The 113,222-nt window shown below is 52.1% G+C and overlaps 6 protein-coding genes across 17 annotated transcripts; 4 read left to right on the top strand and 2 right to left on the bottom strand.

Annotated features, from left to right (window-relative positions):
• Positions 1–5,209: 5,209 nt before the first annotated feature.
• Positions 5,210–25,792, bottom strand: SRRM2 (serine/arginine repetitive matrix 2; the record flags this gene model as incomplete). Its single annotated transcript, XM_082670691.1, has 12 exons — positions 5,210–9,399; positions 10,691–11,462; positions 11,548–11,640; positions 11,804–11,854; positions 12,074–12,106; positions 12,190–12,252; positions 12,694–12,771; positions 12,948–13,112; positions 13,288–13,395; positions 14,290–14,563; positions 17,757–18,157; positions 25,731–25,792. 11 exons carry the CDS (start codon positions 25,790–25,792, stop codon positions 11,420–11,422), a joined length of 1,371 nt encoding a protein of 456 aa, XP_082526817.1. The 3' UTR covers positions 5,210–9,399; positions 10,691–11,419.
• Positions 25,793–38,546: 12,754 nt separating this feature from the next.
• Positions 38,547–46,081, top strand: FLYWCH2 (FLYWCH family member 2). Its single transcript, XM_082671051.1, has 3 exons — positions 38,547–38,676; positions 44,167–44,598; positions 45,778–46,081. Exons 2-3 carry the CDS (start codon positions 44,268–44,270, stop codon positions 45,879–45,881), a joined length of 435 nt encoding a protein of 144 aa, XP_082527177.1. The 5' UTR covers positions 38,547–38,676; positions 44,167–44,267; the 3' UTR covers positions 45,882–46,081.
• An 8,469-nt stretch (positions 46,082–54,550) lies between these two features.
• FLYWCH1 (FLYWCH-type zinc finger 1) lies at positions 54,551–83,246 on the top strand. Of its 3 annotated transcripts, none has more exons than XM_082670282.1 (11): positions 54,551–54,720; positions 56,885–56,999; positions 66,249–66,350; positions 67,133–67,567; positions 67,834–68,292; positions 69,323–69,766; positions 69,940–70,203; positions 73,834–74,097; positions 75,040–75,312; positions 76,471–76,543; positions 83,146–83,246. In XM_082670282.1, the coding sequence occupies exons 4-11, from the start codon at positions 67,234–67,236 to the stop codon at positions 83,183–83,185; spliced, it is 2,151 nt and encodes a 716-aa protein (XP_082526408.1). In that variant the 5' UTR covers positions 54,551–54,720; positions 56,885–56,999; positions 66,249–66,350; positions 67,133–67,233; the 3' UTR covers positions 83,186–83,246. The 3 variants fall into 3 exon arrangements, with proteins under 3 accessions (XP_082526408.1, XP_082526406.1, XP_082526407.1); XM_082670280.1 differs by having other exon boundaries at positions 67,831–68,292; XM_082670281.1 differs by lacking the exons at positions 56,885–56,999; positions 66,249–66,350 and having other exon boundaries at positions 67,831–68,292.
• Positions 83,247–91,196: 7,950 nt separating this feature from the next.
• Positions 91,197–94,685, top strand: KREMEN2 (kringle containing transmembrane protein 2; the record flags this gene model as incomplete). Of its 4 annotated transcripts, none has more annotated exons than XM_082671197.1 (9): positions 91,197–91,290; positions 91,529–91,703; positions 92,442–92,533; positions 92,632–92,756; positions 93,074–93,110; positions 93,549–93,881; positions 93,949–94,071; positions 94,154–94,229; positions 94,475–94,685. In XM_082671197.1, the coding sequence occupies 9 exons, from the start codon at positions 91,197–91,199 to the stop codon at positions 94,683–94,685; spliced, it is 1,266 nt and encodes a 421-aa protein (XP_082527323.1). The 4 variants fall into 4 exon arrangements, with proteins under 4 accessions (XP_082527323.1, XP_082527322.1, XP_082527325.1 ...); XM_082671196.1 differs by having other exon boundaries at positions 92,957–93,110; XM_082671199.1 differs by lacking the exon at positions 94,154–94,229 and having other exon boundaries at positions 94,475–94,617.
• A 1,555-nt stretch (positions 94,686–96,240) lies between these two features.
• On the top strand, positions 96,241–98,682 carry PAQR4 (progestin and adipoQ receptor family member 4; the record flags this gene model as incomplete). Of its 4 annotated transcripts, XM_082671048.1 has the most annotated exons (4): positions 96,241–96,474; positions 97,844–98,065; positions 98,249–98,418; positions 98,620–98,682. In XM_082671048.1, the coding sequence occupies exons 1-4, from the start codon at positions 96,309–96,311 to the stop codon at positions 98,680–98,682; spliced, it is 621 nt and encodes a 206-aa protein (XP_082527174.1). In that variant the 5' UTR covers positions 96,241–96,308. The 4 variants fall into 4 exon arrangements, with proteins under 4 accessions (XP_082527174.1, XP_082527173.1, XP_082527172.1 ...); XM_082671047.1 differs by having other exon boundaries at positions 97,961–98,065; positions 98,249–98,682; XM_082671046.1 differs by having other exon boundaries at positions 98,249–98,682.
• Positions 98,683–99,525: 843 nt separating this feature from the next.
• PKMYT1 (protein kinase, membrane associated tyrosine/threonine 1) lies at positions 99,526–103,895 on the bottom strand (the record flags this gene model as incomplete). 4 transcript variants are annotated; one of them, XM_082670623.1, is made up of 7 exons in its annotated part: positions 99,526–99,719; positions 99,803–99,901; positions 100,803–100,960; positions 101,046–101,218; positions 101,352–101,458; positions 102,161–102,654; positions 103,545–103,895. In XM_082670623.1, the coding sequence occupies 7 exons, from the start codon at positions 103,893–103,895 to the stop codon at positions 99,608–99,610; spliced, it is 1,494 nt and encodes a 497-aa protein (XP_082526749.1). In that variant the 3' UTR covers positions 99,526–99,607. The 4 variants fall into 4 exon arrangements, with proteins under 4 accessions (XP_082526749.1, XP_082526750.1, XP_082526748.1 ...); XM_082670624.1 differs by having other exon boundaries at positions 99,815–99,901; XM_082670622.1 differs by having other exon boundaries at positions 99,526–99,780; positions 99,840–99,901.
• Positions 103,896–113,222: the final 9,327 nt, after the last annotated feature.

Raw genomic sequence — 113,222 nt, 5'->3', positions numbered from 1 at the left:
GGAGGGAAAGAAGGGAGCCCTCCCCCAGGATGCTGCCAGGGTTGGTGGGGAGGGCAGACAAAGACCTCCTCCCACGGCTCTGTTGGGGAGAAAGGGGGCACGTCCTGTGGCTCCAGAACTTGGGGTATGGTGGAATTCCCCAAAAAAGATTCACGGAGACCTGAAATGGAAGAGAATAATCAATGCAGAGGCCCCAGCCAGCCCTGGAGCTCTCAGAAGTGAGCCCAGCCCTAGAGTGTGACAAAGACACATACCTGGAGGAACGGTGCCGCACGGAGCGAGGGCTGGGCGTTTCCCTCCTGCGCTTGTGGCCCGGGGAGTGGCTGTCCCCACGCTGGCTTCTCCGGGAACCCCGTTCACTGCTGCTACAATGAAGGACAGACATGAGACCACACACAGGACACCACCAACCCTTGGTACCTTGGAGCCTTAGAACTTATTTTGCAGAAATCAGTGGCAGCCAGACTGGGCTGCTGGCAGGACAGCACACACTGGCAACCCTACCTCTGCTGGTCCCGCGGTGAGGGCTGGGGTGAGGGGCGGCGGCGCTCCGCAGGCGAGTAGCTGAGGGACCGGGAGTCCCGGAGGGAGTCTATTGGCTTCCGGGGGCTGCGGGACCTGGGGATCAGAGTAGGTCCCCATAGTGCCACACTCTTTCAAACCCACAAGCCAGCACTCAGGACCACCCCCACCCCACCCCAGGTCCTGACCACCAAACCTCATACCACGCAGGGCCAACCTCAGACCCACCTTCATCCGCTCACTCACCCATCCGCCCGCACACCATCCACCGAGTACCCCAACAGGCGGGGCACGGGGTGCAGCGGGGGAGGCAAAGATAAAGACAGTCCCTGCCCTTGGAGGGGCTCAGTCTGATGGTGAAGGAAGGCCAAGGGAGGCTCGCTTGGCCCCACGTGTGGGAAGCAGCCCCGCAGGACCGATGTACATGGGGTCTGGGGACCCAGGGGAGGGAGACATGGGGCAGGGCAGGGAAGGGGCAGGGTAGTCTTCTTGAAGGTGCTGTTTGAGCGGAGTCTTGCAGAACGAGGAGTTCACCAGGCGGACAAGGGAATTCCAGGCAGAAGGAACAGCATGTCCAAAGGCATGGGGTTCTCCTTAGACTGCAAGGCGCTGCTGAGTGTGGCTGGAGCACAGGGCATGTGTGGGGGCGGGCAGGAGAGGAGAACACAGGGCAGGCAAGGCCAGTTGGTGAAGAGCCTCACACGCCATTCCCGCAGAGGTGGGGCTTTATCCTGCAGGCCACAGGGCGTCCCGGAAGGATTTGTGAAGGGAGTAACCAGATGTGCGTTTTAGAAAGATCCCTCTGGCTACGTGTGGAAGAGAATGGCGTGGAGGCAGGGAGACAGGGAAGAGGCTGTGGATAGAGTCGGGAGAAGATGACGGTGGCCAGACCCTGGCAGTAGCAAAGGGGAGACTTAAAAGCTAGAATCCCTGGAACCTGGGACCAGGCTGCATGTCAGGGGCAGGGAGAGGAAGGAACCTAGGACTCCCCAATTCTGGCTTGAGCACCCACTTGGATGACAGCCCTCTGCCAGAACAGGGCACAACAGAGTAAGCAGGGAGAGGAGAGCCCCACTCCTACTGTACAAGCAGACACCACAGTCCAGCAGGGATCTCACAACCCAGGGTCACACCCCACCCCTTCCTTCTCAAGCAAGGCAGCACTCACCTCCGCTCGCCAGGGGGTGGCTTCTTGGGGCTTGCAGGTTTGGGCAAGGCCTGAGGGCCAGGCTTAGCAGGGGAGGGGGAGGAAGAAGTAGAGGAAGAAGAGGAAGACGAAGAAGAGGAGGAGGAGGAGGAGGAGGAGGAAGAGGAGGAAGAAGAGGACGATGAAGAGGAGGAGCTGCTGCTGGAACTGGAGCTGCTAGAACGCCTCTTCCGCTTGGCTGGGGTCGGTTCCTGAGGACGGCCCTCTCGAACAGCCTCCTTTGGGGCTGGGGCGGGGCTGGGGACCCTGTGGGAGAAGAGGGCGTCACAAGGAGACAAGCTGCCCCAGCCCCAACCCTACCTTCCTTGGCCTGGAGGAATGGCAGTGGGGGAGGGGTGCCTGAGAAAGGCCCGGAGCTCTCCAAACCGAGAGCCAGTGAGTGCATTCTCTGGAGAGCAGTGGCCCCAACTGACCCAACCTCTGCTAACACAAGCAACAGGCTGGGGCCCGCAGCAAAAGGGATCAAGGTTAAACCTCAAGAATGTCCCTGATGGAGGAATAAGGTCCCTGGGCTCAGGTGTGGAAGCCAGGCTGGGTGGTCTCCGTCCTCTCCGTCCTCAGAGAGGAGAGCCACAGCATGGGGAAGCCTCTGTGTGTGTGGGTTGGCTGGGGGAGGGGCCGTCCTGCCTGGAGGCAGGGAGAGGGATAGGATGACCTCTGAAGATCCTTCCAGCCCAGGGAGTTCCTCTTGAGGTCTAACTGCCATCCCTCCTGCTGTAAAATTAAGTCCATTTCCTCTAGTTCTGTCCTCTGTAGAGACGGAAAACTTATCATTATCCTCTAGAGAATTAACCTTCGGAGACTTTTACCTGTCCCATTCCTCCCCCCGTTAACCCCCACCCCGGCATTCTCTTCTACCCCCAGCTTAAGGATCATGGTCCCCATACCTCCTCAGAGAGCCAAGAACCTCTGGATAGGGCTTCTCCCTCCCCACCCCCACCAACCATCCCCAAAACCTTCCCCGTAGAAGAGTTCTAAAAGTCCTCTCACCTCTTCAGTACTACCTCAGGTTGAGTGGGAAGGCTAGAGCCCTCCGAGTCGCTAGAACTGGAGCCAGAGGAGGAGGAGGACGACGACGATGACGATGACGATGAAGAGGAGGAGCTAGAGGAGGACGAGGAGGACGAACTCCGCCGCTCCTTTGCTGGCTGCAGGGCAGCCAAAGCAGAAGGCTGCTGGGCCTCCATAGAGGCAGTTGGTTCCCCACCCTCTGGGTGGAACACCCCAGGGACGGGGCCAGAGAGCATGCCATCGTGGTCACCAGCAGAGGATGTGGTCTTTGCCACCGTTCCAGAGGAAAGGGACTGAGACCCTGCTACAGGGGTGGTCTGGGCAAGCAAAGATCGGGACTGGTCAGAAAAAGCAGATGGCACAGGGGACCTAGGCCGATCCTGAGCTGGAGGAAGAACTGACTGTGAGGAAGCCTGTACCATTCTAGAGGCAGGAGAGGGAGCCCGCTCAGATGTCATTCTAGACTGGCTTGGGGCAGATGGTGGGGTTCTGGAGCCTGGGCCTCCTGGTGGGGTTCTGGACCTGGCTCGGTCAAGGAGTGGTGGTGAGGTTCTGCCACTAACGCGCTCATAGGCAGAGAGGGGAACCCTAGGGCTGGTGAGGTTTGCACCAGACAAGGCTGGAGCCATTCTAGCACTAGTGAGATTTGCAGGGGCCAAGGCTGGAGGGGTTCTTGAGCTGGCAATATTCACAGGAGCTGTGGCATGTGTAGATCTAGGACCCACCAGGTTTGCAGGGGCTGGAGCCTGCGGTGTTCTGGAGCTGGACGGATAGTTTGCAGCAGTTGGGGCTGTGCCAGAACCCGTGAGACTCAAAGCTGCCAAAGCAGCTGGGGTTCTGGCTCCTGCCAGGTTCACAGCTGGTGCTGTGGGGGTACGAGGGTCAGCAAGGTTCACGGCCGAAGGTGCCACTGCTGTTCTGGGGCTGGCCAAGTTCATGGCTGCTGCTGCAGCTGGCGTTCTTGAGTCAGCCAGGTTTACTGCTGTTGGGATGGCAGGTGCCCTGGCGCTGGCCAGGTTCATGGCTGCTGCAGAGGCTGCAGGAATCCTGCTGGCAAGGCTGGCAGCTGGGGCTGTTCTGAGACTCATGAGAGGCACTGGAGCTGGAACCTGGGACATTCTTGCAGCAAGGCCAGCTGCAGACATGGACGGAGGAGGCCGAGCGGTGCCAAGACTGATAGCCGTCAGGGCAAGTGCAATTCTAGACTGAGCATGGTTTTCTGGCACAGACGTTCTCGGGTGATCAGGAATTCGGGGACCTGGACCATCCATCATGGAACCACCAGCTTGCTGCAGGACAGACATGGGTGTTCTAGAGCTGCCAAGGGGCTCAAGCATTCCAGGTGATCTACAGCGGTCAAGAGGAGTTGGTGACATGCTAGGACGACTGAAGCAGCTCATTCTGGAGCTATTGAGCGCTACTGGAGGTGTCCGAGAACCAGAATGATTTCTTGTTGCTGGAGGAGTAGCAGAACGTGAACGATCAGAACTGCTTCCGGACGCAGAACGCCTGCGAATAGCTGGAGGAGATCTTGTTAAGGACCGTTTGCCCCGAGTTGTTCGTGGAGTACGGGACCTAGAACGGCGGCGAATAGCAAGTGGTGAGCGACTTCGAGAACGCTTACGTGCTAACAATGGGGTTCGAGACCTAGAGCGGCGCCGAAGAGCTAGAGGAGTTCGGGACCTAGATCGGCGGCGTGTCACTGGAGAGGTTCGAGAGCGAGACCTCCTTCGAGTTACCGGAGATGTGCGAGATCTTGACCTCCTTCGGGTGACCGGGGATGTTCTGGATCTTGATCTTCTGCGAGTGATAGGGGAGGTTCTGCTTCGAGATCGCCTTCTGGTTACTGGTGGGGTCCTAGATCTGGACCTTCTCCGAGTCACTGGTGGAGTCCTAGAACGGGAGCGTCGGCGAGTTGGTGTTCTGGACCTTGAACGACGGCGGGTTACTGGTGGTGTTCTGGACCTAGATCGCCTTCGACTCACTGGGGAAGCTCTTGATCGAGATCTTCGTCTAGTCACCGATGTCCTGGACCTTGATCGCCTCCGGCTGACTGGTGAAGTTCGAGACCTGGACCTCCGTCGGCTAACCAGGGGTGTTCTGGACCTGGATCGCCGGTGAGTGGCTGGAGAGGCCCGAGACCTGGAGCGTTTCCATGGGGCTGGTGATGTGCGTGAGCGGGAACGCTTCCGACTGGTTGGGGGTGTCCGAGAGCGGCCTCTCCGGCGTCTAGAGGAGGTTCTGGAACTCTCCTGCCGGGCAGGAGACCTTGAATGGTAACCGGAGCCTCCCCTGCGACGCCGAGTAACCCGAGACCTTGACCGGCTCCGCTGTCTTCTCCGAGAGGTTGACTGAGAAGATCCAGACCTATCTCGACGACGGGTTGTTCTGGTTTTCTCCCTCCTCGAGCGGGAACGGGACCTCTGCAGCCCACGAGGCTTTGGTGAAGGAGAACGGCCTCTCCTTGAAGTTGTCTTAGTGCGTGGAGATGAAGCTGAACGCCGCCGGCGTGAGGATCTTGACTTTTCGGCTGGCTCTGGGGAAGACACTGAGGGACTTCTTCTGCGTCTTGGGGGAGTTCTAGAGCGGGTCTCTGGTGAGGATGATGCAGAACGGCTTCTACGGGAGAGCCTGGCCTTCCTAGTCAGCTCAGGAGATGATCGAGAGCTGCGACGGCGAGGGGGAGTACGAGACTTGGTCTTGGGCTCTGGTGATGACCTAGAACTTCTTCTAGTAGTTCTGGATTTGGGTGGGTGTTCTGGAGAGGACTCAGAACTGCTGCTTCCTTCAGGCGAAGGGCCTCTGCCTTTGCTTGATGAACCTGATCTGCTTCGTCTTGGAAGGACCCGAGGGACAGGAGCCTTGGGTTCAGGAGAGGAATCAGAACCACTCTGTGCCCTGGGTACTGCTCTTGGCTTATCTTTAACTTCAGGGGATGAGCCAGACCTACTACGCCGAGGAGAAGGCCGGGATTTGCTGTCGACCTCTGGAGATGATCCAGAGTGACTCCTTTGTCTAAGTGGCATTCGTGTCTTAGCTTTAGAATCTGGAGAAGAGTCTGACTCACTTCTCTCCTGAGGCGATGAACTGGGTTTCCCATCAAGTTCTTGAGAAGATCCAGACCGACGTCTCTGCCCGAGAGGAGTACTAGTCACAGTCTTCTGTTCAACTGATGACTCTGACCCACTTCTTTCTCTCTGAGGGGTAAGACACTTATTGTTGAGCTCCGGGGATGATGGAGAATGACTCCTTGGCCTAGGAGTCTGAGGCAAAGCTTTTGCTTCTGGAGAGGAATCACATTCACTCCTTCCCCTGGATGGTGTTCTAGGTATATCTTTCATTCCAGGAGACGACCCAGATAGGCTGTGCCTTGAGGGAGTCCCAGACCCATCTCTAAGTCCTGGGGAAGACCCAGACCTGCTTCTCCTTGAGGGGGTTCTGGGTAAACCATCCTTCATTTCAGAAGATGCAGAACTACTTCTTTCCCTTGAGGGTGTTCTAGGTATAGCATCAAGTACTGGCGAAGAGACACTCTGATTTGAAGACATTCCTGCTTTTTCCACCGCATCTGGGGATAACTCAGAACTGCTGTGTCTGGAGGACCTTGTTGATTGTTCTTTCACATCTAGAGATGGATCTGTCTCCAGCTGATTAGGAAAAGGTCCATTCAAATCTTTAACCTCAGGAGAAAATCCAGTATTCATTTCTGCAAGAGAGCCAGAGTTTCTAAATTCTAAAGGTGATCCAAAGCTATTCTCTCTGGGAGGAGAGTCAGACAGTTCTTTATGTTCTGGAGAAAAGTGTGGCCCGCTCCAAGCTGAGGCCACTGCAGGGACTTCTTCCAAAGAAGCCTGTGACTGGCTTTGGTCAAGAGTCAAAGACATGGCAGATTTTTCTTCTATTTCAGGAGATGATTCAAAGTTACTTCCAGCCATTTCTTTAAGTTCTGGAGACAAATGGGGCAGGACCTGGTTTAAGGATTCTTCAGATTTCTCTACCACCTCCATTAATTCCTCATCTTGGCTTGGCTTAGTTAATGCACTACTTCGGTCTTTTGTATCTGGAGATGACTCAACACCACCTCTTTCCCTTGATGGAGTTCTAGGGGTATCTCTGAGTACTGGTGAAGACTCAGGCCTATCCTGCACAGAAGGAGGACTCAATTTGTCTCTTGGTCTTGGAGATGATGCAGTAACATCCTCCTGAAGGAGTAAGCTTGTTTTTTCTTTTGATTCAGAAGGCTCCAATCTACTCTGCCCCAGAAGAGATTTAGAGTCCACTGCAGGATATAGGGAAGAGTCAGACTGGGACCCGCTCTGCTCAGGAGACATTCCAGATTTCAGCCTAGGACCTTCTGACAATTCACTTCTATCTTGTCTTGTTGGAGATCTGGGTGCCAGCTCAGTGATTGGAGATGAGGACCTGGACTGGCCACCCTTAGGAGGTGTCTGAGATTTGGTCTGCAGATATGGAGATTCAGAATGACTCTGTCTCATTTCTGGACTTGAAGTACCAGATGTGGAGTCTGGTGAAGTTGGAGATTGTCCTTTCTGTTGCAGAGCTGAGGGTGGTGTGCAGGACTTTACTCCTGGACACAGAGAGAAAGATCCAGAGCAACTCTGTGCTGATGTATCTTTAGACTTCTCTTGGGAACATGGTGACACTGATCCAGGAAGATTATGCCCTGGTGGAGTTTGGGGCTTTGTTTTGGGGAATGGCGAAGTAGACCCTGAGTGACTCTGTCTTGGTGGTGTTCCAGGTTTCACTTTGGTATCTGGAGAGGAGGATCTAGAATGGCTGTGTCTTTGCAACGATCTAGATTCTGTCTTGGAGCATGGAGACTCTGATCTGCTTTGCCTTGAAGGTGTTTTAGATGTCACTCTACTAGGACTTGGAGAAGAGAAGCCAGAATGGCTTTGGATTGGTGACGTTACTGCTTTCATTTTGGGTTGTGGAGATGATGACCCAGATCGGCTCCGTCTTGGAGGTGTGCTAGATTTCACTCTAGAAGGAGAAGACCCAGAGCAGCTATGTCTCGAAGGGGTCCTAGACTTCACCTCAGGGTCAGGTGATGATTCAGAACGGCTCTGTCTTTGTGGTGTTGCAGATTGTTCATTTACCTGGGGACTTGTTACAGACTCTTGCCTTGGCGTTCCAGATTTCACGTTAGGTTGAGGAGATGAACTGGAATGACTTTGTCTTGATGGCGTTTTAGATTTCTGATTAGGAGGCGGAGAAGAACCAGAGCGACTTCGCCTTAGCGGTGTTCTAGATTTAGCTTTAGGTTGGGATGATCCGGAGCGACTGCGCCTTGGTGGTGTCTGAGACTTTTGTTTAGGGCGTGGAGAGGACCCTGAAAGGCTTCGCCTCAAAGACAGGCGGGATTTTACTTTGGACCTTGGTGAAGAGAGAGACCTGCTCCGCCTCGAAGAAACTCGAGATTTCTTCATTTCTGGGCTTGAGTTGGACCTGCTCCTTCTCTGTGATGCTCTGGATTTGTTCTTCCGCTCTGATGAGGAGCCAGACCTGCCCCTTCTTTGTGGTGTTCTAGAGTGAGATCTTCCCCGTCTAACTAGACTTCTACTACGGGATCTTCCTCGTCTTGCTGGTGTCCTAGACTGAGATCTCCCTCTCCTGGTTGGTGTTCTAGAGCGTGACCGGCCACTTCGTCTAGCTGGGGTTCTGGAGCGCGACCGCCCACGCCTGGCTGGGGTTCTGGAGCGTGACCGCCCACGCCTGGCTGGGGTCCTAGAGCGTGACCTGCCACTTCTCCTGGCTACCGATCTACTACGAGACCTCCGTCGTACTGGTGATCGGGTCCTAGATCTGCGCCTAGCAGGTGTTCTAGACCGAGACCTGCCCCTCCGGGCTGGTGTTCTAGACCGAGACCTGCGCCTAGTGGGTGTTCTAGATCGTGACCTCCGCCTGGCAGGTGTCCTAGACCGAGATCTGCCCCTCCGGGTGGGTGTTCTAGAACGAGATCTGCCCCTAGTTGCAGGGGATCTAGAGTGTGACCTGCCTCGTCTTGCTGACCTAGACCTGCCTCTTCTCTGTGTATTTCTGCTCCTGGACCAGCCTGGTCGCTGAGGAGACCTAGAGCGGCCACGTCGCTGGGGGCTCCTAGATCGTCCCCACCTCTGTGCAGACCGGGACCTACGCCACTGAGGTGACCGGGACCGAGAATGACCTCTCTTGGTAGGGGTTCGAGACCGAGACCGCCCCCTCTTAGTGGTAGGACTACGGGACCTCCCCACTCTATGAGAAGGAGTATGAGAATGTGACTTATCCCGTTTTGTTCGGCCATGTGAGCGACTCTTGGATGCAGGAGAAGAAGAAATATCTCGGCGGGACCCAGGAGCTGGTGTAGGTTTAGGACTTTCAGGGGAAGAGCTGGCATGCCGAGAAACTTTGGTAGGTTGAGGAGAGGGCGGGTAGCTCTCTGAAGAAGATTGGGGAGGTTTCTCAGGAGACTTAGGTGGTGAATGGCCCTGGGCTGGAGAAGCCTCAGAAGGGGGATTCACTGGCTCCTGACTTAAGGGGGTTGTTGCAAGGGGTTGTGGGGAGCCGCCATATTGCTCAGCAAGGAGCAGAGTGGGAGCAGGTAGTTCTGGCCCTGTGCTGCTCCTTTCCGGAGAGGGGCTAGGTTGAACTGCAGATTTCTAAGAGTGGAAAAAAGAGTAAGGATACGGGTATGTAAGCACCAAAACTTCCTATCACCTGTAAGATCCCAACACCCTTTCCTATGAAACTTTTCCCCTATGCACCCCATTATACCAACTGGTCCTTTTCCTCACCACAGGCAGTCACATTCATTCAATAACAAGAGATCACATAATATAAAACACAGTGAGAAACGTACGAAAACAGAATCTACAATCTTGAGTCTTCTATCCAGAGAAAAAACATAATGCAAACTAATGTACTATATTTCACAACAGACAACCATTACAAAATGCTGAGTGCAAAAAAGAAGTGGAAAGATAAAGCAGTTTCCCAAAATGACTGACTTCACTCTTAAAAAATATCTATATTAAAATAAAAGGAAAAAAAACAAAGATTTGAGTACGTGACTTATGTGAGTAAGAAAGACCAGAATGAAGTACAGGGAAATACAGAAAGAGACCAAGTTATAAAAGCTTTAAATATTAAAGTCAAGAGCAATAGGAAGTAAATTAAATTTCTGAGATGATCCAACTTGCAGTTTGGAAAACCAACTCTGGGTAACATGGAAAACAGACAGGAGAGCTACAAATTTAGCAAAAAGCAATTTAAATTATACTGTGACTGTTGAAGTAAGAAAACATGATTAGAACTTGAATTTTTTTTTTCCTTTGCGGTACACAGGCCTCTCACTGTTGTGGTCTCTCCTGTTGCGGAGCACAGGCTCCGGACGCACAGGCTCAGCGGCCATGGCTCACGAGCCTAGCCGCTCCGCAGCATGTGGGATCTTCCCAGACCGGGGCGCGAACCCATGTCCCTTGCATCGGCAGGCGGACTCTCAACTACTGCGCCACCAGGGAAGCCCTAGAGCTTGAATTTTAATAGCAAGTATAAAACAACAGGTACTGAATAGATCTTTCCAAAGTTGTGTTTTCAGACTGCAAGCAGCAACCCAGTGTGTTGCAAAGTTTTAATGAGCCACAACCAGCATTTAATGAAACTGATACTAGAGACACTATAAGTAGTAAAGTTAGGTGTAGTTCAAAAAATTTTTTTTGTTCCAGTTCTATCAACTTGTAAGTAGAAAGAAGACAGTGATGTAAAACTAACACCCAGTAAAGTTTGAAAGCCACAATTCTAAAGGATTTGCAAATGAAAAAGAGAACTTTATGAATAACTGAGAGGAATGCAAAAAACAAAACCGGACCTTACTTCTCCCTTAACTTCACACACCTATCCTGAATCCACAGCCCTGCAAACCAAAGAATATCCATTAACTCAGGAACGTACCTCCTTCTTGTCTTTATCTTTGTTTTCATAAGGGCTGCTAGGCTGCTTTGTAGAAGGCTCCGGGCTACTAGGCTGCCCTATGTTGGTGATACCTGGTTCCCTGGATGGTACATCTCCCTCCCCTCGACGCCCCGAAGCAGGGGAAGGACTTCGCCCAGTCAAGGTAGTTGTATGGGTTTTAGCTGCAGCACTTCGAGACCTGAGGAAGGTAATTGAGGATGGGAAAAGAGGAAGAAAATCAGTTCAGGGGAGAACAGAAAACCCCCTCCCCAGCTCCCATCCACCTTTCTTCAATATAACCCTCTTCCAAAGAACCTTCTCTTACTCACAGGATTCAAGTAACTCATATTGAAATTCAAGTCCAGTTCACTTTGCTCCTTCTCTTCTCAACATCAGTCCCCAAAAATGTTCTCCCTCTACCCCTTTATATTTACCTCCCCCAAACCTCCCAAAACCCTCCACCCAGTCCATTCCCTACCCGCTTCATTCACAACTCACCTCTGAGCCCACCTCCTTCAGGAAGCCTTCCCCGATTAAGGAAGCCAGGGTAAGGATTCCTTCCTCCCCCAGACACCACGAACAAACCACCACCCTCCCTATTCTGGCAGTCCATATATATCAGAACAAAACAAAATCACAAACAAAAGAAAACAAAAAACAAAAAACAAAAAAAAAAGAGAAGGGGAAATGTATATGTCTGTCCATCCTGTTGCTTTAGCCTGTCAGCTCCTAGAGGGCAGGGACCGTGTCTTCCGAATGGTCTGTGCAGCGCCTAGCACACCGTGGGCGCTCAATAAATATTAAATTGATTAACCCACAAGTCCCTCTCCCTCCCTTCCTCCTGGACCACCCCTTACCGACTGCGGGAAGTATCTGAAGAGGAAGCAGAGTCTGCAGAAGTTGAACGGTGCACCCGTCGGCTCTTGGGGGCTGGTGTTGTACTTCGAGACCTGAAGGAAGACCACCACCACAGCTCAGGGTGCTGTCACACCTGCACTGGGTTCCCCTTATCCACCCTTCAACCTTTTACCAGTCAGGGACGTGACTGATTCTGCCCTATCCCCAGGTGGCACTCATCTACTCACTAAGCAAATTCCCCTCTAATTCACTCACCGCTTCCTCTTCTTGTCCTTAGATTTACGTTTGCTCTTTGGAGTAGGAGACCTGAGAAATAAAGCAAAATTATTTAAAATAAAAATCATTTTTAAAAAAAGAAATAAAATGAAAAGTAAAATGGAAAGAACTGAGTTACTGACAGTAGGAGATCAAGGAACTGAGCTTTACCCCAAGAAAAAAAAAACCCTAAAGAGCCAGCAAGGCCATCAAGCAATGGCTCACTGCTCCATGTGCCACTATGTTCCCAATGCCACAAAGAGCTCTTACCTATGCTTCCTTTTCTTGGATTCAGATTCTGACCTGTTGGTAAAAAGTAAGTAAAATTATTATTTTTTACCTAGGCCTGGACTCACCAAACCTCTCCAATTGTTCCCAGCTCATACCTGTGCTTCTTCTTCTTAGAGCTCTTCTTCCTCTCTCGTCGAGGAGAGCTGCTCTCTGACCTGCTAAATGTGGGTTCAGAAACAGGTCATTCAGCCTGCCTCCTTCTCTGGCCCACCCACTTATAATCCATCCCCAAAAAAGCTTCTAAAGCACAGAACAACTCCAATAGCACCAATGTGCCGATCTAAGCCCAGAACTTATTTACTCTCCAAGAGGCGTAGGTACCTATTATATAGCAACAAACCCCAAAATGGAAAAAACAACATAACTCCAAAATGCTGCTGATCAGTTTTGCAGAGGTACAGAATCAACCCTTCCCCACTGAAGCAGCACACATTATTTCTTCTACCAGGTGAGACCTGAATGGTAACTCCCTCTTCCCTGACTTTTCTGACAACTCTCTCCTACTTCCTAGAAATAAGAATACTCTATTTCCAGAGAGAGAGAAAAAACATGACAGGTTTGGTCCTCTGGCTACTAGAATAGCTTTCCAACTAACTTACCGTCCTCTATCTTTCTTCTTTTTCTTCTTCTTTTGCTTTGGGGTTGGTGAGCGAGAACTGCTAGACTCCCGGACAAGGCTGAGGAAAGATGAAAAACGGCAGAGATGGGTGCTAAGACAAACTTTCTTAGACATTTCAACTTCAGAAAAACAAAATCTCAAGAATTTGAAAAGACATAGTCCACACACAAAAAATGGAGCAGAGTGCTTAGAATTAGGAAGAGAAACTGACACTGGCTTCTTGGTCTTGTGTACCTGTAAGGTTTGGGTGGCTCAGGAACTGGTTGTTTAGCTTCCCGAGCACGACGCTGAGGATCAAAAGAGCTGCCATCCACATAGGAATCACTGATGCCAAAGGCAGCTCGGAGTCTCTCGTTCTTCTTCTCATTCAATTCTGCCAACTGGTGAGTCTCAGTTACCCTAGAGGAGAAAAGGTCAAAGGTCTAAAGGAGATAGAGAACAAAATGCAGAGTCATATTCACACAAACAGCCATGAGAAAATGAAGACAAGAGCAGGGAGAAAGTCCAAACTAAACAGAGAGAACAACAAAAGCAGAATAAAGTCCAGAGAAAATCGAGAGAGGGAAACACTCACGCTGGCCTCTGCCCTGGGGTCTCCTCCTTGCCCCCAGGGTTCACATCCTTCTCCAGCAACATGAGTCGAAAGGTCGCCACTTTTTCCTGAATTTGCTGTTCCTCGTACCTGGAGAACAAAAGCCTTCAGGGTTAGAGGTTGACTAGACACTCTCCCCAGTCCCAGGTTTACAGCTCCCTCGTTCCCAGCAGGATCCCTTCCCTTTCCATGCACACATACAATTTTTCACTCACTGTCACCCAAAGGGCCCTTCTATTAAATCCTGCTCTTTTCCTGTCATCTTTCTTCCCTCCACTGACTACACCCTCTAGAACAGTGGATTTTAAACATGCTACACTCCAGGGGCCAAGAGAGGAAAGTTAAGCAGGCAGAGTTCCAGGTGTTCCTCCCCAAATCCAATCAACAAGAACAAGTCTTTCATTTCCTGGGATTCCAAAGGAACATGCATTATATGAAACGGGCGCCACTGCTTAAGTTTGAAAACCACTGCTCTAAAAGGTTTCCTACCTTAATAGGTTCCTTTTCCAAAATCTCAATTCCCTATCCAACCCATGATCCCTTTTATCCGGGTATTATTCCAATTCCTGTTTTCCTGCCTTTGCTACTGTCCAAGCCCTCAATCCTTAAATCCATTTATCTTCCTTTTCTCTACCAATGACAACACATATCAGCTTACCTAGCTAGCTCTTGTCTCTTCCCTGGTCTGCTTCCCCACCTCTCCCTTAAAGCACATATTTGCTTCTCAATGGCCCCCCTCTTTCCCCATGTGCCTCCATCTAAATACCTCATAAAAGGCTCCCTTTTATATCCCAGACACAGGTTCCTCATCTCTCACTTTGAACTGTCCCTTAACTCCTTTCAATCCGCTAGCTCCTTTACCTCCTCCCCTCCTACAAGTCCTCTCCAGGCCTCTTTCAACCAGCCCTAAGCTCCCTACATCCCACCTAACTCCCCCAGCTCTGCACTCACTCAGTGCTTGGCTCTCCCCCAGCCCTCCCTCACCCCTGCTCTTCCATCATCTCCTCCAGCTCGAGGCATCGCAGCTCCACGCGCCGCTTGCGCTCGTGGTCCAGGATGTCAGGATTAGGCCGCTTCACCAGGGCAGCCTCCAGGCGCCGCAGTTCCTCCTCTCCCTTGTAGTCAGGCCGCTCACCGCGGCGGCCCCGCACCAGGGACAGGTTGCGCTGGACGTAGCCGTTGGTGCCGCTGCCCCGGGGCGTCGGCAGCCCGATCCCGTTGTACATGGCCCCGTGCCCGGGGTGGGGCACCACCGCTCCTGAAGGGGAGCGGGGAGACACGGGTCAGGCCCCTGGCCCCAAACTAGCCACTTACCACCACCCAAATCCCTGCTCTTCTTCAACCCTACTTCAACATGTCTCTCCACACTAAACCTCCTTTAGCTGCATAATCCTCCTGGTCTCCTAAAAAAACCTGTTCTTCATCCTTCCAGCACTGCTTTCTTTCCACCAAATCATAGCCCAGCTCTTACAGCCTTTCCCCACAATGTGCAAGAGCCACTCTTGTTTTCACCTAGCTTTCCTGTTTCCACCCAAAACAAAGATCCCATTTCTCCCAAATTTCTCCACACACTCTCTTTATTCTCCTTTAGCCCCAATATACACAACTGGTATCTTCACCAACTACTCTAATTCCTAACCCTGGCAACTGACTGAGGCCTCCAAACAGGGCACAACAAACACCAAACGAAGATCTGTGGCACCCAAAGGCCTGCAGTCCAAGTCTAGACTCTTTCAAGAACTGACCTAAGCATTTCAGGCTACCCTGAAGATAGCCAGAAATTATGAATACAATCTGACTGAACAGCCCCTAGATATCCAAAAGGTGGCCCAGGCTAAAGGCCAGCATGCACATCAGAAACACATGAACTTTGGATATGTAATCCTCTTATACTTCACCTCTTAAGTAAGGGGCCATTTCCAATCAACTATCCTGACTAATAACATATTCCTTCAATTTCCTTCCCAATAGGATTTCTCACATGGTTTGTGGCTCACCGAACTCTCACTAGCTCCTGTAAAATATTACATTTTCAACTCAACGCTCTAAATACACCAAACAAGCCTCCTCTGTTCCAACTGTTCCCATACCTTCTCTACATTCCTTCCCCTGCACTTACAAAACCCCCACTCTTCATACCTCACTTTCATTAACGTCAAACTGTCAACTTTCCCTAACAGTCCCGTTATCTCATTTCCTAGTTTTTCTCTTCCAGGCCGTCCTTAACCCTCTCATTATCACGTGCCTCCTACCAGGTTCTATCCTCTCAATCTGTCCCAACCCCAGCATGACTCTGAAGAGCCCTCTAACTCTAGTTTTACTGATTAGATTTCTTGGCTACGTACACTCTATTCCTTTCTCCAGCTACATGTACTCTGTTTTTTCCTCCAACTCATCCTGTCCGAGATAGTTTCACATGGGGAAATGTGTGAGGGAAAATGATCCCAGGAAAGAACCCAAGGAACAAAGTGGAGAGATTAGTGAAAGTAAAGGGGAAAAACATAGAACTGGATAAAAGAAAAGGCTTCATTTTAAAAATTCTGAAAGAAACATCATACAAATACCTGGAAGAACGTACTAAAGCCCCCCCCCACCCCATACAGGGAGATGCTGAATGAAAGGGAGCTAGGACAACTCTAGAACAGTTTGGAGCCCCTTACCCCCCAACTCTAAGGCTGGGTCCCTGCCCAATCCCAGTTGCAGACTCTAGAGATCTGAAAGCAAAACAAAACGAAATAACAATACTGGGTTAAAGGAGTGACAAATGATGCTAAATCTATGAAAGGCAAGTGGAACTGTGCAAAGAAATGAAAAATTTCTTTACAGCACAAGAAATTTTCCAACCCTCACTTTTATTTTCTCAAATTTTCTCCTCCCTATTCTCAAGCTAGGCCTTCTTTGGCTCTCTATACCCTACCCAGTTTCTGCTTCCCTTGCAGAACGCTTCTGACCTGCAATCAATTCTTCAGCTTAACCATTCACCCACACTTCCATACCACCTCACACAATAATCCTCCCACTCCCTGGAAAAGGATAACCAGCAGCTGCTAAGCAAAGGATATTAAATCACAACAGACTGGAGAACTTTTACGGAATGAGCCAAAAAAGAAAGAAAAAAAACCCCCAAACAAACAGAAATACCACAGCATCTAAGACAGTGCTCAAAACACTAAAAGGATGGATGGACCAAAAAGTGTATTAACAACACAAACACAAATCACCAAAACCTAAATAAGGACACTTAAACTGGGGTCCAGGACTGTGGGTATGCAAAAATCACCCAAGCTAAAAGCTGACAGTAAAAGCTGCAAAAAAAAAAAAAAAAAAAAAGACAAAAAGGCGTTTTTTCTGTTGGAAAATTATCACGATGCCCAACTAACCAGGCAGAAGGGGGTCTTGAAATTCAGTATTATGGTATTCAAGAAAAAAAACGCACCAAAAAGGGAGGAGAGTGTGCAAGAAAATGGACAAAAGTAATAAGCACAACAAGCTCAGCACTGGGGCACTGTAGTAGCTGAGTAGACACTATGAAATCCCAGAAGCTAAAATACTAGCTCAGGAAGAGACCTAGACTCACACTCAAGAGGAAACACAACTCTTCAATTTTTGACCCAGAAGATATCTTAGAAAAGCATCCGAGTGAAAACCAAGGCCTAGAAAAGTTGTGTGCGAAATAGTGACAAAAGTCCAGCGTTTTCTCAAGGAAAGGCTGGCAGCCTCCTCCCCAGCCGTAACACAACTTTGGGGGAGACGATGAAAAAGTGCAAGAAAGAAAGGAGTATGTGTTCTGCCTTTACATACCTAAACCAAATACGTAAGTTTTTTTTAAAACGTTTAGAACCCTTCTCTTCCTAATACCTCATGACACACAGTAATGAATCCAAACTGCCTAACTCTCCCGGACATCTAGTTCAAGGCCTTCTCTGCACTGGCTGAGCGGCCAAGGCCTATTTTCAGCCTTGAGAAATGGGGGAGGGGGCTGCGCGGCGCCCCATAGTATGGGAGGCTCCGGGCCCGACCCCAGGCCCCCGGGAGGGACGGGTAGGCCGGACGCCGGAGAAGCGCGGGGGAAAGGAGCCGGCAGCGGGCCCCGGACGCCGCAGCCCCCTCCTCGCCGAGAAAATGTCGGCAAAGACAGCTGCAGGAGGGCCTCCTCGCCGCACGCGTCAGGGAGGCGAGAAGCCGAGTCGCGCGCTCCCCCCTCGAGAGCGCGCGCGAGCCCGAGTGCAGTCGGCGGCGCGCGCCGTTGCCATGGGGGAGGGAAGAATAAAAGCCCGCGCGCGACAAGAACCGCGAGAAGGGGGGAAGGGAGGCAGACCAGCAAGGACGTCCGCGCGCGAGCTAGGGGCGGCGAGCGCGCGTGCGCGCGGCGGCCTGAGCCGTTCTCCGCGCGCTTTGGCCTTGCGCCGGGGCCGCCGCCCCTCCCCCACCCGGCTCGCGCGCTCTCTCACCCGCCGCCGCCGCCTCCGCCCGCCGCCTCCGAGGGGGAGAGGTGCTGCCGCTGCCGCTGCTCGAGCTCCTGAGTCCCTCGGGGCCTGGAGCCGCCGCCTTGCCTCGCCGGCCCGCCCGCCTCAGCCAACACCGCCGACTCCTCGCTTCCTCCGGGGCCGCAGCGGACTCCGACTGCGCCACTCGCACCCCGCCTGGGCCGCGCTGCACGTCAGCACGACCAATTATGTGCGTCAGCACGCAGCTGCGCGCGTCGCAGGGCCTGCCGGGAACCGTAGTACGCCCCCCGGCCTTGTGCGCAGGCGCCAAAACCGCACCGGAAGTGTAGTTTCGTAAGGCCCGAAGGAGGTTCAACTCTGTCGTCGAAGAACTACGATTCCCGTCAGCCAGTTGCGAGGAATGTCTGGGGGGCGGACCGGAGCAAACAACGCATTCCAGAGACTTTCCACTAGGGGACGAGAGGACACAGGGCCTAGCGACGCTAGCGCTCTCCTCGGCCTCCCGCCTTCCACCCAGGTCATCCTGGGAGTTGTAGTTCTAGCGTGGCATGGAACCCGTACGTAGCTTCGCCCTCCCTGCCCCCACACGACCGCCATTTTGTCTCCCCGTGTTGGGAGGCGATGAGCCCGAGCCCACTGATACAGCTGTTTGCAAGTGATCGCAGGCTTCCTGGGGCGAGCCCGGGGCCGCGCCGCACCCGTCCTTCTGCACCCAGGAGAACCCGCCCCCCAGACCCCGGCCAGCGGACACCCGCGGAACCCCAGAGCCCAGCTACAGGCCCAGGGCCTGAGCCAAAGGCTGAGCCAGGAGGCCGTGGTGTTCGCAGCTTCCAGCCGCTGAACCCGGCCGGCTGCCCCTGGGGAATGATTTTTTTTTATGATCTCCGAGTAAGGCGCCCAGGCAGCGATGTGATTTTCGCCTACAGAACCTGGGACATGTTATATACGTCGTGGCCGGGCAAAAACGTTACAAACACCCTTAAATTTTTCACCCTTCTGCAGAATGTCTTAGGTTAATGGTTTTAAGTCCGTTTTCTTTGAGCCTGAGAACCAGCCAGTCTCCCTCAGAGCAGACTTTGAAGAAGCTGGGCTTCGCAGGCAGGCCAACATTTTAACCTGACCTTGAGCTCGCACTCAGCAGTCCTGGTTATCTCGAGGGTCTCGCACCCTAAACAGGACGCAGCACGTGGCAGACACATAATGAACTGTGGTCCGTTTGAGTTTGATTGTGTTTAATGTTAGTTTTCTTTGTAACCAGGGAAGGATAAAGTCATCTCAGACGCTGTAACTGGGCCACCCACCACTTGGCGTAGGAACTGTAGCTTCGGTGTACGGTGCTCGGGATGTTGTAATCTTGCCTCTTTGAACTGCGGCAAGTGCTTCCATGAGCTGGATGAACCTTTGGAGTAATTTATGGCAAAGTGGCAAAGCCTGTGTCTTTTCTGGGCCTAAGCTGGTGTTTCTGAGGTTGAGGGTGAAGGTGGTGGTTTCTTAAAACCCACCGCCTTCAGTGAGCCCCTTCCCTGTAATCAAATTCCCAATGATATTATTCCCTGTATTTACTGAATATTTTGTGCTAAATTCTGTACATGAATCACTGCAGTTAATAATGCTCGTGACAATCTCCTTTTCCTATGGGGAGAACTATGAATTCCTTTACATATCCACAGCACAGTTTTCAAAATATGAAAAGTAATGTGGAAATAATACTATAATCTACAAACCTTATATAGAGGTGTTATCAATTGTTCTGATAATATCCTTAATAACAAAAGAAAATTCAAAATCATGCATGTTGCATTCTTAGACTCCTTTAACATACTATAGATACTCTTTTGCACTTTACTGTTTTTCACTTAGCAATATATCCTGGAAATCATTGCATATCAGTTCACAGAGATGTATGGATGGACTTTTATTTAACCACTCTTATATATGAGCATCTAAATTGTTTCCAATATTTTCTAATTACAAACCATGCTGCAATGAGTAACCAGGAGCATATGTATTTTCATATTGTTAGGGGGTATATCTTCAAGGTAAATTCCTAGAAGTGGGATTGCTAGGGCAAAAGGTAAAGACAAATGTAGTTTTGTTAGTAAGGACAGAGTCCTCTCAGTAAGGGTTATACCAGTGTGCATTGGCAAAATATGGGAGGGCCTACTTTCCCACCACCTCACCAACAGAGTACATTTCTGTGCTTTTCCATTTTTGCTAACCTGATAGGTGAGAAATGGTATTCTAGGGCAGTTGTTTTGTGTGTGGTAAAATGCACATAAACATAAAATTTACCATTTAAACTATTTCTCAGTGTACAATTCAGTGGCATTAAATACATTCACAGGGACTTCCCTGGTGGTCCAGTGGCTAAGACTCCTCGCTCCCATTGCAGGGGGCCTGGGTCCGATCCCTGGTCTGGGAAATAGATTCTGCATGCATGCCACAGCTAAGAGTTCACATGCCGCAACTAAAGATCTGGCTCAGGCAAAATAAATAAATAAATAAATATTTTTTAAAAAATAAATATTTAAATACATTCACAATGTTGTGCAACCATCACCACCATCCATTTCCAGAAGTTTTTCTTTTTTTTTTTTTGCGGTACGCGGACCTCTCACTATTGTGGCCTCTTCCGTTGTGGAGCACAGGCTCCGGACGCGCAGGCTCAGCGGCCATGGCTCACGGGCCTAGCCGCTCCTCGGCATGTGGGATCTTCCCTGACCGGGGCACGAACCCGTGTCCCCTGCATCGGCAGGCGGACTCTCAACCACTGTGCCACCAGGGAAGCCCTCCAGATGTTTTTCATCCCCCAAACTGAAACTCTGGACTCATTAAAGACCAGCTCCTCACTCCCCCCTCCCCCCAGCCCCTGGTAACCTCTATTCTATCTTCTGTCTCTATGAATTTGCCTATTCTAGGTACCTCATTGTATGGTCAGGCCACTCGAGATGGCTGTTCTCTTGCTCTCTGTATATTCCCCTGCCCGACCAGTGCCTGCTTCACCTATATCTTAAGCACATGACTGACCTTCCTACGTACTTGCCCCAGGCCCCAGCTAGTGCTTGTTCTTATCAAAGGGGCAGTGAGGGGCGTGCCCCTATAACTGGTAATCAAACCTCCCACCCCTCCCCACAGAGAAGACTGCCATTATGTCCTGCCCCACCCTCAGCTGCACACGGTGGGGAGCTGCTCCGGGACCTTGCTTCAGACATGTAAGATCCCCCCTATCCATTATTATTATTTGTGTGTGTGTGTGTGTGTGTAAGCCAGCTTTGTTTTTTGAATTTTATTTTTTTATACAGCAGATTCTTATTAGTTGGTGGTGTGATGAATTAGGAGATTGAGATTGACATATATACACTAATATGTATAAAATGGATAACTATAAGAACCCCCTATCCATTAAACCATTGATGTCTGTGTTGATGACTCCGGGCTCTTTCTTCGTTCTTAAAGCTAGGCAAGTGCAGGCCTTGTAGGCCTGTTGTGTGTAGCCCAACACTCATAGGGTGGAATCATAAAATATCTGTCCTTTGGTATCTGGCTTATTGTACTTAGCATAATGTCTTTTTTATATTGTAGCATGTATCAGAATTTCATTCCTTACTATGGCTGAATAATATCCCACTGAATGTATATATACCACATTTTGTTTACCCATGTGTTCACTGATGGACATTTGAGTTGTTTCCACATTTTGGCTATTGTGAACAGTGCTGCTATGAACGTTACTATGCAGGTCTCTGTGTGAACAAATGTTTTCCTTTCTAGACTCTAAAGGTGGACTCTTCTTCAGGCTCCCAGCCTCTGGGCTTCCCCTCCAACCTTCATGGGACCTCCAAAAAGATTTTTAAATTTTCCTTTGAAACTTTATTTGTATCCTACAGTGTGGTAGGTTGACTAGTGGCCCCCCAAACTTCATGTCCATCCAGAACCACAGAATGTGACCTTACTTGGAATAAAGGGCTTTGCATAGGTAACCAGTTAAGGATCTCCAGAAGAAATCACCATGAGTTTGGAGTGGGTCTTCAATCCAGTGACTGATGTCCTTAAAGGAAGAGGAGATGCAGAGATGCACAGGAGAGGCCATGGGAAGATGGAGGCAGAGATTAGAGTGGTGCAGCCACAAACCTAGGAATGCCAGCAGCCACCAGAAGTTGGAGGGTGGGAGGCTCTGCAACACCTCAATTTAGGACTTCTGGCCTCCAGATTGTGACAAATTCCTGTTGTTTTGTGCCATGCCGTTTGTGACATTTGTTATGGCAGCCCCGTGAAACCTCATCCATATAGGTAAGCCATAGTCATTGTAGAAAACGAGAAAATACAGATAAGCGAAAAGTCAAACCGCACAGAGGCAATTCCCTGCCCCCAGAAACAACCACAGTTAACACTTTAGCATCTATGTCATCAGAGTAAGATTTCTAAAATGCAACCTTCTGAAATGCTTAAAGTTCTCCCAAATGCCTTCAGGATAAACTCTCAAACTCCTTAATAGGGCCTCAGAACCAGGCCTTTTTGTAGCCTCTTTTCCTTCTACTTGAAGAAGAATCAACGTGCACACCTGCCTCTGCTTGTTCCCCCAGGCAGACAGGCCTTGCCCGTGCCTTCAACCTCTGATTCCCTGGCCTCCTCGCAACACCCCAGTGGAAGCACTCCTCCTTCTGGAACTTAAGCTGCTGGACCACCGGAGCCTGAGGTGCTGGTGACCTCTGGGGCAGGGGTGAGTGGAGCCTCTCCCACCTCCACCTCTTGATTTCTGGACCCAGGAATCCTGGAGCTGCCATTCCACCCAAGGCAATACAGACCATAAACAAACAAATAATAGGCAATTACCAATCATGGGAACAGCAAGGAGGGTGTAAATGGGGTGGGAGGGCAGGAGGTCTAGAAAAGGATCTCACCCTCCCTTCCAGAGGGAGACCAGGCCCCAGCAGGAGGGCAGCTCCCAGGGCTGATGTTGAGGCACACTGGGCCAACTGTGAGGGTTTCCAACATGGTCTTTTGATCTGGAGGCCCCCAGTCCCAGCTCGCCCCCTCCAACAGGCCTGTAAGCATGGTCCTGGCCAGGCCTGGTAGCTTCCAGGCCCTGTGTGGGCTCGATGGCCTGGCTGGGACCAGGTAGCCTCAGCTCAGGTTGAGGGGGGCACACACCAGTCAGAGTGTCTGCCTGAGCAGCCTCCCAGCAGCACTCGGCCCCCAAAGAAACCTCGGATCCAAGGCCCTGGAAGATGACCCTGATCTTGTGCCCAGGACAGGACCCTGATAAGGGAAGCCCTTCCATGGACAACAAGGGTTGTCCTGGTCCCGAGCCTTCACAGGCACTGCCTCCTTCCCTGTGGCCGGCAGTCCTTGTGCAACGCGCCCTGGCCCAGGGCAGCACCGTGCTCCCCATCCCTTCCTTCTCGGGGTGGATGCTCTCCGTAATTTGGGGGTTTCTAGAGCTTTTAAAGCACTAACTTTATTTTGTTAGGACTGCATATTTAGTCTCTTTGGAGAGGTTAGCAGTTGAGGCTTTATGAAAATTCAGATGAATTATGACTGCCAGACGTGGCACTTTTTTTCTTTAATTTTTGGCCATGCTGCATGGCATGTGGGATCTTAGTTCACCAACCAGGGGTCAACTGACATCCCCTACAGTGGAAGTATGGAGTCTTAACCATCGGACCACCAGGGAATTCCCCGCCATTTTTTATTTTAAAAAATACTGAGGAAAAAACCCCCAAACACTGAAAAGTAAAAGATCAACCAAAATCCCATCACTTAAAAATTATAAACATATTTTATAAAAATATAAAGCGGTACTCCCCCAACTGGTACCCTCACACTGCAGAGCCCCCAGAGCCTTGGTGGGAGCCGCTCCCTGGAGGGGTCACAGAGTGCCGTGCCGGCTGAAGATCAGAAGGCGACATCCATGCATGCATAGTGTTGGCACAAGTTCATAATATGAAAAAAAAAGGGAAAAAGCTAAATACCCATCTATAGGATATTAGTTAAAGTAACGGTGAAACAACCTCATGTTAAGAGAGGAACTCTATTCTCCTGGTTGTCAAGGCACACGTGTCAGGCAGCCTGCATTCTCCACAAAGGTAGGTAGTTAGATGCAGAGATACAGGGATGGTGGGTGGTGGACGGCAGATGGTAAGATGAGTGGCATTTTGTATGTGTCAGGGACCCTGGGCCCCCCCCTGCAGGACCTGTCCCCAGGAAGCCTCAGTCTCCCTCCTGCTAGCCCTCCCCAGGACACCCCTTGGTCACTGCCCACCCAAGCCCAAGTATCACCTCCTCCAGGAAGTCTCCCAGGACTGAAGGCTCCCAGCTGCGAGCTCCCAGGGTAAGCATCTCCTGCCAAAAATGTTGGCTCCAGGGATTCTAATGAGTATGAGCTGGGGGCTACAGACTGAGAGGGCAGGGATTGGACATAGGGGCTGCACTTAAAGCTGTGCTTACACAAGGAGCTCAGCCTCCTCTCCAAAGGGCTCAGAACTGTGGAGTCTTTGGCCCCACTTCCTGCAGCTAGTGGCCCAGTGCCTCTACATTCCTCCTCTACCAGCCACATGGGAAGCCTGCCCAGGAGCTGGGTGCTCCCTCTCCCCCTCACCTGCACCCACGGTGCCCTTAGTTGTCCCACAACTAGGTACATCTTAAACACTTTTATTGTAGAGCAGGTGAAAGAGAAAATGAAATGAACCATCATAGCCTCAGAAAAATGTCACGTGGTTTCAGTGAAGCCACTGTTTTTCTAAGAAGCCATCATGGGGACACAGGAGGGAGGAGCAAGGAAATAGCACGCCCAAGTCCATTTCCTGTCCTGGCCTAGCTAGAGGCTAAGAGCCAGAGAGGAGGGAGCTTGACTCTCTTCAGAAGGTGAGGACCTGGTGCCGGGCAGGGGACCAGGGTGGGAGAGCTGCCCCACCAGCATGTGGGGGTACCTTTGAACTGGCTAGGGAGTAGGGGGAATTGGGCAGGGAGTGTGAGTGGGGCAGGGGAGGGAGGGTGCCAAGCTGCTCCTTCCTCTGCACCCAGCAATCCCTGGGGTCCCCCACCCCACTGTCACCTGCCAGAGGACCATCCCCCTCAAGTCAGCTCCAGGCTCGTCCCATGGCATGTTCTCAGGACCAGAGGATCCTGCTGGGAGCAGTGAGATGGGGGAGGGGGGCATCAGGATCCTGAGCAGGAACAAAATTTCAAAATTGCCTGGTGGACATGAAGAGGGGCAGAGTGGGGGCGGGGGTCAGGGAGCTGCTGGTGGGTGTTCCCAGATGACATGGGAAGCAGAGGAGAGGGGCCCAGTGGCCAAGCCTGGGGCTGCAAGTTGGAGGGGGCAGCTGGAGGAGGCTGAGGAGGATGGGCAAGAGGAGAGGGCAGAAGGGAGGGGGCCAGACCAGCGGCTGCAGGAGCTCCCTCAGGAGACAGTTTCCTGAAGTGGGTCAGGGTACAGGTAGCCATGAGGGCTGACCCCAGGGGAAGCTGTCACCAACCATAGGCCCGAAGGGGCCCTGGGAGGAGTCCAGCCAGAGCTGTAGCCTAGAAGGAGTGAGGCCAGGAGCAGGAGAGCCACTGGCTGAGTGGGGCGAGGCAGGACATGTGACCCTCCTCTTCTCAGCTCCAGCCTTCTGCCGCTGCCTCCCCTGTCAAAACCAGAAACCAGAAACCAGAACTGCAGAGACCCAAGGCCCCTGACAGAGCAGGGATGTGGGGTGGGTGGAGGGAGCAGGCGCTGTGACGGCCCCTGGGGTGTGTTCCCTTTGCGGCTGTGGAAGGTGGCTCTGCAGGGCTGTGGGGAGGCAATGGGCCCCCAGCCCAGAGTCCTGAGGGGGATGTGAGCATCCCCAGGCCTGTGGAGGGACTCCTGAGCCCAAGGCCCTGGCCTCAGCCTCTGGGGAGGGGATCCCTGGGGGTCTTGGGGGAATCAGAGTGTGTGGGAAGGAAGATGACTAGGCATGTCCCCGCCCCACACACAGGGGTGAGCTCTGATACCTTGAGAAGATGGTGGCAGGAGAGATGCCCATGGCAATGGCCATCAACATGTTGAGAGACATGTCCCCCCTCGCAATCAGCCAGGACTGACCAGGCCCAGGGGCCAGCTACCAGGACAAGAACAGGACCCTGGTTGCTTCCAGGACAAATAAAGTCTCCAGGGATGGGGGGAGGGGGAGGGGGCTGCTTCCCCTGGACTGAGACCCCAAGACATCCCCAGCTACAGGCCAGGAGCTTCAGGGGACCTGAGGGACCCCTCAGCCTCCATCCCCTGCCAGGGGTCCAGGCAGGTCTGGAGCCGTGCTTGAGGAGCCAGAGGGACCCCCTCCCCCCAGACCCTGGAGCCTGTACCTGGCTCACCTGGAAGCACTCCCTGCAGCCAGCCCTGTCCCAGGTGCCACCATATGTCCACTTGCTTCCTCCCACCAGCCCAGGGGTTGGAGGGTGCCATCTCCATGAGCTGTGAGGAGGCAGAGCTCCGAGGGGCCAAGTCACTGCCCTGAGGCCACCAGATTGTCACTACAGAGGGTGGGGCAAGGCTGGCATCTACCTTGGAGTCCATTCTTTCTGCTCAGCTGGGGAGGGGGCATCTCGAGTGTCCCTGTCTTTTCTCTGGTTCCTGCCCCCGTGTCAGCCTGGGACCCTGAGCCCTACAGTCCCCTTACTGTCTCCATCCTGTGGGGTCACCCTGCCCCGTTTCCTCCGGCCCTGAAATTAATGGCCTCCGGGTCGGCAGTGTGGCACACTGTGATAATAATGATTGACGGGATGGCCTTATACAGCTGGATGAAGAGCAGAGCAAGCCGGAGCTTGCACCGTGGGAGGTCCCAGGGTGGCCAGAAGTAGGGGTCAGGGAGTGCCTGAGTAAGAGGGAGGCCTGAGCATGGTTTGGGGGAGGCACAAGTGAGGTGGCGAGAGGGTAGTGGGAGACCCCCTCCCTTGGCCTGGCCGCCCCACCCAAATGGCCACCATTGTCCTCCTCCCATGGTCAATTCTGGGCCCTGCCTGACCCCACCCCCTTCTCTTGCAGGTAAAAATGAACAAGAAAAAGAACCCTAAAATGTATTGACAAGAATCCTCTCCAAGCCCCCTACAGACAGGAGAGCCCACCTTCCTGGGGATGGGAATGCTGTGAGGCAACATTTTACCATTGAGGTATGAACAAAGTCAACTTGTGGGCAAAAATAAAAATTCACTGAATGCACATGTATTCAGTGCCTACTGTGTGTGCCTGACTCTTTTCCAGAAGTGGGCTCCAAATCCCAGGATTCTGGGTCCTTTGAGGCCCAGCTCCAACCCTAGAAGCCCTGGGCCCTCCCCACCCCTAACTAGCCCTGACCTGGCCCTTCATCAGGGCTGTCTGGCCTGGGCCACCTCTCAGCCCCAGGGAGGCTCTATGGGGCCTCTGTGCCCTGAGGTCCTGAAAAGGGAAAAACACCCTGCTTTCCCTCTCCTACACTCACAGTCACACACCAACACTTCTCACACCAGATGTGTGGGATTTTTCACACCCACCAATTTTCCAATTTCCTGTGGACACCAACTAAGATTTCTATGACTTAATTCTGACACTGACAGAATTTAGCACTGACCCCACATTTTAAAGGCTCAGTCCTACAATACTGCTCCCACTTCAGATGCCAATCCCAGGTAGTGGGTCCCCAGATTACCCACAAATATCTGTCTGACTTGGCTACAGATCATGTGTTCCCATGACCCCCTTCTTGGGTTTAATAATTTGCCAGAAGGGCTCACAGAACCCAGGAAAACAGTTTCCTTACTAAGATACGGGTTTAGGGAGTTCCCTGGTGGTCTAGGGGTTAGGATTCGGCACTTTCACTGCCGTGACCGGGGTTCAATTCCTGGTTGGGGAACTGAGATCCTGCAAGCCCCGAGGTGTGGCCAAAAAATAAATAAATAAAATAAAATAAAATTGTTGGGACTTCCCTGGTGGCGCAGTGGTTAAGAATCTGCCTGCCAATGCAGGGGACACGGGTTCGAGCTCTGGTCCTGGAATATTCCCACATGCTGCAGAGCAATGAAGCCTGTGTGCCACAACTACTGAGCCTGCACTCTAGAACCGGCGAGACACAGCTACTGAGCCCACGTGCCACAACTACTGAAGCCCGCGCACCTAGAGCCCATGCTCCACAACAAAGAGAAGCCACTGCAATGAGAAACTCACACGCCACAACGAAGAGTAGCCCCCACTCGCTGCAACTAGAGAAAGCCTGCGCGCAGCAACGAAGACCCAACTCAGCCATAAATAAATAAATAAATAAATTTATATTAAAAAAAAAGAATCCGACTTCCATTGCAGGGGACACAGGTTTGATCTCTGGTCAGGGAACTAAGATCCCATATGCCGTGGGACAACTAAGTCCATGCACTGCAACTACTGAGCCCGCATGCTGCGACTAAGACCTGATGCAGCCAAAAAATTTAATTAATTAATTAATTAATTTTAAAAAAGACTGCTCCTTTAAAAAAACAAATAAGTAAAATTGTTTAAAGGAAAAAAATGGTGGATATTATGGCATGTGAATTAAATCTCAATTAAAAAAGAAAAAATGTGGGAGTTTGGGATTAGCAGATGCAAACTATTACATATGGAATGGATAAACAACAAGGTCCTACTGTATAGCACAGAGAACTATATTTAATACCCTGTGATAAACCATAACGTAAAAGAATATGAAAAAGAACATATATGTATAACTGAATCACTTTGCTGTACAGCAGAAATAAACACAACATTGTAAATCAACTATACTTCAATAAAACAAATTTGTTAACAATGAAAGGGAATTCCCTGGAGGTCCAGTGGTTAGGACTCCGTGCTTACACTGCTGAGAGCCCGGGTTCAATCCCTGGTTGGAGAATTAAAATCCCACAAGGGGCGCAGCGTGGCTAAAAAAAAAAAAAAAAGTTACGGGTTTATCATGAAGGACATGGCTGAGGAACAGCCAGATGGAAGAGATGCACTAGACAAGGTATGAGGGAAGGGGCGAGGAGCTTCCATGCCCTCTCTGGGTGCACCAACCTCCCAGCACCTCTGGGTGTTCACCAACCCGGAAGCTCTCCAAATCCCATAGTTCACGGATGTGTATGGAGGGTTCATCACATGGGCGTGACTGATCATTAACTCAATCTCCAGCCCTTGTTCCCTCCCCAGAGGATGGGGCTGAAAGTTCTAGGTTTCTAATCAAGCCTTGGTCTTTCTGGTGGCAGCCCTCATCCTGAACCTAACCACCCAGAGCCACCACATTAGAACAAACGACACTCCTGTCACCCGGGAAATTCCAAGGGATTTGGGAGCTCTGTGTCCGGAACCACAGGCAGAGATCAAATATACTGTATAATTCTCTTTTTTAAAAAATAAATTTATTTATTTTATTATTTTATTTTATTTTATTATTTTATTTTATTTATTTATTGTTTCTGGCTGCGTTGAGTCTTCATTGCTGCGTGTGGACTTTTCTCTGGTCACGGCGAGCGGGGGCTACTCTTCACTGCGGTTCGCGGGTTCACGGGCTTACGGGCTTCTCATCGTGGTAGCTCCTCTCGTTGAGGAGCAGGAGCTCTGGGTGCGCGGGCTTCAGTAGTTGTGGCATGTGGGCTCAGTAGTTGTGGCTCGCGGGCTCTAGAGAGCAGGCTCAGTAGTCGTGGCACACAGGCTTAGTTGCTCCGTGCTGTGCGGGATCTTCCCGGACCAGGGATTGAACCCGTGTCCCCTACACTGGCAGGCGGATTCTCAACCATTGCACCACTAGGGAAGCCCTACTGTATATTTCTTGTTATGTCACAGGACCTCATACTCCTGGGCCCCCTCTACCTGGAAAACCAGCCACTAGGTAGGGTCCCTGAGGTTTCCCATTCCTGTGGTCCTTGACCCAAAAGGGGACAGTGGGACCTCCAGCATCACCTTCCCCTGGTGACCTCTTTTCCAGCCTTCACTGCCTCAGTCATTTTCAGTTCATAAGACCGTCCACACAGAAGAGAAATTTTACAAAGTAAACGTAAAGTAAAAGTACAGTCTTTCCGTCCCATTGCCCCCAATTACAGTTCTCATTTCTGGTGGATTGGACCTTGTCCCTCTGGATGTTTTGGTGCAGAGACAATCCGAAGTAGGTGTATCTGTTCTCTGGGGCTGCCACAATAAACCACCACGAACTGTGTGTCTTTTCTTTTCTTTTTTTTTTTGGAACAAGGAATAACAATTTGAATCAGAAAGCTAGCAGACCCAGAAGATGGCAGACAAGCATCTAAAAAACAAAACAAAACAAAACCAAACATTTTACCTCAGTCCAAATTCCGACTCCTTTTATAGAGAAGAGAGGAAGAGGAGAGGCCCACTGTGGCGCCCACCAGTGGCTGAGCGGGGGTTGCTAGAGCAGCGAGGCTGCTATAGCTGGCGCCTGCCCCGCCCCTATTACAATTCTTCTCCCTCTCCCTCTTACACGCTGTTAGATGCCTTTTCCCCAGGGGCTCAGACTCACCCTCCTGGAATTCAGGCTTCAGGTCATGATTCGGAGCCATTTACAAGCGATTCGCCGCCTCCTCCTTCTCCTCACCCCCGACTACTGCCCCCTGCTCTCTATCCCACCCAGTTCCGCGTCAGGCTCCCCGTCAGGCACGGCCAGCTCTACATCCTGGGCCCGATTTGCCAGCTCTGCATCCTGGGCCCGATTTACCAGCGCCCGCAGATCTCACAGCATCGCGACCCGCGCAGCCGCCGCTCCAGCCAATGAACTTTGTGTCTCAAAACAACAGAATTTTATTCTCTCACTTCTGGAGTTCAGAAGTCCAAAATCTGGTTGTCACTCCCTCTGAAAGTTCTAGGGGAGGATCCTTCCCTGCCTCTTCCAGCTTCTGGTGGGTCCAGCATTCCTTGGCTTATGGACACGTTACTCCAATCTCTGCTTCCATCTTCACATGGCCTTCTTGCCTGTGTCTCTCTGTGTGTCTGTGTCCCCATCCCCTTTCTTTGCCCTTAGAAAGACACCAGTCACTGGATTTACAGCCCACCCTAAATCCATGATGATTTCCGCTTGATATCCTTAACTTTTTACGTCTGCAAAGACCTTATTTCCAAATAAGGTCACATTCACAACTACTGGGGATTAAGACTTGAATGCATCTTTTGGGGGACACAATTGTACATTTTTTTATACACAAGTGATATCATATAATAAATGTGTATATTTCTACAATAAAGTGTGGAGAAGACACATTTCTCTAACCACAAACTAGAATTTTTAAAACTTTGTCTTTTGAAATAATCTTATATTTAGAGAAAAGCTGAAAAAAAAGTATAGAGTTTTCCCATATATCCTCCACCCAGCTTTCCCTAATGTTAGCATCTTACATAACCATAGTAATCAACCATAGAAAAGAACATTGATACAATCCCATTAACTAAAGCCCTCAAATTTCACCAGATTTTCCACTAATGTCCTTCTCGGGTCCAGGATCTAACCCAGGATCCCAAATGTATTTCTCTGTCATGTCTCCTTAGCCTCCTCCAATCAGTGACAACCATCTAGAATATTTGTACAGCCATTAGTAATTTAAAATGTATGTATGATCCAAATTTTCATTAGTTCTACTTTATTTTAAAAATATGAACCATGGAGGGACTTCCCTGGTGTGCCAGTGGTTAAGAATCATCCTGCCAATGCAGGGGACACGGGTTCGAGCCCTGGTCCAGGAAGATCCCACATGCCATGGAGCAACTAAGCCCATGTGCCACAACTACTGAAGCCCGTGCGCCTGGAGCCCGTGTTCCACAAGAGAAGCCAATGCAATGAGAAGCCCACGCACCACAATGAAGAGTAGCCCCTGCTTGCCACAACTACAGAAAAGCCCGCGCGCAGCAACGAAGACCCAACACAGTCCCAAAGCAGCCAAAAATAAATTAATCAATTAAAAAAAATTTTAATTTTCAAGCTACTAAAGAAAAAGAGATAAAGTTTCAAGATATATTTATCCCAGGATTGAAACTGAAACTGAATACTTTGGAAATGAGAACCACCATCTCCTGTGGATACATGTGCCTAAGCATAGGGCACATTTGTAATTTGATTCCAATGGTACACTCGCTGGAGTACACATCCCTTCCTCACCTATGTAAAGGCCACTTCAACACTTACACCATCTGGTTGAAAAATGTACAGACAGTGAAGCCAGTATCCACTAACGCCAATGAGGGCAGGATCAGTACAAAACATATCAGTGATCTTTGCAAGTACTGTTTAAACAATGATTTTAATGTGAAAGAAGTTATGAATATAGGCAGAAAATGCGTGTCTAGAATCAAGGAACAAAAGATATTTTAGTTTCACTTTTTGGTATTTAAAATGAAATTATAGGGGTGGGATAGGGAGAGTGGGAGGGAGACACAAGAGGGAGGAGATATGGGGATACATGTATATGTATAGCTGATTCACTTTGTTATAAAGCAGAAACTAACACACCATTGTAAAGCAATTATACTCCTATAAAGTTTAAAATCTTAAAAACTAAAGTGAAATTATATAAAGTAACTGAAATTATGGCTATGGATATACAAACCATTCTGAGGGAGCAGTTTTAATATATATGCCACTTTTTAAAAAAATTAATTAATTTATTTATTTTTGGCTGTGTTGGGTCTTCGTTGCTGCGCGGGGGCTTTCTCTATTTGCGGCGAGCAGGGGCTACTCTTCGTTGCGGTGGGCGGGCTTCTCATTGCGGTGGCTTCTCTTGTGGGGCACGGGCTCTAGGCACACAGGCTTCAGTAGTTGTGGAACGTGGGCTTAGTTGCTCCGTGGCATGTGGGATCTTCCAGGACCAGGGCTCGAACCCGTGTCCCTTGCATTGGCAGGCGGATTCTTAACCACTTTGCCACCAGGGAAGCCCCTATATGCCACTTCTTGATCCTTCATTTTTTATCTTTGTTTGTTTGTTTGTTTTGGCCGCATGGTTTGTGGGATCTTAATTCCCCAGCCAGGGACTGAACATGGGCCCTCGGCAGTGAAAGCCCTGAATCCTAACCACTAGACGACCAGGGAACTCCCAATATTCACCATTTTAGAGTGTACAATTTTGTGGCTTTTAGTATATTTACAACGCTGTGCAACCATCATCATTATCTAATCACAGAACATTGTCATTACCCCAAAAGAAACCCAGTCCCCTTTTAGCAGTCACTCCCCATTTCCCCCCAAATCTCCCAGCCACCGGCAATCACTAATCTACTTTGTCTCTATAGATTTGCCTGTCCTGGGCATTTCACATGAATGGAATCATGCAGTATTTGTCCTTTTGTGTCTGGCTTCTTTCACCAGAGTATGGTCTCCCAGGTTCCTTCGCGGTGTAGCAGATATCTGTATTTTGTCTCTTATTATGGCTGAACAATATTGCATTGCAGGGATAGCCCACATTTATTTATCCAGTCATCATTAGATGGACATCCGAGTTACGTCATATTTGTTTCACTGTTATGAATAATTCAAAAAGCCTTGAAGCTAAATCCGTGTCGCCTCAGCATAGGCCAAGGAGTGAAATTGCGATGAAACAACTATGTCAGAAGGATAAACAGGAGGTCTTCTAGTTATTCGGTAACGGGGGGTGGGGGAGGGGAGACCAGACAAAACACCCCTTCGCTCTGTGCACACGACCTCTGTGCTTTTCCTCGGTCAACGTGGAGAGCGGATTACGATCTCACCCATGTTTCCCGCCGTGGACAATGTATGGCTGATGCTCCTGGCGGCCGGGAGGCGGCGCGCGCGGACGCCGTCGGGTCCAGTGGACCCCGGAAGCCCACCCAGGCCCTTTTGAGACCTGGGCATCGGCTCTAATTTGCCTTCTGCAGGGGTGGCGGGGAGGGTGGCGTTTGGGCCAGGAAGGATTCCTCAGCAATGACCCGGCATTTGGCCCGCTATCCGAAGAATGCGGTGACATCCTTACTCCACCCCGAATTCCAACATAAATCGCAATACAAATTGCAGGCCCCCCTTTCGATCTCCTTCCTTCCTTCCTTCCTTCCTTCCTCCCTCCCTCCCTCCCTTCCTTCCTTCCTTCTTTCTTTCACAACGCTTTTTACAAAATCAATTTTCTTGAAATATAGTTGACATAGGATAAAAATTTCCCTTTGGAAATGTACATTTGCCATATACAAATATAACCACTGCCCCAATCGAGAAATGGAACATTTCCATAATCCAAAACATTCCCTCAGATAGCACAAACTATTGATATATAGCAAGGTATATAACTTTAAACAAACTATATAACTTGATCGCTTATTATATCTATTTTATTATGTCTCCTCCATTGACCCTACAATATGGGTTCCTGGAGAGCAGGATCTTTATTTTGTTCACTGAGGTTCCCAAGTTCACAGTGCCGAGTAAATAGTAGCTATTGAACACACATTTGTTGAATAAATAAATTCCAGGGGACTTCACTGGCAGTGCAGTGGTTAAGACTCCGTGCTTCCACCTTCCACTGCAGGGGGCACAGGTTCGATCCCTGGTTTGGGGGGCAATGAGAAACTTAATTTTCAATCAATTAAAATTAGAGACAAGTCCCTAAGCAGTATCAGTATTTTGAAACGATTTGATAATATATATTAAAAATTTATTTATTTATTAATTTATTTATTATTTATTATTATTTATTTATTTATTATTTATTCCAAAACATGAGAGAATCAAGTGGAAAGGGAGAAATTATCAAACCTTTAGAAAAAGGTAAAAGCAAATGCTATGAGTTGAATTATGTCCCCACCCCCCCCCACCCAAAGAAGTTTAAGTCCTAATCCCCAGTGCCTGTGAATGTGACCTTGTTTAGAAACAGGGTCTTTGCCGATGATTGAGTTAGGTGAAGTCATTAGGGTGGACACAACCCAAACGACAGGTGTCCTTTTAAAAAGGGGAAATCTGAACACGGAAATGCACACGGGGAGAACACTGTGTGCAGACAAAGCAGAGATCAGGGTAATGCACCTGGAAGCCAAGGAGAGAGGCCTGGAACAGATTCTCCCTCCCAGCCCTCAGAAGGAGCCCACCCAGTCCACACCTTGATCTCAAACTTCTGGCTTCCAGAACTGCCAGGAAAAATTTTCTGTTGTTTAAGCCACTCAGTTTGTGATACCTTGTTCAGCATCTCTGACAAACTAATACAGAAACTATCCAGTATTTATTCAAGTAAGTATGGGAAGAACTTGCTTAGGATAATTTTAAAAAACAGAGAAACTCAAATTGGAAAAGACCACTAGATGCAGCTGTGTAGGGAATTCCCTGGTGGTCCAGTGGTTAGGACTCTGTGCTTTCACTGCCAAGGACACGGGTTCAATCCCTGGTCGGGAAACTAAGATCCCACAAGCTGCGAGGTGCCGCCAAAAAATAAACAAACAAACAAACAAACAAATAAATAAAGATTCAGATGTGTAAACACACACACCTATCATACACCTATTTTCCCAACCTCCTCCCCCACCAAGTGTAAATAATAAAATATTTCCATCACATGTGGAACACTAGGGTTAATCTGAGTTCAATAAAAATGTTTCTTAAATCAGTAAGAAAAAGATGAACAAGCTAATAGAAAAATGAAAGTGCAGCTGTTCTCAAGGTGTGTTCTGGTGGCCCCTGGGGGTTCCCAAAGACTTTTCAGAAGGTCCATGATTATTTTCATAGTAATACTGAGACAATGTTTGCCTTTTTCACTGTGATGACTTTGCACTGATGATGCAGAAGCAATGGTGACTCTTAGTGTGAATCAAGGCAGTGACACCAAACTGACAGAATTTATTGCCAATGATAAAATTCTAAGTCTTCTGGCAAAAAGTACAATTTTGGAAAACTTGTATGCCACCTTTAGCTTCACAGCTTCCCAATATTGCCAGACTTTTGTGTTGAGATTGGTGGCAGTATTAATGAATGTTATACATTTTATTTATACTGTATAATGAGATGTGTCAACATTTGCAAGATCTGTATAAGTCAATGAACAAATATTTTTGAAAAGACCAACACATGATTTATGAAATCACATGAGGGTAAAAGAGTCTTTCAAAATGCACGACAGATCAATGGATTTTCATGTAATAGAACACAAAAAGCTCACTGATATCGTCTCAGATTCCATGTTGCAACTAACCTTCAAAAAACTACCATGTTTTGAGTGTTGGTGTAGTATCAAAGAAGAATATCTACAATTATCTGAAAAGGATATTAAAATATTCCTTCCTTTTCCAGTTTTTTATGTGTGAGGCTAAATTTTCTTCACGTACTTCAACCAAAGCAGCGTATCCCAATAGAGTGAAGGCAGACACAGATATGCAAACCCAGCTGTCTTTTCTCAAACGTGATATTAAATAGATTTTTTTCTTCTTTTTTTGGCCATACCACACGGGATCTTAGTTCCGCGACCAGGGATTGAACCCGGGTCCCCTGCGGTGGAAGTGAGGAGTCTTAACCACTGGACAACCAGGGAAGTCCCCAAACAGATTTTTTTTTTTTAATGTAGAACATTGCCACTCTTCTCACTCATTTTTGGTTTGAAGATACAGTTATGCAGTGAATTTATTATTGCTATTTTAAATTCTCATGTTAAATTTCTGATATTGTAAATATTGATAGATGTAACCTACATAACCAAAAGCTCTTCAAGCTGCTCAATAATTTAAAGAGTATAATCACTCTTTAAAGGGGTCCTGAGACCAAAAAGCCTGAGAACCGCTGGACTACGGAATATAAATGTTGGAACCCACGACCCACAGGATAATACTCTGTGAATTCTCACAATGACTCCATGAGGTGAGTGATGTTATTATACCCATTTATCAGATGAGAAAACTGAGAGACAGGGGAAGCAGTTGCTTGTCACACAGCAAGCTAACACCAGAGCTGGGATTTGAACACAGGCATCTGACTCCAAGCTTGTGCACTTCCTTGGGGACAATCTGGCAACATGTTTAAAAAGTTCTTATGGACTTCCCTGGTGACACAGTGGTTAAGAATCCGCCTGCCAATGCGGGGGACAAGGGTTTGATCCCTGGTTCAGGAAGATCCCATATGCTGCAACTAAGCCCGTGTGCCACAACTGGTGTGCTTGTGCTCTAGAGCTTGTGAGCCACAACTACTGAGCCCTCGTGCCACAACTACTGAAGCCCACGTGCCTAGAGCCCATGTTCTGCAAAAGGAGAAGCCACCGCAATGAGAAGCCCGCGCACCACAACCAAGAGTAGCCCCCGCTCGCAACAACTAGAGAAAGCCCGCGCGCAGCAACGAAGAACCAATGCAGACAAAAATGAATAAATAAAAATAAATAATTTTTTAAAAAACTTATCAAAAATAAAATAAAAAGCTCTTAAGACATTTGCCTTCTTTTACTATTTTTTGAAATTTCAAGAAAGGGGATAATCAGATGTCAGGAATTTAGATACAAAGATATTTATAACGTAATAAAATTAGAAACAACCAGTAGTCAGTGGATTATTAATAGATAATGGCAAATAAATTCATGAAGGCCTTTGAATGACTCTGAAGAATACCCAGGAAATGACCTGGCCCCTGGAGAAAGGATTGGAGTTCGGTGGAAGCCGTGGCTGCTGAACCGAGGGTGGTGATCAGGGATCTGCAGAGCCAGGGCGGCGGTGGCGGGGTGAGGCGGGGGAGGAGGGAGCTAGGAGCCTTTGTAGAGGCAGTTGCAGGTTCTGCTGATATTTGGACTTGAGGAGGAGGATACAGGAGAACGCGGGAGAACTGGAGGACACGGCGGATGCAGAAGATGCGGAGAACGTGGGAAATGCCTGAAGTCCAGGTCAGGCAGGCCTCATGGCACCTGGACCTGCACCTGCTGGGAGCCCAGGAGCAGCTTTAGAGCAAGAGAAAGAAAGGAGGAGAAGAAGAGGGGTGTCCGGGGAGTGACGTTTTCTAGAGAGCAGCAGCGTCTTCATTCTGCCAACGTTAGGACGCGCAGCTAAAAGAGTGGGGGCTCTAGCGGGGCGAAGGGGGACGGGGGGAGGGCTGCGGAGGGTCGCAGTGAGCGGAGGGCCCGGGGCGCCGTGCAGGAAGGGTGGCGGGTGAGAGGCAGGGCGGGTGTCAGCTCGGAGGATGCTGGGCCACTCTGATCGCCACCCGCCAAGTGTCCAGGAAAGCAGCCCCCAGGCTCCGCAGCTCCCCGTGCGGGAGCAATCCCGGTCTCCACCGCCCAGGGTAGTCAGAGAATCAGTGTGCAGTGACTGTGTGCTGTGAGTGCGGGCTGGACCGATGGGCGAAGGCCGGGATGATGGACGAGGTCTGCACCTGTGGCGGGGGAGGGTCGGGGAGCACCAATAACGAGGGAGGGGCCAATAGCAAGGGCTGGACCGAGGGTCGGGGAGGGACCAATGGCAAAAATGCTGCGCCCTCAGGGATGCTGGGCGGAGCGGAATCAGTAGCTTTGATGAGCATACTGAAAGTTCTTCCCTCTGCTCGCTCAGAAGAACGACGGAGACGATCGAGGCCTTTAAACAAATGCTGTGACTTCCTCTACGTGGAGCCGAGGTCAAACACTGGGGGAGGCCGTGTGGTCTCAGTTAAACCCACCCCCTCTTGTCCTGGCAGAGCCCCGCCCAAAACTCGAAGTCTGGCCACTGGAAGGCTGAACCCCGCCCCCCGGGGGCCACCGCCCAATAACGGCATGGTCCTGCCCCCTCGCGAGCCCTGGCTCCGCCCCCGCGCGGGATTGGTCAGGCCGCCAGTTCTGCCCCGCTAGGGGAAGACCCGGAGAAATGGAGTTAGCCCAAGGAATGGGCCCCCCACAAGCCCTCTGCGCATGCTCGCTCCGTGACCCCAGCTTGAGGTGACTGCCCGAACCCAGACCGGGGCCCCAGGCACGGAGGCTGAGGGACCTGCCGCGGCTCGGTCTCCGGAGAGGGAGGGCCCCGCTGCCGTCGCCGCCCGGCCGGTGCCCGGTGAGGACGGGCCCCAGCGGATTGGGGAGGGTCTCGGGTCCCTGCCGGGCTCCTCTGGGGATCCCCAAGGGCTGCTGATGCTGGGGGGTGCCCCCCAGCTCTGCATCCCGGCGCTCAGGCCGCCTCCTTGTCCTTCACCAGCGATTCAGCTCTTCTCCTCGCTCGTCCTTCCCCAACCCACCCTACCCCAGGACTGAGCTCTCACACCCCAAGTCAGGGAGCCCCACATTGGTCTGCCTTTCCTTGACCGTGTCCGCCCCGCCCAGTACTGCCCCCGCGCTGCACCCATCCCCAGTCCCGTCCCATCCTTGTGGCTCTAGAGATGCTCGCAGGGATGGCAGTTGGAGGTCTGAGATGTTGGGGCGGGGGAGGCACTCCGGAGGCTTAGGAGGTGGCGGTAATGATGCGAGAGGAGAGAGGCGGGGAGCAGGGGCCATTTGGGCGCAGCATAGACAGGTCTTAGGACAAATTGCAGTGGGTAAGGAGAAGTAAAAGTAACTAAGATTCCAAGCCATGGTGATTAGGGTAAGGAGGTGCCATTACATGAAATTCCCACTTTGGGGAAGCTGTTCCCTGCACACTATAGAGTAGCAGTTCTTGACCCATTCTGGGTCTTACTGCTGCTTTGAAAATCTCCCTGTAAGGATGTGTACCTGCATATCTAAGTGGGTCCATCATCCCACCAGCAGCCCTCCAAGAACCACATGAGACAGCGATTATAGAAGGGGCATCTGTCAGTATCACCGGTAACTTAAAGACTTCACCCTTGCCTGCCTGCCTGCCTGCCTGCTCTTGAGAGCCCCTGCGAAGTTCACCACTACTCCCATTACATAGGTGAAACCAGCCCAGAGAGTGTAAGGGGTTGGCCTCTTAGCTGAGAATGCAGGTGTTGGTGGACATTGATGGTATATTTCTTTCCCATACATATGAAGGTAATGGTAATTCTGTTAATCCATCATCAGTTTCCAGGCAATGATCCTGGCTTTCTTTTTTTTTTGGCCACGCCATTTGTGGGATTTTAGTTCCCCAATCAGGGATCGAACCTGCACCCTCGGCAGTGAGAGCAGGGAGTTCTAACCACTGGACCGCCAGGTAATTCCCATGATCCTGGCTTTCAGAACCTCACCATCAAGGGATTGGACCTTGTATTAGTTACCTACTGCTGCCATAACAAATTACCACAAATTTAGTGGATTAAAACAACACAGCTTTGTAAAAGTCATGCAGTGCTGGAGGTCAGAGGTCTGACACGGGCCTCACTGGGTTAAAATCAAGGTGTGGGCAGGGCTGTAACCCTTCCAGGGGACTCTAGGAGAGACAGTCTGTTTCTTTGTCTTTTCTAGAGGCCTCCAGCATTCCTTGGCTCATATCCCCCTCCCTCCACCTTCAATGCCAGCAACATTGAATCTCTCCTCTCGCTGACCCTGCCTGCATCATCACACCACTCTTTCTGACTCTTCTACCTGTGTTTCCTGCTTTTTAGGATCGTTGTGATTGTGATGGAACCACCTGGACAATCCAAGATAATCTCCTAGTTTAGTAACCTTCATGCCATCTGCAAACTTAATTCCCCCTTTGCCATGTAAGGTAACATATTTACAGGTTCCAGGGATCAGGACCTAGACAGCTTTAGCGATGGGCAGCAGGGAGGCATTATTCTGCCTCCCAAGGTGTCTAAGAGGCTCCTGCCAGTTCTTAACATTGTGTGGTTTGGGGTTTACACTGAGCCATCTTACAATATCATGACAGCTGGCTAGGATAAATGGGTGACTGGAGACCCATAGCAATATCAAACCATCCGACTGGGGATGCAGGTGGAGGGTGTAAAGTGAGTGAAGTAAGGTAAACTATTAAGCCTTTTGATCTTTTTAATTCATTTCTGCTTCACTTCTAAAAATTCTGTTAATTCAATGAACTTTTATTGAGTAAAAATTTAATTTTCAAAATAGATAAATAGCTTAAATAAATAAATAAATAGCTTAAAATAGCTGCCTGTCAACTCTTCCATTCACATCTCAAAAATAAATTGCTAGAAGGTTAGGGATGAATCCAGAAAAGAGACTGATCCAGCCTGAGGAACTGTCCACCCCTGTACATGGAGTGGTGGAAAAACAGTTCAGCTATAAACTAGAAATTAGAAACTTCTTAAACAGAGGGCCCATGGCATCATCCATTTTTCACAAAGTATCAAATCAAATAGGGTAATGGTAAAAAAAAAAAAAATGTAGATTCTCAGGTCCCTCTCCAGACCCACTGAGAAAGAAGTCTGGGGGTGGAGGGGTCCAGAACTGTGCATTTTTAACAAGAATTCTGGGTGATTCTTAGGTATCATGAAGTGGGGAAACCACTGATTATAGACTTAATTTCTCTTTTCTCAATACGTAAGTTTTATTGAGATAATTTACATACCATGCAATTCACTCACTCACAATGTACAATTCAATGGCTTTTAGTAAATTCACCAAGTTGTGCAGCCATCACCACAATCAGTTTTAGAACTTTTTCATCACCCCAGAAACCCCATACATACTAGTATTCACTCCTCACTCTTCTGGTCCCCATCCCTCCCACCCCCAGCCCTAGACAATCACAAATCTACTTTCTGTCTCTATGGATTTTTCTACTCTATAGATTTTCTATAGACTCCAGGTCATTTTATAGAAATGGAGTGTATAATATGTGATCTTTCATGACTGGCTTCTTTCACTTAGCTAATCTTTCCAAGGTTCACCCATGTCGTGGCATGAATTTTTTTAATTATCAAATAATATTCCATTGTGTGGATACATCACATTTATTCATTTATCTGTTGATAGATATTTGGGCTGTTTCACTTTCTGGCATCTATGAATAATGCTGCTGCAAATATTCATGTACAAGTTTTTATGTAGACATCAGTTTCCATTTCTCTTGGGGATACACTTAGGAGTGGAATTGCTGGATCATATGGTAATTCTATGTTTAACCTTTTGAGAAATCATCAGACTGTTTTCCAAAGTGGCTGCACTATTTACATCCCCACCAGCAGGGTATGAGGGTTCCATTTTCTCCTCATCCTCACCAACACTTGTTATTGTCTGGTTTTTTTGTTTTGTTTTATTAGATCCATTCTAGTAGTGTGAAATAGTATCTCATTATAGTTTGATCTGCATTTCCCTCATGACTAATGATGTTGAACATCTTGTGCTTACTGGCCACTTGTATATTTTCTTTGGAGAAAGTCCTATTCAGATCCTTTGCCCATTTTAAAAATTGAGTTATTTGTCTTTTTATTACTGAGTTATGTGTTCTTTATAAATTCTAGATACAAGTCCCTTATCGGATGTATGATCTGCAAAAATGTTCTCCCATCCTATGGGCTGCCTTTTAATTCTCTTGATGGTGTCCTTTGACTCACAAAAGTTTTAAATTTTGATGAAGTCAAATTTTTGTGTTTCTTTTTTGGTTACCTGTACTTTTAGTGTCGTACTGAAGAAAGCTTTGCCTAATCCAAGGTCAGGAAGATTTACTCGTTTCTTATTTTTTTTAAGAGTTTTATCACTAGCTCTCATAATTAAGTCTATGGTCATTTAGAGTTAATTATTTTTATGATGTGAGAAAGGGGTCCAACCTCCTGGAGTTTCATTCCTGGACCACAGAGGTGTGGGCTGCTGGCCAGTGTTGTACACCAGGCCAGTCAGGGTATGGGGGCAGGGTCCTGTGGGTGGGGCTTCCCACCATAACCCTTTCCTGCCCAGAGTGGTTCTCTGGGTTGGGGGGGGGTAGGCAGTGTCTCTTCTGCTGGGCCCCATGTCCCCCCAGGTCCCAGGTACCACCATGTTGCCTGCCCTGTGAGGCAGGATGGGCAGAGCTGGGAAGGACCACATGGGAGGAGTAGGGGTTAGCTTATCCAGGGGCTGGACCAGGGACAGGAGGGATAATGAGACATCAATCCCAGGGGTGCCTGTGGTCAGGTGACTTGCTACCAGGAAGCATTTACCTGAGGCTACACCCCCTGGAGGTGGGGGTCCTCCTCTGTCGCAGTTGGGAGATCTCTGCTTTCGTGTCTAGTTGTCTGGTCTCTGCTTTCATGTCTAGTTGACTGAGAAGGGGAGCTTGCAGGGGGCAAGGCACCCCAACCATGCACTGGCCTTGTACCTCAGGCTCCTCTCATGGATGAAGGGGTCTTCGAAGACTTTTGGGTGCGGGGCATGGACACCTCAAGCCATGTGCATTGGAGGCGCCCAGAGAAACACAACTAAAAGCCATGTTGGAGAAACAGGTCTAGGGGGCCAAGTAAGAGTGTACGGGCCTTGGTGCTGCCTGAGTCCTGGACAGGGAGGGTGAGATGTCTGCCAAGGCGGCAATCTTGTTTCTGGGCCAAACTGGAAACTGAGAAAGACCCCGCCATCTGCCCACCACCCAATCACCCCCAACAGACAAAACAGCTAGCCCACACTGATGCCCCAGAGCCCCGGTCTCCAGGCCAGCGCTGCCCCTGTCATCCATTTTTTTCTTTTCTTTTTTTTTTTGGCCATGCCATGTGGCTTGTGGGATCTTAGTTCCCTGACCAGACATTGAACCCGGGCCCCCGGCAGTGAAAGTGCAGAGTCCTAATCATTGGACCACCAGGGAATTCCCTGTCATCCATCCTTTCTGCTTCTCCGGACCAGAAGCCAGGGAGCCCTCAGTGACCACAGATTCTCTGGACACCTCCACAGCCCTGTCCCCACTCAGCTGAGGCAGAGCCAGCACCAGCTCAGACACAAGGTCACTGCCCTCGTGGGGTCCTAGTGTCCCCTAGCACTGGGTGCCCTGGGGCCTCTGGCCTGGGATGGGGGCTGGATCTAGTTGTAAATCTGGAGAGCTCTGCCTCCCAGGGCCCAGCCCATGTTCCTGGTGACACAGTGTCAGGGTGAAGGGCACCGGGCATTCTGGGAGTATCAGTGACCTGAGCTCCTGTCCCCAAAGTACTTTTCCCTGAAGACTGGTGCTCAGGAAGATGGGTGTCCATTATCCTGGACAAGGTACCCCAGGTGCTGTACGGGCGGGCTCTGGACCCACCTTTACTGGACTCCCAGCTCTGCCTTCATGGCTGCATGCCTCAGTGTCCTCATCTGTAACCTGGGTCAATGAGAAAGATCAACTTTCAATAACATGGGGCTGAAGGTTAAGTGGAAAAACCTGTGGAAGCACTTCACCCTGTGCTCAGCACCTGTGGGCCTGGATTCCTAGTAACTTAGCTGTCAGCACCTTGGTCACCCCAGTAGCCCCTTGAGAGCCCTGTTTTGGGCACATTTTGTAGATGGGAAAGTGAGGTTTGGCTGGGAGAGGTGACGGACCCAAGGCTACCAAGAGAGCAGAAGCACCAGCCCAGGGTTCTCTGGCTCCATTCAGGTCCTTTCCTGGGGGCACCGAGGCAGCCCCATCTGCCCCAACCTCCAGCCCAGATTCTTCCTGAACCCAGGCCTAAGGGCACCTCCACTAATGGGATTTTGCCTCCTGCCTTAGGACGGAGCCCTTGAACTGCTGGGTTCCTTCCAGGGAGGTGGAGGAGAAATCCATCTGCTGGGGCCTGAGCGTGGCCTGGGGGCCAGGCCATCGGTCCCAGAATGCCCCTGCCCGAGCCCAGTGAGCAGGAGGGCGAGAGCGTGAAGGCCGGCCAGGAGCCCTCCCCTGAGTCCCCTGAGCCGGGCACAGATGTCGTCCCCGCAGCCCCCAGGAAGCCCAGAAAGTTCTCCAAACTGGTGCTGCTGACAGCCTCCAAGGACAGTGCCAAAGTGGCGGGGGCCAAGCGCAAAGGAGTGCACTGCATCATGTCCCTGGGGGTGCCCGGCCCCGCCACCCTTGCCAAAGCCCTCCTCAAGATCCATCCCGAGGCTCAGCGGGCCATCGAGGCCGCCCCCCAGGAGCCTGAGCAAAAACGCAGCAAGCTGGACACAGGTGAGGCCCCAGCCCAGCGAGCAGGGCGGGAGCAAGACCTTCCTGGGGCCGAAGTCCCCTGTCACCTGGGCAGCCAGGGGGACAGCAGGCTCGGCTGGCTCAGGGGAGTATGTGTGTGCTGTGAACATTTCTGCGTGCATCTGTCTACATTATCTCAGTGTGAATCTCTGCGTGTCTATAGGCCTCCGTGTGTGTGTGCGCGCGCGCGTGTGTTTCTCTAAGGTTCTGTCTCCCTATGTGTGTATTTGCCTAGGAGAGTAAGTTTGTGTGGGTTCTTATATGTCTGTGTTCCTGGGCCTATTTCTCTCCGTGTCTACTCTTATGTGTTTTTCATGAGATAGGGGCATCCCCAGCCACAAGCCTAGAGTTCTCAGGGGACCTGAGGGACCCCCTCAGGCTCCATCGCCTGCTGGAGTCAGGGACCCCAGAGCCTGGAGGCCCCTCTGCAGTGGGCCTGGCTCACCCTTGAGCCCTTCCACCAGCCTGTTCTGCTCCAAGTGCCTCCTCATGTCCACCTGCCTCTGCCCAGTGCAGAGAGGGTTCTGTCCTCAGTACCTGTGTGGAGGCAGGGCTCAGAAGGGCCAAGTCACCACCCTGAGGCCACCAGCTAGCTCACTGCAAAGGATGGGGGGGCCCCCTCTGGCTCAGAGCCCATTCTTCCAGCTGAGCTGGATGGGACAGGCCATTTCTACCCCAGCTGAGACCTCTGCTCACTTCTCAGATCAGGCAGGCTCTGGGGCCATATGGACCCCACCCCATATGGCACCTTTGTGAGAATCAGGACAAAGTCACCCTTCCTCAGATGGAGAGATGAAGAGCGTAACAAGGGCTGCAGCTTGGCCCCATGGGCTCCCCTGGGCAGATGCTCATGGGCAGTCAACACCTCTCAACCTGCCTCTCTGTCTTTACCTCCAGACCTGTCCACGGCCCTCCCCACCTCCTGCCCCGTCCTGGGCCAGGCAGCGGGGAGGGAGCAGCAGCTTCCTGATGCTCAGCCCAGATTTGGCCCAAAGTTTCCTGGAAACAGGCTCTGTGTCCCTGGGCCAGTGGCCTTTGGGAGCATGTCTCTGGAGTCAGCAATCCCTGCCCCTGCTCTGGCAGCTGGGACCCCCAGGTTTGCCCCCCACCCCTTCCCCCTTTTCCTTTGACAACAGCCTGACCCATCCCCTTCTCTTCCAGACGGAAAAGAAGATGGAAGGTTGGCAGGACAGCCTGTCCCCAGTCCCTTGGTGGATGGGGAGGAGTCCACCATGGGCCCCATCGTGTCCAGGGAGGACCCGTAGCCCTGACAACTGAGGGTGCATCCTGGCTGGGTCAGTGAACTTGGCTGCAACTTCTACACGTTCCACTGGGCTTCTGCCTGCGGCCCAGCCGCTGACTGATTTTCACTTTCAACGTTGTAATCTTTTTCTGATCAAGCATAATTTACTTTTGTAAGCAGAAAAAAAAATTAAAAAGAGAATAAAAGAAGCTGTACACTAGATCCCACCACGGGTAGGTTTTTAAAATTCCATGATTCTGGGTCCTTTGAGGTCCCAGCTCCAATCCCCACCCCCCTGCTCCTGAGCCTCCCCAACTCCCACCAGCCCTTACCTGGCCCTGCTCCAGGGCTTCCTGGCCTGGGCCATCTCTCAGGCCCAGGAGGGCTCTCCAGCGGCCTCCATCCCCCAGGGCCTCCTCAGCCTGGAAAACCCGACAACTGACTCAGAGACTAGGTGGAGTCTCTGAGGTTTCCACTTTCTGCTGCCTTTGGTGTCCAGCCCTGAACCCCTGGGAAGCCAATCCTGCCCCTCCCTGGCTCTCCTTCCAGGGCTAGTTCCCAGGAGGCCTCAGCCTGCTTCTTCCTGCTGGACCCTCATAAAGGCCACCTCCTCCAGGGAGCCACACAGGACTGACAGCCCCTGTGCACAAGGGCCCTGATGTCCACGGCAGCCCAAGGTTCTGCTGAGGAGGTGAGCCTGCGGTGTGAGGGGGCACGCCTGACAGAAGTGTATTGTGCCCCTGCCATGTTCCTTCTGGGTGGTTTGGGGGCTGAGGGAGATTCCTGGGAGCCTGAGCCCCTCCTCAGGTCCCCTGGGTGCTGCCCTGCTGGAGGGAAAGATGAAGAAACACTGTTCCCCTCCTTCAACCATAAGTCGGGGTCCCCTGAGAAAAGGCATCGGCCTCAAGTTGCTTCAGCCCACGTGTTCCTCATCATTTGAAAACTGCCTTTGGGCAAAAGGAAATGGATTACTTTTTAAAAGTAGAGTTTAGAGGACTTATGTTTTCAAACATTTTCCAAATTTAATCAGTATCTGTTGACTCCCTCTTGGGAAAAGTGAGTTACACAGCACATCCGCAGCGCCCAACTCTCCATTTTGCTGTTATTTTTACAGCATAGTTGTCTGTAACAATTATATTCTGTAACCATAACTTGAAAAGTTGTTTTGTCTGAATTCTATATTTAAATAGATTCCCATCCCCCACAAGATTTCTCCTTTCCTGAGGCTCTGAGTCATCCTGGAGGGCTGGTTCTGTCAGTTGAGGAGACTGCCTGAGGGCTTGCTCTGGTTTAACATTTGATGGTGGAGGAGGCATGGAGTAGAGGAGGTGGGGAGAGGGACTGGCCAGCCTCGACCCCTGCCACTCATCCTGGACTCCAGGCAGTCCTGGCCTGGGCAGGGTCACTGCAGGCATCCACTCCCCTGCATTTTGCTGTGGCACCATCGACCCCTTCTGCAGCTGCCATGGGAGCCTGGGGCGGGGGTGGCACTTGGGTCCCCAGTGAGGGGGCCTGGTTGACTAGGTGGCCCCTGGAGGCTGGGTGGGGGCACAGGAAGGGTGCACCTCCCTCCGGGGGCTCAAGCGGCCTGTGGTGCCTGTCATTTGCCAGGAGGGTGGGAAGCCACTGCCAAGCCAGGCAGGGAGCTCATACACTGGATCCGGAGGTGTTAAGCTTTTCTTATTTTTTAAATTTTGAAACATTTCAAACTTCCATAAAAGTTGAAGGAACATGCAGGCAACACCACATATCCCTCACCTAGATTCACCCTCCCTCTCCCTCCTAGTCCTGCCGCTTTCTTGCCTCATCACTTCTTGAGGACCTTAATGTCTGCTACACAGGACCTAGTGGTAAACAGGTCACAACCCCAGCCTCCCAGAGGTAGACAGGAGACACAGGACTTCCTGCTGATGAGTCCATGAAATCTGGGGCTAAGGGCTGCCCAGGAGAGGACCAGGAGCTCCTCAGCATATGACAGGTGCCTGAGGAAGCCCTGTGGAGGGAGCTGAAAGGTGAAGAGGGCGGGCTTAGGAGGAGTGAGCCCAGACGGAGTAGGACAGGAAGGCCACGAGGCAGGAATGGTTGGCAGAGGCTACTGGCCCAGGGCCTTGAGGCCACAGGTGGGTTCCAGGCTCATCACGGGTAGTAGGAGGTTGGGACGGATTTATGCAGAGGAGGAATGTGATCAGTGTCGTTTTACAAAACTCCCTTGGTGCCCTGAGGAGAACAGACTGGAGGGGGTCCCAAGTGGGAGTGGAGAGGCTGGTGAGGGCACCACCACAGCCCGGGGGAGAGCAAAGGGAGGGGAGATGGGAGATTCTAGAAGGGGACTGAGAAGGGCTCAGTGTAGGCCTCTTTTGGGGGACAGTGTTTGAGGGAAGACTGGCCTGCCCAGCCCGGGATGACAGTGCCATCCACCAGGAGGAGAATCCAAGGGGAGAAGGCAGCTGGGGGCAAGTGGCCTTCCAGTTCACACAGTTGGCATCCTGCTGGACGGGTGTGTTCCTGTTGGTCAAGAGTGGTTCCCACCAGTGTCAACGGAGCAGAAATCCCTCAGAAGTGGCAGATTGATACAAGTTCTGAGTCTCTGCACTCAGTGAGTGGGTGGGTGGGGGCATTAATTATGATGGGGATAAAAAGTAAATAGGATGACTACTGTACACTTATTTTTTAAATATTTATTTATTTGGCTGCACCGGGTCTTAGTTGCAGCACATGGGCTCCTTAGTTGTGGCATGAATGTGGGATCTAGTTCCCCAACCAGGGATAGAACCCAGGCTCCCTGCGTTGGGAGCGCAGCGTCTTATCCACTACGCCACCAGGGAAGTCCCTACACTTACTTTAAAAAAATATCTTGCATTGGTCTTTCCTTCAAGCTAAAAAACAAACAAAAAAAGGTAATTCATGTTCATGAAAATAAACAGAAAATACTGATTATGAAAAAATATTACAAAATCTACAATAATTCCACCATCTAGAGATAAGTCTATGATAAATATTTTTTATATTCAGAAAATTGGGGTGATAAAGTGCCTTTTTTTTTTTTTTTTTTTTTTGCCGCACTGCGTGGCTTGCGGGATTTTAGTTCTCGACCAGGGATCAAACCCCGACCCCGGCAGTGAAAGCACGGAGTCCTAACCACTGGACCACCAGGGAATTCCCTATTTTTTTCTTAATGTATTACAAATGTCTCTCCAGCGTCCATTTTACAACGTACCACTACAGGGGTGGATCATTTATCCAACCAGTCCTGATTGTTGGACGTATCCGTTGTTTCCAGGTTGGCAACAATCCTTTCAAAAGCCTTGGGTGAGATTCCTGCACACGGATTGGACACAGCCACTATCATTCCACCCGCGGCCCGTGAATACCCGGCTCTCAGGCATCCTTGCAAACATCCGGTAATATCATTAAGAAGAAAATATTTAAAAAAAGAAGAAGAAGAAAATATTGATAACGCCCCCCGCTTCATCTTGTATGCACAACCTCTGCGTGCTTTTTCCTGGGGGTTGCATTTTCCTTGGTTAGCTTGGAGAGCTGGTCCAGGCACGCCCCCGTTCCCCCAGCCGCCGCCAGGCTCAGTGTGGCTGATTCTCCTGGAGGCCGGGAGGAGGCGCGCGCGGACGCCGTCAGGCCCAGCAGATTCCGGACGCCCACCCAGGCCCTTTGAGGCCCGGGCACCGGCTCTAACTTGCCTTCTGCAGGGGCCAGGGATGATTCCTCAGTGACAATCCGGCAGATGGCCGGCTATCCGAAGAACGCGGGTGAGATCCGTACTCCTCGTCATCCTCAGACACTCCAACACAAGTCGCAGCCCCTCCTCCTCCCAGTCTGATTGCCCCACAGCAAGTACCTCTTCTAAGAGCCCATGTGACTCATTGTTTATTATTATCTATTGCTTCTCCCCAACCCACCCCCCATAACGTAAGCTCAACGCCACCACGGCAGGGGTTTTTGTGGACTTGGGCTCCTAAGGTGCCCAGGGTGGAGACCTGGCAGGGGAGCGGGCGGAGAGGCGCAGGGTGCGGATGGGGTACGGCACTCGGAGCCCAGGCAGGGGCAGAGGTGCGGGGATCCAGAGCGCGCAGTCGGAGTTGGGCGGAGCGTAGGTGCGAGAGGAAGGCGCGGAGGATGAGGCAGTGGGAGGCGGAGGACTGAAAACAAGGATGGGAAAGGGGGCGGGAGAACGCGGGAAGGAGGGGATTCGACGGAGGATGCGGAGAACGTGGAAATGCGGAGCGGGCGGGGGACCAGGGCAGGAGGGCCCCATGGGACCTGAACCTGCACCTGCCTGGAGCCCAGGGGCAGGGGGGCGGCGGGGACTTCCAGCAGCAGCTTTAGAGCGAGAGGAGGAAGGCGGAGGGGAGGGGTGTCAGGGTAGTGGCGTTTTCTAGAGAGGAGCAGCGTCTTCACTCTGCCAACTGGGAGACTGGGGGCTCCGGCTGGGCAAAGGAGGGTGGGCGGAGGGAGGAGTCCGCGGGGCTGCGGAGGGTCGCGGTGAGCGGAGGGCCCGGGGCGCCCTGCAGGAGGGGAGGAGGGGGCGTCGTCGCGCCTGGGCAGGCGAGAGGCAGGGAGGGTGTCCGCTCGGAGGATGCTGGGCCGCTCCGGTCGCCACCCGCCAAGTGTCCAGGAAAGCAGTCCCCAGGCCCCGCAGCTCCCCGCGCCAGAACAATCCCGGTCCCCACCGCGCAGGGTGATCAGAGAATAAGTGTGCAGTGATTGTGCGCTGTGAGTGGGGGCTGGACCTATGGGCGAGGGCTGGATAGATGGGCAAGGGTTGGACCAGTGCAGAAAAAGATGCTTTCCCCGCACGGAATCCCCTCAAAGGGGCAGATTTTTTTTTTCTGACGTTTTATTTTGACATAATTTCACACCTACAGAAAAACTGCAAGTGTACAAAGCATGCCCATATACTTTTCACCCAGGTTCCCCAAAAGTTAGGAATAAAGCCAGCCACAGCAGCAATAGTGAAATTTAGAAACGTGTCCACAACTGCTGAGCCCGCGTGCCGCAACTACTGAAGCCCACGCTCCTAGAGCCCGTGTTCCGCAACAAGAGAAGCCACCACGATGAGAAGCCCGCACACCACAATGAAGCGTGGCCCTCACTCGCCACAACTAGAGAAAGCCCTCACGCAGCAACGAAGACCCAACGCATCCAAAACTAAATTAATTAATTTAAAAAATGCTTAAAAATTTTTTTTCTTCAAATTGAGTTGGAGGATTCTTCTGGTTAGAAAATCTATATCAGATCATGTGATCTGAAAAACGTTTAAATGTTTCCCCTGAATTTATATGATGTATTATGATGGAAAAAAATGAGATCTGGGCATCTTATAAAATACATTTGCCTGTAAAAAAAAAGAAACTAGTGTCTAATAGGAAAATAACTAAACTATGTAGCCAGCCATATGTAAATACGGTTATAATATGGGGGCGGTGAGTTTTACAATATACAGTTAGGTGGAAAAAGCAGGAATACTTGAAAATAATTGCCATGGAGTGTGTTTGCAATGATGTAAAATTTAAAAGAAGATTCATTTTCAAAAAGATTGACAAGAAAGATGACAACTAGAAACTCAAGAGACCCAAAATGAAAGGGAAAGAACGAAGTTGGAGAATTCACACTCTCTGATTTCAAAACTTACTGCAAACCAACAGTAATTGAGTCAATGTAGTGCTGGCACAAAATAAACACAGACCCATGGATAGAATTGAGAGTCCAGAAATAAACCCTCACATTTATGGTTAATTGTTTTTTAACAGGGGAGCCAAAATAATCACAGAGAGGAATTAACAGTCTTTTCAACAAATGGCACAACTCAGATATCCGTATGCAAAAGAATGAAATCAGAGCCCTACTTTGCCCATAAAAACAAACAAACAAACAACTCAAAATGGGTCTAAGTCCCAAATGTAAGAACTAAACTATAAAACTTTTTAGAATACATACAGGTAAATCTTTGTGAACTTGGATTAGGCAGTGGTTTCTTAGATGTGACATCAAAAGCACAAGCAACAAAAGAAAAAACAGATAAATTGGACATCATCAAAATTAAGAACTTTTGTGCTTCAAAGGACACCATCTTAACTGGGAGCAATAAAGTGAAAAGACAACCCACAGAATGGGAGAAAGATTTTGTAAATCATATATCTGACAACGGAAGTGTATCTAGAATATAAATATAAAGAATTTTTAGGCTTAATAATAAAATGACAACTCAATTTTAAAATGGGCAAAGGATCTGAATAGACATTTCTCCAAAGAAGATAGGCAAATGTCAAATAAGCCCTTGAGAAGAGGATCAACATCATTAGCTATCAGGGAAATGCAAATCAAAACCACAATGAAAAGCCACTTCATATCCATTAGCATGGTTGTAATCAGAAAGACAGATAATAACAACTGTTGACAGGGATGTGGAGAAATTGGAACCCTCACACACTGCTGGTGGGAATGTAAAATAGAGTAGACCCTGTGGAAGACAATCTAGCAATTCCTCAAACGGTTAAACATCGACCCAGCAAATCCAATTCCAGGTGTATACCCAAAAGAATTGAAAACATCTGTCCACACAAATTTGCACATAATGTTCACAGAAGTATTAGTCATAGTAGCCAAAAAGTGGAAACAATGCAAACGTCAGTCAACAGATGAATGGATAAACAAATTGGGGTATATCCATACAGTGCAATACTATTTGACGATAAAAATAATGAAATACTACTGGCATGCTACAACATGGATGGACTCTGAAAACACTAGGCTAAGTGAAAGAAGCCACACACAAAAGATATATGATTGTATGATTCCATTTAAATGAAACGTCCAGAATATGCAAATCTATAGAGACAGAAAGATTAATAGTTGCTTAGTGTGGGAGGATGGGGGACTTGGGGGTGATCGCTAAAGGTTTCTTTTGGAGTGATGAAATTGTTCTAAAAGTGAGTGTGGTGATGTCCGCATCTCTGTGAATCTATTAAAAACCATTCAATTGGTACACTTTAAATGGGTGAACTGTATGGTATGTGAGTTATATCCAATAAATCTGTTACCAAAAGATACAATAATAAACCCTTTATGTGTTAGCATAACATATTTTTATGAAAATCACTATATTTTCCAAATCAAAGAAATTTTATAAGAATGGCGTTGTTCTTTTTTTTTTTTTTTTTTTTGCAAATCTCTTTAATGTAGGCTTAATGGAGGACTACAGGTTCTCATCTGTGCTTTGGCATTCAACCTGTTACACGTCATGTAACCTTTGGAATATCCCACAGGGACTTCCAGGAACCCCAGACTACACTTTGAGGACCATTTGCCTACTGTAAAATTCATATTTTTCCTCTTGTAATTAATAAATGTATTGTGGGGAAATATGTACTTTGGGAATATGTAAATACTAGTTCCTTGTTAAACTTCCACCCTCCGGTCTTAGCGGCCATTGATAATTTTTGCCCGAATCAATTATTACTTACGATGGTCGCCAAAGGGTGATTTTCCGCATCCTTCCTTCTGCATTTATTAGCTGGCATTCTACTGTAAGAGCTTTCCCATCTCCCCATTTACTTACTTACATCACTATCGATCATGGCTTCTTATTTTACTCAGTTATAATCTGTTATTATCATTATTTAGTTTGAATCAAATTGACCCAGCTTTGGGGTAGGTCATTTTAAAGTTTCTGTGAAGTCCACAGGAAATTTCCTTCCGCTGGCTAACGAAAGTGACGGGCCTAATGATGCATTTAAATGACCGCTTCCGTAGTAAGTCAGAAAGAGAAAAACAAATATCGTATATTAACGCATATACGTGGAACCTAGAAAAATGGCACAGATGAAACGGTTTGCCCGGCAGAAATAGAGACATAGGTGTCGAGAACAAACGTATGGACACCAAGGGGAGGAAGTGGCAGAGGGGTGGTGGAGTGGTGGTGGTGAGATGAATTGGGAGATTGGGATTGACATATATACACTAATATGTATAAAACAGATAACTAATAAGAACCTGCTGTATAAAAAATAAATAAAATCAAAAAAAATTTTTAATGACCGCTTCCGGGCTTCCCTGGTGGCTCAGTGGTTGAGGGTCCGCCTGCCGATGCAGGGGACACGGGTTCGTGCCCCGGTCCGGGAAGATCCCACATGCCGCGGAGCGGCTAGGCTCGTGAGCCATGGCTGCTGAGCCCGTGCGTCCGGAGCCTATGCTCCGCAACGGGAGAGGCCACAACAGTGAGAGGCCCGCGTACCGTAAAAAAAAAAAAAAAAGACCGCTTCCGCTCAGTGAGCTCAGACTCAAATCCTGGATCAGGTCTGGGGTTCTCAAGCCCCCCAAATCTCTTCTTCTCTGAGGGTCCACCGCCCCGGAGGCGACCCCCCCACCCCCGCCGTCCAAGCCTCAGGTCAGATCAAAGCTCGGTCCCCGGCTGCCGCAGCCCAATCCTGGGCTTGCCCCGCCTCTTTCTCCAGCCCTGGCCCCGCCTCCCAGCGCCGATTGGTCCGGCCGCCAGCTAGGCACCGCGCACGGAAGACCCGGAGAAGTGGGGTTTGCCCAAAGAATGGGCTCCCCGAGGCCCCGCTGCGCATGCTTGCTAGGAACCCTCTAGTGCGCTCCTAGAGGCCGGCTCCCCCGCGGGGCGGTGCGCGCTCCCTACGGCCAGCGGGGCAGCGCGCGCGGCACGGAGCTCGCTCCCGAGAGGGCAGGTGGGGGCGGGGAGTGGGCACCCGGGTTGCGGTGGCCGGAGGGGCCTGGGCCGCGAGGTCGGCGCCTGTGGCTGCGGCGGCCCGAGGCCAGAGGACCCGCCGCGGCTCGGTCTCCGGAGAGGGAGGGCCCCGCTGCCGTCGCCGCCCGGCCGGTGCCCGGTGAGGACGGGCCCCAGCGGGTCAGGGAGGGTCTCGGGTCACTCGGCGTGGCCGCGCCCCCAGCCGGGCTCTCCCGGGGGTCCCCAGGACTGCTGATGCTGCGGAGGGGGGTGTCCCCGGACTCTGCATCTCGGCGCTCAGGCCGCCTCCTTGTCCTTCACCTGCAATTCGCAGCCTCCCTTCTCCTCGTTCCTCCTCACCCCCCTCCACCCACCCGACCCCGGGACTGAGCCCTCACATCCCAAGTCAGGGAGCCCCACATGGGTTTGCCTTTCCTTTACCGTGTCCGCCCCACCCAGTACTGCCCCCGCCCTGGCATTCACCCCAGCCCCATCCAGTCTTTGTGCCTCTGGAGGTCCCAGTGACCTTGCACTTTTTGCTGTCGTTACACCTACTTCCACTCCTGCATACCTAGATTACCTGTTGGGGCTTTCAAACTTTTTTGACTCAACCTACAGTGAGAAATATATTTACACGCCTGTAGATGCAGATTACTGAGCGATAAGTTTAAAGGGAGATTTTTACCCCAATCTCACATGACGCAGCCAGATCTACTCTACGTGGGTTCTAATTCCAACCTATCCTATCCTGTCCTGTCCTGTCCTATTCTGTTCTATTTTGTTCTGTTCTTTCCATTCCAAAAGTCTGTTGCTAACCCATTAAACTGATTTCAGGACCTAAAGAGTCTGACCACAGTTTGAAGCCCTTGCTTTAACGACCAGTCTTTTACTTCCGTTACCCCTTACCTTTGGAGGATGCAGAGGTCCAATAACAGATAATCATGTGTAAACTTAAATTCCAAAGAAAGGGTATATTTTTATTATTTTGACATTAATGCTTTTCGGGGCCAAAATCATCTCCAGGACTTGGTGCGATTCAGGCAGGTTTACCTTGTTCCTCTTCCCAAAAGCTCCTAGTCGGACTCGGGGAAGAGTTCGTATGTGGAGGCTAGATTATAGAGCGTTTATAATGGAGACGGACACTACTTTTATCGGAGAGGGAAATGTTTCAGCTTTAGGAACTCAGCACTGCGTAGGGAGAATCGGAACAGCTGGATGCCGGGCAGAAAAGCCATTTAGGAGGTGGTGGGTATCAAAGCCTTGAGGTAATGTGGGGTGGGAAGGCGTGGAAGATGGTGTGACCAGGTGCCCAGAGATGTGAGGACGAATTAGGCCTGATATGGGAGGCATGGAAATAGCCATGATTGTGCTCTAGGGGCGTTGGGGGATCTGGGGCTGGGAGTATTATTAGCTGGAATCTCCCTTTCTGTGTCCTCTGCCTCTAAGTTGCTTTGGAGCAGTGGTTCTCAAGCGACATGCAGCAATGTTGGTTGTCAGGATTTGGTGGCTGCTACTGGCATCTCGCAGGCAGAGGCCAGGGATGCTGCTAAACATCCTTCATTTCACAGGACAACCCCCCACAACAAAGAATTATCTGGTGCAAAATGTCAGTGGTGCCAAGGTTGAGAAGCCCTGCTTTGGAATAGAATTATTATTTTATTTTATTTTATTTATTTATTTTTGTCTGCCTTCGGTCTTCATTGCTGCGGGCGGGCTTTCTCTAGTTGTGGTGAGCGGGGGCTACTCTTTGTTGCTGTGCGCGGGCTTTTCATTGCAGTGGCTTCTCTTGTTTTGGAGCACTGGCTCTAGGCACGCGGGTTCAGTAGTTGTGGCTTGCGGGCTCTAGAGCGCAGGCTCAGTAGTTGTGGCGCACGGGTTTAGTTGCTCCGCGGCATGTGGGATCTTCCTGGACCAGGGCTCAAACCCTGTCCCCTGCACTGGCAGGCAGATTCCTAACCACTGCGCCACCAGGAAAGTCCCTGGAATAGAATTCTTAATCTTTAGGGAGATCACTGCCACCTTCACCTCTCCCAGGACTAATGCCTGTATGCACACTCAGAGACTTTGCACATAATGGTAGGAGGTCCATGAGCCAATCAGTGTGCACCTCTAATTTTCATAGCTTGCTGGGGGTGGGGGGCGGGGCAGCTTTTGGAATCATCCAGGAGCTTTTTCAAACATCAGGATATTCGCTCCTCCCCGTTCCACTATTCAGAACCTCTGCTGGGCCTGGACAAAGTACTCCTTGTTCTTACATGATGATTCACAGTTTATGGAAGAATTTCACATACAGTATCTCATTTGCCACTTTTCCTGTTTCACAGATGAAATCAGCCCAGAGAAGTGATGGGATTTGCCCCAGGTCTCCCACCCAGCAAGTCAGCGCTAACGACGGGTGTTGGCGGACAGTGATGTTGGTTCTCACTCTTGTGTATGAAGGTAATTCTGTTGATCCGCCATCAGCTGCTGAGCGAGGCTCTGCCTTTCAGGATCTTAGGGCTTGGACCCACTGGTGTCTGAGAGGCACCTAACAATTTGTAATATTGTGTGTGTCTTGGGTGTTGGGTTTATTTGAGCAGGCAGTCTGAGTATTGCACTCAGATTGCTCTGTACCTCAATTTTGGGGGAGGGGAAACAGCATAAGAGAATGACCAACTGTAAACTGTGAGGCTCTCCTACTTTCCATTTACATCTGCCTGACTTAAAAATATTCTAGCCAACTCAATAAATCTTTACTGAGTAAAAATGGAATATTATGAAAAAACACATTAGGGCCCAAGTATTTACCTCAAAACAATGATCATCCAAAAATTAAAAAATACATTTAAATCCACCTAGAACAAATATATAAATTTATTGCAAATAGAAGTTTCATAAAATAATGCTCATTTCTGTTACACACAATGCAGATTGGTTATTTCCTATGTAATTTTTGAAATTGCTGCCTGGAACCCAAAGATTATAAGAGCAATGACCAGGGAGATTTGAAAAGCAGAGGCTTAGACCAAAACAAAGAAAATAAAACTCTTTCATACAGATACTAAATGAACACGTGTGTAAGCTTTTACTTAACTCATCAATCAAGGAAGCAGTAAGATCTTACAACCAGTTTGCAGGAGACTCCAAAAAAGATTCTGGAAGACTGTAGATTAGGAATATTGACATGAATGTGCAAATGGAGGCAAAACCAGAGAAGTTACTTACTTATCTGTATTTATTTACATGGCAAGAAAGAGAGAACGTGTCTACAGAATAGAATTATTTTACCTTGTTCCGTTATCTGTGCAGAGCTGCAGAAGTAGCTCAAAGGCAGCAACAGGCTAGAATCGTATAACCTGAAAGGCTGTGTTCTAGACAAAACCCAGTTCTCCATTGAAGCACAAATTTTCCCTATGGCCTCATAATCTCAATGAAAGATATTTTTTGCATGAAATAAGGTTGGTCCAGTAAGATTGGGCCTGATTATTTACATAGGTGCGGCAGGCATGCTAATTCACCTCGTAGGCCATCTTGAGTTTGTTTTGCTGGAAGTCACTGTGAGGAACCTCAGATTGGATTTCTAAAAGTCTGGTATTTGTTATCCCAAGGTACTAAAGCCATGCCCAATGAGCTTTCTCCCCCAGATTTCACCTGTACTACTTAAAATTTGGACAAATTCCACTCTTCTTGAGGTCCCCAAAATATCTTAAGGTGTCTGAAACTTGTTAAATTGTTATTAAAGGATCATTTAAAAAGATGCAATCATGACTCTCCCACCGATATAAAATAAACAAATGTTAATGATTCTGTTTAATGCATTAATGAGGGAACCTGTACAATGTGACAGATTAAACGAGGTAATGTATGTGAAACACTTCATGTGTTGCCCTGCATAAAGAAAACCTCAAATCCTTATTAAGTTGGTCACTTAGCCTCTGGCCACCTAACCTCAAGGGCATCTATTCCAGTGTTTCTCAAAGCCAAGTCCATGATCCACCAGAACCAGGGTCTCAGGGGGTACTTGTTAAAAATCCAGATTCTTGAATTTTGCTCCAGACTCACCATCAGAATTTTGGATGGGAAATCCAGGCATCTGATTTTTTTTTTTTAATATCAGAGAAAGGGTTATTGCAGGGCCAAGCAAGGAGAATGGGTGGCTTGTGCTCAAAACCCCCAAACTTCCGATGATTTTCAGGGAAAAGTTTTTATAGGCAAAATTTGGGGTGAGGCTGCAGGGTATGTGATTTTTTTCTGGTTGATTGGTGGGGAGGTAACAGGGAGGGGCTCCAGGAATCCTGTGCTCTAAGCATCTGCATTTTTACCAAGTGCCCCGAGTAATTCTTATGGAGACCAGAATTACGTATACAAATAATTGAAATAAAAGCTTCATGAAAACTGTACTTAACCTCAGTATATGGGTGCACTCTTTCTGTTCTGTTTTATTTTTCAAGCGCTGCTTTTAAGCAGGTTTCTCAACCTTGACCCTGATGCTATTTTAGACCAAATCCTTCCTGGGGAGAGTGGGGGTGGGGGGCTGCCCTGGGCACTGTGGGATGTTGAGCAGCATCCTTGGCTCCCACCTACCAGATGCCAGTAGCCTGCCCCACCCCCTAGTTATGACAACCAAAAATGTCTCCTGACCTGGCCAGATGTCACCTGGTGGGCAGATCACCATGACTAAGAACCACCAGTCTTAACCTACTGCGTTGATTCCTATGGGTTGGAATCCTCAAATTGAAAAGAACCATTTTAACTTATATTAAGAGTTTAGGCCCTGAAAACAGACACAGGAGTTTTGAATGCTGACTCTGTCCTTTAGTGGCCTGGCTCTCGGTCACAGGAATCTAAGAGTGAGCCTTAGTTTCCTCCTCTGTGAATGAAACAACAGCAGGCCTAATGGATGAGGGTATTTGGGAGATAAAATGGAATAAAGCATGCAAAGCCCTCGCCTAGTGCCAGGCACCTCATTGGTATTTGGTGAACATGAAATGTGTGATCACAGTCCTTCGGACTCTTGAAGCATGTGTGATCAGAAACCATCTGGGAAAACAGAAACTACCGTAAGGTTTCACTGGGAATTTCATTGCTCTCCCTGGTGGTGGAAGAGCTGAGAAGCCACATGGGAAATGGTGAGCGACCCAGGGATTAGCAGTGGTGGGATGCCACCCCCACAGCGAGGCCCGGCAGAGCAGCCAGGGTGGCAGGCGGGACCCAGCAGAGCTGGAGCAGCCACCCCAGGCAGGTCGCTTCAGGGACACCCTCCAGTCTCCCATGGTGCCTCCGGTTGGCCAGATCAGCTGGAAGCCACAGTGCTAAGCCATAACATAGCTGGTTTGTAGGGCTGATCAATGCAGCTCTGAAGGCCTGACTCTCACTACCCGTATGGTCCTGGGCCACTCGCTTCAGGCCCGAGCCTCAGTTTCCCCAGAAACAGAGCGGGGATGATGGTGAAGGGAGATTGTTGGGTCCCCATACTTGAGGTACACGTGATGTTATAGGATTTTTGTTCCTGGCTCAGGTGCCAGCTTGAGGACCAACCACATGGCTCTGGGTCAGAGAGTATCCCTTTTGTGTCCCCTCCTCTCCTCCCCCACCCTTCTACCCAGGAGGCCTATGGGTCATTTATTTTCTCTGTCAACTTCCATTGTGTCTGTAAGTTTGAAACTTGGGTTTTCAAAATCCTTTTATTTTGAGTTAATTTTAGACTTTTTTAAAAATTGCAAAAAAAAGTACAAAGAATTTTCCTATACTCATCACCCAGTCTCCCTGAATGTCAGCATCTTACCTAACATTGTGCAGTGAGCAAATCTGGGAAATCCACGTTGGTACAAAACCATTAACCTAAACTATTGACCGTATGCAAATTTCACCAGCTTTTCCCCTAATGTCCTTTTTCTTTTCTGAAATCCCATGTTGCATTTTGTCCTTGTGTCTCCTTAGTCTCCTCCAGTCTGTGACAGGCCCTCAGCCTTTCCTTGTCCAAGATGACCTTGACACTTTCAAAGTGTCCTGGTCAGTTTTGTAGAATGTCCCTCCATGTGGCTTGGGGGTGCCACATGGGGGTGTGCGTTCTGGGCAGGAATATCACAGAGGTGATGCTGTGCCCTCCTTGGTGCATCTTATCAAGGAGGTCATGGTGTTGATGTGTTTTATTACTGGTGAAGTTGACCTTGAGCACTTAAGGCTGTGTATGCGAGATTTCTCCCCTGTCAAGTCATTATCTTTCCCTTTGTGGTTAATAAATATCTTGGGGGAAAGGTCTTTGAGGCCATGCAAGGCCCACAACACAGACTGCAAGGTACTTGATTTTCACTTGTTTTTCTGTCCCATTATCTATATTACTCTTTTTTTTTTTTAATTTCTTTGGATTTTATTTTATTTTAATTTTTTTTGGTGGTACACGGACCTCTCACTGCTGTGGCCTCTCCTGTTGCGGAGCACAGGCTCTGGACGCGCAGGCTCAGCGGCCATGGCTCACGGGCCCAGCCGCTCCGCAGAACGTGGGATCTTCCCGGACCGGGGCATGAACCCGTGTCCCCTGCATCGGCAGGCGGACCCCCAATCACTGTGCCACCAGGGAAGCCCTGGATTTTATTTTATTATTTTATTTTATTTTTTGGCTGCACTGTGCAGCATGTGGGATCTGAGTTCCCTTACCAGGGATCAAACCCATGCCCCCCTGCATCGGAAGGGTGGAGTCTTAACCATTGGACCATCAGGGAAGTCCCCTGTCTATATTACTCTTTATTTTCCTGTATGACACATCTTGCATAGGACTGGAATCCCTACTTTTCCTGAGAGTTATGGAGTTAAAGAAAAAAATTACCAAGCAAGGAGATGCAGCTTATTTTTAAAGTGTTTACTATTTTCCCACTGTAAAGTGTTCATGCACCTTGTAAACAATTTTGAGAAAACAAAAGAAATTTAAGGGAAAAAATTAATTGCTTTCCTTACTAGTTTTAACATTTTGAGATATTTCCTCCCAGTTATTTAAGGTTTTTTTAAAGTCACAAATACATACAATAAAGTTAGTCGATAAACAACAAATGTGACCAGACTTGAGACTTGAGTTGAGACAGAAGAAATGAAGTGGATTGAGGTCTAGAGGCAGTGTCATGGTCTAAGGAATATTTTGGTTTTTTTTTTTTTAAACCTTAGCTTAGAAAACATAGTCTTCGCCGATATGTTAACTGGATTTTGCTTTCTACGTAATATATTTTGTAAATACAAACGTTTTCAGAAGTCTTCCTGAATTATTTGTCTGATATGGAAAAACTCCCAAATTCTAGTTTTTAAACGTTGTGATACATCTAATTCTACCAAGGATGCTTTACGTGCATTTCAAGGAGCAAGATTGCCATCTTGTGGTCATCTTTTGGTATTACTGAGGATTTAGATTTGTGTTCATGTTAGGGGCCTGCGTTAGGTAATGCTTTGGTCCTTCACAAGGGCTCCATCTGGTCTGCAGGTGCGGGCTTCCCACTCTAAAGAGGAATAAAATAGCAAACATGTTGAACACATGTGTGTGCAACAGAAAATTACGTGTATATTAAAGGCACTAATACAAGAATGGAAACAGCTGTGCATTTGAGTGGCAGGCTCGTGGGTGATTTATGAGTGTCAGTTCTCAACATTTTAAAATGTTTTCTATGTAGTTTTTACAATATGATCTTAGCAACTTACAAAATATCTCAGTATATAGTCCATGCCACCCCTCTCCTTTGGTGAGGAAACCAGGCCCAGGAGTGAGAAGCCTGTTTCTGATGGAGAAAACTGTTTTTTATCCAAGTGACCCTGGGGACATGAGTCATACCTATGAGGATTTTTTGTTTGTTTGTTTGTTTGAGATCTTAGTTCCCTGATCAGGGATTGAGCCTGGACCCTGGCAGTGAAAGCACCAAGTCTTTTAACCACTGGACCACCGGGGGATTCCCTATAAGGTTTTTTTGTGCGGTACACGGGCCTCTCACTGCTGTGGCCTCTCCTGTTGCGGAGCACAGGCTCTGGACGCGCAGGCTCAGCGGCCATGGCTCACGGGCCCAGCCACTCCGCGACATGTGGGATCTTCCCGGACCAGGGCACGAACCCGTGTCCCCTGCATCGGCAGGCGGACTCTCAACCACTGCGCCACCAGGGAAGCCCTTATAAGGTTTTTTTTAAACAACCTTATTAAGATATGATTCACATAGCATACAATTCCCCCAACTAAAGTGTATAATTCAATGTTTTATTGTATTCACAGCCAATTTTATAACATTTTCATTACCCCAAGAAGAAACTCCACACGCCTTAGTATCACTCCCTAATCTCCTCCTCCCTCCCCTCCAGCCCCTGACAACCACTAATCTACTTTCTGTCCCTATGGATTTGCCTCTACTGGACATCTCACTTAAATGGAATTATACCACATGCTGACTTTAGTGTCTGGCACCTTTAACCGAGCCGCACTGTCTTCAAGGTTCATCCACATGGTAACATGTATCAGAACTTCATTCATTTTTATGGCTGAATAAATTCCACTGCATGGATAGACCACATACAGGCCAGAGCAGGTATTTCAGAGGGAAACGCGGATTATGGATTGACCCAGCAGGTGCTGATCCTGCACGGTGGCCCAACAGGAGAGTGGTGTCTGCAGAGTTGGGGGGCAGCTGCCAGGCGGCCTGGGTGAGAAGGAAGGGGTATGGACTGTTCCTGCAAAGTCTAACTGTTGAGGGAAGGAGAGAGTCTTGTGAGGTTTTGTTTTAGGATATAGGAGACCTAAGAAGATTAGGACCTGAGAACTCTAAATGCAAAGACCCAGAGGAGGCAGAGAGGTTTGGAGACCAGAGAGAGCAGGATATGAATGATGGAGAAAGGGCCCCCGGGGGGTGGAGTGCCAAAGGAACTGGACGGGACACTTCATTTACCAAATCAGGATAAAAATTGTATGCTGTCTTTATCCAGGCAGTGATGATGAGTCATTAGAGCTTAGGCAGCATCCATCCTCAGTGGATAAATTGTGAAAGAGAGAGAAATTGTAAAATTCAGAATCATGGAGGGATAACTTTAGTTAATCAGAAATCTGCATTGTATGGAGAACCTCATTCACCAGTATGGTAGGTGGAGCATTACTATGTATGGTTTGTTATAGTTGGGTTTTTTTGGGTTTTTTTGTTTTTGTTTTTTTGCGTGTCTGTTAAAATATACCTTACAAAAATGTACTAGTTTGATCATTTTTTAAAAAAAATTTTGGAGTATAGTTCCTTTACAATATTGTGTTAGTTTCTACTGTACAGCAAAGTGAATCAACTATACGTATACATATATCCCCTCTTCTTTGGATTTCCTTTCCATTTAGGTCACCACAGAGCACTGAGTAGAGTTCCCTGAGCTATACAGTAGGTGCTCATTAGTTATCTATTTTATACATAGTATCAATAGTGTATATATGTCAATCCCAATCCCCCAATTCATCCCAACCCCCACTTTAATCATTTTTAAGTGTACAGTTCAGTGGCATTAAATACATTTGCACTGTTGTGCAACCATCACCACCATCCATCTCCAGATCTTTTTCATCTTCCCAAACTGAAACGCTCCCCACTAAACACTAACTCCCCATTTCCACTCCCCCCAGCCCCTGGCAACTACCATTTGACTTTCTGTTTCTATGAATTTGACTACTCTAGGTACAACATATACGTGGAATCATACAGCATTTGTCCTTTTATGTCTGGCTTATTTCATGTTACAGACTTTTTAAATAAGTAATTCTCATTTGCTATCCTTTATACTTAATATTTTTATTCCTTTCACTGGGTTACCAGCCCTTTAAATGTGATAACCTGAGGGATTTAAAATTTGTGTAGCATGGCCCCTAGAGTTCAAGCGTTCAAAAGCACTTTGATATTGGATATTTCACAACCATTAGTATTAATTCATCTGTCAAAAAGCCAAAACTGACTAGGTTCAGTCACTTGCCAAGAATATCAGTTACTGCTGCATAACAAATGAGCCCTGATCTTATTGGCTTAAAATAACAGTAGTTTATTATTGATCAGGGTTCCATGGGGTGCCTGGGCTTGTTTCCCCAGGCTCCTTCTTGTCGCTACACAGAGCTAGAGGGTCTGCTGGACTGGACACTGGAAATGTCCTCCCTCCATGCCTGGCAGTGCCTCCATCCCTTGCATGTGGCCCTTCATACAGCTTCCTTCTCTGGCAGTCTCAGGGCCCCTGTCCATGAGGGTGAGGGCGTCCAAACCCCCACAGCGAGCTTCTGCCACTCTCTATTGGCTACGGCAAGTGACCAATGTGGGCTGGAGACCAGTCCAGATTCAAGACCACATGGCAAAGGGGCCTGCATACCTTATGGGAGGATCTGTGGTCATTAAACAGTCTACACTTTAAGGCCCTTTAATGGTTGAGAATGGGAACCGTCAATCGAATCGAAATTCAAGCCCACTGGCAAGGAGCCAAGCCTATCCACAGTCTGTAGTCAGCCACAGTTCAAGGTCTTTTGTTGCGCTGGAACTTGTTCCATATCCTTTGAGGTACAGAGATTTTAGTTGAGAGAATTACACTGACTCAGGGTACACATGACTCTGGGTACAGTTTCACGGGAATGTGGGTGTTCTCTGTCATGCCAACCCCCAGTGGCCTGAAGGAGGCCGGGCTTCGGCATCTGATCGCTTGAGACTGAGGCCATTGGTGTGTCGGGGTCCCTGCAGCCTCAACTCCTGTCCCTCTGCACGGCGGGGACCAACCGCATGGTCCTGTAGGAACATGCATGCTGGGTGGACAGTGACCGCAACGGTTTGGGGGCTTGAGTTGTCTGAAAGGCCTGTGGAAGGGAGGGCCAGTTTCTCTGCGCCCTCTCGCCCCGTTGAGGAGAGGACGCCCGGTGGAGACCAAGTTCATTCGCCCGGCAACCCGGAGCGCGCAAGCCCCGGAGGCGGGCTGCCGGCGGAGGGACGTGGGCAGAGACCAATCAGCGAGCGGGGGCGGGGGGCGTGGCTTCCCGCGTAACCCTTTCCCGCCCGAGCGGCTCTGCACGCGGAGGCGCCGGCGCTGCTTGCTGCGGCCGGTCCCCATGTACCCACAAGTCCCCAGTACCACTACATCGCCCTGTGGGGCGGGATGGGCAGAGCGGGGAGGACTGCACAGGAGGAGCAGGGGTTGGCTTGTCCGGGGGCCGGAGGAGGATGACGCTGGAGGACAGACGTGGCCGGGTACTCCCAGTCCTGTGTCCCGTTACCTGTTATCCGGATTTCCTAGAGTCTCGCCCCTCAGGACAGGGCTTTGGTGCTGCCCGGGGCTGGGCGTGCAGGCGGTTTGGGAGAGGTTGTAGGGGACACGGCGCCCCCTGCACCTTCGGCCTTGGCTCCGTCTCCACGGGGACCCAGGAGCCCCGCGCTTGGGCTGACAGGCCTTGGGGAACTGAATGTGGGCCCCAGACCAGGAAATGGCGGAGCAGGAATGGGGGACCCAGGTATTAGAACCGTAGAGCTTGGGATGGGGATGACAGCTCACAGGTGGGGAAGCTGAAACGTGCTGGGAGGCCGCATCCTGTTTCTGGGCTAGTACTGATAGATGGGAAAGACCCTGACATGCACCCACCACCCAGTCCCCCAGGAAGACAAAACGGCCACTTATGCCCCCACACTGATGCCCCAGGGTCCCAGTCTCCAGGCCAGCCCTGCCTGTCATCCATCCTTTCTGCTTCTCCAGACCAGAAGCCAAGGAGCCCTCAGTGACCACGGATTCTCTGGACACCTCCACAGCCCTGTCCCCACTCAGCTGAGGCAGAGCCAGCACCAGCTCAGACACAAGGTCACTGCCCTCGTGGGGCCCTGGTGTCCCCTAGCACTGGGTGCCCCGGGGCCTCTTGCCTGGGATGGGGGATGGATCTAGTTGTGAATCCAGAGAGTCCCTCCTCCCAGGGCCAGGCTCCTCCTTTGGGGTCTGCAGAGTGCCAGCAGGGGCCCAGCCCGTGCTCCCAGTGACACAGTGTCAGGGTGAAGGGCACTAGGCATTCTGGGAGGGTTGGTGACCTGAACTCATGTCCCCAAAGTGCTTTTCCCCAACGCCTGGTGCTCAGGAAGACCGGTTCCTGTTATCCTGGATGAGGTACCCCAGGTGCTGTACGGGCGGGCTCTGGACCCACCTTGACTGGACTCCCAGCTCTGCCTTCATGGCTGCATGCCTCAGTGTCCTCATCTGTAACCTGGGTCAATGAGAAAGATCAACTTTCATAACATGGAGCTGAAGGTTAAATGGAAACACCTGTGGAAGCACTTCACCGTGTGCTCAGCACCTGTGGGCCTGGATTCCTAGTAACTCACAGCTGTCAGCACCTTGGTCACCCCAGTAGCCCCTTGAGAGCCCTGTTTTGGGCACATTTTGTAGATGGGAAAGTGAGGTTTGGCTGGGAGAGGTGACGGACCCAAGGCTACCAAGAGAGCAGAAGCACCAGCCCAGGGTTCTCTGGCTCCATTCAGGTCCTTTCCTGGGGGCACCGAGGCAGCCCCATCTGCCCCAACCTCCAGCCCAGATTCTTCCTGAACCCAGGTCCAAGGGCACCTCCACTGATGGGATTTTGCCTCCTGCCTTAGGACGGAGCCCTTGAACTGCTGGGTTCCTTCCAGGGAGGTGGAGGAGAAATCCATCTGCTGGGGCCTGAGCGTGGCCTGGGGGCCAGGCCATCGGTCCCAGAATGCCCCTGCCCGAGCCCAGTGAGCAGGAGGGCGAGAGCGTGAAGGCCGGCCAGGAGCCCTCCCCTGAGTCCCCTGAGCCGGGCACAGATGTCGTCCCTGCAGCCCCCACGAAGCCCACGGAGTTCTCCGAACTGGTCCTACTGACAGCCTCCACTGAGAATGGGAATGGAGTGGACTCCCAGCCCAAAGCAGTGCACTGTGTCCTGTCCTTGGAGATGTCTGGCCCTGACACCCTGGCTGGGACCCCCCAGATCCTGCCAGTAGAGGAACAGCAGGGGGCAGTCCAACCAAGCCCCCAGGCCCAGGAACTGAAACACAGCAAGCCAGACACAGGTGAGTTCCGGGCCAGCTGCCCCTGTCTGGCCACTTTTGTGGCCCTGCATGCTCAGACTTGGGCTTCGCATACTCCCCTTTCCAGTGAGGTGACCTTAGCCATCTCTTCCCTGCTCTGAGCAGGGCCTCCTGGACCTTGACCCAGGCTGGTGTGATGATCGCAGGACGTCATCCAAGGGCACCCCAATCCCTGTGTTCCCATCTGTGCCCCTGGCTCAAGCCTTGCTCTGTGTCAGCTGACCTGGCCCTCCCCTTGCCTTCAGCAGCCCCCCAGCCCCTGGAGTTCCTGAGGACCCCATTTGGGGGCCGCCTGCTGGTGCTGGAGTCCTTCCTGTACAAGCAGGAGAAGGCTGTGGGGGACAAGGTATACTGGAAGTGCCGCGAGCACACCGAGCTGGGCTGCCGGGGCCGGGCCATCACCCGTGGCCTAAGGGCCACGGTGATGCGGGGCCACTGCCACCCGCCCGATGAGGAGGGCCTGGAGGCCCGGCGCCAGAGACAGAAGCTGCCCAGCCCAGCCCTGCCCGAAGGCTTGGGGGATCCCCAGGGCCCCGGCGGCCGAGTGGAGGAGCCCCTGGAGGGGGTGGGCCCGTGGCTGTGCCCCGAGGAGCCGGAGCCGGCCCCGGGGCCAGTGCTGAGCAAGCCAGCTCCCGAGGAGGATGAGGGGCTCCGAGCCCTGTCGCTGCTGAGCTTGCCTCCCAAGAAACGCCCGACGCTGGGGACCGGTGAGTGCCCCCCCACCCCGGCTCTACTCTCAGGCAGGTGGGAACCACAGCCCTTTCCTCTGCCCAAAGATAAATGTGGGTCCCACGTGGCTTCATAATGTGCTCAAAGTCAAAACGATTTTTAAAATATAAATGTGTCCAAGTAATCATTAAGCCCAAGGGGTAGAACTAATGCTCGTGAGCCAGGCAGCCTAGGTCCTTCTGGAGCTTCCTGATGCAAAAACCTGAGGTTTATGGACCCCACGTGATTCTGGTAACCTTTGAAGTTTGGGAAGATCGGCCTGGTGGGAGGCTTGAGCCTTGTGCCCCAGGTTCAAGATCCAGCTCTGCCTCATGTAGCTGGGCAGCCTTGTTGAAGCACTGCAGGTCAGGAGGTCGCTCCTAAGATGTGTGATAGCCTCGCCATTAGGGGATCTGGTGCTGCAGTGCCAGCCCTGGTCCAGTGTGTGTTGTCACTGAGTAACTGGTAGATGGAGTCTTTGCAGAGGTTCTTATTCTTTGTTTGTTGGGTTTTGTTTTGTTCTTTGTGGCAGTTTTTATTACCAGTAACTGGGAGGTGGGCTTGGTCCCATAGGCTGGGTGCCTCCAGACCTGGAGAGGATTGAAGGATTTAGGGATTTAAGGCGGCTGCTGTGCTGGGTGCCGGGGGCTGGGTGAGAAGGACTTGTCTTTCACTGTGTATCTTTTGGTCCCATTTCATTTTATGGCGTGTGCATGTGTTATTCGATAATTAGATACAATTTTCAAACAAACCCTAAGAAAAAGTATGGCCGGGAGTGACTGAGCAGGCAGGGTGTGGCATCGGAGGCAGCTTGGCCCTCTCCAGTGTGTGACCTGGGACGTGGTGCTTGACCACCCAGAGCCGTGGCCTCCTCACCGGCCACCAGGAGAGGAGCCACACAGCCTCCTTGGGGCACTGGGTGGGCAATCAGTGGGGATGCATCCAGGGCCCTGACCTGCACGGTAAACTAAAGGAGCAGAGCTCTGCCAGCCTGCACCTGCCCAGCCCCCTCTCCACTTCCTCCTCCAGGAGGGCCCCCACCCCTGGAGTTCCTGAGAACCTGCTACGGGGGCAGCTTCCTGGTGCACGAGTCCTTCCTCTACAAGCGGGAGAAGGCTGTGGGGGACAAGGTGTACTGGACGTGCCGGGACCACACGCTGCATGGCTGCCGCAGCCGGGCCATCACACAGGGCCAGCGGGTGACTGTCATGCGTGGCCACTGCCACCCGCCTGACGTGGAGGGTCTGGAGGCCCGGCGGCAGCAGGAGAAGGCCATGGAGTTGCTGCGGGCCAGGCCGGGCGGCCCCGGGGGCCAAGTGGACAAGCTGCTCCAAGGTGTGGACAGCCTGTTCTACCGCAGGGGGCCGGGCCCCCTGACTCTCACCAGGCCCCGGCCCAGAAAGCGGTCAAAGGCCAAAGATCAGGACCTCCTGGCCCAGCCGCAAGGCGAGGAGGACCAGGACGAGGACCTGGGTGAGTCCACACCCGCTGGCCTGGCGCTCTGCCTGCACTCCAGTCTTGCTCCCCGAGGTCCCAGGAGGTGGGAGGGGGGCGATGCCAGGCCTGGCCCAGCCCCAGGCCCTGCTCCGGCTCACACCCCAGCTTCCAACCTCCCTCCCCTGACCCCCTCTCCCATTTCTCCCCAGGAGGCCCTGAGTTCCTGAGGACCCCTCTGGGGGGCAGCTTCCTGGTGTACGAGTCCTTCCTCTACAGGCGGGAGAAGGCGGCCGGGGAGAAGGTGTACTGGACGTGCCGGGACCAGGCCCGCATGGGCTGCCGCAGCCGAGCCATCACCCAAGGCAAGCGGGTGACAGTGATGCGAGGCCACTGCCACCCGCCCGACCTGGGGGGCTTGGAGGCCCTGCGGCAGCGAGAGAAACGCCCTGGCACGGCTCAGCGAGGGAGCTCTGGTAGGCCAGACCGGGGAGCGGCCTCGGGGGACAGTCAGAAGACCCAGACTGCCCACCCCGTTCCCTCTTGACCTCCAGCAAGCATCCTCCCCGTCCTTACTGGGGACCCTCTGGAAGGTTACAGCTCCCTCCTGTCTCATCTCCCTACCCCCACACCCCCTCCTGGTCCACCTCACCTTATCCCCAAGTCGATTAGGTGACTTGGGGCATCACCCTTTCTCTTGGGCAGTGGGCCTCACTCTCCTGCTCAGACCAGCCCAGAATCTCTGCAGCACTTGATCAACCCAGGCTCCCTTTCCTCCTTCTCATCCTTTCTTTTTTCTTAAGAATGTATAGGAGTCATAGAGAAAGCTAATTGCACAAGCTGGTTTCTCATTTTTCCAGTGTGGGTGGCTGACACCGTGCCCAGTAATAAGCACGTCCTACAGATGTGGCTTAAGGGCTGAAGGTGACCCGTTCCTGTCATTGACTTCTGTTCTCCTCCAGCTGTTCTGCCTGATCATCTACCATCGTCCCTCTGGGCTCTATGACGAGGGTCACAGCCCCCCTCCTCCCAGCTTTGTCGGCCCCACAGTGCTTATGTTTGACTCTCGTGGCCACAATAACGTGCATATTCCGGCTCATCTTGCTAAGAGCAGCCTCGGCCCAGCCTTCTCTGCTCCCTGCTCTCCCTCGGGGGTTCCCAGTCCCATACTTTTCTGAGTCATCTGAGTCGCCTTTAGAGCCTTTTTGGCCCTAAAATTCTCTCAAACTCGAGATCTCTGATTTTTTTTTTTTTCTGACTCTTTTTATCCCATTTCCTTATAACTTCTATGTACCTAGGGATGATCTAGCCTCGCCCCGTCCTTACCCCCAACTCCCACCCCAAATAACCACTCAGCCATGGTTCCTTTTTTTGTTTTCTTCCTTCCTTCCTTCCTTGCTTCCTTTTTTAATTTTTTGGCTGTGCAGAACGGCATGCAGGACCTTAGTTCCCCAACCAGGGATTGAACCTATGCCCCCTGCAGTGGAAGCGCTGAGCCTTAACCACTGGACCACCAGGGAAGTCCCCTTTCCGTTGTTCCTTAGGGCATCTGCTGCCCTCTTCCCTAAAGCGTGCTTCCTTCCATTGCTGTCAACTGTTTTTTTATTTCCTGTTGACTTCCGACCAGAGACGGCAAGGACCCAGCAGTTACCCACTGCCCCCTCCTCTCGAGGCAGCTGTTGCACTTTTTTTATTTAATAAATTTATTATTTATTTATTTATTTTTGCCTGCTTTGGGTCTTTGTTGCTGTGTGCAGGCTTTCTCTAGTTGTGGCGAGCGGGGGCTACTCTTCATGGCGGTGTGTGGTCTTCTCATTGTGGTGGCTTCTCTTGTTGTGGAGCACGGGCTCTAGGCACGCAGGCTTCAGTAGTTGTGGAACGTGGGCTCAGTAGTTGTGGCTCGCAGCTCTAGAGCACAGGCTCAGTAGTTGTGGCTCGCGGGCTTAGTTGCTCCGCGGCATGTGTGATCTTCCCGGACCAGGGCTCGAACCTTGTCCCCTGCACTGGCAGGCGGATTCTTAACCACTGCGCCACCAGGGAAGCCCCACTCTTGCACTTTTGTTCTATAAATCTGTCCACGGCTGCGTGGGAACACACTGCAGTGGAGGTGTGGCTGTTTGTGGCTCCTTTTCCATGGTTGTCTGGTGTTTGTGCTCGAATGACTGCATCTTTCCAAGGTGCATACAGGGGGTCTTTGCTTGAAGGTATAGGGTCGTGTCTCCATCCCGGTGGTACCTGGCTCTGCTGGGGGCACTTGGGGCCTTTTCAGGCCGGAAACCATGTCCTTCACTTGTAAAAATTTTCTCATGTTCAATGACTTTCGAGTCCCCATTTTTCTGACATTTCCTTGATTTTGCTTTCCAGTCCTTCTATTTAATTTTTAACTTTCACTCTTGTATTTGAACTCCTTTGCATTCCATCCTCTGAGGAGTGCAGCGGCCCTGCCATCCAGCCTCTGGCAGTGGCCTTGTTTTCTCCAACTACCTTTTCTGTATGAGTTTCTTTAGTCTCTGCCATTCAGGGTGAAGCTTCTCTCTTTTTTTTTTTTTTTTTTTTTTGTCAACTGGTGAAATTTTCCAGCCAGGTACATGCCATTCAATTTTCTGTCGATCACACAGTTGTATAAAGCAGCAAAACTAAAGGGGGAATGATTGTTGTATACACTTTAAATTGCTTTGCATGGTCTCATTTGTGATGCTTGGTGTAAGAGTCTTGACTTTTTCATCATGTAAGATGGTATGAGAACCTTTGACCCACGTGGCCAGTGGTCCTTAGCCAGGTTTAAGGAGAGACCCACACGCTCCGTATGTGGGTGCCGACCAGGCGACCCTCGAGACCCCAGGCCTCAGAGCCCTAGGACCAACCTCCTGCAGCGATTTCAGCCTGGCTGCCGGCTCCAGGGACTTGGGCAGGGAAACAGGGAGTTTCATGTCAGTGCAGACTTCCTCCTCCTCCCCCACACCCCAGACTCTTCCTCCCCCAGGGCGGGCACCTGTCTTATTGCTCTTCACGCAGACAGTCCTTGTCAGTCCCCCTGTTTGGGGCCTGCCCTAGACCCCTACTTCGGAGGGACCTCGGGCCTCCCTAGGTTTGGCCACTGGACTCTGCTTGTTCTGAGAGTCACCCCCTGAGGCTGGGCGAGCTCTTGCTTTGCCAGGTCTGTGACCAGGTGACCCCCTTTGCCCAGCGTCTAACCTGGGTCAGCATCTCTGCCATCTCCTCTCCTCTCTGAATTTCTGGCCTCACGCCCTGTGCCTTTTTCATCCCTCAGTGAACATTTTCATTGGGTGCTGGGGGAGCAGAAACATGCCCCACATCATATACCTCCCCTTCGGCCACTCACCCTCCACCCTGGCCCCCCCTTCTCCAGGGCATTCTCACCAACCCCCCACTATGGCTGCCATCCCTGCTGCTGTGCTGACGGACCCCCGAATCCCCCTCCACCCCTCCTGTGTGGTCCTGGTGCCTGGGCAGCGGGAAGGGAGTCCTCAGAGCAGAAGGGCGTGGCCACCTTCCAGGTCCCCCCTCTCAACACGTCAGGACAGTGGCCCAGGCTGCTCCCTGCCTCCCCTCCTGCCCTCAGGTCAAAGCCCACCCAGCCTGGCTCCCTGGGTGAGTGGACCCTTCTACAGCCCCACTGCTCACCACGCACAAAGGGCTGCACGCAACTCCCATTTCGCTCCTGGTTGCTTATCCCCCGTAGGGCCTGTCCACTAATTCCTCCAATTTAGCAGGGGTGAGAGGCCCTTGTGCCATCCCATTGCTGGCACCTCAGATAAGACACCGCCTTCCTGCAGGCGCCGCGAGGTGGAGGAGACGGACTCTGCCTTCAGCGATCTCCACCTCACCAGTCTCCCGCCTCCCTTCTCTCCCAGGCTTGGGAAAGGAGCCCTGGGAGCTCAGGCTAGGCTGAGTCTGGGGGATGGGGGGCCTGTGTCCTGGGCTGTGAGGAGGTAGATGCAGCGTGGGGTGGGGTCCGTGGGTCTCATGCCAGGAGCCATGCTGCTCTAGGCTCTGAGAATGGGGTCACGGCCCCCCTCATTCCTCGGCTCCAGGCCTGGCTCCAGGCTCTTCCTCCCCCGACACCCTCTCCCATTTCTCCCCAGGAGGCCCTGAGTTCCTGAGGACCCCTCTGGGGGGCAGCTTCCTGGTGTACGAGTCCTTCCTCTACAGGCGGGAGAAGGCGGCCGGGGAGAAGGTGTACTGGACGTGCCGGGACCAGGCCCGCATGCGCTGCCGCAGCCGAGCCATCACCCAGGGCCAGCGGGTCATGGTGATGCGCAGACACTGCCATCCGCCCGACCTGGGGGGCCTGGAGGCCCTGAGGCAGCGGGAGCAGCTCCCCAGCCCAGCCCAGAGGGAAGGCTCAGGTGTGGGTGAGAGGGGCGTGGCACGGGCCGGGCCCCGGTCTCCCTGCTGGCCCAGCAGCCCCTGGGGACAGCTCAGAACACAGGCTGGAGGCTGCCTGCTGGGACATTCCTCCTGTGGCCCATGTCCAGTGGTGTCTGTCCTCCTGGTCTGTGGGCTCCCTTAGGGCAGGGGCCACATCTGGACTCCACACTAATGGCACTGGTCCTCATCTGGGATGCGCTGTCAGTGGGAGAAACCCACTCAGACCACTGGAGAAAACGGGGCCAGGGGCTGCAGTGGCATTACTGGCAGCTGCAGGAAATGCTCGGCACCCATTTGTGGGGCTCCTGGACCTGGGGGACCCTCTGTCTCCCCTCTCCCTCCCCACCCCTGCCAGTGCCTTCAGCCACCCCAACCCCAACATGTCAGGAGCTTTCAGTTCAGATTCTTAAAAGTCTCAAAAGGGAGAATTTGATTGGTTGCCAGCTGGCCAAGGGGAGGGTGAACAGGGAGCCGGGAGGCCCCTAGTGCACTGTCCAGACCAACCATGGCCCTTCCAGAGTATTCCATTTCAGCCCAGCCCCTGCCCTGGGGTGCTTGCTTGCCAGCCAGCATGAAGGCCGAGCAGGGTCAGGAGAGGCCCGCAGGAAAGCTCAGTGTTTGGGCGGCTGCAGGGCCAGCCTCCCCGATAGCACTACAGCCATCAGACAGACAGCCAGTCTGCACTCCAGGGCATCAGGGCCGTGGTGGCTTGAGCTTCAGTCCCCAGGGCCCTGCAGCACAGGCTGGGGTGGAGGGCAGGGACCAAAGAGGGACCTGCGGGGGTTGGGGGGTCTGCAGTTTCCTGGCTGGAGCTGGCTGGTGGGACAAAGGAAGCAGTCTCCATCCCTGGCACCCAGGCTCTGTCCCCTGCTTCCAAGGCCCGGCCCAGGCACCCCACTCACACGTCATGTTCCTTCCAGAAACCCTCCAGCCCCTGGAGTTCCTGAGGACCTCTCTCGGGGGCAGGTTCCTGGTGTACGAGTCCTTCCTCTACAGGAAGGAGAAGGCGGCCGGGGAGAAGGTATACTGGATGTGCCGGGACCAGGCCCGCTTGGGCTGCCGCAGCCGGGCCATCACCCAGGGCCAGCGGGTGACCGTCATGCGCAGCCACTGCCACCTGCCTGACCTGGCGGGCCTGGAGGCCCTGAGGCAGCGGGAGCGGCTCCCCAGCACAGCCCAGCAGGAAGACCCAGGTACAGACAGGAGTGGGGGCGAGAGAGCTGTGGGTATCTTGGTCTCTGCCAGCCCGAGGTTCAGACACCTCAGGCGACAGGCACTGTCTGGGGACCTTTGTTCCCTGGTCTTCCTGCCTTTCCAGTCTTCTAACCTTCCTCTCTACTGGCTCCTTCTCCTGAGCCTAGAAACACACCTAAATTGGTCCCATCCTTAAAACCAACTCCCCTTGTAACTGCCATTTTTTTCCTCTCTTTTATACTAAGAGGTCCTAACTTTTTATGGGTGGTAGTATCTTTTGAAAATCTGATGAAAAAATATAGACCACCCTAGAAGAATATACTAATGTGTGTGCACACGCAAACATGAGTGCTCCCGTGCGTGCACACACACACGTAGTTTTGCAAATAATTAACTGTATCAAACTGAAAATGGGTTCCCTTCAGATAAACAGAATGTAAAACCAGTCTTTTTTTTTAATTTTTGAATTTTATTTTATTTATTTTTTATACAGCAGGTTCTTATTAGTTATCTATTTTATACATATTAGTGTGTATATGTCAATCCCAATCTCCCAATTCATCCCACCACCACACCCCCCCCGCCACTTTTCCCCCTTGGTGTCCATACGTTCTCTACATCTGTGTCTCTATTTCTGCCCTGCAAACCGGTTCATCTGTACCATTTTTCTAGTAAAACCAGTCTTTAGAAAGCATTATGTGTCTCATATTAATTCATGGAAATATTAAAGGGCACATCTTATAAAATACGGGAATGAATCCAAGTTGTATCAAACAAACAAAAGAAACTTGATTTCTGTTTAAAAAAAATTTTTTTTTCCATGAGAAAGCCACTGTTCAGCTTAACCAAGGAGGAGGCGCTGTGGTTTGCCTTTGTTGGGGTGAAGGGCGTGCCATCTTTGAGATTGTTGCCTCCCAGTCTTTTTGGTGACAAGGTGAAGACTGACTCAGGATCTCCAGCAGTTTATTTTACCGGGCATAGGTAGTTTTGGCATCAGAAAACCAGAATTCCCCTAATGACTCCCCCAATCAGAGTCATTCCACCTGGTTTTCATCCTCAAGGCCTTGAAGTCATCGTTCCAGGAGGTGTGCCTTTGCCTCTGGCAGCTTCAACAAGAAAAGAATTATTAATCCATGTTTTCAATGTTTTTTACTCAGAAAAGACAAAACTTCTGCCTGAAGTTCAACTGTGCTTCGAGACTTGTGCTCCTGAAAGCCAACAGAGCTATGGGTAACTGTATTACCATAATCACAAATTACACAAAACTTAGTGACTAAGAACAATAAATATTTACTGTCTGTCACAGTGTCTGTGGGTCGAGATTTCAGGAGTGGTTGGGTGGGGTGGTTCTGGGGTTGAAGGAAAGATGTCAGTGGGGGTACACCCATCTGAAAGCTTGAGTGGGGCTGGAGGAAGTGCTTCCAAATGGCCTGTTCACTCACATGGCTGTGGGCTGGAGGCCTCAATTCCTTACCATGTAGACATTTCCTTAGGGCTGTTTGAGTGCCCTCAAAAATGACAGCTATCTCCCCCCAAAACAAGTGATCCAAGAGATCCAAGGGAGAATGCAGAGCAAGAAGGAGGCCACCACCTAAAGCAGAATTCACGTCCTTCTCAAGCACATGTGGGACAGTCCCCAGGATGGATCATATCTAGGCCATAAAACCAGACCCCACAAATTTTTTTATTTATTTTAAATTATCTATTTATTTATTTGGCTGCACTGGGTCTTTAGTTGCAGCATGGGGGATCTTTGTTGCAGCATGCAGGATCTAGTTCCCTGACCGTGTACCAAACCCAGGCCTCCTGCATTGGGAGCGCAGAGTCTTAACCGCTGGACCACCAGGGAAGTCCCCAGACACCACAAATTTAAAAGGATTGAAATCATGCAAAGTATTTTGTCTGACCACAGTGGAAAGAAATTAGAAGTCAATGACGAAAAAATTTGGGAAACTCACAAATACATGAAAGTTAAACAGCCTACTTATAAGTATTACCAGTGACTCAAAGAAGTTACAAGGGAGATTAGAAAATACTTTGAGGGGCTTCCCTGGTGGTCCAGTGGTTAAGACTCTGCACTTCCATTGCAGGGGGCACAGGTTCAATCCTGGTCGGGGAACTAAGATCCCACATGCTGCATAGCGCAGCCAAAAAAAATTTTTTTTAATAAAAATTAAAAATAAAGATCTTGGGCTTCCCTGGTGGCACAGTGGTTATGAATCTGCCTGCCAAAGCAGGGGACACGGGTTTGAGCCCTAGTCCAGGAAGATCCCACAAGCCGCAGAGCAACTAAGTCTGTGCACCACAACTATTGAGCCTGCGCTCTAGAGCCTGCGAGCCACAACTACTGAAGACCGTGCACCTAGAGCCCGTGCTCTGCAACAAGAGAAGCCACTGCAATGAGAAGCCCGTGCACCGCAAGGAAGAGTAGCCCCCACTCGCCGCAACTAGAGAAAGCCTGCACACAGCAACGAAGACCCAACACAGTCAAAAATAAATAAATAAAATAAATTAATTTTTAAAAATAATAAAAAAATAAAGATCTCAAGTCAATAACTCAAACTTACATGTTAGAAAAAGAATGCTAGGAAAAGAAAAACAATGTAAACCTAAAGCAAGCAGAAGGAAGGAAATAATAGCTATTAGAATAGAAATTAATGGAGTAGAGAATAGAAAAGTAGGGACTTCCCTGGTGGTCCCGTGGTAAAGAATCCGCCTTCTAATGCAGGGGACACGGGTTCAATACCTGGTCGGGGAACTAAGATCCCACATGCCACGGGGCAACTAAGCCCGCATGCCACAACCACTGAACCCACGCGCCTCAACTAGTCAGCCCACATGCCGCAAACTACAGAGCCCATGCACTCTGGAGCCCATGCACCACAACTAGAGAGATGCCTGTGCGCTGCAATGGAGAGCCCATGCACAGCAACAAAAGGTCCCATGTGCTACAACAAAGATCCTGTGTGCCGCAACTAAGACCCAACGCAGGCAAGAATACAATAAATAAATAAATAAATAAATAATATATTTTTAATGTTAAAAAAAAAGAAAATAGAGAAAACTAACAAAGCCAAAAGTTGTTTCTTTGAAAGGATCAACAAAATTGACAAACCTTTAGCTAGACCAGAAAAACCAATTATAAGGAAATACTGTGAACAATGGCATGCCAACAAATTAGATAACTTAGATGAAATGAAAAAATTCCTAGAAACCTACCAAACCTGATTCATGAAGAAATAGAAAATCTGAGTAGACTTAAACCAAGTACAGAGATTGAATTAGTCATTTTAAAACTCCCCACAAGTTAAGACTCTGTGCTTCTGCTGCAGGGTACACAAGTTTGATCCCTGGTCAGGGAACTAAGATTCCCGCTTAGGCCTAGATGACTTAATTGATGAGTTCTACCATATATATATGTTATATATATATATATAATATATATATTTATAGATATAATATATTATTTACATACTTATATACTATATAGATATAGATAGATAGATAGATAGATAGATAGATAGATAGATAGATAGATAGATATTCTTTTTTTTTTTGGCCACGCGGCCTGTGGGATCTAGTTCCCTGACCAGGGATCGAACCCGGGCCCCCTGCATTGGAGGCATGGAGTCTTAACCACTGGACCAACAGGGAAGTTCCAAGTTCTACCATATATTTAAAGAAGACAGATACTCTTCCCAAAAATAGAAGAAGAGGGAACACTTCCCAACTCATCCTGTAAGGCCAGCAATACCCTGTTATCAAAACCAAGCAAAGACATCACAAGAAAAGAAAACTAGGGACTTCCCTGGTAGTCCAGTGGGTAAGACCCCATGCTCCTAGTGCAGGGGCCCTAGGTTCGATCCCTGGTTGGGGAACTAGATCCTGCATGCATGCCACAATGAAGAGCCCACGTGCCTCAACTGAGATGTGGCAGAGCCAAAATATATTAATTAATTAATTAAAAGAAATAAAACTATAGAGCAATGTCTCTTAGGAACATAGAAGTAAAAATTCTCAACAAAATGCCAGCAAACTGAATCCAGCAACATAAAAAAGGATCATACACCATGACCAAATGGGACTTATGCCAGGAATGCAAGATTGCTTTCCCAGCTGTAAATCAATATCATACAGCTTGTGTACAGAACAGATTTAACACAGCAGGCCTGCAACTTCTGTCCTTAGAACAACCTGCTTGCAAGGCTGACCCTTAGCTTCCAGGGTCAAGGTCAAGGATGTTTCCAGGACTTGACCCTGATACTATCCCTAAGTGATAACAATTGCTCACTTTTACCTTTTTGTACAAAAAAAGCAGCCACAACTACTGAAGCCCATGCTCCTAGAGCCCATGCTCTGCAGGAAGAAAAGCCACTGCAAGGACAAGCCTGTGCACCACAGTGAAGAGAAGCCCCCATTTGCCACAACTAGAGAAAGCCCGCGCGCAACAACGAGGACCCAACGCAGCCAAAAATAAAAAAATTTTAAAAAAAACAAACTTTAGTGCTTCAAATAATACCATCAAGAAAGTTGGAAAAGACAATCCACAGAATGAGAGAAAACATTTGCAAATCATATCTGTTAAAGGACTTGTATCCAGAATATATAAAGAATTCTTAGGGAATTCCCTGGGAGTCCAGCAGTTAGGACTCAGAGTTTTCACTGCCAGGGCCTGGTTCAATCCCGGGTCGGGGAACTAAGATCTTGCAAACCACAACAATAAAAAGACAAATAATCCAATTAACACGTGGACAAAGGATGTGAATAGACAGTTTTTATTTCAAAGATTTTATTTTTTTTATGAAGTTCAAGATATACTAATGGCCAATAAGCACAATTAAAGATGTTCAATGTCATTAGCCTTAGGAAATGCAAATCAAAACTACAATGAGGGGCTTCCCTGGTGGCGCAGTGGTTAAGAATCCGCCTGCCAATGCAGGGGACACGGATTCGAGCCCTGGTCTGGGAGGATCCCACATGCCTCGGAGCAGCTAAGCCCATGCACCACAACTACTGAAGCCCACGCACCTAAAGCCCATGCTCCGCAACAAGAGAAGCCACCGCAATGAGAAGCCCACGCACCGCAACGAAGAGTAGCCCCTGCTCACTGCAACTAGAGAAAGCCCATGTACAACAATGAAGACCCAATGCAGCCAAAAAAAAAAAAAAAAAACTACAGTGAGCTAGCACTTCACACCCACTAAGATGGCTAAATCAAAAAGACAGACAATAACAAGTGTGTACAAGGATGTGGAGAAATTGGAACCTTCATACACTCTTGGTGGGAATGTAAAATGGCACAGCTACTTTGGAAAACAGTCTGGCAGTTCCTCAAAATGTTAAACAGGGATTTCCATGGCGGTCCAGTGGTTGGGACTCCGCACTTCCAGTGCAGGAGGTGAGGGTTCAATCCCTGGTCGGAAAAACTGCATGCTGCGTGATGCAGCCAAAAAAAAAAAGAAAAGTTAAACATAGAGTATTTGTTCACCCAGTAATTCCACTTCTAGTTGTACACCCAAGAGAATTGAAAACATGTGTCCATAAAAAACTGTACATCAATGTTCATATCAACATTAAACATAATAGCCAAAAAGTGAAAACCCAAAATATCCATTAATGGTTGAATGAATAAATAAAACATGGTTCATTCATACAATGAAATATTACTTGGCCATAAAAAGGAATGAAGAACTGACACACACTACAACACGGATGGACCTCAAAAACGTGATGATAAGTGAAAGAAGCCAAACACAAAAGACCACAACTTGTATGATTCCATTTCTATGAAATGTCCAGAATAGGCAAATCTATGGAGTTAAAAAGTAGATTAGGGACTCCCCTGGTGGTCCAGTGGTTAAGAATCCGCCTTCTAATGCAGGGGACGCAGGATTGATCCCTTGTCAGGGAACTAAGATCCCGCATGTGGAGGCACAACTAAGCCCGCGCTCTGCAACTGCAGAGCCCATGCACTCTGGAGTCTGCGTGCCACAACTAGAGAGAAGCCCATGCACTGCAACGAAGAGCCCACACTCCGCAACGAAAGAGCCCACACTCCGCAACGAAAGATCCCACGTGACTCAACTAAGACCTGACGCAGCAAAACATAAATAAATAAATAAATAAATATTTTTTGAAAAAAAGAAACTAAATTAGTGGTTGCCTAGGGTGAGGAATGTTGGGGGGTGTAGCTAAAGGTTATGAAGTTATTTATTTATTTATTTATTTATTTTGGCCACACCGCATGGCCTGTAGGATCTTAATTCCTCCACCAGGGATTGAACCTGTGCCCTTGGCAGTGAAAGCTCGGAGGAAACCATAAACAAGACCAAAAGACAGCCCTCAGAATGGGAGAAAATATTTGCAAATCAAGCAACTGACAAAGGATTAATCTCCAAACTTTATAAGCAGCTCATGCAGCTCAATAACAAAAAAACAAACAACCCAATCCAAAAATGGGCAGAAGACTTAATAGACATTTTTTAAAAGAAGATATACAGACTGCCAACAAACACATGAAAGAATGCTCAACATCATTAATCATTAGAGAAATGCAAATCAAAACTACAATGAGATATCATCTCACACCAGTCAGAATGGCCATCATCAAAAAATCTAGAAACAATAAATGCTGGAGAGAGTGTGGAGAAAAGGGAACACTCTTGCACTGCTGGTGAGAATGTGAATTGGTACAGCCACTATGGAGAACAGTATGGAGGTTCCTTAAAAAACTACAAATAGAACTACCATATGACCCAGCAATCCCACTACTGGGCATATACCCTGAGAAAACCATAATTCAAAAAGAGTCATGTACCAAAATGTTCATTGCAGCTCTATTTACAATAGCCCAGAGATGGAAACAACCTAAGTGTCCATCATCGGATGAATGGATAAAGAAGATGTGGCACATATATACAATGGAATATTACTCAGCCATAAAAAGAAACGAAATTGAGCTATTTTTAATGAGGTGGATAGACCTAGAATCTGTCATACAGAGTGAAGTAAGTCAGAAAGAGAAAGACAAATACCGTATGCTAACACATATATATGGAATTTAAGAAAAAAAAAATGTCATGAAGAACCTAGGGGTAAGACAGGAATAAAGACACAGACCTACTAGAGAATGGACTTGAGGATATGGGGAGGGGGAAGGGTAAGCTGTGACAAAGCGAGAGAGAGGCATGGACATATATACACTACCAAACGTAAGGTAGATAACTAGTGGGAAGCAGCCGCATAGCACAGGGAGATCAGCTCGGTGCTTTGTGACCGCCTGGAGGGGTGGGATAGGGAGGGTGGGAGGGAGGGAGACGCAAGAGGGAAGAGATATGGGAACATATGTATATGTATAACTGATTCACTTTGTTATAAAGCAGAAACTAACACACCATTGTAAAGCAATTATACCCCAATAAAGATGTTAAAAAAAAAAAGAAAAAAATCAAAAAAAAAAGAAATTAAATTAGTGGTTGCCTAGGGTGAGGAATGTTTGGGGGTGTAGCTAAAGGGTGTGAAGTTATTTATTTATTTATTCATTTTGGCCATACCTCATGGCCTGTAGGATCTTAGTTCCTCCACCAGGGGTTGAACCTGCACCCTTGGCAGTGAAAGCTCAGAGTCCTAACCACTGGACCACCAGGGAATTCCCAATCTCACGTTTTAAAGGAACTGCTGTGATGCATGTATATGAGTGTGTATAAAAATGATCTGGTTGATGGTGATCTCTAGGGGAAAGGGATTACAGGAATCCTTAACTTTCTTGATTATCTCTTTCCACCACGTTTGGATTTCATGGATATCATGAATGTGTGTTTCTTTGTCATCAGGAAGGTGGAAGATACACATCTGGACAGCGAGTCCCAATGAGGCCAGCCTCCTCCCGGACTCAGCAGAGGAACCTCACGTGTCACCTGCGTCAAGGATGCTCCAGGTCCACACAGAACCCCGGCATTTCCCACCACGTTAGATTTTGCTCGACAAAACCTCTTTCACTCTTCCAAAGCATCCACGGCCTTCACATTTCCTCAAGAGGCCTCCCAGGAGGAACACTTCGATGGTGTCTCCCTGCCGACAAAGAAGAGCCCCAGGAGCTGGTGGCCCGCAGCTGTGTGTGACGTGGAGTGACGTGGGGAGGGCCACGGCCACCAAAAGCTCTGAGGAAGGAAGCGTCGTTCACAAAGACACCTGCCCCTGCCCTGGTGCAAATACCCATCTGTTTTCAGAGCCCACGGCTTTGCCAAGGGCTTTCCTGTTGGGTGTGGTCCTGCTTCAGCTCCACAACGTGGAAAATCATCGTGGAGGCCACTTCAAGACGAAGGTGGGGCACGTTTGGGGAAGTTCCTGCTTCCTCAGGCTGAGCTGCCCCTGCGGTTCCAGCCGCCCCAGGTGTTTTCCGGGCAGGTGCCAGGTGGGCCTTCATGCTCCTTGGCTATCTGCTGCCGGGGTGTGGCTGTCCCATTAACAGAGCAGGCCGAAACCAGAGGCCTTGCTACACCCTCTGTTAGAGTTCCCTTTGCTGTTTTCCAACTTAAATTAAACCCAGTGTCCACAGTCCCCAGGGCAGGTGTTGTTCAGGCCCTGGAAGCCAGCCTGACGGCTGCAGGAAGCCAGCACTGGGCAAACTCCACCGGGGTCGCCCACGTTCGCCTGATGCAGGAGGAGAGGCAGACCCCGATGACAGCAGGTGCAACCCCTTCTCCTGTCTGATGGCACGGCAGGGAGACAGCCTGCAGGGAGCAGTGAGCCCATGTTCCCCACGAACTCCAGAGGCTGCTGCTTGCTAACAGGGCCGCATCCTCCCCAGCGGGCTCCTTGAATTGCAGGGGGAGCACACGGTGCAGGCTTCCTCCCACCAAGCTGGCCATGCAGCCTGCCGTCCAGCCATGGGACAGTGACAGCTCAGACACCCCCCACTGTCCTTCTGTCTATACATTTCCTGCAATAAACCTGATTTTATATCTTACTGTGTAGAGCTGCTGTGCGTCCACATGCCCTTTGCAGCAACAGATGGCCACCAGAAAGGCATACACTCCACATGTCTCAGTGCCACGTGGTAGGAAGTGATGGAGTTTGGCTGGGCAGAGGGAAGCCTCCACACCTGGGGCAGAGTCTGGTCACCTGGCCCAGGTGCCCGCTGGACTAGGACCCACCTAGTCCTAGTGGTGGGAGTCCTCGGAAAGGTTGCTGAGGGGTCTGCTCCCAGCGCACAGGGGGACAGTGCAGCTTCTGCTGGCCATTCCCCAGCCCCCGTGGAGCTGAAAGAGAGGCCTTGATCCTCTGCTGATTCATCCCAAGTCCTCCCTGACTTGTTTTCATAAGCTGTGGCAAGCTTGAAGTGGAACTGACACCCCCAAGCCAGGGCAACCTTGACCCCCAAGACCCTGGCTACCTTCCCAGGCAGGTAACTGTCCCATCTCTTGACCCAACTACCGGCTCCATGGGGCCCTCACCCACCAGCCTGGCCAGCAGTCATGGAGATGGTCCAGCAACGTGACAGCCCACCTCCCAGGTAGGAGGCAGGAACCTGCCAAGAGACCCATCATGCTGCTGGCCGCCTGCAGTGGACACGCAACACAGGGGCTATGTTTCGGGCAGTGCTCTTGGCCATGGAGCACGCTGCCCCGAGAGAGTGAACTGCCCATGGCCAAGGCCAAAGACAGCCCTGTGGGAACAGATGCACCCCAATCCCAGACCCACAGATGTGCACATCCACGGAGGTGACCACACTTATAGAACGGCACCTGAACTTAAAAGGACAGTCAAGTCTGTGCCAGCACCAGCTGGGTCTCTGCTCAGTCCCACACAAAGAGGAACCTCACACAGGCCTGAAGTGCCCGGAGAGAAGCACCGAGTCCCAGCAGCCAATGTCACCCAAACGCCTGCAGGGTCACTGGTTTCCCACCCTCCACAGTAGGGCTTCCACGGGGCGCAGGGTAGGCGACTCCAAATCTCGAGTCCCATGACTGTCACCTTGGCTGGGCTCCAGGCCCAGAGTCAGAGGAAGGACTCAGGCTTGTCCCTCTGCCCCCATGCTCACATTGACCAGGGCCCAGCCACTCATTCTCATCTCTGCACCTGCTTTGACCTTAGAGGGCAGGTGGATGGTCCATGTTGCTCGGACCGAGGACTCCCCAATGGACATGAATTTGGATACTGCTGCCGCCTTGGGTAGCCCCATGGCCACTCACCACCCACCACCAAGCCCCAGAGGCTCCCCATCATACAGCCACTTCCTCCACGGTTCCAGAGCCAGCAAGATGTCCCCTGCCCTATCCCTGTCACAGAGCAAAGTGCACAGAGGCAAGTCCCTCTTGGAAGCTGGCCCCTGGTGGACAGCGACAGCTGGGCGTGGTCCTGCCCTCCTCCTTCCCTATTTCCACTCTGCTGCTAGTTCCCCCAATAAACCCTGTTTCATTATGTCTGCACCACGTGGAGCCACTAATATATCTCTGTGTCTCTTTGGGTGATGGCACAACAACATCTCAATTATGAAATCTGAAATAAAAAGTTCATAAGGAGCAGCGAGACTGCCAAAAAGTTACTCAAATTTTAAAACTGGGCCAGCGGCTGGCTCTAGGGTCCCCAGCCCTCAGTCTTGTCCCTGGGGTTGTGAGGTGAGCGTCACTGAAATGCTTCTCCTGGCCCAGCTCCCCCTGCCCACACAGCCCAGCCTCCTGTCCCCATGTCCTCTGTCGAGATGGCTCCTGCTGGGTAGCACCAAGGACTTCCTTGTCACTAAATTCAGCGGGTGCATCTCAGAGTTCACCGCCTGCACTGACTGCCCCTCCTTAAGCCCTGCAGACCTGAAGGTGGCTCCCAGGTTCTCTGCATCTCCTTTGAGGGCTCCTTGGTTCCCACCCAACCGATAAGCAAGGTGGTTGGTGTTCTGGGGACTGGACCTCAGTCCTTTTCTGAACAGCCATTTTCAGGGTTCACGGTTTGTCAATCTGCAGCCCCAGCTCTGCCCTCCCTTCTGCAACCAAACCTGTGTGTCCAGCTGCCCCCAGGACCTTCACCCTGGATATCCCACGGTCACCAGCAGCAAAGGTGGAGAAGGGGAGTGTCCTCATCATCCCCCTCCTCTGACAGCTCCACCACATAAGTAGAAACCCAGAGCCGTCCTTAACACCGCCCTGCCTGTCCCTAGGTCCCGTCAGCTATCAGTGCCACAAGTGCCACCCTGCCTAGTTCTTTCTTTCTTTAGTAACAGCTTTATTGAGATACAGTCCACACACCATAGAGTTCACCGACTCAAGTGTACGATTCAGTGACTGTTAGTACATTCAGAGTAGGGCCTCTGTCACCTCTATCTAATTCCAGAACATTTCATCACCCCGAAAAGAAACCTCAGACCCATTAGAAGTCACTACCTCTGCGGTTTCTTTCCCTATGTGTTAAGGCTGATGGGGTTCCTTCCTCTGGTGCTGGGAGAATTTGGGGAATCCAGGTGTCTTAGTCCACTCAGCTTGCCATAATATACCCTAGGCCCCAGAGGGGGGATCTTAAACAACAGACATTTATTTCTCACAGTTCTGGAGGCTGGAATTGTGAGGTCAGGGTGCGGGCATGGTTGAGTTTTGGTGAGAGCTCTCTTCCTGGTTTACAGTTGGCCACCTTCTTACTGTGTCCTCACATGGGGAGAGGAAGGGGGGTAGGCCTAGCTAACTTTCTGGCCTCTTCGTATAAGGCACTAACACATCATGAGGGTTCCACCCTGACTGGAACACCTCCCAAAGGTCCCACCTCTTCATGTTATCACATTGGGATTAGGGTTTCAACATGTAAATTTGGGGGGGACACAAACATTCAGTCCATAGCACTAGTAAGGCACACATATGGTAAAGAAGACTGTTAGTCAATCCTTGTATTAATAAACATCCCTGGGCTTCCCTGGTGGCGCAGTGGTTGAGAGTCCACCTGCCGATGCAGGGGACACGGGTTCGTGCCCCGGTCTGGGAAGATCCCACATGCCGCGGAGTGGCTAGGCCCGTGAGCCATGGCCGCTGAGCCTGCGCGTCCGGAGCCTGCTCCGCAATGGGAGAGGCCACAACAGTGAGAGGCCCGCGAACCGCAAAAAAAAAAAAAAGAAAAAGAAAAATAAACATCCCCATCCCTAGGCCCCTGAGTCACCTAGAGCCCCAACCCTTCACCTTAGTGACCACTGCAGCATCCAGTGTCCCCTCTGCAATCTGTCCCCATGATAGCCAAGGGCTTTTCTAAAATGCAACCCCAGCATACAACACCTGCCCCAGGTGTTCTCTCCCAGGTGTCCATATCAGGTATGATTACCTGGTTCAAGGACCAGAAGCCAGAGGTACCCAAGGGAGTCTCTGGAGACAAAGGGCAGGGCGGCTGCCAGCCTCAGGCTGCATCCTCATCACAGCTCTGCAGAGCCCAGCCTCTCCTGGCTGTCCACCCTACTGTTCCCCTGAGGGCTCCGAGGGCACTAGAACAGCCCCTCAGCCTTCTCCCATTAAAAAAAGGCTCTGGCTGCTGGAAGGGCTGTTCAGGGTAAACATGGGGAGTTGGACCTCAGTTGAGAGAGCTATTAGTCCAAGTAGGAGATGGTGGTGGCTCGGACTAGAGAACTAGCAGCAAGGATGGAAAAGTGACAAGAAATAAGTAACATGTTATGAGTTGAATTGTGTCCCCCCAGAATTCACATGTTGAAATCCTAACCCCTAGTACCTCAGAATGTGACCTTATTTGGAAATAGGTCGTTGCAGATGTGATTAGTTTAGACGGGATCCTACTGCAGTAGGTTGGGCCCCTAATCCAACATGACTGGTGTCCGTATAAAAAGGGGAAATTCAGACACAGACATTCACACAGGGAGAATGCCATGCGGAGGTAAAGGCAGAGACTGGGGTGATTAGTGGCTTCTAGGAGCCAGGGAATGCCAGTGACGGTCAACAAGGCACCAGAAGCTAAATGAGAGGCATGGAACATTCTCCCTCCCAGCTCTCAGAGGAACCAGCCTTGGAGACAAGAACTGTATGAGGGTGGGGGGAATGTATTAGTCCAGGTAAGTTGTGCCAGCTGCTGTAACAAGCAAGCCCCTGATCTCAGTGGCTTAACACATAGATATTTATTTCTCCACTCATGCAGAATCCCACGCTGATACTTCTAGTTGGTGGACTCCTTCTACAAGGTCGCTAGGGAATCTGGCTCCTTCCACCCTCCCCTAGGCCCTAGGTATCCCCTCCATCTAGTTGGTGAATGAAGGAGATAGAAACTGAGGCTATTGTAGACCAGACCTGGCTGGGGTCTACATCAGTGCTTTTCAAACTTTAACACCTGGGGATCTTGTTAATGCAGGCTCTGATGAAGGAGGCATGGAGTGGGGTATGAGAATCTGCATTTCTAACAAGCTCCCTGGTGATGTCAATGCTGTTGATCTGGGCCCTTGCTTTGAGAATTGAGGAGTGAGAGGCATCACTCCTGCCCATGCCTCATAGCCAGAGCTCACTCCTGTGGCTATACCTAATGCAAGGGAAGCAGGGAAATGAAGTTCAGCTGTTTGTGCAGGAGCTGGAGGAGCCAGGGTCAGTAAACAGGCAGGGGGCAGGTAGGGGCCAGGCAGTAGGGACCCAGCCCTCCCACGACAGTGGTACCATTGCTGCGGGGAGACCAGGGGGAGGTCCTGCCTGAGACCATGGGTCCCTCGGCAGGCAGCCTTTCTGAACTCCCTGGAAGTGGTGGGGGCGAGAGCCCAGGCCTTCCTTAGTTCAAGGTTCTGTGAGCCACCTGGGACTGGAGCTTGCAGTGGGGATACTGCCTCTCATCTTGGTGCCTGAGTCCTGGAACTGAGCACCCCCTTCTTTTCATCCAATACCCCTTTTGCAGGAGATCAGCCTGGCAGTGGGGGCCCAAAGTACAGTGGACCAGATGGACAGCCCTTTTTAATCAACCCTCCTGCCAGAAAAGGGGTCAGTTCTTCCTCCACTCCACCACTGACCTTCCTTCTGCACGAGGGGTCCTGGTCGTCTTTGTCCTCCACCCCGCCCTTTTCTCAGGTGACTCCTGGGAGCAAGGCTCCCCATGCACCCCCATCACCCAGGCCTGCTGCACCAGGATGCTGTCCCTGGGCCAGAGCCTAGGACAATGCCACGGAGCCACAGCAGCCCCCAAGCTCACAAGCAGAAGGGAGAAGGGGGCCAGGTTCATGGGTTTTACTACTCCCTCCTTAGATGGGTTCCCTGCGCTGGGCTAGCCTGCGCTGGTGAGACTCCCAGTCCATTGCTCAGCAGGGCCAGGAAACTGGGAGGTGATCCCGGGCCAGCGTGGCAGCTGAGAGGGTCCCCCCAGGAGGCAACCTGGGCACTGGCCTCCAGCCTCAGCCAGCCAACTGCGTTGGGATAACGCCCCCCCACACACACACACACCTCCCCCCAGCCTGTGTATGAGGCACAGGCTCATTCGAAGCGAGGTCTTCGCGGGTCCAGTCACCACCACCAGCACTGTGGCTTTCCTAGAATCTTCTCTGCGCCCCCGATCTGGGGCGGGGGAGGAGTACGGCGGGTACTGACAGAGCGGAGACAGGTCCTTGCAGGCTGGACAGCCTGGTGGGGGACTGGTGAGGGGTGGGCAGGCCGGACTGGGAGGCAAGATATCGGGGCCGGGCGGGCCGCTCTGGGCCCCAGGCCACCACCCTTCTCCTTCCCGGTCCCCGCCCCCGCCCTCCCACGCACCTGCGCTGGCCTCTCCCCAAGCCCTGGGGGCAGCCGGCGGGCGCTGCTGGGAGATCAGAGGACTCGGAGGAGTCGGGCCCAGGGGGAGGGGGCGGGGAATTTCCCCCCACGCCTGCCTGGGCCTGCTCCCCCTCCCCCTTCCCCGCCAGGTGGGGGGGGCACCGCTAGGGGAATTCCACCGCGCTGCGAGGGCTCCGGCGAGCCTGGGCTGGGGGTCCTAGGGAGAGGAGGAGGAGAGGAGGGAACAGGCTGGGACCAGGGGCGCAGCTGCCTTCCTCCCCAGACACCAGCTGCCCCTGCCTGTCCCAGACTGAGCGGCCACCATTCCAGCCCGTGGGGCGGGTGCGGGGGCAGGGAGTGGCGTTTCCTCAGGCCAGAGGCGTCGGGACCTGGGAAGGGAGAGGCGTGAAGATCCGAAAGAGGGTGTGCGTGTGAGCGTCTCACAATGAATGGGTGACTGAGTGGGAGAGCATGCCTGCACTTCATTCAAGGGTGTCTGTGAGCTGGGGACTCCGGGTGCCCCGGGGACGTGTGGCCTCAGGAGAGGGTCCTGTGTCTCCCCCATTAGGGTCGTTCTGTCTACCAGCCTGGCCGGGCCTCCTCCACACGCTCCCGCAGGAACCTTCACCGACCCTGAGAGGAGGAAGGGAGGGGAGGCGCGCTCCGGGACACAGAGGGTCCCGGAGATGGGGGGCGGGCGTGGGAGGCGTCTGGACCTGCTGCCTCCGCTCCAGTCTCGGGCGGGGCTTCCCTGCCTCGGTGAGGGGGGGGGACCCGTGGGGAGGGACGCCAGGGGGGCAGGAGACAGCGCGTCGGAGACCTGGGCGAGGGAGACTCAGAGAGCAAGAGGCAGAGGGAGGGGGCGGGTGTGGAAGCCGAGGCAGGACCCCGAGCCCGGAGAGGCAGAGACGGAGAACATCCCTGGCCAGAGATCGTCCCCCCGGGGAGACTCCCAGTAGGGGCCGGGGCAGAGAGACGCCTTCAGGGCCAGAAACCCTAGGAGGCAAATACCCCTGGGAGATATTACCGCCACCCCCCGCCCCAGATAGAGAGCGCCTCGCAGAGCGGGGACGAGGACAGACTGTCAGAGGACAACGCCCCCCAGGCCTCCTGGGAGACCCCGGAGCAACCCCAGGGGCGACAAGGGCCTTGTGAGGGCCAGGGCGACCTCTTCTTGGTTGGGGGCGATGGGGACACGGGCCCCGCAGGGCCTCCTCCTCCTTCTCTTGCTCCGGCTGCTGCTGCCACGCGGGACCTCAGCTGGGAGCCTGCATAACCCAGGTGAGTCGCGGCCCGGCGACTGGGCCGAGGTCATCATTCCCTCCTCGGCCTCCGCGCCTAGAACCCGAGTCCCACTGGCGAGGGGGCAGAGCAGGTGGTGGCAGCAGCTGAGCAGCCCGAGGGCCCCGTGGGCGCCGGGGGCGCTGGCTGGGGAGCTGGGTGGGAGTTGGCATCGGAGTGTGGGGTGAGGATGCCCGGCAAGGGTCAGGACCTCCCAGGCCCCGCCGTCGCCGTGCAGGCCTGTCCGAGTGCTTCCAGGTGAATGGCGCAGACTACCGCGGCCACCAGAACCGCACGGGCCCGCGCGGGGCTGGCCGCCCGTGCCTCTACTGGGACCAGACGCAGCAGCACAGCTACAGCAGCGCCAGCGACCCCCACGGCCGCTGGGGGCTGGGCGCGCACAACTTCTGCCGGTGAGGGGCGGGGCCTTCGCTGGGGCGGAGCTGGGTGCACTATTACAGGCGTTGGCCCGGAGCTGGGCCTCGGCATGGGCGGAGCGGAGGTCTCTGCTGTGCCGGCACAGGGGCCATCTCGAGGGCCTGGGGGCGGGGCTTAAGCGTGGGGTAGAACCTTTTCTGACCTGGGTCGGGCCGTAGGCGCATAACTTCTGCAGAGCCTCAGGTCAGGCCTGGGCACTCAAGGCGCCCATAAGGGCGTGGCGTAGTCAGAGGGCAAACCCTGGAGTGAGGGGCCGGGCCCTTGGCTCACATCTTCTTTTGAGACACATCTACTGGTGGTGACGGAGGGATTGGGGGTTCAGAGCCACAGTTTCAGTCTGAAGCGGCAGGGACCGAGCTGCGCGGGAGGACACTTCCCTGCTGAACCGCAAAGCTTAGGGCTCATCACTTCTGCTTTAAAGCAGGATTCCAAGACAAGGGACTTGGCTGAGGCCCATGGCTGGGTGGAGGACTAATACTACAAATGGCCTCAAAGTCTTCATAGCCTATCAATAGCTGAAGACCTAAAATCAGCCCCCAGGGCCCTTTAATGACTTCCCAGCGTACACTCGGAAGTCGACATCCATTCTGGTGGGCAAACCAGAATTTGCTCGAACACACACGGTGGCCATTTTGAGAATAAGCCGTGGGTCAGGGCTGGAATTTGCCATTCTTGGGACAGGAGGATCCCAACTATTTCTCCTGTACCAACAGTAACCCAGATGGTGATGTGCAGCCATGGTGCTACGTGGCCGAGACAGAGGAGGGCATCTACTGGCGCTACTGCGATATCCCCACGTGTCATAGTGAGTGGGCCGGGATGGACAAGGGTGGAAGCCGGGCTGCCTGGGCAGAGTTCGCTTTTGGAGGCGCCTCACTGAGCCTGACTCTGCTGCCCCCTCAGTGCCTGGGTACCTGGGCTGCTTCGTGGACTCCGGGGCACCCCCGGCCCTCAGCGGCCCCAGCGGCACCTCAACAAAGCTCACTGTCCAGGTGTGCCTTCGCTTCTGCCGCATGAAGGGCTACCAGGTATTGCCCACCTGCCCAGATCGGTGGTGACCCCTGACCTTGACCTCAGGACCAAATCAACTTCGAACTCTGAGGCCAAACCTTGACACTAATTTCTGAACCCCCAGCCCGATTCCCACTTCCGACCCCAACCCCTGGCTCCCACTACCCCACCCCCACCCCAGCCCCTGTCTCGGTGGTCACCCAGTCTGTGCTTCCAGTTGGCGGGCGTGGAGGCTGGCTACGCCTGTTTCTGTGGCTCTGAAAGCGACCTGGCCCGAGGACGCCCGGCTCCGGCCACCGACTGTGACCAGATCTGCTTTGGCCACCCGGGCCAGCTGTGCGGCGGTGATGGGCGCCTGGGCATCTACGAAGGCGAGGAGTGGGCAGGGATGAGGGGCCCGGGTGAGGGGAAGAGTCTGAGTGAGACTCAGCGATGCCGTGACAGGGGGCGGGATCTGGGAAGGGAAGGCGGTAGGTTGGGGGCGGGGCTTAATAAAGGGATTGGGTTGAGGACTGGGCCCGAAAACGGGACTGGGCTGAACCTGGGGCCAGGGGTCTGGGTCTGAGGACGGGACCTGAGAAAGAAATTGAGGGCGAGACTTGAGGAGGGAATTAATAGTTTGACAGCGGGGCCTATGGAAAGGGTTGGACGGGGTCGGAGGAGGGAGTTGGGCTGAACCTGGGGTGGAGGCGGGGTCCGAAGATGAGGCTGGTCTGTCTGGGGCGGGGCCTAGCTGGGAAGGGGCGGGGCTCTATGTAGAAGGAGGAGCCCGCCGGTCTCCGGGTTCTGACCGCCGGCCCCGCCCACAGTGTCCGTGGGCTCCTGCCAGGGGAACTGGACTGCACCTCAAGGTGTCATCTACTCCCCGGACTTCCCGGACGAGTACGGGCCGGACCGGAACTGTAGCTGGGCGCTGGGCCCCCCGGGCGCCGCGCTGGAGCTCACCTTCCGCCTCTTCGAGCTGGCGGACCAGCGCGACCAGCTGGAGCTGCGCGACGCCGCCTCGGGCAGCCTGCTCCGCGCCTTCGACGGCGCCCGCCCGCCGCCGCCGGGGCCGTTGCGCCTGCGCTCCGTCGCACTGCTGCTCACCTTCCGCAGCGACGCTCGCGGCCATGCGCAGGGCTTCGCACTCACCTACCGCGGTGAGGCCCCGCCGCGTCCCCCCTCAGCCCGCTCCCCCGCCAGCCTGCCTCACACCCCTCTCCGCAGGGCTGCAGGACGCCGACGACCCTGCGCCCCCCAAGGGCTCGGCCCAGACCCCTGCAGGGCCCCCCGACGGGGCCAACGTGAGCTGCAGCCCCCGGCCTGGAACTCCAGAGGCCGCGATTGGGGGTGAGACGGGCGTGGGAGGCGGGAGAGAGTTTGGGGAACAGACCCTTCCAGCCCTGTCCTCACTGCACTCGTGTGCCCGCAGCCCAGGTCTTCTTGACGGTGACGGCCGTCTCAGTGCTGCTGCTGCTGCTGTCCCTGCTGCGCCTGCTGCGCGGACGGTGCGCGCTCTGGGGCAGGACCTGAGGGCGGACCTTGCCGGGAGCCTGACGCCCCACCCCGGTGCCCCGGGGCGTGGGGGGCCCTGGTGGGAAGCTAGGGCCCACGACAGGAACAGGGCTGGAAGGAACTCCTGGGTTCGAGGGACGAGGATCACGCGTCCGAGGGACGCGTGGGATCACAAGCGAAGCAAGGTGCTGGAGGTGAGGTTGGTTGGGGGTTCGGCTGACGTCTGCTCCCTCTCTAGGAGCTGCCTGCTGGCTCCGGGTAAAGGGCCCCCAGCGTTGGGGCCTTCCCGGGACCCCGCAAGAAGCTGGGCCGTTTGGTACCGCCGGCCTCGAGGGGTCGCCCTGCCCTGTCCTCCCGGGGACCCCCAGGTTGAGAGTCTAACCGCGAGTTACCGGCCATTGAGCGCCTCCAGCCAGAGTTCCCTGCGCTCACTCATCTCTGCTCTCTGACTCGGGACCCCCAGGGTCCACTGGACCCTCCTGCAGCGGGATAGACTCCTGAGACCCTTTGCCACACACTGCCTACCTTGGCCTTCTGCCCCTTTGAAGTTTGGCAGCTCGGCCTCTAGTCATCTCAAGGAGGCCAGACGTTGGACAGGAAGCATCTGGTGCTATTATTGGGAACTTCACCTGACCCTCGGGGTCCAGATGGTCAAGGCAAAAGGGCAAGAGGAATTCGACTTCCCTCATAAACCTGGATACCTGGGTCTTTGAGCCCCTTCTGGGGTGGTTCTGGACTGCTGCCCAAAGTGAAATGTGAGAGGTCAACAAAAGTGGTCAAAAGACTAATCATAGGTTTTGAATAAAAGACCTATTTTGGTACAGGGCTCCGGAATTTCTTATGTGTGGGAAGAGCTATGAGGGTACAGTGCCAAGAGTGGTTGTGGACATGCAAGTTAAAGGCGTTCATCGCAAAGAGTTTCATGTAGCAGCCTGGAATGCAGAGGAACCGCGGAGGCGGAAGGATGAGTGGGCGGGGTCCTGGAGAAGGGGAGGAGGTGGAGGCCGGTTGTCAGCAGGGTTAAGCAGAAGAAGGGATGCCTTCGTAGACCTGATTTAGGATGAACCCTGGTGGGGACCGAACTTTCTTCCCTGGCCTCCTGCCCTCTCTCCCTCTCCGTTTCCTGCCCGTCCTGGGCGGGGCCGAAGATGCGCCTTTGGCTTGAACAGTGAGCGACTTTGGCCCAGACCAAGCTCGAAGAAGCCTGGCCCGAAGGGCAGGGCCTCACTGGAGGGCTCCGGGCACGTCAGGCACACCCCTAGAGGCCCGGGCATCTCGGCACGCCTTGCTGCGCTCCGGGGAAGTCGGGCGAGTGGAGATATCACCCGTGGAGTAGGGGCGCGCCGGCTCTAGACCTGGCCCGTCCGAAAATCCCGGGTCGGCAGCACCTTGGACAGAGACCGGGCTGTGGGGTGCTGCAGGGTGGAGGGGCTGTGCCCGGGAGGGTGAAGGCCCAAGGGTGAGTCAACCTGGGGGTAGCGCGAAAAGCCCGGGCGCAAACTGCAAGGGAACGCGAGCCACCGGGACCCAGAAAGTCGGGTCCCAATCCAACAGAAACCCCATGCAAATAAGACTGGGACCGCATATATTATGCTAAGACGCTGAAGGTCTGGGCGGCTGCCGGGAGGAACCTCCCAGTCGGCCGCGCCCATTGGCCCTCGCAGCCGCGACGTCAGGAGCCCAGAGCGCGAAACCCTGGCGGGATGGCGGGGGCGAGCAGCTGGGGCGGAGCCTGGCGTCCCCTCCCGCGTCCGGCCGCGCCCGTCCTCCCGGCAGCCCAGAGACTACTGGCCGCTGCCGCCGCCACAGCAGCCGCCGCGAGCTGTCCCTGCACAGCGCCTGCCAGCCGCACTGCGCTCCGGATTCCTGTGCGTCCCCGGCCTCCGCCCAGGCGTGGGGTCGCGGGGCCCGCGCGTGCGCAGCGGGGCACGGGCCGGGACCCCCGGACCAGCGCGTGCGCGGACCGAGCACTGGGAGGTGGGCGGGCGCAGGGATGAGGCTCCGGGTGCTGTTGGCCCGCTGAGGAGACCCGGGGGCAAGAGGAGCGCGGACCGACTTCGCCCGGCCGGGCCATGGCGTTCCTGGCCGGGCCGCGCCTGCTGGACTGGGCCAGCTCGCCGCCGCACCTGCAGTTCAACAAGTTCGTGCTCACCGGCTACCGGCCGGCCAGCAGCGGCTCGGGCTGCCTGCGTAGCCTCTTCTACATGCACAACGAGCTGGGCAACATCTACACGCACGGTGAGCCGCGCCCCTCATCCCCCATCCGCGGCAGCCCTGCCCGCGCCGGACCGGGGGCCCGAAGGCCGAGGAGAGCCCCAGCGCCCAGGTCCTGGGCTGCCCCGGCCCTGGCACGGCCAGGAGCCGTGGTGACAAAGCTGCCATTGTGCCGATCGTCGCTGCCCGCGTCTGCTCCCCCGGCGGGGCCCCCGGGGCAGGCGAGGGAAGCAGAGTCGGAGACCGAATCCGCTTAATCCCTCTGAGCCCTGGGAATAAGGAATCTGGTTTCCGGCCGCTTCGTAATCCCTGCGCCCTGGCACCCTCTACCGCCAACACCCGTCCCGGAGATGGGTGTTGACTTTGGCGAGGAGGGGCCCAGGAGGAGAAGCTAGGCCCCGGCCGCCCTGCAGCCCCCGCCCGCCCATAGCAGCCCAGCCGCCGGGCTCCGCCTGGTGGCGGCTCCTCCCCCCTCCGACCCCGCCCCGGGCCCCTCCTCCGCGGCCCCGCGGAACTGTGCTGACACAGCCCTGCCCGTCCTTGGCCTACCCGGGTGGATAGAGGTGCCCTGAGTGCGCTGGGACCAGCCTTGGTACCTGCCCCCAGGGGGACTGTGGCCTGGCTAGACCCTGCCAAGAGTGGGCAGTCAGCGGCCACAGCCTGCCAGTGCCGACCTTTGACCCATGTGAGGGCAATGCCAAAGTGCCTGCAGGAAGTGGTAGGAATGGTTCTGAAGACCTGGACTGGGAGGACTGGAACTCCCTGAAAAGGTGCCTGGGTAGAAGATGGAACAGGGTTCTTTCAGCCCCCTGCCCTGCCTGGCCTCACCTGCTCTGGTGGACAAAAAGGCCCACAGCCTCCATCTGTCTGGTCCCTTCTGGAGAGGAGAGGACATAGGGATTGGCAGGAGCAAGATAAGTGGCCCTGGGATCTGTTGTCATTGCCTACATGTCGGATTCAGAACTCACCTTGAGATCATGCCCCCTCTGGCTTCTGCTGATATATACCTAGGCCAGATTGGGGAGTGGGGGCCCCCTGCTTTCCTGGGAAGTGGTGTGGTGGCTGCAAGGGTGAGACCAGCTTGGGAGTCAGACTGCCCAGGGCTCTGTGCTGCTTCATTGCTTACTTGCTGGGGTTCCCTGGGGCAGGTTACTCAGTTTCCTCACCTATAAAGTGGGAATAATGGTCTCCCCTTCCCAGAACTATTGTGAGCTCTGCTAAATAAAGTTACTGAAAGCCCAGAGCCTGCCTCTGTCCAGGGCCGGCCAAGAGTTGGCCAACAGCCTTGTCAGGACCTGTCTTGCTCCCATCCCTCTAGCGTGTGGCCTCATTGAGGACATGACTTGTCCTCACTGCTGAAGCTGTCTGATGGAAAACTGTCTCCCTCCCCCAGGGCTGGCCCTGCTGGGCTTCCTGGTGCTGCTGCCCATGACCTTGCCCTGGGGTCAGCTGGGCAAGGATGGCTGGCTGTGGGGCACACACTGTGTAGCCTGCCTGGCACCCCCTGCAGGCTCTGTGCTCTATCACCTCTTCATGTGCCACAAAGGGGGCAGCCCTGTGTACACTCGGCTCCTTGCCCTGGATATGTGTGGGGTCTGCCTCGTCAACACCCTCGGTGAGCCAAGGGATGGGGTGGGGGGCGGAGGGCTTGAAGGATGGGAGCTGGGGGTTGGGTACACTCACATGAGCCTGAGATAGAAAGGGCAGGTATCAGGGAAACTGGAAGAAAAAAAAAAGGGACAAGGGCAGGTGGATCCCCAGACTGATGTGCCCTCTCCTGCCTCTCTCCTCTGTGCAGGGGCCCTGCCCATCATCCACTGCACCCTGGCCTGCAGGCCCTGGCTGCGCCCAGCTGCCCTGGTGGCCTACACCGTGTTGTCGGGTGTGGCAGGCTGGCGGGCCCTCACCGCCCCCTCCACCAGTAGCCGGCTCTGCGCTTTTGGCTGGCAGGCTGGCGCCCGCCTCCTGATGTTTGGGGCCCGGGGAGTGGGGCTGGGCTCTGGGGCTCCAGGCTCCCTGCGCTGCTACCTGCGCATGGATGCACTGGCACTGCTTGGGGGGCTGGTGAACGTGGCCCGCCTGCCAGAGCGCTGGGGACCGGGCCGCTTCGACTACTGGGGTAACTCACACCAGATCATGCACCTGCTCAGCGTGGGCTCCATCCTCCAGCTGCACGCTGGCGTCGTGCCTGACCTGCTCTGGGCCGCCCGGCACATCTGCCCCCTGGACTGAGCCACCTCCCGCCCGCCATGCCGGCCTGCTCACAGTCTTCTAGGGCCAACAGCACCATGCTGGCTCCCTGGATGCTTCCAGCAAATGGGACTTCCTAGCGGGGAGCCCTCGTCTGTTCATCCATTCTTCCCTATGGACTAGCCTCTTTTACTCACACGTTGGATCTCCACTTCCCCTTCCTGCCTTCTTCCACGGGACTTATAGGCTGAAAGGAAACCTTCCCTTCTCTGGGCCTGTTTTTACCCTCTGTGACCTGTGAGGTTTGGGCCAAAGGGACAGTTGGGATCCTGCCAGCCCAGAGCCATCACCCACCCTGACCCTCACATAAGGCACCTCACAGCTGCCTAGCCCAGCCTCCTGCCCTCTGTCTGTCCACCCTGCATGCTGGCCCTCCCAGCAGCCCGTTCTCCCTGCTGTCCAGAGACTGGAATGAGGGGTCTGGACAACAGGACTAGCCTCTTATCCCAGGACCTAGGGGCAGGAGGGTGGTGGCTGCTGCTTCTTCCAAGCAACTGGCACAGAGATGTAAAGAGCTGAATGGCCCCGGACCCAAGCCCCACTGGACTGAGGGCACCCTCCACCTTGAGTGCTCTGAAAGCTTGACCTGCCCAGCAGGGACATGCCTGCTCAGGAAATCTTTGCTCCACACAGTGGGTGACTCCCAGCTCCAATCTGCCAGCCTGGGGCTTGGGGCCTTGCAGCAGAGCTCAACCTTGGGCCGTCGCAGGGGCCTCAGACCCTGGGCAACGTCAGTAAGCGCCGTGTTGCCATGCAAGCAAGCTTGGGTACTCCCAAGATTCAAATACCTTTTATTAGACACGGCCAGGCAGAAGGGACCACTGGAGTTTCCAGACGGACCCCAGCCTCCAGGAGGATGGAGGGAAGGGGCTAAGAGGTTAAAAGTGCCGAGCCTGGGCCTGTGGGCTCAGGTTGGGCCCAGTGAGTCCTCAAACAGGCTGAGGAGGTTCCGAGGCTCAAAGGCGGGGAAGGTGCCCTGTGGAGGCTCTGAGTCAATGTCACTTAGGTCCAGAGAATCCCTAGGGGGAGAGAAGAAAGAGAAATGACTCTCAGGATCCAAAAGCTGCCCCCTCCCACCCCCTGGGACCCTGGGCCCGCTCACCTCAGCGTGTACCTGCCCCGGGAGGCAGGGGAGCCACTGCAGGGGGTGGAGGTGCTCCCGGCAGCACTGGCCAGGATGGCCTCTGGAGAGAGCGAGGGCCTGCGGGGGGTAGGCAAGACAAGCAGGGTGTTGAGGGGAAGGGAGGAGGCCACGGCTGGGTGGGAGCAGCAACACCAATCCTGACCCTGTGCGGGCTCCGAGCTCCTGCCTGACACAGGCAGGTGCCATTCTCGGACAATGGGCATTGGTGGACATTGAAAGAACACTCTGACAACTTCTAAAGTCTACCTGACCACACTCAAATGCCACCTCTGTCCCTTTTCAGAACACATGGGCTCTGACTGAGCTGACTTTGAAATGACCTTGTGGTATCTGAAGCTCATCTGGCACTTTGCCTGCTATAAAGCGCCCCCATGGCAATGGGGTGACATTCTCGTAAGGAAGGGGTTAATGGCGTGATTCCTTCTGAGAACTGTCTGCCCTGAGCTTGTAGTTTCCTTTGCAGTAGTTTCTTAATTACAGCCTCTCACTTGGCCACCAGGCACGTGGGACTAAGGAATTCCTCCCAGGGCGGGAGCTCACCAGGCTCTGGGGGTTTTGCGCCCTAAGAGGAAGGATAACACCTTGCCCTTGGGTATTGGCAGCCTCTGGGGGGTGGGGGCTGCACCGCCTGCCTTTCCCAGCAGGTGCTGTGGCCCCTGTGCTGCTCCCCAGCATGGCAGCACCCTCACTGTGAGGTTGCCAGTTCGCCCTGCTCCGTACGGCCCCTGGTCCACACACTGAGATTAGAAGAAACAACTGCATTCAAACTAGGCCAGGCCGCACCCCCACCAGCCTTGGTTTCCTTCCCGGCGTTTGATGGGGGCCAGGTTTGTGGGAGGAATGCCGGTTCACTACTAATTCCCGTGGGGCTGGGGCCTGGGCCTCGGGCATGGGGTTTGGCCATGCTGACGGCCCGTCTCCCCCAACTCCCAGCCGCCTGCCCAGAGTCCTCACCCACCCTATGCTGTCGTCATCCCAGTTGCTGGCGAGGCTGCTGTCCAGGAGGAGGCTGCAGGGCGGCGAGCCAGGTGGGGTGGCCGGCGGACCCAGGGGCTGCAGCCAGCTGGCAGGGTGTGCCAACCCGTGCCAGAGCCAGCATAGCAGGGAAAGCAGGGCCTGTGGAGACAGGGGGCCGAGGGAGGCTAGGTAGACCCTGGGCCAAGGAACAGAGCAGGGCCGCCCATCACCTTCCCTGGCTTACCTGCCACAGGGCCCACCCTCGACTGAGGGCCTCGGCAGCCATGTACCACAGGACGGTCCAGGGCCGCGGCTGCCTGAGCATGGGCAGGGCCAGCAGGGCCTCGGCTGTGGCCCGCAGCTTGGGGTCAGGTTCCAGCATCATGGTGAGGACAGAACGCAGCTCAGAAGACAGGCCTGTCCCCGGGGCAGGGCCACATCAGAGGTGATGGGGCCTTGAGCCTGGCAGTCCCTTGCCACCAGCCACCCCCCATGAGAGCCTGCCCTCCCTGTGGCAGTGCATCCCCTCCAATCCTCTCCTCCCACTCACCAGCAGTGAACTCAGGGGGCAGGTAGCCCTGGCGCAGCTGCTGCCAGCCCTCCCCACCATGGGGCAGCTCCATGTTGCACGCCACCTCCAGGATGGTGAGACCCAGGCTGGGAGGGACAGGGACAGAAGAGGGGCAGGGTTGACTTCGAGACACAGAACCCAGAGCCCCAGGCTACCCCCAAGAAGAAGGGTAGGAAAGGGATGCTATCTTCCACCATGAGCCAGGGAGGTGGGGAAGGAGGCGCTGGGGGCCCTAAGAAGGTCTCGGCAGGGCTGATGATGGGGACTATATCATGGAGCACAGACCCCGGGCCCAGCGTAGCTCACACACCACCTACCCCCCCACCCCGCCCCAACAGGACTGGCACTCTGGTCGCTGTTGTTAACAGTGATGTTCTCATCATCCTGTTGATGTGACTGGATGCTACTGTCAGAAGCAGAGCAGTGGTGACCAGCATGGACCTTGGAACCCAGCGCCTGGTCCAGGCCCAGCCTCACCACCTGCTCACTGTGAACTGGGGGAAAGTCCCTTAACCTGCTGTGCCCAATTCCCCTGTGAATGGAGTAATAATAGTCCCTCCCTTGGAGGTGTGGTGAGATGAGTGAAGAGACAAGTGAATCAGGTAAAGTGGCTCCAGAGGGTTCTCTGATTAGCTTAACTCTCCAGACCCCTCTCAACTAGAGGGCGGGACCCCCAACCCCTTGGGGAAGCATCTCCCAGCAAGTCTTCCTGACTTTGGGCTAGGATGGTGACCCTCTGCTGACCACTCCCCCGCCCACCAGGAAGAGCCTCCCACGTCGAGCCCCACCTGAACACATCTGCCGCTGTCCCATAAGCGCCTTGAAGCAGCTCGGGGGCCATGTAGCGAGGGTCTCCCTCCTGGGCCTCGCTAGCTCCGGATGCACCCAGCTCCACCAGCAGCCCAAAGTCACCCAGCTTGCAGCGGTCCCGGGGCCCCAGGAAGATATTGGAGGGCTTGACGTCAAGGTGGACCAGGCCTTGGCTGTGCAGGTGGGCCAGGGCCAGCAGGATGTCCCGCAGGTAGCCCCAGACCTGGGCCTCGGGCAGGCTGGCGCCCCAGGCCTCACAGTGCTGCTGTAGGCTGGGCCCACACAGCTCTGTCTGCAGGTATAGGATGCCGCCCTCCTCCCAGGCTTGCTCCAGCCGCACGCAGCATGGGTGCTGCCCCACCTTCTCATGGCCGCCGACCTCGGCCAACTTGCGGGCCCGGTCCTTGGGGCCCCGGAAAGGTGACATGCAGCGCTTCACGGCATAGAGCCGGCCGTCTTCCTTGGAGCGCACCTGGAAGCAAGGGGGAACAACCACTCAGGAGGACAACCCAGATGATTCTGTTAAGATTTCACGTGTGCGGAAGGTATGGCATGGCAGCTACCTTAGAGTGACCCCCACGTGTGCAAGAGCAAAGCTGGACAAACCTCCACCCCAGGTGCTGGTTTGCTGGAGACCCAGCGAAAGAAGAGACAGGGCAGACCTCTAAGTACAAGCCCAGGAGAATGCGTTAAGTAAAAAAGCTGCCTACAGAACAGCACGGGCAGTGTGGTCTGCCATGCGGCATATGAGATGGGTTTGTTTCTATCTGGTCAATTCCAGAGAATTACAGAGAAAAGTCTGGAAGGAAGAACGCCCACCTGAGAATCACCGTGGTTTCCCCTGACCTAGGGGCCTCTGTACTTTTTAACAAAATTGTCTTCATGTAGTATTTGTGTAAGGAAAACTACCATTTTAGAGGAAATATACATGATTGGAAAATATATTTTAAGAAACAAAAGGTGGCATGGAGGTGTCGCCTGAGTGCTTGCAGCAGGAGGGAGGTGGGGTGGGCACTGCACTGGGGGCGGGAGGTGGCCTGGCTCCGGGGCCTTGTGGAGCTTGCCAAGACCCCCACACGGCTGGCACCAGGCAGGAGGAGGTGGCAGGTGGGAGCCATCGCAAGGCGTGCCAGGCTCTGGACAAGGGGAGAGTGTGTACTGAGGGGGCCTCAGAGGGGCCTGCATGTGGGGTTATGAGAAAGCGGCCAAGTCCAGCACTGAGGGGAGCCTGCCAGCCCAAGAGGTGGGCCGTCAGGGGAAAGGAGGGGAACAGGCTTCCCAGGACACTGTCCCATCCCAGCCAGGGTGGCGAGGCGGCAGGGGGTTACCCCAGACAGGCCTGGGGAGCTGTCACTGACTCACCTTGAAGACCTCTCCATAAGAGCCGTGGCCCAGGCGGCCGAGCCTGTGGAAACTCTGTTGGAAGAAGGACTCCGGCCGGCTCGGGTCATACCCGGGGCTCTGCAGGGGCTCGGAGGCTCGGCCTTGGAACGACACCCGCCGGGGCTGGGGCTGGTGCCAGCCTGGGGTCCGAGGAGGGAAGAGGCGGCTGATGGGGATGCTGCCCTTGGCAGGGGGCCGGGGTGGGAGGCTCCGACTGAGACCCCGAGACCTCTTGAGGGAGAAGCCAGGTTCTGCATGGCGGAAGTAGGCTGGAACCGGGACGGGGGTGCCACTCAGGGGTGGCGGGGTGCCCTCTTCGGGCACAGGCATGTCCAGCACAGGAGCCCCCAGAGTTCAGAACAGTGTGTCACTCAAAACAGCACCTGGTCCTATGGCCCCAAAGAGGCTGCAGAAGAGAGCCGAGTCTACGCCACACACACACACTCTGCTTTAGGCATGGAGGCGGTGGGCACAACAAGCACCTGGTGGAAAAAGGTATACAAATGTATGCACGCCTGCAGGTGGTCACCTGCACCTTGGGGGTTAGAGACACATAGACTGAAAACCACAGGGTCGTGTCCTGGAGGTTCCCACAGTCCAGCAGAGGTTAAACCAAGGCATGTTCTAGAGCCAGACCATACCTGTGTGCACATCTCTGCCTTGTTTGGCCCTAAAATATCCCACCTTGGGGAATTCCCTGGCGGTCCTGTGGTTAGGACTCGGCACTTTCACTGCCATGACCCAGGATTCAATCCCTGGTTGGGGAACTAACATACCGCAAGCAGGGTGGCATGGCAAACAAACAAACAAACAAATAAATAAAACATGGCCAAAAAACTAAATAAATAAAAATTAAAACTTAAAAAGAAAAAATCCAGGGACTTCCCTGGTGGCACAATGGTTAAGATTCCGCACTCCCAACACAGGGGGCCCGGGTTCAATCGCTGGTCAGGGAACTAGATCCCACATGCATGCCACAACTAAGAGTTTGCATGCCACAACTAAGGAGGCTTCTGGCCGCAACTAAGACCTGGTGCAACCAGAAAAAAAAAAAAATCCAACCTCTTCCAAGACTGTAAGGTAGAAATATTAACACAGGTCTGCTATCCTTTATCTCCAATTCCAAAGGAAAAAAAAGTCTAGGGCTTCCCTGGTGGCACAGTGCTTAAAAATCCACCTGCCAATGCAAGGGACATGGGTTTGATCCCTGGTCTGGGAAGATCCCACATGCTGCGGAGCAACTAAGCCCATGTGCCACAACTATTGAAGCCCGCGCACCTAGAGCCCGTGCTCCACAAGAGAAGCCACCTCAGTGAGAAGCCCGTGCACTGCAATGAAGAGCAGCTCATCCCGCTCGATGCAACTAAAGAAAGCCCGCGTGCAGCAACGAAGACCCAATGCAGCCAAAAATAAATAAATAAATAAATTTATATATTGAAAAAAAAAAAAAGGGCTTCCCTGGTGGCGCAGTGGTTGAGAGTCCGCCTGCTGCTGCAGGGGACACGAGTTTGTGCCCCAGTCCGGGAAGATCCCACATGACGTGGAGCGGCTAGGCCTGTGAGCCATGGTAGCTGAGACTGCGCGTCCGGAGCCTGTGCTCCGCAACGGGAGAGGCCACAACAGTGAGAGGCCCGCGTACCGCAAAAAAAAAAAAAAGAAGAAAGTCTGAATTTCAAATTTCTTTCTTGCTTCCTTTTTCGTAGTTAAGGTGCTAAAACTCAGTTAGTGGGGTTTCGCTTCCAGCTCCATGTAGCAGAGGCTAAATTTCAGCTGAGTGTAGCAGAGAGGCTGGGGGCTTCCTCCTTTCACCAGCCCCTACTCAGAGAGACAGGCACCACTGTCCCTGTCCCCAGCTCCAGAGCTGTGGCTCAGGAGATTCTGCCCAGGGAGAGGCAGGTCATGAAACAGAGAGCTCCAAAGCTCTCCCTGCAAAAATGTGACTTGATTAGAAGTAGAGTGTGAGAAGTTCAAGCCTAAAGGCCCTCTCAAAATCAGTGGAGGTTTTGGTACTAAGCAATTAGGAGGAGGCCGATACCTCCATTTGCACTACAAGTGAACCACAGGACAACTAGTTTACCAGAGAGAACTGGGGAAAGAGACAGCTAAGAAGAGGCTTCCTGAGGTTAGAACAAACCTTAAACACTGAACTCCAAAGCTACCCCTTTAGGGACTTCCCTGGTGGCACAGTGGTTAAGAATCTGCCTGCCAATACAGGGGACATGGGTTCGAGCCCTAGTCCGGGGAAGATCCCACATGCACCACAACTACTGAAGCCCATGCACCTAGAGCCTGTGCTCCACAATGAGAGAAGCCACGGCAATGAGAAGCCCAAGCACCGCAACAAAGTGTAGCCCCCGCTCACCACAGCTAGAGAAAGCCCACACGCAGCAACAAAGACCCAACGCAGCCAAAAAAAAAAAAAAAAAAAAAAAAGCTACCCCTTTAAAGCCCAAATTTGACTGGATCAGTCTATGGAGCAATTGATGTTCCAGGGCATTGTCAAAAACAACAGAGCAATCATCCAGCAATTGGTGGGGCCTGACAGCTGGGTATGATCAGGGAGAAGACAAACAGAGCCCCCCTAAAACCACTAGTGTCCCAGGGTGACTGTGCACATGCCCAAGGCTGGGCCCTCTGAGGAGCAAAGTCAAAGGCTTCACATTGTTTAGGAAAGAGACATCACTACAGTGGTCCAGCCACTTTAAACAAGCAAAAACAATCCCAAGCCCCCAGGGGTAGGGTGAGGAACCAATATTCACAGTTGCTACAACATACTATCTAAAATGTCAAAGAAAAATTACAAGATATGCAAAGACGCAGGAGAGTGTGACCCATACACAGGAAAAAAAACATACAGCAAAAACTCCCTGTAAGAGAGACCAGATGTCAGATTTAACAGACAGACTTCACAGTAGCCACTATAAATATGTACAAAGAACCAAAGGAAACCACACTTGAAGAAGTAAAGGAAACACAATGACAACATCTCATTAAATAGAGAATATCAATAATGAGATAGAAATTATAAAAGAACCAAATGCATAGTTGAAAAGTACAATGTCACTGAAATGAAAAAATTCACTGGAGGGGTTCAACAATAGATTTGAACTTGCAGAAGAAATAATCAGTGAACTTGAAGATAGTTTGATAGAAATTATGCAATCTGAAATACAGACAAAGAAAAGGGAACCAAATCTCAGAGAAATGTTAGGACAGCATTAAGTGAATCAACATATGCATGATGGGTACACCAGAGGAGAGAAGAGAAGGAGCTGGAAAAGTATGGATTAAAACTTCCCAAATGTGATTTTAAAAATATTAACATAGCCAAGAAGCTCAATGAACTTCAAGTAGGATAAATGCAGAGATCCACACACAGACACACCATATTAAAACTGCTGAAAACCAAAAACAAGGGGAAAATCTTGAGAGGAGCAAGAGAAAATGACTCATCACTGACAAGCCCCCCCCATAAGATTAACTGTTAACTTCTCAAAAGAAACAATGGAGGCCAGAAGGAAGTGGGATGACATATTCAAGCACTAGGGAGAAAATTTGTCAACCAAGAATCCTATATCCAATGAAACTATCTTTCAAAAATAAAGGCAATAAAGAGGGCGTCCCTGGTGGCGCAGTGGTTGAGAGTCTGCCTGCCGATGCACGGGACGCGGGTTCGTGCCCTGGTCTGGGAAGATCCCACGTGCCGTGGAGCGGCTGGGCCCATGAGCCATGGCCCCTGAGCCTGCGTGTCCGGAGCCTGTGCTCCGCAACAGGAGAGGCCACAGCAGTGAGAGGCCCTCATACTGCAAAAAAAATAATAAATAAAATAAATAAAGGCAAAAAAGAGATTCCCAGATAAACAAAAACAGAAAGAATGCATTGCTAGCAGACCTGCTTTACAAGGAAAACTAAAGGAAGTTCTTCAAGCTGAAACAACGTGATCCCAAACAGTAATTCAAACATACATGAAAAAAAGAAAGAGCACCAGTAAAGGTAATTATGTAATATAAAAGACAGTATAAATGCATATTTTTCTCCTTTCTTCTTTTAACTGATTTAAAAAGCAACTGTATAAACTATGTATGTAACTGTATTGTTGGGCATATAATATATAGAAATGTAATATACTTGCAAATAACAGCACAAAGATTTAAGTGTGTGGGAACAAAATTATATTGGACTAGAAAATGACACCAGATGGTAACTCAAACCCACAGGAACAAATGAAGAGAACCAGAAATGGTAAAAAAGAAGGTCAATGTAAAACAATTATACATATACACTTGCTTTTCTTTCTTCCCCCAATTTCTTTAAGAAATTAAAGATGATCTAAATAAATGGAAAGGCATTATATGTTCATAGATCCAAAGACAATATAAATAAAATGATAATACTCTCCAAATTGATCTACAGACTCAGCACAATCACTATCAGAATCCCAGGTAGCTTCTTTACAGAAATTGGCAAACTGATCCTAAAAATCATATGGAAATTAACAGGACCCAAAAGAGTCAAAACAAAGTCGGAGGACTCACACTTCCCCATTTTAAAACTTATGACAAAGCGGGACTCCGCTGGTGGCGCAGTGGTTAAGAATCCGCCTACCAATGCAGGGGACACGGGTTCGATCCCTGGTCCGGGGAAGATCCCACATGAAGCCCGTGCACCACAACTACTGAGCCTGTGCTCTGGAGCCCACATGCCACAACTACTGAAGCCTGTGCGCCTAGAGCCCACGCTCCGCAACAACAGAATCCACTGCAGTGAGAAGCCTGCGCACCACAATGAAAAGTAGCCCCCCTGTCGCAACTAGAGAAAGCCCGCACACAGCAATGAAGACCCAACAAAGCCAAAAATAAATGAATAAAAATAAATAAATGAATTAAAAAAACTTACTACAAAGCTACAGTAATCAAAACAGTGTGGTACTCACATAAGGATAGACATGAAGATCAACGAAATAGAATTGAGAGTTCAGAAATAAACCCTCACATTTATAGTCAATTGATTTTGACAAGGGTGCCAAAACAATTGAGCAGAAATAAAACAGTCTTCTCAACAAATGGTGCTGGGACAACTGGATATCTACATGCAAACCTCATTTAGCAGAAAAATCTGACCTGGCCTATTCTTCCCTCTAAGTGTAAAATAATAATATATTTCTTGACAGAAATATTAATGTGTTTGATTATGAAATGATGTCCCAGACCCATGAATGGATGGTGTTACATATAAATGTTACACGTACCCTATTAGCTTTCTAAAATGGGAGACATTTTGAATTCTGAAACACACCTGGCCTCAGGGGTTTGTGGACCTGTAATGCTAACTTCATGGAAGCCTTAGTCTAGTGTCTGGCATGCAGATCCCTCAGTAACTGTTATATAATAAATAATATATAATAAATAACGCTCTGAGTAGTAATTGAAAGAACACACAAAATACAGTGGTCCCACGGGTGTAAGTGACTTTTGTATTGGAGCAAAGAGGGCTACTGTGTTGCTATAATGTTATAATTGAAAGAATAACAAGAGGAAAAAAGGAGAGAAGTCCAATTTTGAGTGGAGCCACAGTGTATCAAAAGATTCCATACTTAGCAGGGGGTGAGTCAGTGACTGAAACTGGAGGGAGCAGTCATCTGAAGGGTACTCTCCAGTGCCTAGGAAAGTGAGGCATGAGGGGAGGGACCCCACAGGGGCCTGCATGGGAAGACTCACCCTACAGCCTGTGGGTACCCTCCCTCTGCCTCTATGCATCTCAGGAATCCCATCCCAGAGTTTCTCAAAGTGAGGGACCAGGGTGTCAGGAACCCCTAGGGTGTTGGTTAGAAGTAGAGCCTCCGGGCCCAGCCATATCACATTCAGGGACATTGGGCACCTGTATCTTAAACCAATTCTCAGATCATCCCAATGTCACTTACGTTCTAGCACCATTGGCATGGCCAAACAGCTTTGGGGGTGGGATGGGGAGGGAGGAGAAGCAGGGGCTCCCGGTGAATCCAGGGTGGCCCTGAGCAGAAGCCAGGCCGGGATGAGCTCTGCAGCTTTCAGGGGCCTCACCCTCTCACTGGGCAGGACACATCTGCTGACCACGGTCTATCGCACTAGACTGTGAGTTCCTCCTGGTCAGGGCCACAGCTGATTCACCTCCGCGGGCGTGGGGAAACCCTGGCGAATAAAGTTGAGCAGACCAGCTGTCACGGGGGAGGGGCTGTAGATGGAAGGTCGGTGGGGGCTTTTCCTGGGAAGGGACGAGTAAAGGGGGAGCAGTCGCTGTGGAAGGGGGCTCCCAGAAAAAGAGGGAGGCCGGGAAAGGAGGAGGGCAAGGACCGTCTAGGGGCAGGAGCCGCTAGAGGGGAAGTGGGCGGAGCCGCCCGCGGCAGGGCTGGCCCAGGGAGGGGTGGGGCTGTCGGAGAGGTGAGGAAGGAGGCGGGAGGGGTTGGGGGTGAGGCAGATCCGGGGAAGGACTGTCAGGGGGCAAGGAGTTGCTCGCGAGGAAGGCAGAAGGGAGGAGAGGGCGATCCCGCCCGAGAACCTTCAGGGCCGGGTATGGGCTCACCTGGGGCGGGAGGGCGGGACGCAGCTCAGCAAGGTCCCAGATTCCGGGTCGGCGGAGGGCACAGGAGCTCTCGGAGCGGTCCGGGGTCTTCGGCCCACCGCTCCCCAAGCCAGGGCGGGAGGATTCTCCGGAGGGGGAACGGCCCGTGAACGCGCGCGGACACGGCTCGCGCCAAAAATTCCAAACCGGCCTCGAGGCCCCGCCCAGGAACGCCTCTTACCCCCGGTGCAGCCTGTCAGAGGCGCACAGCCTGCTGGGGCTCCGCCCCAACGTCCCTGCGTGCGCGCCTCCGACCCCGCCCCGCCGGCTGCGCAGCCGAGCGCTCTCACTGCGCAGGCGCGAAACCTTCTCCGTGCTGGCCCAGGTCGGGTGTGGCTACGCGGTGCCACCTAGAGGCTGAGGCGCCACACTGGGTCTGAGCCTGCTCTTGGGTACTCCCGCCTGGTTCCCAGGACCCCGAACGACCTCCGGGCGTCGACCGACCTCCAGACCCAGGTGCCGGCACCCACGGCCCTCGCTGGGCTGCCTTAGTTTTCGCATCTATAAAGGGAATGGTCACTGCGTTTCGCCCCGGAGGTGTAGCCCCAAGAGGCGGTCACTTGGGGCTGCACAGGAAGTCGCTGCCGCCTCCGGGGTCCCGGCGAGGTGGAATGCCCTGGGCTCAGTGCTCCCTCCTCATGCCTGCCTTGCACCGTACTGGGGATGCGGTGGGGATCAGACACACACACACACACACACACACACACACACACACACACACACACACACACACACACACACACACACACACACACACACACACACACACACACACACACACACACACACACACACACACACACACACACACACACACACACACACACACACACACACACACACACACACACACACACACACACACACACACACACACACACTCCACCTGCGGAACGCGCGGCTTCGTGAACCAGAAAAATCTGCCTTTTCCAGGAAGCCTCCCTGTCTCCAGGCCTCGGCCACCTCCGAGGCAGCCATTCCCATTCTTTGGATCTGAGACTTAAGCACAGCTCAAACCTCCCTCAGCCCCTTCCTGGCTGAAACGGCCTTTCTGAGCTTCAGACTAGTCTCCTCTCCTGTAAAAGTGGAGCTGATTATGCTTCCTTCACCGAGCTGGAGGTTCAAATAGCATGATCCCCTTAAATTTCTTAGCAGGGGGGTTGCTTCTTCCTCCATCGGAGGGGACTTTTTATCTGTTTAACAGGATCGAGGGGAGTCACTCTTCCAGGCCACCCTCCCTAGAAAGCTCCCCATCTCATCACGTCTCCTTTCCCACCTTCTTTTCTTCTTTTTTTTAAAAATTTTATTTATTTATGTATTTTTGGCGCACTGGGCCTTTGTTGCTGTGCGTGAGCTTTCTCTAGTTGCAGCGAGCGGGGGCTACTCTTCCTTGCTCGGGCTTCTCACTGCCATGGCTTCTCTTGTTGCAGAGCACAGGCTCTAGGTGCGTGGGCTACAGTAGTTGTGGCACGCAGGCTCAGTAGTTGTGGCTCATGGGCTTAGTTGCTCCACAGCATGTGGGATCTTCCCGGACCAGGGCTGGAACCCGTGTTCCCTGCATTGGCAGGCGGATTCTTAACTGCTGCGTCACCAGGGCAGTCCCCCACCTTATTTTCATATAGCATTTATCTCTATCTGAAATTCTATCGTCTATCAGTTTATTTGTTGATCATCTGTCTCCCCAAGTCTCTGAAAGGTCATGGACTGCAGGGCTCCCAGTTCACTGTGGTGCTTATACCTTCAGGGAACACTCTCCACTGCATGGACCAGTGCTGGAGGGCCTGGAATCCTGGGTTAGGCCCAAGACCCAGAGCTTTTCTGGGGGCTGCAGCACCCCCTCCGTGTGCCCTTCTTTGCATTAGCATATCTGGTAGCCACGGGCCAGCCCCTGTCACTCAGGCTGAATCCTTGTTAAAGACCCCAGGCTTGTCCCCAGGAGACCCAGGGAGCAGGCAAGCCCCTCTCCAGCTGCCAGTCCCATCTCTGGGAGTCCTGGGCTCAGGTCCGAACGTCTAATTCACAATGACTTAAAAAATAATTTTTTAGGGACTTCCCTTGTGGCACAGTGGTTAAGAATCCACCTGCCAATGCAGAGGACACGGGTTTCAGCCCTGGTCTGGGAAGATCCCACATGCCGCGGAGCAGCTAAGCCCATGCGCCACAACTACTGAGCCTGAGCCCTAGAGCCCATGAGCCACAACTACTGAGCCTGTGTGCTGCAACTACTGAAGCCCATGCGCCTAGAGTCCGTGCACTGCAACGAAGAGTAGCCCCCACTCGCCGCAACTAGAGAAAGCCTGTGTGCAGCAACAAAGACCCAACACAGCCAAAAACAAATAATAAATAAAATAAATAAATTTTAAAATAATAATTTTTAAATTCACAAACATGCTTTAATATAAAGTTAAGTACAGATAGCAGGTAAGAGCATCGACCATGGAGTCAGGGAATTTAAGGCTCTAACCCAACTCTGCCACACAGAAGCTGTGCAATCATGGGCAAGTTGCTTTATGTCTCTGGGCCTGTTTCCACATTTGTAAAATGAGGATAATAATAATAGTTCATTCCTCCTTGGGGTGTATGAGCAGTAAATGAGAAAGTGCATGTGAATAAAGGACAGGGTCAAGCACACAGTAGGAACTTACTCACTTTTTAATAATAATAGTAACACTCCCTCGTGCATATAGTGTTTTGCAGTTCTTAAAGCACCTGCCTGGACCTAAAGGAGGCCCCTGGAGAAGACTCAGACCCAGGACCTCTGCACCCACCTGGGGGGGTCACAGGTTTGAGACCAGAGCACTTGGCAGAGGCTCGGTCCAGGAGGAAGCCCCCCAACCCCTGCCCAGCCTCTGGACTCCCCGGGTCCTGGCCGCACATCCAGGTGATAGCCAGCTTGAACAGCGCGCCCCCGTGTGACCTGTCACAGAAATAGCACCGCGGGCCCGCCAAGACCGCATTCACCACTCACCAGGGATGGGGCCACAAAATTGGACTAATGTGACTTTAGAAAGGCAAGGGACTTCCCTGGTGGCGCAGTGGTTAAGAATCCTCCTGCCAATG

The sequence above is a fragment of the Grampus griseus genome, assembly GCF_964374135.1.
Source record: "Grampus griseus genome assembly, chromosome: 14".
Lineage (NCBI taxonomy): Eukaryota > Metazoa > Chordata > Mammalia > Artiodactyla > Delphinidae > Grampus > Grampus griseus.
The sequence above is the reverse complement of the archived record's forward strand: the minus strand, read 5'-3'. Positions and strand labels throughout refer to the sequence as shown.

Excerpts from the sequence above, each read along its gene's own strand:
- FLYWCH1 (XM_082670281.1), top strand. The coding sequence starts at position 67,234 with ATGCCCCTGCCCGAGCCCAGTGAGCAGGAGGGCGAGAGCGTGAAGGCC. Across the intron at positions 68,293-69,322 it reads ACGCCCGACGCTGGGGACCG|GAGGGCCCCCACCCCTGGAG; the intron begins GTGAGTGCCCCC and ends TTCCTCCTCCAG. Across the intron at positions 74,098-75,039 it reads AGCCCAGAGGGAAGGCTCAG|AAACCCTCCAGCCCCTGGAG; the intron begins GTGTGGGTGAGA and ends TGTTCCTTCCAG.
- FLYWCH2 (XM_082671051.1), top strand. The coding sequence starts at position 44,268 with ATGCCCCTGCCCGAGCCCAGTGAGCAGGAGGGCGAGAGCGTGAAGGCC. Across the intron at positions 44,599-45,777 it reads ACGCAGCAAGCTGGACACAG|ACGGAAAAGAAGATGGAAGG; the intron begins GTGAGGCCCCAG and ends CTTCTCTTCCAG.